Source organism: Caretta caretta, chromosome 7, assembly GCF_965140235.1.
Source record: "Caretta caretta isolate rCarCar2 chromosome 7, rCarCar1.hap1, whole genome shotgun sequence".
In the NCBI taxonomy this organism is placed as follows: Eukaryota; Metazoa; Chordata; order Testudines; family Cheloniidae; genus Caretta; species Caretta caretta.
The window spans coordinates 53558527-53680422 of record NC_134212.1 but is presented as its reverse complement, the minus strand read 5'-3'; the positions used below and the strand labels follow the sequence as shown (position 1 = coordinate 53680422).

At 45.1% G+C, this 121896-nt stretch overlaps 2 protein-coding genes and 1 long non-coding RNA gene across 4 annotated transcripts; all 3 read right to left on the bottom strand.

Annotated features, from left to right (window-relative positions):
* Positions 1–639: 639 nt before the first annotated feature.
* Positions 640–59546, bottom strand: ANXA7 (annexin A7). Of its 2 annotated transcripts, XM_048858033.2 has the most exons (13): positions 59229–59349; positions 36730–36784; positions 30846–31074; positions 28808–28915; positions 26558–26601; positions 19318–19420; positions 18912–19006; positions 13665–13778; positions 10894–11064; positions 7714–7884; positions 7469–7544; positions 3120–3232; positions 640–1008 (listed from the first exon to the last, which is right to left on the bottom strand). In XM_048858033.2, exons 2-13 carry the CDS (start codon positions 36781–36783, stop codon positions 886–888), a joined length of 1401 nt encoding a protein of 466 aa, XP_048713990.1. In that variant the 5' UTR covers position 36784; positions 59229–59349; the 3' UTR covers positions 640–885. The 2 variants fall into 2 exon arrangements, with proteins under 2 accessions (XP_048713990.1, XP_048713989.2); XM_048858032.2 differs by lacking the exon at positions 36730–36784 and having other exon boundaries at positions 59229–59546.
* On the bottom strand, positions 39776–43083 carry LOC142072761 (uncharacterized). Its single transcript, XR_012669320.1, has 2 exons — positions 41134–43083; positions 39776–40383 (listed from the first exon to the last, which is right to left on the bottom strand). It is a non-coding gene; the product is annotated as an uncharacterized LOC142072761 (long non-coding RNA).
* Positions 59547–83709: 24163 nt separating the features above from the next.
* On the bottom strand, positions 83710–99271 carry EIF3F (eukaryotic translation initiation factor 3 subunit F). The gene is made up of 8 exons (XM_048858042.2): positions 98967–99271; positions 98655–98725; positions 98025–98104; positions 97006–97143; positions 93532–93623; positions 91083–91219; positions 90236–90349; positions 83710–84141 (listed from the first exon to the last, which is right to left on the bottom strand). Exons 1-8 carry the CDS (start codon positions 99250–99252, stop codon positions 84064–84066), a joined length of 996 nt encoding a protein of 331 aa, XP_048713999.2. The 5' UTR covers positions 99253–99271; the 3' UTR covers positions 83710–84063.
* Positions 99272–121896: the final 22625 nt, after the last annotated feature.

The window sequence follows — 121896 nt, the reverse complement described above, 5'->3', positions numbered from 1 at the left end:
AACATTTCCATGCAGTGTTTTACATTTGTTTAAGACAACCCAATAATGGCTTTTTTTTAAAATAGCCTGTCCAGTCATTCATCTGAGTAAACATGATCTTCCCAAATCTAATCAGTAAGTCCCTTTATCTATTTTTCATTTGGCACCATAAAATTAGTTTAGAGTGCACTTGTCATTCCAGGCGAAACAATATCAAATCATGACTCATTCAGGCAGGCCAGCAATATTAGCCCATTTCTGATGACTTCCACTCTACAATATTTGCCATGCACACACTTAAACCATTAATACTTGGACTCAGTCATGTCATATTTTTTACCATTATCGTGGAAACTGATTCTGTAACAAATAACCTGAAGTAGCCCACCTCTCCTAGCCTTATTTTAATTTGTAGAGGCTTCATCTGTTGGTTTTAGGTGGGGTTATTGTGCTTTGTCACCCTAAAATGTCAAGGTGGTGGTAAGATCAGCTATGTTGCTCTTTTGAATAATTGGCTAAGCAATTTAGTATTGAAGATTCTGTTGCTATAAGTGTCCCAGGACTGTTTTAGTGAAAGGGTCTAATCCCTACCAACCTTTCAAGAAGTGGAACTACTCAGGGCTGCAGAATCTTTGCAGATAAATTACTTGTACTATAATGGCTGTTTGAAGGAAGTAATTTAATGTGGTATCTCAGCTGTATTTTCTGTGGGTCAAAATGACACTGATACTTCAGGTAAATGACAGATACATATTATTTTTATACAGTAAAGTATAAATGTGCTCTAAATTAAGGCAAAATACAAACTCTTAAATCATTCATAATTAGGAAGGCATATTTGGTTATGCAATATTGAAAATCGTTTTTTGTTACATGCCCTTCACTTTGTTAAAATGTAAATCTTTTCTATTGACCAACAATTGCTACCAGCAACTTCCTGTAGTCACCACTTGTGTCACTTGATATCATTGTAGCCAAAGTCTTCTGGTACATCTGCATGAAGAGCTGTTTGATCTGTACAAGATCAATCTGTGTCAAAAGAAAAAGATAAGCATAAAACACTCAACAAGCAATCAGTGTACAATATGGGATCATTCGGTAGTAGAGTAAGAGTCTACTTGCAGTGAACCCAGACAAAACATCAATTCATTCCCTGTACCCTACAGCAGCCCAGACAATGCAGGCAAAAAGGAAAGAGATGCTCTCTCTGCATGATACCCTCTCAGGATCTCTGAGCTCTAAGAGGTTCTGAAGCTAGACGACACTTCTGTAAATGGTGAAGAAGGCTGCTTCAGCCTCTGGGAGCAGACAGACTGAAAGGCCGTCTCCCCAAATTCTCCAGTCCACTTCAACAGGAAAAGCACACCAGGGTCCCTTCCCACTGCTTCTATATGGGTAAGTCACTTTGAAAAAGCAAGAGGCAGCTGTCATACAGTGAAATACTCCTGCATTTCCTCTCCAATTACGTATCAATGGATGAGACATGCAGGGTTAACCCACCACGTCTCAAGAGCCAGCCTGGGGCTCCTGATAGGGAGACTCCTTCCCAAAAGACAAAAAATAACAAGAATAAAAAATGACAGGTTTCAGAGTAACAGCCGTGTTAGTCTGTATTCGCAAAAAGAAAAGGAGTACTCGTGGCACCTTAGAGACTAACCAATTTATTTGAGCATAAGCTTTCGTGAGCTACAGCTCACTGCATCCGATGAAGTGAGCTGTAGCTCACAAAAGCTTATGCTCAGATAAATTGGTTAGTCTCTAAGGTGCCCCGAGTACTCCTTTTCTTTTTAAGGATCAAAAAGCATCTCATCTCACATGAGTGCTAGCTCCACCCCCACAAGTAGGGAAGCCTCTTCTTCGGAACATAAAATTCAGAAACAGTGAGGTAAGCTGCTTAACCAGTCCATTTTTGAAACCATGAGGAGGAAGGAGGCAGCCATCGACAAAAGAAACTGAGCAAGCTCAATCATTTCCTCCAACAAAACTTTGAAGAACTTACATAGAAGTGGTAAATTGATGATAAATGGAAAAGTAATAGGGGAATTCTGCACCAGTGCGCAATGCAGAATTTTGCAGAAATGAATGTTGTGCACACAGAATTTCCTTTCTTCCACAGAAATAAGCTGCAGTGCTGCTGGCCACAAGTCACAAATAGAAGACAAGGCGAGGGGGAGGTTCCCAGCATGCCCTGAAGGAAGGAGGCAGCGAAGCGTAGGAAACTCCATGGAAGCCCAGATCCCAACATCATGCAGTTTCTCCCTCTGGATCCCTGGGGGTCTGGAGGGCAGGGAGAGGAGTGTCTGGGCTCTGTTGGGGGAGGTGGTTTGGGTGTATTGGCGGGGTGGGGGGTTGGGCATAGTGGCTGGGCTCTGGGGAGAGGGGTTGTGGGTGTCTGGCCCCCCAGCTGGGCTGTGTGGGTGGGGCAGAGAAACAGGAACTGGGTTGTCATAGGGGTTTCTTTAACTTTCTACTCCTGGGGGAAATTTTGTATTGTATTGTCTGTATTATTACTGACAAAACAGGTATTCTGAAATAAATTACCAAAATAATTGAAACTGGTGTGATTAGGTAGTGTTATTTTGACAAAGAAATTTTAATATTCTCTGTGCAGAATTTTTAATATTTTGGCACAGAATGCACCCCCAAGAGTAGGAGGCTCAGCCCTGCAGTTCTATAGGGTCCTAGAACTCAAATATTCTCCCTTCCCTGAATGAAGCAGCAATTCCGTGGCAAAGGATATGGTAATTGCTAGCTGGAGTGGTTCCTTCCCAAATATTCAGACCATTCTCTCATCCCCTTTCACTGTTAATGAAGACTAATTCAAGAAAACAGCTCCCTGGCTGCTAACTTTATAGCAAACAGACCCATGAATTCCAGGAGATTAACAGCACCTAGGCTGGATGAATTTCTTGTGAACGGGCTGAAATCTAGACTGCTTTGTGAATATTTGCAAGTGAATTTGTTCAGCTGATTCTCAGAGTAAGAACTACATTTGCATAGACTAATTCTGACAGCTCCATATAGGTGACAAGGAGCGCAAAACGGGTTAGGATACATTGATTTTTCACTACATGTGCAGTATATATCCAAAATTTTTAAACTCCTGCTCATTTTTTGGAAAGGAAGAGGAAGATTCTTACCTCACTGCGAGTGACTACAATTCTGACAAGTGTAGAATCATCTGTGCCAGCTCCTTTCATGGAATGGTGAAGTCTCTCAGCAAAAAAGGCTGGGCAATTTAGAGCACATTGCACTACAAGAAAGTGTAGTTACAAGGTTATTTCAAACAATGTATACTGCAGTCACTATTCACATGGTTGTATTTGGTAGAATTAAATAGTTGATCTAGCAGATAGTATACATGGTATTTTGAAACAGTTCCTCTTATTGCTTTGTGATTCTTCCTCATGCAAGACCCATGCTGGTCACAGTTCAGCAATTTTTTTGTTGGCTAAATTCTATTCTGTGCATCTCATCACATTTCTTTGAGGTTTGGAAACATAGCTGTTTTGTTACTGAATCTTTCAACTTAGGCCTTATTGTCACTGGTAAAATAATTTCATAGCCACAAGAAGTGTTTAAGCTTCACTAAACATGGGTACCTTTTTACACAGGTTAGTAGCCCCAGCATTGCTAGTTGGCCAAATCATTTTATAACTCATTTCAGCCATGAAGACAGCACTTTTGACAAGTAAAGAAGCCTTAATTCAATAACAAAAATCATGTAAGGGGACACGTAATTTTAAAAAACAAATCTTTCCAGTGGGTGATTGGTACTGGAATTCAAAGATTTTTACCTCTAGCTTCTTAGCTAGAACTCCAACAGCATAAGTACCAATAGAAAATGATCACCATTCACTGGCTGGTCTCTGCTCAGTTCCTATTGGACAGGTTTCCACATCACATTATATGAATGCCAATTAATAGGTCACAATTAGTTTCAAGAAAAAAAGTGCTCTCAACAAGTATTGATCTTTTTACAGTGCTTCAGATGGGGCATAGCTTAGAAGGGCTCTGCATAGCAATCTTGTGGCACCAACATCAAGGCTAGCTGACGAAAGGACACCACCCTACATAGGTGGCTGATAAAGAGTAAGAATGGATTCTACAATATACTGTTAAGAGGTAGAGTCAGGACATTAACTACAACAGCTTAATAATAAAAACAGTTTGGGGTTTTCTAAACTTCAGGAATCCCTTTATTATAAATTATGCTAATGGTTACTCTTTCAAATCGACCATGATTACGGCCCTACCAAATTCACAGCCGAGAAAAATGTGTGTCAGACCATGAAATCTTGCTATTGTAGAGGAGAGGCAGGGCTGGGGGCACCGCATGCAGGGACTCTTACCATGGGCTGGGGTCCCATTGCTAGTCCCTGCCCAGGCTAGGGAGGAACAGGACATCCTCTTCCTCTGCAGGGGCTACTCCTAGAGCAGGGTCAGACCCACCTCTTGGAACCTCCCCGGCTGCAGGAAGCTCTGTGGCTGGGACAACTCTTGACCTGGGTGGGAGACTGCTGGGAAAACCCAGATGTATAGTAACCCACACCCCTATGCCCTGTGACCCTCACTTCTGTACTGCTGCTGGCAGGGCGCTGGCTTTAGAGTTGGGGCCTGGTCAGCCGCCACTGCTCTCCAGCTGCCCAACTCTGAAGGTAGTGCCCCTGCCAGCAGCAGCACAGAATTAAGGGTGGCAATCCCACAACACTCCTACAATACCCATGTGGACCCCCCCCCCCCACACACACAACCCCTTTGGGGTTGGGACCCCCATAGTTACCTTAAAATTTCAGATGTAAACATCTGAAACCTTGAAATTAACTAATTTTAAAATCCTATTACCGTGAATTTGGTAGAGCCCTTATCATGGTCCATTAGCTTTATGAACAGTGAGAATAAGAAATTAATCAGATGATGACAGGAAACCTTTAGAAAAGCTTTTGCTCCAATTTTCTATAGAACTTGTGATGTTTAAATTAAGATTTTTATTGTAGGTCAAGTAGCTTCTAAATGAAAAATATAGGAATTCCAGCCCGACTTGTATAGTATGTCAGAAAGGACCTCTTGTGAGTCATCTGGGTCAGAGGGGCCCACACTCCTGTCTTTCCTTAGTGTTTCTGAAAACAAATTTAGCTGTAAGCACTCTATTTAAAAGTGACACCTGCTCTTAAACTCTTTACTCTTCTGTTTAGAGTAGATCTGAGCATTGTGATACAAATTAACATTAAGTACAATGTTCAGTAAATCTGTTCTATGAAGTTAATTCAGAATGAGGGGAACTGAAAAGAGTTAAATATGCCTTACTTGGATTTAGTTTGGAGAAAGCCAGCTTGTTTCAAATTGAGCTCACTGTACTTGAATTATAATCAAAATAAAAGTTCAACTTTTAGTCAGGACTTAGAATACTTCTATTTTGGCAAGTTCTGGGGGTGGTAATATAAAAGGTGAATACATCAAGTAGTTTCAAAACACTTATGACAATTCATAGATTGCTGAGTTGGATTGTGTCTTACCTAGCTTTTAAGGCTGTCAATCATGACTATTTTTTTACTCTCACAATTATTTTAATTGTTTAAGTGCAGTTTTAATCCCACTGTTAAATAATAATAAAATACCAATTTAAATTTATTATAGATATTTTAAAATTTTTCTACATTTTCAAATATATTTATTTCGATTACAACAGAATACAAAGAGTACAGTGCTCACTTTATTTTGATTACAAATAATTGCACTGTAAAAAAACAATATTTTTCAATTCACCTCATACAAGTACTGTAGTGCATTCTTTTTATCGTGAAAGTTCAACTTACAAATGTAGAATTATTATTTTTATTTCTTTTTACATAACTCCACTCAAAAACAAAACAATGTAAAACTTTAGTGCCTACAAGTCAAAACATGGAGGGGCATACAAATGTTTAGCATATCTGGCATGTAAATATCTTGCAAAGCCGGCTACAACAGTGCCATGTGAGTGCCTGTTCTCACTTTCAGGTGACACTGTAAATAAAAAGCAGGCAGCAGGATCTCCCATAAATGTAAACAAACATATTTGCCTTAGCAATTGGTTGAACAAGAAGAAATATAAAGTGAGCACTGCACAGTTCATATTCTGTATTGTAATTGAAATCAATATATTTGAAAATGTTGAAAAACATCCAAAAATATTTATAATACATTAAAACTGGTATTCTATTATTGTGTGATTAATCATGACTTTTTAAATCTAGTTAATTTGTTTGCATGTACAGTAACTCCTCGCTTAACGATGTAGTTATGTTCCTGAAAAATGCGACTTTAAGCGAAATGATGTTAAGCGAATCCAATTTCCCCCATAAGAATTAATGTAAATAGGGGGCGGTTAGGTTCCAGGGAAATTTTTTTCACCAGAAACACACAGAGACAGTATAAGTTATAAACAAACAATTTAATACTGGTATACAACAATGATGATTGTGAAGCTTGGTTGAGGTGGTGAAGTCAGAGGGTGGGATATTTCCCAGGGAATGCCTTATTGCTAAATGATGAACTAGCAATTGGCTGAGCCCTCAAGGGTTAACTCGTTGTTAATGTAGCCTCACACTCTACAAGGCAGCACAAATGGAGGGAGGGGAGACAGCATGGCAGACAGAAACACACACCCTGTGTGTGAGAGAGAGATGCGCACTGCTCCTTTAACAGGTTTCAGAGTAGCAGCCGTGTTAGTCTGTATCCGCAAAAAGAAAGGGAGGACTTGTGGCACCTTAAAGACTAACAAATTTATTAGAGCATAAGCTTTCGTGAGCTACAGCTTATGCTCTAATAAATTTGTTAGTCTTTAAGGTGTCACAAGTACTCCTTTTCTTTTTATTGCTCCTTTAAGTATGCTGACCCCACTCTAAGTACACTGCCTTTTTAAGTTAATCAAGCTGAGACAGCAACTGCTGCCAGGAAACTCCCTCTGTCCTGAGCCCTGTCATGTGTCCCCCTGCTCTATGGAAGATAGGGTAAGCAGGGTGCAGGAGTGGGAAACCCTGACATTAGCCCCCTTCTTCCCACCTCCCCGCCCCCCGCACAGCAAGCAGGAGGCTCCAGTGAGCAGCTCCAAAGCAGAGGGCAGGAGCAGCATTAGTGGGGGGAGCGACAGCTGACCTGCCGGCAATTGATAGCCTGCTGGGTGCCTGCCGCACAGCGAACTTAGAGGAGCGGGGAGCTGATAGGGAGCTGCCGATCCACCCTGGTTCCAAGCCCCCACCAGCTCGCTGCAACGGCCTGCTCTTCCTGGAAGTAGTGGACAAAGCAGGCGGCTGCCAAACAAGGTTATAAGGGAGCATCGCACAACTTTAAACAAGCATGTTCCCTAATTGATCAGCAACGAAACAACGTTAACCAGGACGATTTTAAGTGAGTTAATGTATTAACTGCGATTAATTGACAGCCCTCCTAGCTTTACCTCTCCAATTAGTCATAAATATCCTCTTTAAAAAAAAGAAATGTCTCTTACCAATAGTCTTCAAGCCATCTTCTACATTTCCAGAAAACTCCCGGCCAATGCTGCTTAACAGATCACGATTGGCAATCTGCACATAAAAATTAAAGGGATTGGGGGAGTTGTTTTTTTTAACGTGGGAATGGATCCAAATTCAATCCTGGCATAGGCAGACCAACTCATCTGAAGTTAATGGAGTTTCACCTGTTTTTACCCCAGGGCTGAACTTAGTTCATAATCTTTAACAGAAAAAATTCTACCTTAGAATATGTTTCAACTGTAGCTTTCAGCTGGGGGAAACTTCTAGTTGCCAGAATCATGTTAAAGCAAGACTCATCAGTTCCAAGTTTTCCTTCACCAGCTTGGTAGAGGCGCTGAGCATCTTCCTGAGCTTTTTGGTAGTTCACTGATTGATTCTCATCCCGATTGCCCTGCAAGTGAAGACATTAGCTGCTCAATCAGTAACACAACATTTTCTGTTCCTCACCACATCTTATAGCCTTGCCAAACGGTTCTCATTCTTCAGCCTGGAAAATTAAACCATAAACTAGACTTGGTAAAGGACCCTTTTATGACAGCTGTTTCCCAATAAGCCTCACTTGTTTTTGGAGGCAGCACTGGAGTGTGCATCAGTTAAATGAGGGTACTAGGAGTCAGAACTCCAAGCCTATCCCCCAGCTCTTCCACTGACACGCTGTGTGACCGTCGAATCTTTTTTGTACTCCTTTGTAAAATGAGAATTAGTCACCTTTGCTGCTCAGGTGAGAGCCTTAATTATTTTTAAAGTGCTTTGAGATCCTCAGATGAAAAGTCCTATAGAAGTACCAAGTATTATGCATATTGTGATGCATGGAAAGTGCTACATATCTCTGTCCACTTGGATAGCGAGCTCATGACTGTTCTAAAATAGTTCTTTGAAAAGAGGCAAGGCTACGGCATATTGGAATTCTGAATTCAAGAGTACTTCAGGCTCTTCAGTTATTAGAAATGGAAGACAAGATATACTCACTATATCCTGAAAGGAAGTAGGTATTAAATTCCTTCTAGCTGCTGCTTATGGACAGGCATACATAGTCTTTTGTCAGTTTCCTGCCTCATCAACTAACACCTGTGCTTTTAAGTAGCAGTTTGAAAACCTGCCTTTCCATTTATAGTGATTTCTTGTAAGCTGACCATAGAAAAATGGCCTGAAACTCTTACTCTGCAGAGCACAACTTAAAAACCTTAGATCATCTGGGTCAGCAACTCTGTAACTTGAAATTATCTCATGTTTTTAGCCCCTGCGACTTCTTGATACTTAAATTAAGCAGAAAACAAGGGCTAAGTTTTCACTTAATTTTTCTGTTTCTAGCTCTACTGGTTGCAAAGAACCTTCCAAACATGAACTAATGCATTGTTTTCTACTGAGTATGCACGCAGCCTGAAATAATAGCAATAAAAGGCACAATCTGATCCCATTCTTTGAAGTATGGCGTTGTCTCTGAAGCATAATGACTGACTGAGAAAAGATCTGAGGGTAGATTTTCTACAGAAGATGCTTACTTTAGCACCAACAGGACATGCATTAATATCTAATTTCAGACTGTGTGGTGGTGGTACCAGGGAAAGGTAATTTCTGAAGATAACGTTTCCAAACTACTTAAATGAACTAACATCTATATAAGGTTTCAGAGTAGCAGCCGTGTTAGTCTGTATCTGCAAAAAAAAAAAAAGGAGTACTTGTGGCACCTTAGAGACTAACAATTTTATTTGAGCATAAGCTTTCGTGAGCTACAGCTCACTTCATCGGATGCCACAAGTACTCCTTTTCTTTCAACATCTATATAAGTTATATAATGTGCAGATGACCACTAGCTATCATAACGTGTTGGATATATCAAAATAATAAAAAGTCACCAGTGCAAGCTTCTCTGGAATTTGCCTTTTTGACTTTACAGAGGCAGGCAATAAAAATCCCCAGAAAATATTTGTGGTAATTAATGCCACAGCTCTCACAAGGGTTGATACACTCAAGAGAACATCAAAGTAGAAATGTCATGGAAGTTTAATTAACTGTAAAATAGCTAGGTTCAAAAAAAAAAAAAAAAGGCAATTACAGTCAGAAGAGGTGGGGAAGAATATCAGAGTATCTAAGACTTTATGGAACTGCAAATGAAACAAGGGAAACATCACTTTCATCAACGAAATGGGGGAATGCATTCCCCACATTTTCAGGTCCCACAAAATGCAGCTCTGCTCAAAGTACAAGCTACCACAGAACATGGCTGCTGGTTTACAGCCAATTCGGGGGTTAGATACATGCCAGGTATTATAACATGTAGTGTTTCACCATGTTTAAAATCTGTTTTTATAGGATATTGAGGCTAACAACACTGAAAAACTGCATGGTATAACAGTCCCATACATGATCCAGCTGAGTTCATGTACTATCTGCACAGAACGGTTTGATCTGAGAACGGAAGGATGAGCAGGAAACTAAAAGAGGGGAAGTGAGTTTTGAGCTGAATGTCCTGCTTAGAATACTCCCATGGATTCTCTCAAGTCTTCTATATATTATGACCTCTATTGTGTTAGGAGGCAGGTTTCTGGGACTCAGGTTGCATTACTTGAGTCCCACTACGTGTTAAACCCTGGTTTGGTCTGACAACGTAAGAAGGACTGCACACTTCTGGAATCATGTTCTTGAATGATGGTAAAAGTCCCCCGGCTCCAGAATAATTCTGAAGCACTGTTACACCATGATTTGTTCCCATCTAGACTGCAAGGCCAAACTGTGATTAAATGCATTTTTTCGGGTTGCTACAGTGCTGTAACTGGGTAACTCAACTCAGTAGGGATTCCTGGGTAGACAGGACTTTTCAATCTGTCCCCAGGGAGACTGTATGTTGTCATTCTGCTATAAAGACATAGTCCAGTGCCACATAACTTCTTACAGAAGCTGGCTCTGATTAGGCATACACAGACAGTTCATTTTGATGATCTCTCAATCATACTCTTCGTCAAGCTATAACAGGGGTTGCCAACCTGTGGCTCCCCTGAGGTTGCTATGCCATCGCTCCTCCCTCCCCCCGAGCCTCCTGCATGCCACAAAACAGCTGATCAGGTAGGGAGGGGGAGATGCTGATGGGCGGGGCTGCTGGTGGGCTGGGAGCGGGGGTGGGGAGCTGATGGGGGGCTGCTGACGTATTACTGTGGCTCTTTGGCAATGTACACTGGTAAATTCTGGCTCATTCCAGGCTCAGATTGGCCACTCCTGAGCTATAAAAACAGGTGAACTTTTTTTAAAAACCGGTGTTTGTTTACTGTAAGCATCTGATACGGAGCTATAACTCCGCTCACCAGTCTATTCTGTAATAAATGCATGAAAAGTATGCAGCAAGGGTTATACCTTTGATTTACCAACAAACTCACCATTGTCAAAAAAATGCCCTTTGGCTCACCTGGCACATAGATACAAGTAATCGTTCAAAGTGTCCTGAGGTATCTGCTCTGATATCCTGTTCAATGTCTCTTCCAAATTCTGTTTTGTAAGTCCTGACTATGTCTCGAATTTCCTGGTTCGTCCTTGTGCAAAGAATCTCAATCAACACTCTCTCCTGAGTGCCGGCTCCCTATAGGCAGAGAAAGAGAAAGAATTGCTGCAACAAAGCACACTTACCCTTCTTCCTTACAATTTTCTGTGACACTATAAAACCAACTGTTACAATCAGACATTTATTACATTTTGAAACTGTTTTAATATTTAAATTGTAAGAGCAGCATCTGTCCATCCTTTCTGAAAATTCTAAATCCTCTCTGATCTCATTACTCAAAATGTAAGATATGGGTCTGGATTTGTTTTGTTTTTTAAACAACTGTTGAGTTAGGAGTTTTGAGAAACTACTAACAGAGGGCATGAACAATGAGCCGAGCACAGCCAGTTAGAGAAAAGGAAAATTTTAGAAAGGAAATAACGATAATTAAACAGAGAAATGTAGGGCTGCAAGGGACCTCAAGAAGTAATCTAGTCCCATGCCTCTGTGCTGACGTAGGACCACCCTGAAATACCACCTATACCACCCTGACAATCGTTTGTCTAATTGGTTCTTAAAACCCTCCAATGACTGGGATTCCACATCCTCCCTTAGAAGCCTATTCCAGTGCTTACCTGTCCTTAAAGTTGGAAGGTTTTTCTTAATATCTAACCTAAACTTCCCTTGCTGCAGATTAAGCCCGTTACTTTTGTCCTGCAGTTTGACTACCTTATTTTATACTGCAAACTAACAATTACCTTCTAATACGCAGTTTGAAACAAAGTAATGTCTTATCAAAGCAGCATTCGAAACAGAACATGTGTATCTGGATCCTATTTTGCTGAGTTTACAAGTAGTTCTCTGTTCCAAATTTAGCCTCTCCTCCTATATCTGGCATAAGTGGGAGCTTCATTAATATGCCCCTTTTTAATACCTACCAAAAAAAATCATACAGCAAATTTTGCTGCACCAGGCCTTCCTGTCACGGTTACCCTTATCATCCCTCTGCCTTTAGAAAAAATAAATAAATAAAGACTCTTCAGGGCAGGAGCCATCTCCTATTGTTTTTAGGGAGCTTACCACAATGGTTGGTGTCAGTGGTGTCTCAACTGAAATGTGTGCAGGCTCTGCTGTAGTATAAATAAGAGTAAGTCAAGGATGTCTCCTACACCTGCCCTAAAGGAGGTCTTACTGAATCGTACTCCATGTTCTGTAGAAATGTGTAGCTTTTGAAACCTCATCTGTATAAAAACATTTTATATATACACAACTGACATTTTTACCATTCATTCTTAGACAGGATGTACTTAATTATTTCTGCCAGCCCACTGTCCACTCATTGCTGGGCTATGTGGGTTATGATACTAGTTTCCAGTACTGCCCACAAAGTGCTAGCCAATGAAGTGGAGCTAGAGGGGAAACAGCATTAACATATTAACTTTTATTATTATTACTACTATTACTACCAGCTCACTTGAGTTAAAAATGGAATTTCTCAAATACTTGAACAATTATATGAAATTCACTGACCCCAACACGACAAAGCATTTTAACATTCTTTGGGACGCAGTGGCCAACCTGTGGCTCCGGAGCCACATGCAGCTCTTCAGAAGTTAATATGCGGCTCCTTGTATGGGCACCGACTCTGGGGCTGGAGCTGCAGGTGCCAACTTTCCAGTGTGCTGGGGGGTGCTCGCTGCTCAAGCCCTGGCTCCGCCCACCCCCACTCCACCCCTTCCCGCCCCCTCCCCTGAGCCTGCTATGCGGGGAGGAAGGGGAAGTCGCTGATCGACAGGGCTACTGGTGGGCAGGAGGTGCTGGGAGTGGGGAGCTGATGGGGGGGTGCTGATGTATTACTGTGGCTCTTTGGCAATGTACATTGGTAAATTCTGGCTCCTTCTCAGGCTCAGGTTGGCCACCCCTGCTTTGGGAAGTCACTTGGAGAAAGATACTCTGTTACCCTTAATGCAGTTTTATTTTGTTCTCTGTGTGTATGTAAAATGTGCTGACTCACAGCTACTCTGTATCTTTGCATGCATATAGGAAAATAATGGATTTGCATGGAAATTCACTCATGACTCTAAAAATAATAATACAATGGTGCTAGTGTTGCCAGATGGTCAGTACCTGAAACAGGCTTAAAAATACCAACTGCAAATTAACGAGAATAGTTTTAATTGCTCTTTATTTACAGCGAGAAGAGTTTTGGACTTTTTCAAATTTCAGAATGGTGGGCTGATCAAAAGACCTGGAGTTTTAATTGTAGCCTGACTTACCGACTATGTGAACTGATGTTCTAGCAAACAGTGCAGCCAGGAGAAGTGATCTAACGGCAGTGAAAGTTAAGAGTTGATTCCCCACCTTAAATTTTAATTGGTCTTGGCTCTTTAATATGACCTCTTGGAAGTTTCCTGTTCTGCAGCTGAGGCTAACTGGTAATCTGTTTAGAAGGCTAGAAACTATCAATACAGGAACTTGGATGCTTATAGAAAAGTTATTTAAATCTCCTCCAAAACCCATAGGCTCAAAATGTTTCCACCACGATGATTTTCTACTGGCCTTGTTTATAAGACTTATAAAAAGGACTCTAAACTCTGAAAGAGTTGGGACTAGTCAGGAATTACTAAAACTGCAAAACTGTTGTGTCCTATAACATAGGAGATGTCTAATTCAGTGTTTTAGTCATGATAAAATTATACCTTCATTGCATGACGTAAACTCCAGGCATCATAATAGGTAGGTGGCATGAACAAGGCTAGTATCAGTTCTTCCATGTTTCCACTTAGTTCAGACTTCAGATCTTTAATTAAATCCTGTCCAATTACAAAAATAAGTATGAGGTTACAATACAAATATGTAGTACACGAACAGTGTGGTAATTAGGAAGGAGTTGAAGAGGCAGTATTCAGATGTTCAGATTTGCTGGAGGTTATAGGCTGGGGTTATGGTTCAGATGATCACTCTAGGCATTAATATTGTTTATTACACTGCTGTAAACTACTGAGCAGTCTATGCAAGATTTCAGACCAAAAAGGCAGAAGTCTCACAGGATTAGTTGATTTTTCAAGATTTCCATTATTTTAGCTAATGAAAAGGTTGTGGCATCTACTGTTTCTGAGAGAAGCAGAAAATAGACCTATCTGAAATTTGGATCCAGAATTCAAACATAAACCCTCCTCCCACAAAATTCAAAAGGGGTTTGGATTAGAGGTTTTGGTTTTGGCCAACTAACTATAACTATATTTTGATTATGTACAAAAAATAGCGAGTCAAGTTATATCACATCCACCGCTTTCCCCATATCCACAGAGCCAGTTATCTCATCACAGAAGGCAGTCAGGTTGGTCAGGCATGACTTGCCCTTGGTGAATTCATATTGACTGTTCTGATCACCTTCCTCTCCTCTAAGTGCTTCAAAATGGATTCCTTGAGGACCTGCTCCATGATTTTTCAGGGACTGAGTGAGGCTGTAGTTCCCTGGATTCTCTCCTTCTTCCCTTTTTTAAAGATAGACACTATATTTGCCTTTTTCCAATCGTCCAGGAACTCCCCCGATCGACATGAGTTTTCAAAGATAATGGCCAATGGCTCTGCAATCACATCAGCCAACTGCCTCAGCACCCTCAGATGCATTGCATCCGGCCCCATGGACTTGTGCATCTCCAGCTTTTCTAAATAATCCTTAACCTGTTCTTTCACCACTGAGGGCTGCTCACCTCCTCCACATACTGTGCTGCCCAGTGCAGCAGTCTGGGAGCTGACCTTGTCTGTGAAGACCAAGGCAAAAAAAGCATTGAGTACTTCAGCTTTTTCCACATCATCTGTCACTAGGTTGTCTCTCTCATTCAGTAAGGGTCCCACACTTTCCCCGACCTCCTTCTTGTTGCTAACATACCTGTAGAAACCCTTCTTGTTACCCTTCACATCCCTTGCTAGCGGCAACTCCAATTGCGCTTTGGCCTTCCTGATTACATCCCTGCATGCTCAAGCAATATTTTTATACTCCTCTCTAGTCATCTGTCCAAGTTTCCACTTCTTGGAAGCTTTGTTTTTGTGTTTAAACTCACCGAAGATTTCTCTGTTGAGCCAAGCTGGTCACCTGCCATATTTGCTATTCTTTCTGCACATCGGGATGGTTTGTTCCTGCACCCTCAATAAGGCTTCTTTAAAATATAGCCAGCTCTCCAGAACAGTTTATACACATCCGTGACAGTGCTCCAGTCATGTGAGTTACCCCAACAAGTCTCTGTTATTCCAGTCACATCATAGTTCCTTGACTGTCCAAGGACTTCCAATTCTTCCTGTTTGTTTCCCAGGCTTCTTGCGTTCGTGTACAAGCACCTAAGATAACAAGCCGATTGCCCTACTTTCTCAGTATGAATCAGGAGGCCTCCCCTGGTGCACCCTCCTCCTTGTGTTTTCTCCCAGTATCCCACTGCCCCACTTACCTCACGGCTTAGGTCTCCTAATTTTAGATTTCAACCACTACATGGTTTTTACCCTTTGGGACACAGTATTGTAGCGAAGGAACATTAATAAAATATACTAACTGCTCTCTCCCAGCTGGAAAGCACCATGGTCATTCTAGTTTTCTGGTGTGGCAGGACGAATGGGTTAACTACTATAGCAAAAGGGAAGTTCAAGAGCATGTTAGCTTCCTGGCAAATGAGTGAAACATCCTTGATACACATTAAAACATTCACCTTTCCTCTGGTATTTCAATAAAAACAAAAAAGCTGCTTTCTGTAGCTATTCAGGTTCCATCTACAGCACCCATCCTCAGCAATTCACTTAATGACTGGTAAGTTATTGAAATATGCACGGTCATCTATCTTCCTTCTGTATATATCTGAACGAGTGCTGCTTTTCCATTTAGAGAAGACAGACAATAAGCTATTCTACAGACTGCCAGGTAGGTCAGTCTGTAGAATTCCTGTCACTGCTGAATCAGTGCTGTCTCCTTGTATCTGAAGGTGAAGGCTGTGTTGAAGATTGCATAGTCCATCCCACTAATTAATAGAGACAGACAAGCACATTGCACTGATACTCTATCTTAGCCCACTATCAGAACTGTTTCAAGGTCTTGGTGCTAATCTTTAACTATGAGACCTACAAATGGGGCGTAGAAGTAGATGGGGAATTGGTTTGCACACTTTTGGGCTTCTTTTTGGTGTATAAAGAAATCTTGAAGTCCTGTATCTGAACATCATTTTTGTTTTGACTCCTTGATTGCCTTATCTTTAGAAATGTCATGTCTGACCTTCCCTGATTCTAACTGTATCTCCAGGGAGGGTTATAAGAGCTAGCTCAGTTGTTTGAGCCTTGGCCTGCTAAACCCAGGGTTGTGAGTTCAATCCTTGAGGGAGCCATTTAGGGATCTGGGGCAAAAACGGGGGATTGGTCCTGCTTTGAGCAGGGGGTTGGACTAGATGACCTCCTGAGGTCCCTTCCAACCCTGATATTCTATAATTCTATGAAATCCTTAACTGAAGGGTGCTTTATCTTTAACAAAGATACTTTCTTCTATTTCTAATAGAGCACAAAGTTTTAAACACACTGAATACAACTTATGCTTATGCTCACATAAATTGGTTAGTCTCTAAGGTGCCACAAGTACTCCTTTTCTTTTTGTGAATACAACTACTTTCCTGTCCTGAATTAATTAGTATCAGAGGGGGTAGCCGTGTTTGTCTGTATGCACAAAAACAACGAGGAGTCAGGTGGCACCTTAAAGACTAACAGTTGCATCTGAAGAAGTGGGATTTTTAGCTTATGAAAGCTTATGCCCAAATAAATCTGTTAGTCTTTAAGGTGCCACCGGACTCCTAGCTGAATTAATTAGGTTTCATGCATTGATAGCTATAGGGTCATAATTGTTCTAATTCTCCAACTGCCCCTAGAATTTTTTTTAGGAAAAACAGAGTAGATAAAATCTTAATCTCAACCATAAGACATGTAGAAAACATATTTGATTTTAAGGAAAAACAAATTTGGGCCTTCTTTATCTATCGAAGGACAAAAAAGGGGCACTGACCCAATTTTCTTTTCCTGGGCATGTTGTCTTTTAAAGTTTTCTATGCACGAAGGCCTAGCTGTTTCAGACTACTCTGCTGCAACACCTGCCTCCAAATTGTGATCAACAGGGATGCTGTTGCTGACAAAGCATGATACCTAGCAGTCATGTGACAAACCCATACCTAAGGAACTCCCCAACACCACACTTGAGGGCAAGTAACAAAAATGAAGACAGATCTCCTTCCTTTCTCTCAGAGTGGCACAGCAACGTGCACCAGGAGAGCTAATCTTTTCAAAGTCCTCTCCATACTGCTAGCTTCTCCCCCACTTTTTTTAGAGTCTCAACTCTGGGGGGCAAGTTTCTCACTTGGTTTCTCACTCACAGCACCTAGGCACAACAGGGTTTCAGTCTTGGTTGTGGTTTCTAGGCACTGCCAGAGCACAGAAGTAATTTAAAAGGAACATTTTTACAGATATAATATGGATATTCTTTCCCTATTTGTAAATTATAAATATTTCAATCAATAATATTTCTGGCTACATTTTCCTGAGAGAAAGGTAATATTTTAGCAGTTACAATGCTTGCCCATTTTTAGGATCTAAACTCTTTTCAAGATTTCCAGGGTGGTTTCTTTTTCCCCGCCATCCCCCAAAGCTTTTGTTCTCATCTTCCCCGAGACACTATCACTAAAATAATATTATGGAGTTAAATGTCATGTGATGCAGCACAGTAGCTAAGTGAGTTCTCGGCAGACTCCTGAAAAATTCCTCATTTAAAGCCCTACACTCCCTTTTTGGGGGGCAAAAATCAGAGAAAGTGGCAAGAAATGTCTAAACTTTTTTGATCACCAGAGAAGGCCAACTCCACCAAAGCAGATATGAAAACTTTGCAGCCTGTTTCCTAGAACTCAAAGATGATGGGTCATGACAAACAAATTAGCTGCCAGGAGTGTGCAAAATGGAGAGAGCAGAGTTTACTATATATAATGCATATTTACCACTTGTTCAGTGACAAGGTACACTACGACAATAGTATCAGACTGGTCTTATAATCAGGACCCAGTGCAAAGGTTAGTCACAAACTAAATGTTTTATTATTTTATTTCCTGTCCTCAGAGCTCAAATTTTCTTTTAAAATATGTTATCTAAATCTAACCATAGTTGTCCAATGAGGCTTACTCAGTGGTGCTTAGAGTGTTAGACTGTGTTTGTTTTAACTTTAATATGAGTAAACCAAGTGAAGTTGAATTACTTCACTTGGTTTACTCATATTAAAGTTGAAACAATCATAGTCTAACACTGGTTTGAGTGTAACAGTTTTACAGAGTTTGCTTATACCATAAATTACCCCGTATAACTCAGATCCTGCTCCATGTTACCACCACCTATAGTAGGCTATCCTCCACGGTCAATTCTTGAAGTTTGTACTTAAGTAGCAGTTTTGCCTGAGTAAGGACTTTAGGGTTTAGACCCCAGTCTCTCTAACTGCATGTAAATAGTTTGTCTTTCATGGAACACTTTACACTGATTCTTGCTGAATTTTGTTCCATTAGTTTCAGAGTGTCTTTCCAATTAATCAAGATCACATTCCATACGTTAATATTACCTGCTAAAGTATTTCTGATGTCTTCCACATAGGTATAGTTTGAATTTCATTATGTTCTGCCCTTCAAATAATTAATACAAATAAAGGAAACGTATTGTTTGGTCATGGAAAGACAGTGCTTGAAGAAATCCCACCCATTATCGGGGCTGCGCTGAAGTCCCTGGAGTTACTGGTAGAACAAGGAGTGTAGCTAAGCGTACACAGAAATTTTAAAAACAAAAATTGGGTGCACTCTACCTGGGACTAAAATACCATTACAGACAACCAGGTTTGCTGTCTCACTGCCAATGTGTTTATTGGTTAGAAGAGTAACCAATGAACATACCTTGCCATACATCGTCTTGAAAGCTGCCTTGATTTTTTGCCTTTGATCGTTGGAGCGATTGGACACAACATTAATGATAGCCTGCTCATCCGTTCCTAGGAAATAAAAAGGCAATTTCTTACAAGAAATTAAACATAATCCTCCAAAACTGTTCATTTTTACAATTTTTAGAGTTTTGACAAATACAGTGCAAATTTTTATACACATATATATAAAAATTAAAAAAAAATGTTGGCCAATATATATGCTTAAAGGGTACAGTTTTCAAAAGCACCAACTGAGAATTAGGAGTCTGAAATTTTTTTACCCAAGATCTATACAATTAGAAGAAAAGAAAAATGCCTTTAACTTTTTGGCTAATAAACATAAACTCTGTAGTAATCACTAAATACAGATCTTCTCTTACCAAATCCCTTCATAGCCTTGCGCAGTATTTCTGCATCCCTCCCAGCATCGAAGTTGGGCGCAGCTTGAATTGTGCCCTGAGTACTTTGAGTCATTGCTGCAGGCTAAGAGTGAACGAGTTATGCATTACCAGCCAATTTACATAATGTGAAGTACTAACTGAATGTAGTGTTAAACTTTACAGTTAATATTTCAGAGAGACATGCAAGGAACTTGTCTAAGTTTTACCACACACTCCTGGGGAGAGGAACAACCTCTTAACAGTTAGGAAGGCATTTTATCGCAATTAACAGTCTTGATCCACTAGTGCTATATTAACACTGTTTTGCACAGTTGCATTGCTGAGGATGTATTCTGGATGCAAACTCAGTGACCATTTAGGACAGAACTGTTCTTTCCAATACATGTTGCTGATCTCTAGGGAGTATTCTGGATGTAGAACTTTCACTGAAATCAGTGGGCTTTCCAAACAGACCACATGCAGAATACTGAAGAAAGCTGCTGTGTGGGTTAAAGAAGACTGTGACTCTTTTTGCATAGACAGAGTTTCCAAAAGCAAGCTACTAGAGGGTAGATCCTTTCAGCCTAAGTAGCTGACCTGTGCACTGGGGATTCTGCAGGGGCTTAATAGAAAGGAATCCTCCTCTCAGAGCACACTGAATCATAGAATATCAGGGTTGGAAGGGACCTCAGGAGGTCATCTAGTCCAACCCCCTGCTCAAAGCAGGACCAATCCCCAGCCAGGGCTTTGTCATCCCAGCCAGGGCTTTGTCAAGCCTGACCTTAAAAACTTCTAAGGAAGGAGATTCTACCACCTCCCTAGGTAACGCATTCCAGTGTTTCACCACCCTCCTAGTGAAAAAGTTTTTCCTAATATCCAACCTAAACCTCCCCCACTGCAACTTGAGACCATTACTCCTTGTCCTGTCCTCTTCTACCACTGAGAATAGTCTAGAACCATCCTCTCTGGAACCACCTCTCAGGTAGTTGAAAGCAGCTATCAAATCCCCCCTCATTCTTCTCTTCTGCAGACTAAACAATCCCAGTTCCCTCAGCCTCTTCTCATAAGTCATGTGTCCCAGACCCCTAATCATTTTTCTTGCCCTTCGCTGGACTCTCTCCAATTTATCCACATCCTTCTTGTAGTGTGGGGCCCAAAACTGGACACAGTACTCCAGATGAGGCCTGGTGTGTCTGCTGCAGCTACTGATTCCCTTCTCTGGCCACATTAACCACCATTCAATCCACAAAATGGTGGATCCACTACCCCGTTCCAGTCCGTCCCTGGCCCACACTAATCTGTCCCAAATTACACTGGTAGTCCAAACAGAGCTGTGCTCCATGCTGTGCAGTCCCCACACGTGACAAATGATTGCACCAATTCCACTGCATCTTTGCACCACTATGCTCATACGGGTGGGGAATGCACAGGTATTTGCCCCCCTCAAAGGAAGATCATGGCTTCTTGCAGACTACTAGCAAGAGAAAAAATGTAAATGTTTTCTCATCCCCTTAGATTACAGGTGGAAAATCTCACATATAAACTACTTCTCATAATTCCCTGAATGAAAATGGGCAGAGCCTGATCTAAGTCATGGAGAGTAGGCAAGACTACATCATAGGCTAATTTTATCCTAAAGTTATATATATAATTCAGTACAGAAGAAAAAGTGCTGGATTACAATTTAATGTAAAAGTGTGAAGCTTTCTGACAAAATGTCCAACTCCTTTCAAAAATACTGACTATAAAATACACTAACTTTGTATTCTTTGAAAGAGAGGCTAATTGTGGTAAATGGTGCTGGGTAACAATCTAAGACACCTAGTGATCCATGCTAGTAAAGAACCCAAGCCCACCTATAGGATTGATTTGCTCTTTACATTTTGCATGCAGTACTAAGGAAACTGCAAGGGTTTCTATGGCATTACTGCCAATGTACCTTAGCTGTTATAAAGGAATAACCTCAGCATATATAGCCCTGCATGCACACTACCTAAAAATATACATGGGCATTTGTTTTGGTTACATGGAAGAGTGCCCTACTATAAAACAGTATCTGTTTGTGGGATTTCCTAAGCAATGTGCTTATATGGCACTTGTAATAAAAACAATCCAAAGGAGACCAGCTTAGTTGTTACTGTCTCTAGTGCACAACTACCATACACAGATCTCTTAAATAAGCAAGCAGTTTTTAATGTATACAGTAGTCAACTGAGCATCCTTAGAAACTTATGTAGTAAAGCAGCTAAAACAAAATGGGTGAACTTCACTTGCTGGCAAAGGCCCTCTTTGCCCCCACAATACCCCTAAATGGGCGTTTGAGTGTGGAAAAACACACATGTGACATGACTGCATAGTGGAGAGGGGAAGAGAGATGGCATCTCCATATCCTATGCCTGCCAAGAGAGAACACTCCACACCTGCTTTGATTTTGGTGATATGGATAGTGTCCACTGGATCTATACTTACATGGATCCAGTGACTAGGAACCCCTGCACAGGGTGCAGTGATCCTTCCTCCAGGCCATAGGCCTAATATTGGCCCCAAGACAGCAGTGCTACAGCCCTGCAGCTAGCCTCTGGCTTGGGGGCAGTAATTGTCACACCCCTATCCCAGACTTGATGCAAGATAATCTCTTTACAGAGGAATCAAGAATTGCATTCTCTGTGCTTGCTTTGATGTACTTCTGGCCTTAATCTTTCTTTCTCCCAAAATACCAGCAGTGATTAGATCCACATTAAGGTTTCATTGCTCAATAACCGTTTCTTAAAAACTGATTTTATTGTTAACTCAATAACAAAAAAACCTTCTTGAGCCTGTTTGTTTTGTTCCTTCTTCCAAGTTTCAGTCTACAGTGACATTTTATTCCTGAAAATAGAATGGTTGACAAACTGCTGGGCAGAGCTTTCAATAGAACTATATAAACAGTGTACTGGAAAATCTGCAGTTAGAATAGTATGTTGCCAGTTTGCATGTGTAAGGAACATGTCATCTAAACAAACATCTGTGGCCTTAAAAATAAAATCAGAGAGCCTATAACCCGCAAACTATAAACACATATATAAAAATGATCTACACATCTGGTTGAGTCTAATATTGAAGTGTGGGTGTATCCAAAGTAAACCATCATTTTGCAGCATCTTTAAAAAGTTTCCAAACTGAAAGTAAGAGTTATATGGTAAGTGAAAAATCAAAGGGAAACGATTGTGAAGCAATACCTTTCGTGGCATAACTATATTCCACTGTCCTCCCTATTCTAGTGTGGGTGTATTTTCAATTAGTGTGTTCCATGTTATTTTCCATACTCCCTTGGGGCACAGATTAATGAAGAAATATTTTATGTATTATTCTCATGCTGCTAGAAAGTATGTTTTGAGACACCATGCTGCTTACATCATTTACTTTGCATTATGCTCCAATCTACCTGTGATTAACATACATCTAAGGAGAGCATAAAATCCCTCCTTTACCTGTAAAGGGTTAAGAAGCTCAAATAACGTGGTTGGTACCTGACCAAAAGGACCAATAAGGGAAGAAGAAACTTTCACATCTGTGGGGGAAGGTTTTTGTTTGTGCTCTCTTTGTGTTCTCTCCGGGACAGGGATGGACCAGGGCAGGAAAAACACATCTCCTAAAGCCATATCTGAAATAAGCATCTAGGATTACAAACTGTAAGTAATCACAAGGAAATGCGTTAGGTTATCTTCTATTTTAGCTTGAGAATTTTCTCTGTGCTAAGAGGGAGGTTTATTCCTGTTTTTTGTAACTTTAAAGTTTTGCCTAGAGGGGAATCCTCTGTATTTTAAATCTTATTACCCTGTAAAATTACCTTCCATCCTGATTTTACAAAGGTGCTTCTTTTAATTTTTTTTTATAATAAAGTTTTGTTTTTAAGAATCTGATTGGGTTTTTAGTGTCCTAAAAACCCAAGGGTCTGGTCTGTGCTCACCATGATTACTCTCAAGCCTCCCCAGGAAAGGGGGTGAAGGGGTTGGGGGGATATTTTGGGGAAACAGGAACTCCAAGTGGTCCTTTTCCTAAATCTTTGTCTAACTCACTTGGTGGTGGCAGTGATACCATCCAAGGACAAGGAAGAATTTGTGCCTTGGGGAAGTTTTTAACCTAAGCTGGTAGAAATAAGCTTAGGGGGTCTTTCATGCAGGTCCCCACATCGGTACCCTAGAGTTCAGAGTGGGGAGGGAACCCTGACTCTACCTATTAACAAAATGATGATCTAGATGTTTCAGTACAAAAATGTGCAGACTTGGGAATAAATACTTATTGTGTCAAAAGGCAGCTACCAGTCTTATGGTGTTTTTTTTTCATGCACACAAGTTCAATTAATCAGATTTTTAAAGAATGTTGTTTTCCAAATAATTCTTTAAAATTCTGTTCTTGTCAGTATGATTTGATAGTTTACTCTAAATTCTCAGTGAAAGCCTCACATACAGTTAAAAATTCATTATGATGTAACTCCTATACTTTTGTTTGATTTATTTTCAAAGGCTGTTGAAAACCTGGAAAGGATTCAGAAAAGAGCGACGAGAATTAGAGGTCTGGATAATGTGCCTTACAATAAAAGACATATGAAGCTCCATCTATTTAGCTTCTCAAAGAGAAAGTTATGAGGTGACTCAATCACCGTCTATAAGTACCTATATGGGGAAAAGATTCTGATAGAAGAAGACTCTACTCTAGTAAAGGCATAACAAGAACCAATGACGGGAAACTGAAACTAGATAAATTAAAGAGAGACAAAAGTGCAAATTTCTAAATTAAGGTACTTAATCACTGGAACAACTTACCAAGGGATGTAGTGGCATTCCATAACTTGAAATCTTTAAATCTATATTGGATGTCTTTCTAATTATATTCTAGCTCTACCACAAGCTATTGGCTTGATGCATGAATTAATGGATGAAATTCTGTATCCAGTGTTACACACGTCAAACTAGATGTCCATAAGGGTTTCTTCTTCTGGCCTTAAATCTATGAACGGTTATAATCTTATTGTTCAGAGCTTCATTAAATATTAGCATAGTGCAGAATTTACAATCAGATTATAAATCTGGTCATTAAATTGCCAATGCTTTGTTTTTCTGTTTTAAATATTACCATATAACCTAAGAGCCCAGTTGTCTGAATAATCTTATGTATGTAACCATGTCCAACCATGCTGCCCCATTATCCTCATTCTCATTTGTTGTGTCATGTTTATAATCTAGTTCGTAAATTCTTCGAGGCGGGTACTTTATCTAACAATCTGTTCTGCGAGACACCATGCACACCTTTGGTCTTGGTACAAATGCATAAGAAGAACTAGAAAAGAGGTTTTTAAAATTGCGTTAAAGCATGGGTTTGATTGTGGTCACTTGCTAAAGGCAAAAAGCCACTTCTGGTTTCAAGGTCAGGCATCTCTCCGGGATGGCAGATATGGCTTGCTCACTAATCAATGACAAAAAGTACCACTGCAAAAAGCCAGCTACTGTCAAAATCTGGCTTGAAGAGTTCATTTGGGTGCCTATTTCAGACTTGTGCGCTAAAAGACAACAAGGTTTAAGAGATGAATACTACCCTTCATGCTCATCTTTTCAAGTTGCACCCAAATTGCTGGGATGATAAAGAGACTGTGAAATTTTATCTGAATTCCCAGACTAGAGCCCTGCATAGGACTATTATTTTTAATCCCACTCCCGTCCCATCCCACAATATCCACTCACACCCACTCCCGCATTGTTTCTTGCATTTTTATCCTGCTCCCACCCACAAATCCTGCAAGAGAGACCAATTCCCCCATGCTACTAAAACAAACATATGGTCGGTTAATATACTATCTATCTATATAGAGAGAGTATTTTTTTATATGGTTTAAGAAAGATTTGTTTAACTCCTGTTATAATAGGCATCAAATCTCTTTCCTCACGTAAATTTAAGTATTAAAACCTTTATTTTTTTAAAAAGAAAAGCTTGCTTTACATTGCTGAAATTCTATTTATGACAAACTACTGTTGTGCTTATCATACAGAACATCAAAGCAAATTGCACCACAGTTTTACCTTAAAAGGTGTAGATTTTTTTAAATTACTATAAAAAGTAAGTTAAAATAAACACTGAAATTTTTTTAAACTGCTTAAGTACCGTTTTTAGAACTTTGAAACATACCATTCCAATTATTTATATGTCAGGATTATTATTGCTTTTTGAAAAATACTTAATGGAAAAACTGCTCACAGCACTTGGTTTTTGATAGAAATAAATTTTAAGAAGAGGCTCAAACTAAGTGATCGACAATAAGGTCAACTTAAACAGCAGATGTAGCTAAACTTGCATTTTGTTTTCCCACAAATTACCACAATCGTTTTTTTTTGCCCACCCAATCCTGCCTGCAACAAAATACATTTTACCCGCCCCTGGTATTATGGCAGTGGATGCTGTAGGACTCTATCTCAGACTGTCTTTTGAACAAGGTTTTTTCCTTCGCTGCATTGTGTATAATAGTAACACTATACATTATTTCAATTGCCCAGCTGTGCTATATTGTATTATTGGCAGTGCAAAATAATAAAACCATGAACAAAGAAGTGTTTTTCCATTGAAGGGAAGTTAGCCTTTTTCCAAGACTGTTTGACATAGTAGAACAAATGTATACCTCTCATACCAGCCAAACTTTCCCCAAAAGGTGTATTAGTTAAACTGATTACAAGTAACTGATGTGATAACTTATTTTGACACAGTCTATAACTGGAAATGAAAAGAAGCCATTCATTTTGAAAACTTTCATTCAAATGCTCATTGCAGTGAAGTCAGTGGCAACACTGACCAAGATTGGACCTTTATACCCAAGTCAAAGGGAAGGTCAAGCATGTGCTATTCAAAAATAGAATTAGACACATATTGCAGTATTTGGTAACATAGTAATACTCAGGATTGCAAAGAGAATCTGCTTTACATGGTTCCTATCCACTCAATGCCTTTGACTATACAGGACTGTATCCTCCCATAGCTGTTCTTCTGATATCATGTTGTGCATAACACATAAAGGGCTATTACCGAACAGACTATAACATTGTCTGCAGAATTACTGCCAACATCTCCCCTTCTCTGCCCACCACCCATCCACCCAGAACTATTGTAAAGAGGCAGTATTTTACATTACTATCCCCAAAACACAACTGTCATTTTCCCCATGAAAACTGTAATGTACTGCTCAGTTTTATTATGAAAGTAGTACAATACATACCTGACTAGGCATTGGGGAAGGTACTTGTCCACCAGGGTATCCCACTTAAAGGAAAATTTTAAAACAAAGAAAAAGAAAAAAAGATTATTTCTTAATACAGAGTTAATATAGTACAATATATCATCTTATTGCATAATGCATCACTTTACATATCTATCAACTTTGCATACATAATCTTCGTTTTCACATATGAAGTTGCCTATGATACTCAGCAAACTGCAGCTCTTGTGGAACCCACGAGAATGACTAGCAATAGCCAATTGTGAAGGGTTCGGTCACAGAGACCCCCTTGGGACTGTCACCTGATGTGCTGAGACTACCTCTGAGTCAGTTTTCTCTGACAGTTTGGGCCTCCAGAACCCTGCCTTGTTGAGCCAGATACGCCAGTCTGCTCCAACACAGACCCAGGGTCTGAACCACAGGCCCCAAAGCTGCAGACTTAACTGAAGACAGCTTAAGAAGTGCTCCTGTCTCCAGCACCCAGACATCCAGTTCCCAATGGGATCCAAACCCCAAATAAATCTGTTTTACTCTGTATAAAGCTTATACAGGGTAAACTCATAAATTGTCCACCCTCTATAACACTTCTGTGAAAGAAGCTTATTGGAACATCTCTGAGGGTGAGAATTTATAAATAATCAGTTTCTTACTGTATTAGGCGTAGACTTGTTTTGTTTTATTTTGCTTGATAACTTACTTTGCTCTGGCTGTTATTACTTGGAACCACTTAAATCCTACTTTTTATACTAAATAAAATCACTTTTTGCTTATTAATTAACCCAGAGTAAGTAATTAATACCTGGGGAGTAAACAGCTGTGCTTATCTCTCTATCAGTGTTATAGAGGGTGGACAATTTGAGTTTACCCTGTATAAGCTTTATACAGAGTAAAACAGACTTATTTGGGGTTTGAATCCCATTGGGAGCTGGGTGTCTGGGTGCTAGAGACAGGAGCACCTCTTAAGCATTTTCAGTTAAGTCTGCAGCTTTGGGGGTGTGGGTAAGACCCCGGGTCTGTGTTGCAGCAGACTAGCGTATCTGGCTCAACAAAGCAGGGTTCTGAAGTCCCAAGCTGGGAGGGAAAACAGGCTCAGAGGTAGTTTCAGCACATCAGGTGGCAGTCCCCAGGGGGTCTCTGTGATGCACCCCTTCATACCAATAAGCCACAGGAGTGCTCCAGTACACATGCTGGTAAGAAAGCATCAAGAGTGCTAAGCAATTTTACTAGTGCTGTGGGAGCTAGTGAACTCTCTCCCTTCTAACCCTTGCTCCCTATGACAAAAGCCAGGAAACTCAGAGCTAAGGAACAACCTGTGTTCAAAAGGAGCTCAACAGTTCAGTATAAAAGATATTCTAATCACTAAACTGACTAGAGTGAAGAGTAAATCACTTACAAATGTCTTAAATATAAATAGTGATACACTGACAATTGTTAAAGCAAAATACAACCAAAGTAGTCTGGTTTTCCATTAGAAAGCATTGGAAACCCAAACACTACATGTGTATTTTATTTTTCATATGTAGGCAGGCGTACATTCTCGTGTTGTGTTAACAGTGGCTTAACCACTATTAAAGTTAGTGAAGCAATTCTTAAAGGAACTAAGATGCCCTCGTAGCTGTCCCCATTCTCAGTCTCTTCTAAGTGCTGCTCTTAAGCGCATTTAAGGAGATAGTTGCCTAGCTGGCAACTGAAAATCCTTAAAATGTCCTTGACGCACATCATTTGCATTCACTGGGTTGCCTTTAAGTACCAGCCTACCTTCCTTTATACTTCCCCCTACTCCCAAGTGCTTAATTCAGTGTGGGTATAGAGATTTACTCTCACTGCTGAGCTCTGCACATATTTCTCTTGGCTATGCAGAAGCCTCTCCATAGAGGCACTGATCACTAGTGCATTCTGGTTTTCACAATTCATCAATGGCCTTGAGGATCAAGACACAACAGCATCCCAAACACTCTATGAAAATAAACAGCAACAGGAAGTGTGCCTTTTCTGATATATGTAGTATTTATTTAGATTTGAGTTCTCCTGTCAGTCATTCATTGATCTTAGAAATCATCAGGAATTGTCTGTCCTTCATAAGGACCGACACAGCATCCAACTGCAATAGCTAGGAACAAAAGAGGGAGCTGTGGGCATAATTGCAGTTTCTTAACATGGAATTCCTTGGTGCAACTCTTAGGTATATGACTTTTTTGGTATCTGACTAGGATGCGCACACACAGGCACACGCAAAGCCCCATTACCTACCTGGTATTTGTGCTGGTCCACCTCCCACATAGCTTTGAGATGGAGGTTGAGGATAACCACCAAAGCCAGATCCATTAGGGGGGACACCAAACCCAGGACCTGTAGGAGCTAGAGGGGAAAAAAGAAGTCAAAAATAGAAGTTTTTTGGTCATCTAATTTTAGTTGATTTATAATAAAAACAGAGTAGGATGCTGTGCAATGCAACTGAAACTAAAAATCTTTGGACACAAACAACAATATCCTAATAATTTATACAAAGATTTGAAAAGCTACTACCATGCCTCATAAGTTCAGATACCGGGTTGGAATAAAAGTGGTATATAATCATAACAGTTCTGATTTACCTTCATCTCCTTCAGAAATAAGTCTGTGAACCTTTCAGGTTGGATTTATTTAGGTGAAGTGTATTGAGAAACACATTTGTTTTTTTCCATTGGAATAATGTTAGACTTGGGAAAACACATGTATGTTTACTTCATAAAGCTTGCAGTTTGACCTCTGGTAATTGTCAGACAGAAGCAATAACACTAGTGGGGGGAGGGGGGACAGAGGGCTTTCCTGAGAAGCCTGTTATTCAAAAACTGATATGTCAGAGTTTGGCTCTGGGGCGAGGCAGAACAGGAAACAAGAAATGATAAATGTTTACCCAGACCACATGTGCTAGGAATACAATGCAAGTTGACAGCGAGTGCAGATGAGAATTATTTTTTTTAAATGGGGTTGAAGTAGAAAAGAGGCGTGAATAATAACGTACATTCAGTGTTTAGAGCCTTGCCATCAAAATTAACAAAACTTCTGAATCCACAGCAACAACCCTAAAATCCTTTCCCTAATGAAAGTTGTGAAAAAATGTATTCTAATATTATACATATATATATACTCCCTTTGATTAGAGCATAAAGCATTTGATAGCTATTAATTAAATAAGACTCAATAGCAAGAGAATAATTACTTACCCATTATCTGAAACTGAGGCACAAAGAGATTAAGCAATTTGACCATGGTCACACAACACGTCAGTGACATAAATGGAAATACTGGAGCTACTATGTAGGCTGCATTTCAGAGTCAGTTCCAGGGACAGACCACCGGAACCGACAGCTGAAAGACCTTCATGTGCTTCCGGTACTTTGGTTTTCTATTGTACCTGGTTTCTATCAGGAACTGGCTTCAATTAATTTTCTGATTTTTCCCCTTTGAATGTTCTCACCTAACCATGCTCTCTAATAGTTGCTCTTTGGCTCCCTCCACAGCTCTCCTCTGCCTTTTCTCTTTGAGCACAAACACTCACACTCACTCTCTCCCTCTCCCCCTCCCCACACCTGCCCTGGCTCCCTCCACAGCTCTCCTCTGCCTTTTCTCTTTGAGCACAAACACTCACACTCACTCTCTCCCTCTCCCCCTCCCCACACCTGCCCTGGCTCCCTCCACAGCTCTCCTCTGCCTTTTCTCTTTGAGCACAAACACTCACACTCACTCTCTCCCTCTCCCCCTCCCCACACCTGCCCTGGCTCCCTCCACAGCTCTCCTCTGCCTTTTCTCTTTGAGCACAAACACTCACACTCACTCTCTCCCTCTCCCCCTCCCCACACCTGCCCTCCCTATTCTCCTGTTCCCACAAAGTTCCACCTCTGCCCTGCTGCCAACAAAAACCAGCTTGCTGATCGTGACTGGACTGGTGACAAACTCTATTCCTCTTCTTTCCTCTTCCTACTCCCTTCCTCTAACCCCACTTAAAAACAAACCAAACCTACTCATTTGTTTGTATTCCCATCCCCTACCCTTTTGTCCATTTGTATCATTAAACTGTAAACCCTTCAGGACACTGGTCACTTCTTTCCATGCCTGTATAGTGCCCAGCACCTGGGCCCTTGGGTGCTATTGTAATATTAATATTGCCTACTCCACAGAACCAAGCTCTGAGTGCCAGTCCCCTGCAATAACCACTACACAAAGCTTACTTTTTTGTATTTTCTGAACCAAATACAGGGACTGATTATGATGGAATTAACCTGTGAACAGTGTTCTTGAATATTACCTCCGGGATAAGATGGCATCCCCCCAGGTTGGGGAGCTCCAGGGTAGCCCCCCCCAGGTTGGGGAGCTCCAGGGTAGCCTCCAGACACAGGGTATCCTGCAGCTCCTGGGAACCCACCACTTGGTGGCGCTGCAGAATATGCACCACCTCCCACAGGAGGGAAGCCTCCAGGCACAGCAGGATAGGGGTATTGACCAGCAGGTGGATAAACAGACTCTTGTCCTGTAGGCTGAAAACAGATAATGGAGAGAATATTTGTGTATTTGCTAGAGGCAGACAAGGGAATAAAGACTCTTTCTCTAGGTACCAAAGTATGCACAACTTAATTAACAATAAAGTCTGACTTAACCCTTAACAAAGAAGAGAAATTAAAAAATCTGCACCGATGAACTTGCTTTAACTATTGTTACTGGGTTAAAAAAAACAGTACTGATATGGAGACATCAAAATGTATTTGCCTTGTCAAGTGTGAGCCTGACCGTTAACACTCTAATAGCAAGACGAGCAATAAATGAAATACAGGTCTTGAAATAAGCACATTCAAAATTGACTAGGGTCTCTGAGGGAAAAGTTCCTATGGATTAATAGCCATACATGAGATCTCAGAAATATGCAATCCAAGAGCTCCTGAAACTATAGTTCATGACTATATAAATCAAATTGGTTCACTGTAAATCAGTTCTGGGCAGGTGCCACTCCCAAACAGCTCTGCAAACACAGCCCACACATTGTGTACAATTCATACTCACCCACTTCCTGGGATTTGGTTTTATTAACAGAAATTAACAGTACAACAAAACTCTATTCAAACCTTCTCAGGCTTGGCTGCTCCCAAGATTCCTATCTCTGGACGGCTCAGCTCACACATTAGATTCTACCTGCCCAGAAGGCCATTCCCACCTGCCTTATATTTACTTCAGAGAGTCAGCAAAACCCACTTCATTGATGAAGTGAGCTGTAGCTCACGAAAGCTTATGCTCAAATAAATTGGTTAGTCTCTAAGGTGCCACAAGTACTCCTTTTCTTTTTAGGAAAACACTGTCAGTATGACTTCCTGACTTCAGGGCCTGTTGGGACAATACAGAGGCCACACACCTCACCTAGGAGTAATTGTAATGTAAATTTCTAGCCAAAAAACACTAACAGTACAACTCATTTTAGGCAGAATAGCAATCATTTCACATTTTAAAATATTTTAAACCTAGCAAAGCAATAAATCCCCAACGAATAAGCTGCAATATTTCATTAAAACTCTAATTAAGATATTCCAATTATTCACGTAATGAAATCAAGTATGTTTCTGGGATGAAACTTTAGCATTTCGGAATCCAGTGCAGCACTTTTGCTCATGAAAATAGAGGTTTCTAACAGACAAGGCTAATAAAGCCCTTAACTATAGCTGCACAAAGGGTGCCACTAGAATTGTTAGGACACATTCTGAATATATTAGCAGATCCCTGAAAAAATTATAAATGCAGCCGTGTTGTATGCATAGTACTTGAGTTTGTTGCATATGAATCATTTTCATCATGTTACAGTTCTCAAACTAGCTTAAATTTTCCAGTGCAGCTCATCCATCCACAGGATTCTAGATTAGTTTTTGATCCTCTTCTGCTGTATTGAAGTTTGTTTTGAAGCTTTTTGGAAATGAAGACCATATAACACTCAAGGCTGCACTAATAATCTCCATATCCTAGGCTGTCATGGGCTATGCTTTAAAGAATGGTGACAAAACTTTTGAAATCAGTGTAATGATTAATGATACTTAAATTCAAAATTTATCTGAAAATCTTTATTGATCAAAATACATGTTACAAACTAAGTGTTTTCACAATCTAAATTTGACTTATAGTATGCACTTGTAGAGTAAATGTGATGTGTCTAGCAATAATGCTAGGTAAAAACTCTTCAGTAAAGTTGGGAATGCTACTGCAAACATTCTCTTACCCTCTTTTTTTTTTTTTGTTATTGATGTCCAACTTCTTATATGCCATATATAAGTCATCAGGAATTTCCCATTTCCCATTTATTATTATTTTAAAGGGACAAAATCCACTTTAAAAAAAATCACACTTCTGTCTGAAAACTTTTTGTGTTATAATATAATAAACTGTTATAGTAAATGCCTAACATTACTATAACTGAAAGAGTAGAGAAAAGGTATTTCACTTCTTTCAGATTTGTTAGAATCATAGAATCATAGAATATCAGGGTTGGAAGGGACCCCAGAAGGTCATCTAGTCCAACCCCCTGCTCGAAGCAGGACCAATTCCCAGTTAAATCATCCCAGCCAGGGCTTTGTCAAGCCTGACCTTAAAAACCTCTAAGGAAGGAGATTCTACCACCTCCCTAGGTAACGCATTCCAGTGTTTCACCACCCTCTTAGTGAAAAAGTTTTTCCTAATATCCAATCTAAATCTCCCCCACTGCAACTTGAGACCATTACTCCTCGTTCTGTCATCTGCTACCATTGAGAACAGTCTAGAGCCATCCTCTTTGGAACCCCCTTTCAGGTAATTGAAAGCAGCTATCAAATCCCCCCTCATTCTTCTCTTCTGCAGGCTAAACAATCCCAGCTCCCTCAGCCTCTCCTCATAACTCATGTGTTCCAGTCCCCTAATCATTTTTGTTGCCCTTCGCTGGACTCTCTCCAATTTATCCACATCCTTCTTGAAGTGTGGGGCCCAAAACTGGACACAGTACTCCAGATGAGGCCTCACCAATGTCGAATAGAGGGGAGCGATCACGTCCCTCGATCTGCTCGCTATGCCCCTACTTATACATCCCAAAATGCCATTGGCCTTCTTGGCAACAAGGGCACACTGCTGACTCATATCCAGCTTCTCGTCCACTGTCACCCCTAGGTCCTTTTCCGCAGAACTGCTGCCTAGCCATTCGGTCCCTAGTCTGTAGCTGTGCATTGGGTTCTTCCGTCCTAAGTGCAGGACCCTGCACTTATCCTTATTGAACCTCATCAGATTTCTTTTGGCCCAATCCTCCAATTTGTCTAGGTCTTTCTGTATCCTATCCCTCCCCTCCAGCGTATCTACCACTCCTCCCAGTTTAGTATCATCCGCAAATTTGCTGAGAGTGCAATCCACACCATCCTCCAGATCATTTATGAAGATATTGAACAAAACCGGCCCCAGGACCGACCCCTGGGGCACTCCACTTGATACCGGCTGCCAACTAGATATGGAGCCATTGATCACTACCCGTTGAGCCCGACAATCTAGCCAGCTTTCTACCCACCTTGTAGTGCATTCATCCAGCCCATACTTCCTTAACTTGCTGACAAGAATACTGTGGGAGACCGTGTCAAAAGCTTTGCTAAAGTCAAGATACAATACATCCACTGCTTTCCCTTCATCCACAGAACCAGTAATCTCATCATAAAAGGCGATTAGATTAGTCAGGCATGACCTTCCCTTGGTGAATCCATGCTGGCTGTTCCTGATCACTTTCCTCTCATGCAAGTGCTTCAGGATTGATTCTTTGAGGACCTGCTCCATGATTTTTCCAGGGACTGAAGTGAGGCTGACTGGCCTGTAGTTCCCAGGATCCTCCTTCTTCCCTTTTTTAAAGATTGGCACTACATTAGCCTTTTTCCAGTCATCCGGGACTTCCCCGGTTCGCCACGAGTTTTCAAAGATAATGGCCAATGGCTCTGCAATCACAGCCGCCAATTCCTTCAGCACTCTTGGATGCAACTCGTCCGGCCCCATGGACTTGTGCACGTCCAGCTTTTCTAAATAGTCCCTAACCACCTCTATCTCCACAGAGGGCTGGCCATCTCTTCCCCATTTTGTGATGCCCAGCGTAGCAGTCTGGGAGCTGACCTTGTTAGTGAAAAGAGGCAAAAAAAGCATTGAGTACATTAGCTTTTTCCACATCCTCTGTCACTAGTTTGCCTCCCTCATTCAGTAAGGGGCCCACACTTTCCTTGGCTCCTGTTGTATTTGTCCATCTTGACAGCACTTTGGATATAGTCAGTTTCACGGTTTCCCCTGTTCGTATGAATCTTTCACACTTCAAGTGGGTAAAGAAAACACACTTTAAAATATATATATATATTATATATATGTAATGTGATTGACAAGACAAGGCAGAAAGCTTAATGGCAGGTGTAGTATCTGAAAATACTTTTAATTCATTTTTTGAATTTGACGAGATTTCAAGCTGTGTACTTTTAAAGGGTAGTTCTCACCAACATAACTTTTCAAACTATGAATGTTTACCTACAATAAACCCTCAGTTAGAGATTTTTCCTTAAAAAAGCAGGGCCTGATTTTTTAAGCATATGTTGGTGCTCAGCACCTCCGGGAAAAAAGTTTGGTTCTGTTTGTTAAATGCAGATTTGATCTAAAAGCATTCAGCTACTCTTCCACTTCTTAACTCGAGACAGAGGCTGATGGTAGTACTAATGACTGGGGACCCCGCAGCTGGGCTCAGGGGGGAGAGGGTGCGGGTATCTAAGCTGCGGGGGGGAGAGTGGGCCACAGCTGGGCTCAGCGGGGAGAAGGTGCAGGTATCTGGGCCGGGGGGTGGGGAAGCTGTGGCAGAGCTGTGGGAAGGAGGGGGTTTGGGTGTATTGGCTGGGGGGGGGGAGGGTGCAGAGAAACAGGAAGTGGGTTGTCATAGTGGTTTCTTTAACTCTCTACTCCTGGGGGAATTTTTGTGTGTGTCTGTATTGTTACAGACATACTTGCTGACAGGTATTTTGAAATAAATTACCAAATAATTGAAACTGGTGTGATTATGTAGTGTTATTTTGACAAATAAAATTTACAGAATTTTGCAGAATTTTAAAATATTGTGGCAGAATTTTTAATATCTTGGCGCAGAATGCCCCCGGGAGTATTCAGTGGAATCTTAGATCTTCTGAGGGAGGGGAGGGATAGCTCAGTGGTTTGAGCATTGGCCTGCTAAACCCAGGGTTGTGAGTTCAATCCTTGAGGAGGCCGTTCGGGATCTGGAGCAGAAATTGGGGATTGGTCCTGCTTTGAGCAGGGGGTTGGACTAGAGGATCTCTTGAGGTCCCTTCCAACCCTGATATTCTATGATTCTACTCATGAGTTGCAAGGAGAATGATAGTTCCACAGCCAAAAGACAAGACAAATCAGCTAAACTGCTCTGCAGCAAAAGACAAGTCCTCACGGTGTAGAAGCAAGAAGCTAGATTTTCAAAGATGCTCATTACCCACGGCTCTCACTGAAATTAATGGGAGCTACAGTTTACTCAGCAACTCTGAAAAATCAGGCCACAGATCTACAGGGTATTACAGCTGAACCTGAAGCATGACCAGATGTGTGAACTCCAGCAAAGACTGATCTAGATTCAAACATCTTCTGTATAATAGGCTGAAGCGAAACCGCAGATCAGAAGATCCTTGAACTTCTACATACATGGGGAGTGAGTCACAAAGTTTGGATTCAAATGTAGATCCAAACTACTGAATAAACACTGTTCTCATGACAAGAGGCACAGGACTATCCAGGAAAACAAAGAAAATCAAGAGAATCAACAAGTTACAAAACAAAACAAAAAAAAAATCACCAAAACTGAGCCAAGCTTCTCTCAGCCTACCAAATAACAAAAGAACTGTCTCTTAGGAGACCATGAAATGCCCTGAATGCCCATTACAGGAGCATGCTTTTTTTCCTCACGTGGAGAGGAAATAATTCTTTACTGCATTAGATTATCTGGACCCAAGCTCATGAACATCTTGAGGGATGATGCCAGAGACTGTAAATCTAAAAATATCCTGCATGAAAGTAATGACTAATATTCCCCCAGCACATGACATGACATGACAGAAGAGAAAGTCACAAGGGTGTGGCCTATACTGCAAGTACAAGGCATTTAAAAAACAGGCCATACTTACGGGATATCCAGGGAAAGCAGAATAGCCTGAAGGGGGATAGCCTGGGTATGACATTCTGAAAAAGAACAATATTTTCAGTGACCAACTTTTGGATTTAAAGTACAGTGACATGAGTTAGTTGTTTGTGTGCTGAGTACGCATTATCTTGCTTAGCTGTGGAGGTCAGTACATGTTACTGATATGTATGAATTTTACTTGTCAGCTACTTTAAAAAAATATAAGTTTTCATTTCAGAACTTTTCAGACACACAAACCTAATGAGGCAGATACAAAAGGAAAACCACATATCAATCATGCCACTCAGTGCCACTTTTGTTTAACCAGACAAATACAGGAAGAGAATTGTCTCCAGGAAAGCGTTCTGTAAGGGTCTGGTCCAGTAAAGCTAAGGGCATTCTGCACCTTCCAAGATCAGGAGCTAGAAGAGGAGCATCGTATTTTATTTATGGGAGTTAAAAATGGTTTCTGAAGCTATCATTTTCATAACTAAATAAAAATATGTTTTAATATAATCTTCTTCTAGCACAAAAATAAGCATCTATTTCACACACCAAACTCAGGGTATGTCTAAACTACAAAACTAGGTCCAATTTATAGAAGTCGATTTTTTAGAAATCAATTTTATACAGTCGACTGTGTGTTTCCCCACTTAAGACCATTAAGTCGGCGGAGTGCATCCACAGTACCGAGGCTAGTGTCGACTTCCAGAGCATTGCACTGTGGATAGCTATCCCACAGTTCCCACAGTCTCCGCCACCCATTGGAATTCTGGGTTGAGATCCCAATGCCTGCTAGGGCAAAAACATTGTCGAGGGTGGTTCTGGGTATATGTTGTCAGGCCCCGCCCCCCCGTGAAAGCAACGGCAGACAATCGTTTCCCACCTTTTTTCCTGGGTTATACCACAGCAAGCATGGAACCGGCTCAGCACACCGTCACCATACGTGTCCTGGGTGCTGGCAGACGTGGTAGAATCATAGAATACCAGGATTGGAAGGGACCTCAGGAGGTCATCTAGTCCAACCCCCTGCTCAAAGCAGGACGAATCCCCAATTTTTGCCCCAGATCCCAAATAGCCCCCTCAAGGATTGAACTCACAACCCTGGGTTTAGCAGGCCAATGCTCAAACCACTGAGCTATCCCTCCCCCCATTGCATTGCTACACAGCAGCAGCTCATTGCCTTGTGGCAGCAGACAGTGCAGTACGACTGGTAGCCATCGTCGTCGTCTCCTGGGTGCTCTTGGCTGACCTCAGTGAGGTCGGTCGGGGCACCTAGGCAGACATCTGTGCTCCTGGCAGACCTCAGTGAGGTCTGTCAGGGGCACCTGGACATAAATGGGAGTGACTCCAGTTCATTCTCTTCTTAAGTTTCGTCTCATGGAGATTCAGTCTGCCTGGAAACGATGACGGCTACAGTTGTACTGCACCGTAAGCTGGTGAGCACCCAGGAGACAACTATGGCTAGCAGTCATACTGCACCATCTGCTGCCAGCCTACGCCCTGCTCCCCCCTCCCACCCTCCCGTGAAAGCAACAGCCGACAATAGTTTCGCGCCTTTTTCCGTACGGGCACCATATTGCTGTCAGCATAGTCATCCACCTGCCACTTCCACTGCCACTCTGCTCTCCTGCAGATGCCATACCATGGCAAGCATGGAGCCCGCTCAGATCACCGTGGCAGTTATGAATGTTGTAAAACACCACGCACGTTATCCAGCAGCATATGCTGGACCAGAACCTGCAAAAGCAGGTGAGGAGGCGACAGCAGCACGGTGATGAGAGCAATGAGGACATGGACACAGACTTCTCTCAAAGTACGGGCCCCGGCAATTGGACATCATGGTGGTAACGGGGCAGGTCAATGCGCGGAACGCCGATTCTGGGCCTGGGAAACAAGTACAGACTGGTGGAACTGCATAGTGCTGCGGGTCTGGGACAATTCCCAGTGGCTGCGAAACTTTCGCATGCGTAAGGGCACTTTCATGGAACTTTGTGACTTGCTTTCCCCTGCCCTGAAGCACAAGAATACCAAGATGAGAGCACAGTTCACAAGTGAGTGGCGATAGCCCTCTGGAAGCTTGCAATGCCAGACAGCTACCAGTCAGTCGGGAACCAATTTGGAGTGGGCAAATCTACTGTGGGGGCTGCTGTGATCCAAGTAGCCAATGCCATCACTGAGCTGCTGCTATCAAGGGTAGTGACTCTGTCAAATGTGCAGGTTATAGTGGATGGCTTTGCTGCAATGGGATTCCCTAACTGTGGTGGGGCCATAGACGGAACCCATATCTCCATCTTGGCACCGGACCACCAAGGCAGCGAGTACATAAACCAAAAGGGGTACTTTTCAATGGTGCTGCAAGCACTGGTGGATCACAAGGGATGTTTCACCAACATCAACGGGGGATGGCCGGGAAAAGTACATGACGCTCACATCTTCAGGAACTCTGGTCTGTTTCAAAAGCTGCAGGAAGGGACTTTATTCCCAGACCAGAAAATAACTGTTGGGGACGTTGAAATGCCTATAGTTATCCTTGGAGACCCAGCGTACCCCTTAATGCCATGGCTCATGAAGCCATACACTGGCAGCCTGGACAGTAGTCAGGAGCTGTTCAACTACAGGCTGAGCAAGTGCAGAATGGTGGTAGAATGTGCATTTGGACGTTTAAAGGCGCGCTGGCGCAGTTTACTGACTCGCTTAGACCTCAGCGAAACCAATATTCCCACTGTTATTACTGCTTGCTGTGTGCTCCACAATATCTGTGAGAGTAAGGGGGAGACGTTTATAGCGGGGTGGGAGGTTGAGGCAAATCGCCTGGCCGCTGATTATGAGCAGCCAGACACCAGGGCGGTTAGAAGAGTACAGGAGGGCGTGGTGCCCATCAGAGAAGCTTTGAAAACCAGTTTCATGACTGGCCAGGCTACGGTGTGAAAGTTCTGTTTGTTTCTCCTTGATGAACCCTCCCCCCCCCTTGGTTCACTCTACTTCTCTGTAAGCCAACCACCCTCCCCTCCTGCCTTCGATCACTGCTTGCAGAGGCAATAAAGTCATTGTTGTTTCAAATTCATGCATTCTTTATTAATTAATCACACAAATAGGGGGATAACTGCCAAAGTAGCCCAGGAGGGGTGGGGGAGGAGGGAAGCACTGGGTGGGGTTGGGGAGGAGGGAAGGACAATGCCACACTGCACTTTAAAACTTATTGAATGCCAGCTTTCTGTTGCTTGGGCAGTCCTCTGGGGTGGAGTGCTTGGGTGCCCGGAGGCCCCCCCACTGTGTTCTTGGGCGTCTGGGTAAGGAGGCTATGGAACTTGAGGAGGAGGGCAGTTGGTTACACAGGGGCTGTAGTGGCAGTCTGTGCTCCTGCCTTTCCTGCAGCTCAAACCATACGCCGGAGCATATCAGTTTGATCCTCCAGCAGCCTGAGCACTGACTCCTGCCTTCTGTCAGCAAGCTGATGCCACCTATCATCACGTTCATATTGTGCTTTCCTGGACTGTGCCATTGCTTCCCTCCACGCATTCTCCTGGTATCTTTCAGTGTGGGAGGACTGCATGAGCTCAGAGAACATTTCAGCGCAAGTGCGGGTTTTTTTGCCTTCTAATGTTCCCTATTCTCTGGGAAGGAGATGATAGTGTGAGTGTTGACACATTTGCAGCTGCGGGAGGGAAAAAAAGGGAGAGTAGTAGTTAAAAAGACACATTTTAGAGAACAATGGGTAGACTCTTTCAGGGTGAACCTTGCTGTTAACATTACATAGCACATGTTCTTTCGGTACAAGGTCGCATTTTGCCTCTTATATTGAGGGTCTGCCAGTTTGGCGTGAGAGATCACACATGCAGGGCTGGGCAACAGAATTCGGCTTGCAGGCAGCCATGGTAAGCCACAATCTTTTGGCTTCTTTAACCTTCATAACATGTGGGAATGATTTCAAACAGCAGCACCCTCATTTCCCATACCAAGCAGCCATTGGGTTGGCCATTTAAAATGGGTTGGCAATTTAAAAGGAGGGGCTGCAGTTTTTGGGTTAACGTGCAGCACAAACCCAACTAACCCCCACACACCCTCCCAATTCTCTGGGATGATCACTTCACTCCTCCCCCACCACGTGGCTAAGAGCGGGGAAGATTTCTGTTCAGCCACAGGCACGCAGCCCAGCAGGAACGGCCACCTCTGACTGTGCCCTTAATAAAATTAACCTATTTCAAACAGGTGACCATGAGGAGTGACCATCCAGGAGAGCTTTATAGAGATGTCCCTGGAGGATTTCCGCTCCATCCCCAGACACATTAACAGACTTTTCCAGTACTTGTACTGGCCGCAAACGCATCCCAAGTCTTCAGGGCAAATTAATCATTAAACATGCTTGCTTTTAAACCATGTAATATATATACAAAGGTACACTCACCAGAGGTCCCTTCTCTGCCTGACGGGTTCAGGAGCTCCTTGGGTGGGTTTGGGGGGGTACTGGCTCAAGGTGCAGGGTGATAAACAGTTCCTGGCTCTCAGGGAAAACGGTTTCTCCACTTGCTTGCTGTGCGCTATCGTCCTCCTCCTCATCCCCAAAATGTGCACCCCTGTTGCATGATAATCCATTGACGGAGTTAAAGCACAGGGGAGGGGTAGTGGTGGCTGCACCCCTAGAATGGCATGCAGCTCATCATAGAAGTGGCATGTCTTGGGCTATGACTCCGAGCAGCCGTTTGCCTTTCTGGTTTTTTGGTAGGCTTGCCTGAGTTCCTTAAGTTTCACGTGGCACTGCTGTGGGTCCATATTATAGCCTCTGTCCTTCATGCCCTTGGAGATTTTTTTCAAATGTTTGGGCATTTCACCTTCTGGAACTGCGTTCTGATAGCATGGATTCGTCTCCCCATACAGCGATCAGATCCCGTACCTCCCATTCGGTCCATGCTGGAGCGCTTTTGCGATTCTGGGACTCCATCATGGTCACCTGTGCTGATGAGATCTGCACTCACCTGCAGCTTGCCACGCTGGCCAAACAGGAAATGAGATTCAAAAGTTTGCGGGCCTTTTCCTGTCTACCTCACCAGTGCATCTAAGTTGAGAGCGCTGTCCAGAGCGGTCTCAATGAAGCACTCTGGGATAGCTCCCAGAAGCCAATACCGTCAAATCGCGACCACACTACCCCAAATTCGACCCTGCAAGATCGATTTCAGTGCTAATTCCCTCGTCGGGAGAGCAGTATAGAAATCGATTTTAAGAGCCCTTTAAGTCAAAAAAAATGGCTTCGTCGTGTGGACAGGTGCAGGGTTAAATTGATCTAACGCTGCTAAATTCGACCTAAACTCATAGTGTAGACCAGGGCTCAGTGAGCAAAAATAATGGAGATCAAGTAGCAGAATTCAATTTTTTAAAACCCCCAGCATCACCATTTTGCATTGTTTCTAACAAATGATAAATCTTTACTACTGCAACTGAAAGGGCAACAGGGAAAGCGCCATACCAAAACACAAAGAGATTGATTCCTTATACCCAAGATGATAAAATATGTTTTTTGTTTAAAAAAAATAGTCAGGATAGTTGCCTAACCTGCCAGCAAATCAGAACTGTATGTTTATTCAGCTCTCATGTGTGGTATTGTTTCAATGTTCATTAACCACCTCTCAGCTACCTGCAATCTTTAAAATAATTTACAAAACCTTATCCTCACCAGACTCCCACTGAAGTAAACATTGTCATTCATAAGAAATATCATGGCCTTTAAAACTTCTACTATGATGAACATGACCCACAGCACATAATTACATTGCTCTCTTAAGCCATTAACAAACAAACCAAAACAGCTAAGTGCTGCATGAAAAAGTTTTGCAGAGATCTAAGTTTCAACCTGAAAGCAAATATTTATTAATGAGTAGAAAACACTGAAAATGGATGTTTATAGCAAATGTTTCCAGACTCATTAATTATTGCAATGCAAACATTACCCAGAAGTCAGGCAAAAACAGGGAGGAAACATTCAGGTAAAGGAAAAGCCTCACAAAGGCCTGGTTTCAATATGCATTATCTCCCTTAAGCAAGTACAACTGCCAGACAGCTATAGATCTGCACTAGGGATGAAGTAACATTCATTCCTGGTGTGAAAGTCTGATGATAGTCTTCCACACTACTACTTACACCCTGCAGTTAGCCAGGGGAGTGTTTGCAGATCCAGCGGACACAGTATCCTGCGCAATCAATGTGGAGGGGCTGGAGCTACTATTTCAGCCCAGAATCCAGAGTAGCAGCAGCCCCTGACCCTGGATTGAAGGAATTAATGTAACCTCTGCACTTATCTGAATAGAAACTGAATACTTAGGTTTATGAAGTTGGGGTGAATTTCACCCCTACATTCTCAATATAGACTATTCTATGTCTACAGAATTCTCTAATAGAATATTAAGAAAATAAGAACATAAGAATGGCCATACTGGGTCAGACCAAAGGTCCATCTAGCCCAGTATACTGTCTTCCGACAGTGGCCAATGCCAGATGCCCCAGAGGGAATGAACAGAACAGGTAAATCATCAAGTGATCCATCCAGTCGCCCATTCCTAACTTCTGGCAAACTGAGGCTAGGGACACCATCCCTATCCATCCTGACTAATAGCCACTGATGAACCCACATGAATCTATCTAGCTCTTTTTTGAACCCTGTTATAGTCTTGGCCTTCACAACATCCTCTGGCAAGGAGTTCCACAGGTTGACAGTGCGTTGCATGAAAAAATATTTCCGTTTGTTTGTTTTAAACCTGCTGCCTATTAATTTAATTTGGTAACCCCTAGTTCTTGTGTTATGAGAAGAACTAAATAACACTTCCTTATTTACTTTCTCCACACCAGTCATGATTTTATAGACCTCTATTATATCCCCCCTTAGTCATCTCTCTTCCAAGCTGAAGAGTCCCAGTCTTTCTAATGTCTCTTCATACAGAAGCCGTTCCATATCCCTAATAATTTTTGTTGTCCTTTTCTGAACCTTTTCCCATTCCAATATATCTTTTTTGAAATGGGGGAGACCACATCTGCACACAGTATTCAAGATGCAGGTGTACCATGGATTTCTTCAGAGGCAATATGATATTTTCTGTTTTATTATGCAGCCCTTTCCTAATGGTTCCCAACATTCTGTTCACTTTTTTGACTGCCGCTGCGCATTGAGTGGACGTTTTCAGAGAACTAGACATAATGACTCCAAGTTCTCTCTCAAGTTGTAACAGCTAATTTAGATCCCATCATTTTATATGTATAGTTGGGATTATGCTTTCCAATGTGCATTTCTTTGCATTTATCAACATTGAATTTCATCTCCCATTTTCTTGCCCAGTCACCTCAAAAAGCCCCATCCATATGCCCCACTGGCTGTCATCTTTTGACTCTCTCCCCACTCAGCACCCATCTCCTCCACTATTTTCTCCTTAGTTCCCCTTCCAAAAAATAATTTCCTTCTTACTTAAATTATAAATGGTATCTGGGCTAGTGAAGGGGATTAGTAGGAGTGGGACAGGATCAGCCAACTGTTTTTGGGCAGTTAGACAGGGAGTTCTAAGGATAGTTCCAATCAAAGTGGAGGGATATTCATAAACCCTAGTTACTGAAAGACCATCCGAGCACTCTGACTGGGGACTACCTACTGTACAGTTTTTAGTAAAATGGTAGTCTCATCCACTCACGCACAGTGGAGGAAATTGCATAAGTGAGAAAAAAGTGCAATTATGGTCAATAACTGCCCAGCATTCCTATGTATCCACTGACCAGGACAACTTACTTCTGGGGAAATTCTGCACCACTGCACACATGCAGAATTCATATCTGGCACACAATTTTTTTCCCTGCAGAAAATACATTCTACCCAAGAAGTGCTGCAGTTCCGCCTTTCACCCACCAGAGACCACTGTGGTGCCAGAACAGCCAGCAGCTAGCTGCATTCATCACAGTACCCTGACCACAGAGCCAAGTTAGGACAGACAGTGTGGGGCACACAGGGCTGCTGAAGGGTCATAGACTGGGGTTCAGAAGGGCTAGTGAGGGGGACAGACTGTATTAATATGCTTAGTAGGGAATCTATTTGCCCCCCCCCCAAAATTTCCTGAAACTGTATTGTTACAGACATACTTGCTGACAGGTATTTTGAAATAAATTACCAAAATAATTGAAATGAGCATGATTATATTGTGCTATTTTGACAAATAAAATATGCAGAATTTTACATAAGAATGGCCATACTGGGTCAGATCAATGGTCCATCTAGACCTAGTATCCGGTCTTCTGACAGTGGCCAATGCCAGGTGTTTCAGAGGGAATGTACAGAAGGGGTAGTCATCAAGTGATCCATCCTCTGTCGCCCCTTCCCAGCCTCTGACAACACAGGCTAGGGATGCTTCAGAGCATGGTTTTGCATCCATGCCCATCCTGGCTAATAGCCATTGGTGGACCCAGCCTCCATTAACTTATCTAATTCTTATTTTACCAGAATTTTAAAATATTGTGTACAGAATTTTTAATGTTTTGGCGCAGAATTCCCCCAGGACTAAAAACTCCATTTCAGCATAACATACCAGATAGTAAAACTTAATGTTTAACAGGAATCTTTCATTTTTACTGACCATCATCTACACAGAAAGTAGCAAGCATTTACAAAGTTAACTTGCTGAGAATTAAAGCAGAAACATTAAAAAAATCAAAGTGTATCAGACCAAATTTAAGTGCTGAAACAAAAATAGTATAGGATTACATGTAGTCAGTCTCTCACTCTAAGTCATACTGTTAACACTATGATGTGACAACTATAGAAGTAAAGCAACCTTAGCATCCATGCCAAAGACAAGCAACAGAAGGCTTTGGGAGATGGATCAAGTTGATCAAAGTAAATATGATAAATTAAGGGGAAGCATCCCTAATGCAGCATGAGTATTTTAGGTTTTCAGATTTGTGTTTTAATGTTTAACCACACATATTACAAATTACTACTTATTTCTACCAAAGAAACAGTGGATTTTTCTCCCCTCCCCCCTTTTTTGGCTGAATATAGTAACTTTAGTCAAATTTCAATTAAAAAGGAACTTATTGTGATGTTATAGGATTAACGTATGACCATGTACATCATTGTTGCTATCACTGCTACACAACTGCAAAAATCTTGTACAAATTATCTCATGTAAGGTGTCAATGGAAAAGTTATGATTTTCTGAATATGATTATCCTGTTTGTATGCGTATATCATTTTTGTATCTGAAGTTATGAATATTGACTACATACCTGTATTTCAAATGTGTTTGCTCCTGGCGTAACACCCACAAGATAGTTTGCATCTAGTTTAGCCTGCACATTGTGAATGGACCATTCAAGTTGATGGCCCATTAACAAACACAAATGGCCAAGGAAGAAGATTATCCCTGCAAGGTGGGCCATCCTGTGGATGCCTTAGCCAAAATATGGGTAATGGCTCTGGCTATAATTCATCAAAGCATTCAAGGGCATGTGACTGGCTCATATGACCCTGGACTCCATGATGCACCTGTAGTTTTCCACAAACTAAGACTGAGAGCATCCCCTCCACATGGGAGAAAGTATAAAAGACCCTGGAAGCATCTCCATTTTGCTTCTTTCCTGATCTGATCTCTGGACTTACCCTAACAGGAGCATTACAACCAATAGACTCAGGACCTTCCAATCTTTTGGAAGTTACCAGAGACATTACAAGCCAGCAGTTTATTCCATCTAGGGTTGCTAGGTGTCCTGTTTTCGACCGGAACACCTGGCTGAAAAGGGACCCTGGTGGCTCCGGTCAGCACTGCTAACCGGGCTGTTAAAAGTCTGGTTGGCAGCGCAGTAGGGTTGGCAGGCTCCCTGCCCGGCTCCACGCAGCTCCCAGGAAGTAGCCGGCATGTCTGGCTCCTAGGTAGAGGAGTGTCCAGGGAGGATCTGCAGAGCACCCTGTACACGTCTCCGCCTAGGAGCCAGAGGGACATGTCCCCACTTCCTGAGAGCTGCCTGAGCTCAGCACTGCCCAGAGCCTGTACCCCAAACCCCCTCCCACAGCCCAACCTCCTGCCCCAGCTCGGAACCCCCTCCTGAACCCCAAAACTCTCATCCCGAGCCCCACCCCAGAGCCTGCACCCCCTCCTGCACCCCTACCCCAGCTCAGTGAAAATGAGTGAGTAAGGGTGGGGGAGAGCAAGCAATGGAGGGAGGGGGAGTTGAGTGAGCGGGGGCGGGGTCTTAGAGAAGGGACAGGGCAGGGGCAGTGCAAGGGTGTTCGGTTTTCTGCACTTAGAAAGTTGGCAACCCTAATTCCATCACTGCTACAAACCTGTTCCAAGAACTTTGCAATGACTGTACGTATTTGATTCCTTTGACCATTTTAATTATCTTCTCTTTCTTTTCTCTTATAAATAAACCTTTAGATATTAGATAATAAAAGGACTGGCAATAGCATGATTATTGGGTAAGATCTGAGTTATATATTGGCCTGGCTACATGGTTCATCTCTTAGGATTAGAAGAACCCTTTGATGAAATTGGTTTTAAATAGCCACTCACAGAATCATAGAATATCAGGGTTGGAAGGGACCTCAGGAGGTCATCTAGTCCAACCTCCTGCTCAAAGCAGGACCAATCCCCAACTAAATCATCCCAGCCAGGGCTTTGTCAAGCCTGACCTTAAAAATATCTAAGGAAAGAGATTCCACCACCTCCCTAGGTAACGCATTCCAGTGTTTCACCACCCACATAGTGACAAAGTTTTTCCTAATATCCAACCTAAACCTCCCCCACTGCAACTTGAGACCATTACTCCTTGTTCTGTCATCTGCTACCACTGAGAACAGTCTAGAGCCATCCTCTTTCGAACCCCCTTTCAGATAGTTGAAAGCAGCTATCAAATCCCCCCTCATTCTTCTCTTCCGCAGACTAAACAATCCCAGTTCCCTCAGCCTCTCCTCATAAGTCATGCGTTCCAGTCCCCTCATCATTTTTGTTGCCCTCCGCTTGACTCTTTCCAATTTTTCCACATCCTTCTTGTAGTGTGGGGCCCAAAACTGGACACAGTACTCCAGATGAGGCCTCACCAATGTCAAATAGAGGGGAACGATCACGTCCCTCGATCTGCTGGCAATGCCCCTACCTATACATCCCAAAATGCCATTGGCATTCTTGGCAACAAGGGCACACTGTTGACTCATATTCAGCTTCTCATCCACTGTAATCCCTAGGTCCTTTTCTGCAGAACTGCTGCCTAGCCATTCGGTCCCTAGTCTGTAGTTGTGCATGGAATTCTTCCGTCCTAAGTGCAGGACTCTGCACTTGTCCTTGTTGAACCTCATCAGATTTCTTTTGGCCCAATCCTCTAATTTGTCTAGGGCCCTCTGTATCCTATCCCTACCCTCCAGCACATCTACCTCTCCTCCCAGTTTAGTGTCATCTGCAAACTTGCTGAGGGTGCAATCCACACCATCGTCCAGATCATTTATGAAGATACTGAACAAAACCGGCCCCAGGACTGACCCTTGGGGCACTCCACTTGATACCGGCTGCCAACTAGACATGGAGCCATTGATCACTACCCGTTGAGCCCGACAATCTAGCCAACTTTCTATCCACCTTATAGTCCATTCATTCAGCCCATACTTCTTTAACTTGCTGGCAAGAATACTGTGGGAGACCGTGTCAAAAGCTTTGCTAAAGTCAAGGAACAACATGTCCACTGCTTTCCCCTCATCCACAGAGCCAGTTATCTCGTCATAGAAGGCAATTAGATTAATCAGGCATGACTTGCCCTTGGTGAATCCATGCTGACTGTTCCTGATCACTTTCCTGTCATGTAAGTGTTTCAGGATTGATTCTTTGAGGACCTGCTCCATGATTTTTCCGGGGACTGAAGTGAGGCTGACTGGCCTGTAGTTCCCAGGATCCTCCTTCTTCCCTTTTTTAAAGATGGGCACTACAGTAGCCTTTTTCCAGTCGTCCGGGACTTCCCCTGATCGCCATGAGTTTTCAAAGATAATGGCCAATGGCTCTGCAATCACATCCGCCAACTCTTTTAGCACTCTCGGATGCAGCACATCCAGCCCCATGGACTTGTGCTCGTCCAGCTTTTCTAAATAAAGTCCCATATTATGCAAGTGATTCCCATATTATGGGAATAAAGTCCCATAGTATGCAAGTGGGACTCATCATTAAGTCTAGTGTCTGGGTGGTGAAACAAGGGCTGGGAAACTGTATTTCTGACTTCTTGCTAACCAGTGTGGTGAGACAGAAGTTTAGTTACTGGAGTGGTACATCGTATGGAAGAATAACAATCAGTTGGCCCTTATTTCTCAGCAGTTTGTCCTGAATCTGGCATGCTCAGCTGTAACCCATTGAGGCACGGTGACACTTGTTAAACTCAAGTTTCCTCTATTAAGTACAATTTAGATTTGAATGTTAAAATTTTGGGTTTGAATCATGTATGTCTTCAGATATTTATGCCATTTACACTTTGCATATAGCTCCATTTTGACAGTAACAAGACCAGTCAGTTTCACAGTTATTGCTTAAAGGGGCCCCTAGTGTCTGAAAGTGGTTTACTTATCATTACCCAACAAAAATTACTAAAACTGAAAGAAAAAAAATATATAATTTTCAGCTTGTCTACTTTGTTGAATTCCATTAATAAATTATAGCCCTAACTGGGCCACTCTAAGGGGACAGGAGGAGGTTTATGAAACCAAGGACCCTGTTTGTATAGTTTCCATAACAAAATTTAAAAGATATCAGATTTAAAATGTATTATATAATTTGAGTCATACCATAGTCCTGTCTGTACTGCAAAATGCAACACTGTTGTTTCCCCAACAGTTAAAACAGTTTCAGTTTGTAGAGCAAATGAGATCCAACAATCCTTTAACTATGTCTTGAAACATGCTAAAAACATTAACATAAAATTTCATTTTTCATAATTTAAGATTTTAGTACCAGACAAGAAAACTAAACAAATGTTTTAACCTACATTTTTCCCTTTGATTTATTAGCGAAGCAAAAGAGTGAAAATAGATACCTTCACATGAGGGTGGGCGGGAACAGGAAGGAATTTCAAACTTCTAATTTTCAAATAAAACAGACCAGTTGTTCAAGTTGTCTAAGATTTTGATTAGCAAGTTAACTGCCAGTTTACGCTTGTGACCACCTGTGACACTGCTAACATATGGAATTAGAGCCATCTCTACTGGTACCTTTTTTAAAACTTTCCTCCCTCCCCTTTGTCTATTTATTCGCCTGTTTTGTATTTTCTAAATCACAGACTGTGCGCTGTCTGAGGCAGGGACTGTATCTGTGGCATGGAATATATTTGTGTTGTAAAAATTTTCATGAGGCTCTAATCCCTATTTGGAGTCCTTGGGCACCATCACCATAGAAACATTGTTTGTATTTTCTTCGTCTGTTAAAATAAAAAAATTCATTTTATTCAATTTGAAAATAAAGAATGGATGACTTAAAAATTATGTAAATGGCTTGTACAGAGGCCACAGTTTCAATAGCACCGCCCATATTACAACTACAGTACATTGAACTGGATTGGAGACTAATCCTCAGCTGTGGTTCAAACACTGTAGTAATCAGTTTTCAAAAGTTAATGTAACCAGGCAGTAACATTTACTGAAATAGCTTTCAGTATGTGCAGATGCTTTTCAGGAGAGAAATTAAATCACTTGCATAATATGGGACTAAGTACTTGTTAAACATTAGCCAGCTGCGTGTCCACAGCACATGAACTCACTTACCTCTGAATGCCTTAGAGCAGCTTGCTGCCTTCCTAAACTGTGTCAGTGAGATCTCACAGACTGGTCCTTGAGAATGTATATTTTTTCATGGTCTATGTGTATATATAAAATCTGCTCACTGTACTTTCCACTTTATGCATCCGATGAAGTGAGCTGTAGCTCAGAAAAGCTTATGCTCAAATAAATTGGTTAGTCTCTAAGGTGCCACAAGTACTCCTTTTCTTTTTGCGAATACAGACTAACATGGCTGCTACTCTGAAACCTGTCATTATGCAAGGCACTGCATTTAGCCATATGCGGTGGAAATCTATCAACTTCATGAAAAAGCTTGTACAGATACAGACAGACATCATCTTCCTTTCCAAATGCAAACAGATGGACATCATACCAAAAGGACTGAAGGTAAAAAATCCATTAGAATCTACATACCACACAGACTACGCTGACAGCTTGTGTCACACGCTCTCAAAGAAACTTCGAAACAACCAGATCAACATCCTCTAGAGCAAACAGGGAAAGATTAACTATGAGCTCTCAAAACTGGATACTCTCATAAACTTCCTCATGGCTGGACTTTACTAAAACTAGACAAGCCATTTACAACACACACTTTGCTTCTCTATAAAAGGAAAAGGACACTAAATTATCTAAACTACTACTTGCCACAAGAGGTCACAGCAATGGTTCCCTTAACCCACCCAGCAATATTGTTAATTTATCCAACTATACTCTTAACCCAGCAGAAGAATCTGTCCTATCTTGGGGCCTCTCCTTCTGCCCCTCCACCCCCACGAACATGACACAGTTCTGTGGTGACCTAGAATCCTATTTTTGACGTCTCCGACGCAAGGAATATTTCCAACACACCTCTGAACAACATACTAATCCACAGAGACCTTCCTACCAACACTACAAAAAAAAGGATTCTAGGTGGACTCCTCCTGAAGGTCGAAACAGCAGACTTTGGACTTCTACATAGAGTGCTTCTGCCGACGTGCACAGGCTGAAATTGTGGAAAAGCAGCATCACTTGCCCCATAACCTCAGCCGTGCAGAACATAATGCCATCCACAGCCTCAGAAACAACTCTGACATCATAATCAAAAAGGCTGACAAAGGAGGTGCTGTTGTCATCATGAATAGGTCGGAATATGAACAAGAGGCTGCTCGGCAGCTCTCCAACACCACTTTCTACAGGCTATTACCCTCTGGTCTCACTGAGGGTTACCAAAAGAAACTACAGCATTTCCTCAAGAAACTCCCTGAAAAAGCATAAGAACAAATCTGCACAGACACACCCCTGGAATCCCAACTTGGGGTATTCTATCTGCTACCCAAGATCCATAAACCTGGAAATCCTGGGCACCCCATCATCTCAGGCATTGGCACCCTGACAGCAGCATTGTCTGGCTATGTAGACTCTCTCCTCAGGCCCTATGCTACCAACACTCCCAGCTATCTTTGAGACACCACTGACTTCCTGAGGAAACTACAATCCATCGGTGATCTTCCTGAAAACACCCTCCTGGCCGCTATGGATGTAGAAGCCCTCTACACCAACATTCCACACAAAGATGGTCTACAAGCCATCAGGAACAGTATCCCCGATAATGTCATGGCAAACCTGGTGGCTGAACTTTGTGACTTTGTCCTCACCCATAACTATTTCACATTTGGGGACAATGTATACCTTCGAATCAGCGGCACTGCTATGGGTACCCGCATGGCCCCACAGTATGCCAACATTTTTATGGCTGACTTACAACGCTTCCTCAGCTCTCGTCCCTTAATGCTCCTACTCTACTTGCGCTACATTGATGACATCTTCATCATCTGGACCCATGGAAAAGAAGCCCTTGAGGAACTCCACCACGATTTCAACAATTTCCATCCCACCATCAACCTCAGCCTGGACCAGTCCACACAAAGAGATCCACTTCCTGGACCCTACAGTGCTAATAAGCGATAGTCACATAAACACCACCCTATACCGGAAACCTACTGACCACTATTCCTACCTACATGCCTCCAGCTTTTACCCAGACCACACCACAAGATCCATCGTCTACAGCCAAGCTCTACGATACAACCGCATTTGCTCCAACCCCTCAGACAGAGACAAACACCTATAAGATCTCTATCAAGCATTCTTACAACTACAATACCCACCTGCTGAAGTGAAGAAACAGATTGACAAAGCCAGAAGAGTACCCAGAAGTCACCTACTACAGGACAGGCCCAACGAAGAAAATAGCAGAACGCCACTAGCCGCCACCTTCAGCCCCCAACTAAAACCTCTCCAACGCATTATCAAGGATCTACAACCTATCCTGAAGGACGACCCATCACTCTCACAAAACTTGGGAGACAGGCCAGTCCTTGCCTACAGACAGCCCCCCAACCTGAAGCAAATACTCATCAGCAACCACACACCAAACAACAGAACCACTAACCCAGGAACCTATCCTTGCAACAAAGCCCGTTGCCAACTGTGCCCACATATCTATTCAGGGGACACCATCATAGGGCCTAATCACTATCAGAGGCTCGTTCACCTGCACATCTACCGATGTGATATATGCCATCATGTGCCGGCGATGCCCCTCTGCCATGTACATTGGGCAAACTGGACAGTCTCTACGCAAAAGAATAAATGGACACAAATCAGATGTCAAGAATTATAACATTCATAAACCAGTCGGAGAACACTTCAATCTCTCTGGTCTCAAAGTGAGTATCCTTCAACAAAAAAACTTCGAAAAAAAACTCCAAAAGCCACTCACAAACTTAATGCATTAACAGCCCTTTGTCTGCACTTCCTGCAGCCTCCAAAGATCCCCTCCTTAGCAAAAGTGGCAGAAAAGGGGTGTAGACAGCAAAGCAAAAACATATTAAAAAACTAGTAGAAAGAGCATGTACAAAGTCATAGGTGATTCCTTTTACTGTGTTAACTTGAAAATAAAAGAGCAAACTTTAAAGACTCCCACAGTCTTCATCTGGCCACAGGAAAGCACAGAAAGGATTAAGAGGTACATATAAGAGCATCAACAAATCATTTCAGTTCATAATTATGCTAGGAGATAGACAATTCCAAGAAGAGCTGTGTGGACAGAAGCAGAAATTAAAATCAAGTGTGAACAGCAGTTTACAGAATAAGGCAAGAAGAAACATTCTCTTTTGGCTTCTACAAAACTAATTTCAGGAAAGGGAAAAGCATTTACACATTTCTGATTTCTCATCCCTCTCCAAGGGTCACTACAAGGACAGCCAGTAAATGGAGTGCATGTGGCTCAAGGGCAGAGAGCACCTGTAATCACCTCATTATATTGTCCTTCCCACATTTTAATTACACTTTTCAGTATTTTTAAACAAAATGGAGAGCCCTCATTTTCTAGATAGGTATTAGAAAAAGGATAGGACAAGCTGAGGAAAATCAGAAACAGTTTTTCACATACAGGGGCCCCAAATACTGTGTCTACATTGCAATTAGGCAACCATGGCCTGATGGTGGGCCCATGCCACCTGACTCCAATTTGTGTGGGGCTCAGGTTGCTTCCTTGTTTCCTTCAGGTTGTTGTCCCACCTCGCAGGGTCCTAGAGCCTGTCCCCCATACCCAGCCAAATGTCTACATTGCAATTAAACAGCCCCGCCGCAGCCAGAGACAGCTGGCATGGGTCAGCTGCAGATGCAGTTGCAGTGTAGACATACTCAAACAAGACTTTGTCTCCATTAGAAAGTTGTACCACTTTAACTATATTGGCATACAAGTGGTACAAGCTCCTAGTGTGGACTAAAGTGTATCAGTATAAGGGCCTGGCTGCACTTGCGAGTTACAGCACAATAAAGGAGCCCCAGGCACCCTAGCTCACTACCCGTCCACACTGGCAAGGCACGTAGAACTCTCTGAGTCCACGGCTAGAGCACTCCTGGTACTCCACCTCGCTGAGTGGAATAACGTTTGCTGTGCCCCCGCTGGAGCGCTGCGGCGCCAGTGTGGACGCCCTGGTCTATTATTGCACTCTGATCGGCCTCCAGAAGTATCCCACAATGCCTGTTCTAGCCACTCTGGTCATCACTTTGAACTCTACTGCCCTGCCCTCAGGTGACCAACAGTAAGACCCTCCCTTTAAATTCTCTGGGAATTTTGAAAATCCCCTTCCTGTTTGCTCAGCCAGGCGTGGAGTGCTCTCAGTGAATCTTTCCAGGTCACGATGCCTCCATGCGCCAGGCGATCCCCAGTATGGAGCAATGGCGAAGTGCTGGACCTCATCAGTGTTTGGGTGGAGGAAGCTGTCTAGTCCCAGCTGCACTCCAGCCACAGGAATTTCAATATCTTCGGGCAGATATCAAGGGCCATGCTGGAAAGGGGTCATGACCGGGGAGCACTGCAGTGAAGGAGCTGCGGAATGCCTACCACAAAGCCAGAGAGGCAAACAGCTGCTCCGGTGCTGCCCCCACGATCTGCTGTTTTTACAAAGAGCTGGACGCAATACTTGGGGGCAACCCCACCTCCATACCGAGTACCACCATGGACATCTCAGAGGCCAGTGCAACAAGGCAGGAGGAGGAGGAGCCAGCAAAGCGGAAACGAGGGTGCTCCGGTGGAGGAAGACACCCCAGAATCCATAGGTGCATGAAGCCAGGAGCTGTTCTCAAGCCAGGACGAGGGTAGCCAGTCGCGGTGGCCGGTGCTTGGGGAAGAACAAACACCAGAGGAGGTTCCTGGTAAGCGGCTTTTATTTTGGGAAGGAAGTTATTCAGTGCGGGCTCTTGGCGTGAGGAGGGTTAGGGCTGCATGCATGCCTAGATGCGGAATAGGGCGTTGATGTGCTCTCTCTCATCACGGTAATCGGCCTCAGTGATCTCTTAAAACTTGGGCAATATGCTTGCGCAGGTTTTTTGGGAGAGCCACTATTGTCCTCGTCCCAGTAAGGCTAACTTGTCTACACCACTGTGCCATGAGGGGCGGGGGGACCATTGTTGCATACAGGCAAGCTGCACGTGAGCCAAGGTGGAAGCCGCATTGCAGTAGAAGACCCTCCCTTGCTTCCCAGGTCACCCTCTGCAGCGAGATATCTTCCAGGTCAAAATCCTGTGGAAAATGTGGGTACAATGTTCACCATAGCGGTCCCCTGCTACTGTTGACTCTTCCCAAGGCACAGAAACCCAGAGGACAGTACAGCCGTGAAACCATCAGTCACGCTTCACCCTGTGCTTACTCACCATTTTGGGGCTCCCATGGGTTGTGTGCACTCGCTTTGGGACAGGCAAATTATGCTATTGTGTAGACTGTGCTTTCCCTAGAGTATGGGGCAATCATTGCTCTGTCTGGTGTGAACAATGCTGCCTCTGTTAAGTGTTGCATTTTGCCTTTACAGTTGCAACCTTGAGATCTCAGCCGTCCATATTATCAACAGCCAAGAGGCTGCAAAGAATCAGAAAGAGGCCACGTAGAAGCAAAGAGGACATGCTGCATGAAGTCATGCAGCATTCAACTAATGAAAATAAAAAAGTGCAGGAGTGGCGGGAGAGTGAAAGGAGGGTCCGCCAGCAGAATACGGATCGCCGGCACCAAAGCACAGAGTGGCTGATAAGCATCATGGAGCGCCAAGTGGACTCGATCCAGGCGCTCGTAGCCATGCAGGCAGAGCACTACTGCACCCCCCTGCCCCGCCAGCTCTTGTCCCAAAACTCTTTCCCTTGTGCCACCATGTTACCTCCAAACCACTTTCCCCAACATCCAGGTTCTTACTGCCACCCGCTGCCTCCAACACTTGTAGCTTCACCACCCAGCCCCGAAAACTATGACCCTTACCCACTGCACTCAACCCCCATCACCATGTAGTTTAGCCATCCTGAAGTGCAGCACGCATTGCACAGCACTCCAGACGGGACATACACAAATCTGTGATTGTACCGTTCCCCACCCCACCCCCTTGCCCTTTGTGTTTCCCAAGCAGTTGTGTTGTGTTTCTTTTCAATAAATTGATTTTTTGGCTTTGAAAACATTCTTTATTATTGCATAACATAAAAGAAACCTTAGCCCAGGAAAGCAACAGGCACTGCAAGTCAGTGTATCATACGTAGCAAACACAGATTCCTACCGCACTTCACTCCCGTGCAGGGCACCCCACCAGACATTACTGTTGGCTTTCAGCCTCAAATTGCTCCCTCAAGGCATCCCTAATCCTTGCAGCCTCACGCTGGGCCCCTCGAATAGCCCTGCTCTCTGGCTGTTCAAATTCAGCCTCCAGGTGTTGAACTTCCAAGTTCCATGCCTGAGTGAATCTTTCACCCTTCCCCTCACAAACGTTATGGAGGGTACAGCACGCGGATATAACCACGGGGATGCTGTTATTGGCCAGGTCCAGCTTCCCATACAGAGCGCACCAGCAACCCTTTAAACGGCCAAAAACATACTCCACAGTCATTCTGCACCTGCTCAGCCTGTCGTTGAACCGCTCCTTGCTGCTGTCAAGGCTCCCTATGTAGGATTTCATGAGCCACGGCATCAAAGGGTAAGCGGGGTCTCCAAGGATCACAACGGGCATTTCAACTTCCCCTACGGTGATCTTCTGGTCTGGGAAAAAAGTCCCGGCTTGCAGCTTCCTGAACAGGCCAGTGTTCCGAAAGATGTGTGTGTCATGCACCTTTCTGGGCCAGCCTGCGTTAATGTCAATGAAACGCCCACGGTGATCCACAAGTGCCTGGAGAACCATAGAGAAATAGCCCTTCCAATTAACGTACTTGGAAGCTAGGTGGGCTGGTGCCAGAATTGGAATGTGTGTGCCATCTATCGCCCCTCCACAGTTAGGGAAACCCATTTGTGCAAAGCCAGCCACAATGTCATGCACGTTACCTGGAGTCACGTTTCTTCTGAGCAGGATGTGATTAATGGCCCTGCAAACTTGCATCAACACGATTCCAACAGTCGACTTCCCCACTCCAAACTGGTTAGCGACCATTCAGTAGCTGTCTGGAGTTGCCTGCTTCCAGATTGCAATAGCCACCCGCTTCTTCACCGTCAGGGCAGCTCTCAATCTCATGTCCTTGCGCCACAGGGTGGGGGTGAGCTCTTCAGATAGTCCCACGAAAGTGGCTTTTCTCATCTGAAAGTTCTGCAGCCACTGCTCGTCATCCCAGACTTGCATGACGATGTGATCCCACCACTCAGTGCTCGTTTCCCGAGCCCAAAAGTGCCGTTCCATGGTGGTGAGCATGTCCGTGAATGCTACAAGCAAACTCATGTCGTTTGCATTACTCGAGTCAATATCATCGTTGGAGTCCTCACTGTCACTTTGGATCTTCAGGAATATCTTGACTGCCAAATGTGATGTGTTGGTGAGACTCGTCAGCATATTCCTCAGCAGTTCAGGCTCCACTGCCGCCAACCGAAAGGGAAGACAGAGTGCGCAGTACAAAAACCGTTGAAAGATGGCACCAAATGTGGATGGAAGCAAAGGAAATGCTGGGATGCAAACCGATGCATCACCGGGCGTTGGGACAGGACCTAGAATGCCCTGCACACCCCCACCCCCTTCCCACAAGCCACAGCACCAGAATGGGAAGAGGCTCTCTGTGGGATAGCTTCCCCCAATGCACCTCTCCCAATGCCGCTGCAAATGTGGCCATGGCAGTGCGCTTGCAGCCGTCAGTGTGGACAGACTGCAGCGCTTTCCCTACTGTGCTGTACGAAGTTTAACTCACAGCGCTCTACATCTGCAAGTGTAGCCATGCCCTAAAGGTGCTATGGGAAGGGAAATAAACTATACCAATGCAACTGCATCCACAGCAGGGGTGTAACTGGTATAATTAGGCTTGGAAGGATTACATTTTTATTGGTAAATATCAATAAATGTGGATTTCACTGTATGCATGCAAGCTAAAGGAAACAATTTCCATCAATAATCATTTTACAAATAGGCAACATAAGAAAAATGCTGCTTTAGATATTGATTTAAGGATATTTACTTTATGTATTTTCACATGTGATGTTATCACAGAATAGCAGGGTTGGAAGGGACCTCAGGAGGTCATCTAGTCCAACCCCCTACTCAAAGCAGGACCAATCCCCAATTTTTGCCCCAGATTTTTGGCACAGATTGAACTCACAACCCTGGGTTTAGGAGGCCGATGCTCAAACCACTGCGCTATCCCTCCCCCCCAAATGTTGACAAATTGTGATTTAACAGTTATAGAGCTTTCACTTTTGGAAATCAACACGTAGGTCAATCAATAATTACTGTCTGCTCCTTTTTAAATGTTTATAAAAAGCTTAAAAATAAACATCCCTTAAAATTATTTTGAAAATTAATTATGGACTCCAGCCTGAGCCCAGGCGCAACTCTAGCCGCCTGGGGAGCCCAGGGCCGCGCTCCCAGGCTGTGCGGGGCTGCACTCTGGCCTGCACGGCTCAGGGCAGGCGGGCCAGGGAGCCTCTCCCCCGCGGAGGGCAGGCAGGAGGCGGGCGGGACCGAGCTGCCCGCCCCGCCTCGCCTCCGGGTGGAAAGGGAAAGGGGCCCGGGCTGGCGACCCTACAACGTCCCAGGCCCCGCCGGGCTGGCCTGGCGCCAAACCCCTCGCGTTTCAAGGGGGCTCCTCGGGGCGGCCTGGGCCACGGGGTTACACGCCGGGGACTGCCCACGCCGGGGAGCCGCTGTGGCGTCCCTGCCCGGGGAACGCAAAGCCCCGAAGCGCTGCCGGGGAGGGAGGCGCCGGGCCGGCGCTGCCCCCGCGCCCCCACTCACCTGAGCCGTCAACTCGCCGCCACCGCGCCCGCAAAATGGAGCCTGTAGGGCTGGGCCGCCTCCGCCCCTTCCCCGGGACCCGCCCCGAGGGCAGCGCAAGCTCCTGGCCGCGCCGCTGGAGGAGGAGGCGGAAGGCGAAGGCGGAGGCGGGCCTCTCTCTGCGGGGAATCCGGTCAGCCCCGCCCCGGCGGGGGTCTGGTTCTGGCTGTTGACATGGGTAGAGCCGCGAAACAGGGTGACGGGGTTAATGGAGTTCGTCCCGCCGCGTCCCCAGGTCCCTCGGGCCGGGCCGCTGCGGCCCCAGAGCCCCCCCTCCATGGCAGCATGGGGTCGTGCCCGGGGTGCTAGTGCAGCTGGTACCCGGCAGGAGAGGCCTCCCAGCTCTGGCTAATCCCTTCCAGGGCAGGTAGGGAGCTTGTCAACGAGAGAAAGAAGAGGTGGGCACCTCTACCCGCCTTTGTCCTTTGGGACATGGGAGCTACTCTGGGCTTGGCACGGCCATGTGTATGGGGGCTGTAGCATGTGACATCCTTCCCCTAGGAAATACAGACCGAGAGAACCGCCCCCAAAGCAGCGCCGGTGTGAGCCGGATACACGCTAGTTAGCGAACAGGGAGCGCGGCATTAGCTTGGAGTCTCAGCTGCAGAGGCGCTTCTTAGGGGATTAGTTAGCTGAGCTGACTAGGTTTCTTTAAAAGGAGTACTTGGGGCACCTTAGAGACTAACAAATTTATTTGAGGTTTCGTTAGCAGCTCAACGAGCAGAGTATGCCCCAGCTCACAGGGGGGAGAACTAGGACTGCCTACGGAAAAGAAAGGCGGAGTCTCGTCTTACAAGAATGTCGATTGAAGTTTATTCCAAAGCCTAGGGCACCGAGCAACCCTGCTTTAAAGGGTGATCATGTCCCAACAAGTAGTGTAGCTGAACCAACCCAGCTTGTGACATTTAGTTACATCAGCCTAAATCAAGGGAAAGTCCATTGAAGCTAAGGGAGTTACTCCAACTTTATATCGGTATAGCTAAATCAAAATCTTGCCCTGGTTTACACGAGGACTTTTGGTCGAATTTAGCAGCGTTAAATCGATGTAAACCTGCATCCGTCCACACAATGAAGCCCTTTATTTCGATTCAAAGGGCTCTTAAAATCGATTTCCATACTCCACCCCTGACAAGTGGATTAGCGCTTAAATCGCCCTTGCCGGGTCGAATTTGGGGTACTGTGGACACAATTCGATGATATTGGCCTCCGGGAGCTATCCCAGAGTGCTCCATTGTGACCGCTCTGGACAGCACTCTCAACTCAGATGCACTGGCCAGGTAGACAGGAAAACAACTGCGAACTTTTGAATCTCATTTCCTGTTTGGGCAGCGTGGCAAGCTGCAGGTGACCATGATGGAGTCCCAGAATCGCAAAAGAGCTCCAGCATGGACTGAACAGGAGGTACCGGATCTGATCGCTGTATGGGGAGAGGAATCCGTGCTATCAGAACTCCGTTCCAGTTTTCGAAATGCCAAAACCTTTGTCAAAATCTCCCAGGGCATGAAGGACAGAGGCCATAACAGGGATCCGAAACAGTGCCGCGTGAAATTTAAGGAGCTGAGGCAAGCCTGCCAGAAAACCAGAGGGGCAAACGGCCGCTCCGGGTCAGAGCCCCAAACATGCCGCTTCTATGATGAGCTGCATGCCATTTTAGGGGGTTCAGCCACCACCCAGCCGTGTTGTTTGACTCCTTCAATGGAGATGGAGGCAACACGGAAGCAGGTTTTGGGGACGAAGAAGATGATGATGATGAGGAGGAGGTTGTAGATAGCTCACAGCAAGCAAGCGGAGAAACCGGTTTTCCCGACAGCCAGGAACTGTTTCTCACCCTGGACCTGGAGCCAGTACCTCCCGAATCCACCCAAGGCTGCCTCCTGGACCCAGCAGACGGAGAAGAGACCTCCGGTGAGTGTACCTTTTAAAATATTATACATGGTTTAAAAGCAAGCATGTGAAAGGATTAATTTGCCCTGGCATTCACGGCTCTCCTGGATGTACTCCCAAAGCCTTTGCAAAAGGTTTCTGGGGAGGGCAGCCTTATGGTAGGACACTTTACCACTCCAGGCCAGTAACACGTACTCGGGAATCATTGTACAACAAAGCATTGCAGTGTATGTTTGCTGGTGTTCAAACAACATCTGTTCTTTATCTCTCTGTGTTATCCTCAGGAGAGTGATATATCATTCTTGGTCTTCTGGTTGAAATAGGGTGCTTTTCTTCAGAGGACATTCAGAGGAGCCCATTCCTGCTGAGCTGTTTGCCTGCGGCTGAACAGAAATGTTCCCCGCTGTTAGCCACGGGGATGGGGGAGGGTTGAGGGGGTAAGCCACGCGGTGGGGGGAGGCAAAATGCGACCTTGTAACGAAAGCACATGTGCTATGTATATAATGTTAACAGCAAGGTTTACCCTGAAAGAGTGTAGCCACTGTTTTATAAAATGTGTCTTTTTAAAATACCGCTGTCCCTTTTTTTTTCTCCACCAGCTGCATGTGTTTCAATGATCACAGGATCTTCTCCTTCCCAGAGGCTAGTGAAGATTAGAAAGAAAAAAAAGAAAAGGAGTACTTGTGGCACCTTAGAGACTAACCAATTTATTTGAGCATGAGCTTTCGTGAGCTACAGCTCACTTCATCAGATGTGATGAAGATCTGATGAAGTGAGCTGTAGCTCACGAAAGCTCATGCTCAAATAAATTGGTTAGTCTCTAAGGTGCCACAAGTACTCCTTTTCTTTTTGCAAATACAGACTAACACGGCTGTTCCTCTGAAAGAAAAAAAAACGCACTCATGATGAAATGTTCTCTGAGCTCATGCAGTCCTCCCACACTGACAGAGCACAGACGAATGCGTGGAGGCAAATAATGTCAGAGTGCAGGAAAGCACAAAATGACCAGGAGGAGAGGTGGCGGGCTGAAGAGAGTAAGTGGCGGGCTGAAGACAGGGCTGAAGCTCAAATGTGGTGGCAGCGTGATGAGAGGAGGCAGGATTCAATGCTGAGGCTGCTGGAGGACCAAACCAGTATGCTCCAGTGTATGGTTGAGCTGCAGCAAAGGCAGCTGGAGCACAGACTGCCACTACAGCCCCAGTGTAACCAACCGCCCTCCTCCCCAAGTTCCATAGCCTCCACACCCAGACGCCCAAGAACGCGGTGGGGGGGCCACCGGCCAACCAGCCACTCCGCCACAGAGGATTGCCCAAAAAAAAGAAGGCTGGCAATCCAATAAATTTTAAAGTTGTAAACTTTTAAAGTGCTGTGTGGCATTTTCCTTCCCTCCTCCACCACCCCTCCTGGGCTACCTTGCTGGTCGTCCCCCTGTTTGTGTGATGAATGAATAAAGAATGCATGAATGTGAAGCAACAATGACTTTATTGCCTCTGCAAGCAATGATTAAAGGGAGGAGGGGAGGGTGGTTAGCTTGCGGGGAAGTAGAGTGAACCAAGGGGCGGGAGGTTTCATCAAGGAGAAACAAAGAGAACTTTCACACCATAACCTGGCCAGTCATGAAACTGGTTTTCAAAGCTTCTCTGATGCGTACCGCGCCCTCCTGTGCTCTTCTAACCGCCCTGGTGTCCGGCTGTGCGTAACCAGCAGCCAGGCGATTTGCCTCAACCTCCCACCCCGCCATAAACGTCTCCCCCTTACTCTCACAGATATTGTGGAGCACACAGCAAGCAGTAATAACAGTGGGAATACTGGTTTCGCTGAGGTCTAAGCGAGTCAGTAAACTGCGCCAGCGCGCCTTTAAACGTCCAAATGCACATTCTACCACCATTCTGCACTTGCTCAGCCTGTAGTTGAACAGCTCCTGACTACTGACCAGGCTGCCTGTGTACGGCTTCATGAGCCATGGCATTAAGGGGTAGGCTGGGTCCCCAAGGATAACTATAGGCATTTCAACATCCCCAACAGTTATTTTCTGGTCTGGGAATAAAGTCCCTTCCTGCAGCTTTTGAAACAGACCAGAGTTCCTGAAGATGCCAGCGTCATGTACCTTTCCTGGCCATCCCACGTTGATGTTGGTGAAACGTCCGTTGTGATCCACCAGAGCTTGCAGCACTATTGAAAAGTACCCCTTGCGGTTTATGTACTCGGCGGCTTGGTGCTCCGCTGCCAAGATAGGGATATGGGTTCCGTCTATGGCCCCACCACAGTTAGGGAATCCCATTGCAGCAAAGCCATCCACTATGACCTGCACATTTCCCAGGGTCACTACCCTTGATATCAGCAGATCTTTGTTTGCGTGGGCTACTTGCATCACAGAATCATAGAATCATAGAATATCAGGGTTGGAAGGGACCCCAGAAGGTCATCTAGTCCAACCCCCTGCTCGAAGCAGGACCAATTCCCAGTTAAATCATCCCAGCCAGGGCTTTGTCAAGCATGACCTTAAAAACCTCTAAGGAAGGAGATTCTACCACCTCCCTAGGTAACGCATTCCAGTGTTTCACCACCCTCTTAGTGAAAAAGTTTTTCCTAATATCCAATCTAAACCTCCCCCACTGCAACTTGAGACCATTACTCCTCGTTCTGTCATCTGCTACCATTGAGAACAGTCTAGAGCCATCCTCTTTGGAACCCCCTTTCAGGTAGTTGAAAGCAGCTATCAAATCCCCCCTCATTCTTCTCTTCTGCAGGCTAAACAATCCCAGCTCCCTCAGCCTCTCCTCATAAGTCATGTGTTCTAGACCCCTAATCATTTTTGTTGCCCTTCGCTGGACTCTCTCCAATTTATCCACATCCTTCTTGTAGTGTGGGGCCCAAAACTGGACACAGTACTCCAGATGAGGCCTCACCAATGTCGAATAGAGGGGAACGATCACATCCCTCGATCTGCTCGCTATGCCCCTACTTATACATCCCAAAATGCCATTGGCCTTCTTGGCAACAAGGGCACACTGCTGACTCATATCCAGCTTCTCGTCCACTGTCACCCCTAGGTCCTTTTCCGCAGAACTGCTGCCTAGCCATTCGGTCCCTAGTCTGTAGCAGTGCATTGGATTCTTCCATCCTAAGTGCAGGACCCTGCACTTATCCTTACTGAACCTCATCAGATTTCTTTTGGCCCAATCCTCCAATTTGTCTATGTCCTTCTGTATCCTATCCCTCCCCTCCAGCGTATCTACCACTCCTCCCAGTTTAGTATCATCTGCAAATTTGCTGAGAGTTCAATCCACACCATCCTCCAGATCATTTATGAAGATATTGAACAAAACCGGCCCCAGGACCGACCCTTGGGGCACTCCACTTGATACCGGCTGCCAACTAGACATGGAGCCATTGATCACTACCCGTTGAGCCTGACAATCTAGCCAGCTTTCTACCCACCTTATAGTGCATTCATCCAGCCCATACTTCCTTAACTTGCTGACAAGAATAGTGAGGGAGACCGTGTCAAAAGCTTTGCTAAAGTCAAGAAACAAGTCAAGAAGCCCCAACAGTAGATTTGCCCACTCCAAATTGATTCCCAACTGACCGGTAGCTGTCTGGCGTTGCAAGCTTCCACAGGGCTATCGCCACTCGCTTCTCAACTGTGAGGGCTGCTCTCGTCTTGGTATTCATGCGCTTCAGGGCAGGAGAAAGCAAGTCACAATGTTCCATGAAAGTGCCCTTACGCATGCAAAAGTTTCGCAGCCACCGGGAATCGTCCCAGACCTGCAACACTATGTGGTCCCACCAGTCTGTGCTTGTTTCCCGAGCTCAGAATCAGCGTTCCACAGCATGAACCTGCCCCATTAGCACCATGATGCATGCATTGGCAGGGCCCATGCTTTCAGAGAAATCTGTGTCCATGTCCTGATCACTCACGTGACCGCGCTGACGTCGCCTCCTCACCCGGTATCGCTCTGCCAGGTTCTGGTGCTGCATATACTGCTGGATAATGCGTGTGGTGTTTAATGTGCTCCTAATTGCCAAAGTGAGCTGAGCGGCCTCCATGCTTGCTTTGGTATGGTGTCCACACAGAAAAAAGGTGCGGAACGATTGTCTGCCGTTGTTCTGACGGAGGGAGGGGCGACTGACGACATGGCTTAGAGGGTTGGCTTCAGGGAGCTAAAATCAACAAAGGGGGTGGCTTTACATCAAGGAGTATTTCAGGCAGGACTTCACGGAGGGTTCCAATAAGAAATGGTGCACCTAAGTTATTGTTCTTATTGGAAAAAGGAGGTTAGTCTGGCCTCTGATTGATACATGGCTAGATTTACCTCGCTGCACCTTCTCTGTGAGTGACTGCAGTGTGACCTAGAGGAATGAGTCCCCTAGACGGGTGGGGGGGGAAGCAAATGAGTACAAAACAAATCTGGTCTATTTCTTGTTTTGATCCACTCCATCTATCTTTTACATCTTTCGCTGGCAGCAGACGGTGCAGAAGGACTGCATACCATCCACATCTCATGGCTGCCCGGCAGAAGATGATGCAATAGGACTGCTAGCAATCCGTATCGCCTGCCTACTCACCATAAGACGGTTCAATAGGACTGACTGCAGGACTAAAGAGAATGACCTGGTCAAGTCACTCCAAATTTAGTCCCTGCGCCCATGTCTGCCCAGGCGCTCCTGGCTGATGTGGCCAGGAGCACCTCGGACATGACGATGATGGCTACCAGTTGTACTGTACCGTCTGCTGCCACAAGGCAAGGGGTTGATGCTGCTGTATAGCAATGCAGTACCACGTCTGCCAGCACCCAGGAGACATAGGGTGACGGTTACCTGAGCGGGCTCCATGCTTGCCATGGTATGGCGTCTGCACAGGTAACTCAGGAAAAAAGGCACGAAACGATTGTCTGCCCTTGCTTTCACGGAGGGAGAGAGGGAATAGGGGCCTGACGATATGTACCCAGAACCACCCGCGACAATGTTTTAGCCCCATCAGAGTGCTCCATTGTGACTGCTCTGGACAGCACTCTCAACTCAGATGCACGATTGTTTGCCGTTGCTCTGATGCAGGGAGGGGCGACTGGGGACACGGCTTACAGGGTTGGTTTCAGGGAGCTAAAATCAACAAAGGGGGTGGCTTTACATCAAGGAGTATTTCAGGCAGGACTTCACGGAGGGTTCCAATAAGAAATGGTGCACTTAAGTTATTGTTCTTATTGGAACAAGGAGGTTAGTCTGGCCTCTGATTGATACATGGCTAGATTTACTCGCTGCACCTTCTCTGTGAGTGACTGCAGTGTGACCTAGAGGGATGAGTCCCCTAGACAGGGGAGGGGGGGGAATCAAATGAGTACAAAACAAATCTGGTCTATTTCTTGTTTTGATCCACTCCATCTATCTTTTACATCTTTGGCTGGCAGCAGACGGTGCAGAAGGACTGCATGCCATCCTCATCTCTTGCCTGCCCGGCAGAAGATGGTGCAATACAACTGCTATCCATCCTTATCTCTTGCCTGCCCAGCAGAAGATGGTACAGTATGACTGCTAGCAATCCGTATTGTCTGCCTGCTCACCATAAGACGGTTCAATAGGACTGACTGCAGGACTAAAGAGAATGACCTGGTCAAGTCACTCCAAATTTAGTCTCTGCGCCCATGTGTGCCCAGGCGCTCCTGGCCGATGTGGCCAGGAGCACTTCGGACATGACGATGATGGCTACCAGTCGTATTGCACCGTCTGCTGCCAGAAGGCAATGGGTTGCTGCTACTGTGTAGCAATGCAGTACCGCATCTGCCAGCACCCAGGAGACATACGGTGACGGTGTTAGCCGACGGCCAAGGATGTTTGGTGAGGTGCCAGCTATGCCCATTTATACCATCCGTGACTTTAACCGCTAGGACGCACTGTCCCTTCGCGGCGGGCAGCCCGGGCTAGGCTGACGGATGCCCCAAGGTCCTAACCACCCGTGACTTTAACTGCTAGAGCTCAGAGCTCCTTCGCAGCGGGCAGTCAATACTGACTGACAGGTGCCCCAATGGCAGCACTAAGAGCCTCTCCACACCCATGACTTTAACTGCTAGAGCTCAGAGCTCCTTCGCAGCGGGCAGCCAGGATTGACTGACAGGTGCCCCAAGAGTTTGCCCCGTGGAGGCGGCACAACTCAACGCTAGGCTCTTAGTACTCTCACCTAATGGCCAGGCTTTAGAGCCAAAACGGCTGAGGTTCTTTAATTGTGTTGGCTGCTTTACAGTAAACCAGAGAAAACAAGTCAGGCTTATGCATAAATGGTTACCAAAATTTATTAAGCTAGATTCTAATCATGTGGTTACAAAATTGCTAGTGCCTACTTATTTAAATGTAGAGATGTTACACACACAAACAAGTTACAAAACTGAAGCCACAATCCCAAAGAAAGAAAACAAAGTATAGAGCTCTATTTCAAAATATGTGTACACTAAAGATAGGAGATCAGGTGTGGGTGCTTCTTACCCTCCTTGCATCTCTCGATTCCAGCGGTGCCAAGCCAGGATCGGTCACTCAATTCCACGGAAAGACGAATAAGGGACAAGGCTTAGGGTCCCTCTTAGCTGCAGAAGCCTTGGGAGGCTGTCACTTATCTGACCAGCAGATAGATAGTGAAAAGCACTCAAAAATCATGGTGCTGTAGGTCCCCTACTTATACCTCTGTACTCCTTTATTCTCTTTCTCCTTTCTTATGCCAAATTGAGGCTGGTCTGTCTGGGTGACGCCAGCTTTCGCAAGAGTAGTTTACACTTGCAAGGGAGAGAAACAGTAAGTTTCGACTACTGGACATTTCTTTTATCAGGGTAAATATTTTCCCACCTAGGATGTTGGTGTGTGTGCATCACGCTATTTAGTAGGGGCTAAGAGCCATGTCTGTCACAGGGCCTCTGCCTGCTGTGAGCTTAATCGTTGTATCTGCTCCCAGAGGCACATTGTAGCAGCACACCTGTGCTTTTCACAGCTTCAAAGGCTGTGCTGGAATATATGTTAAGTGCCCTGTTCCGGCTTCCTCCTGTGTTTCCAGCAATGCTGGTCTGAGGGGGGGGCTGGCTGTCTGGCTACAGACGGTTACCTGAGCGGGCTCCATTCTTGCCGTGGTATGGAGTCTGCACAGGTAACTCAGGAAAAAAGGCGCGAAACAATTGTCTGCCCTTGCTTTCACGGAGGGAGGGAGGGAGGGAATGGGGGCCTGACGATATGTACCCAGAACCACCCACGACAATGTTTTAGCCCCATCAGGCATTGGGATCTCAACCCAGAATTCCAATGGGCAGCGGAGACTGCGGGAACTGTGGGATAGCTACCCACAGTGCAACACTCCGGAAGTCGACGCTTGCCTCGGTACTGTGGAAGCACTCCGCCGAGTTAATACACTTAATGCACTTAGAGCATTTTTTGTGGGGACACACACACTCGAATATATAAAACCGATTTCTAAAAAACCGACTTCTATAAATTCGAACTAATTCCGTAGTGTAGACATACCCCTTGTCTGGCCCACGATGTGGTTAAACATAAAATTTATTCAGGATAGTAATCAAAGAGAAAACATTCCTACTATCAGTTATTGATGAGCTATTTTTCATAATCTACAAGTGCTTGCCTTCTGTACAAAGTGTACATAGTGGTTTTTTTACTTCTATTTTTAATCCTTCTTTTGGAGTGTTTACTGAACCTGTAGCAAAGATTTCAAGGCCAGAAGAGACCACTGTGATCATTTGGTTTGACCTCCCGTATAACACAGGCCAGAAAACTTACAAAAAATAATTCCTTTTGAACTAGAGCATATCTTGAAAAAAATATCCAATCTTGATCTTAAGAATTACCAGTGATAGATACATGCCACAAGAAGCCATAGCAATGGTTCCCTTAACCCACCCAGCAATATTGTCAATCTATCCAACTATACTTTTAGCCCAGCAGAAGAATCTGTCCTATCTCGGGGCCTCTCCTTCTGCCCCTCCACCCCCACGAACATGATACAGTTCTGTGGTGACCTAGAATCCTAATATTCCGACTCAAGGAATATTTCCAACACACCTCTGAACAACATACTAATCCACAGAGACCTTCCTACCAACAGTACAAAAAAAAAGGATTCTAGGTGGACTCCTCCTGAAGGTCGAAACAACAGACTTTGGACTTCTACATAGAGTGCTTCTGCCGACGTGCACAGGCTGAAATTGTGGAAAAGCAGCATCACTTGCCCCATACCCTCAGCCGTGCAGAACACAATGCCATCCACAGCCTCAGAAACAACTCTGACATCATAATCAAAAAGGCTGACAAAGGAGGTGCTGTTGTCATCATGAATAGGTCAGAATGTGAACAAGAGGCTGCTCGGCAGCTCTCCAACACCACATTCTACAAGCCATTCCCTCTGATCCCACTGAGGGTTACCAAAAGAAACTACAGCATTTGCTCAAGAAACTCCCTGAAAAAGCATAAGGACAAATCTGCACAGACACACCTCTGGAACCCCCAGCTGGGGCATTCTATCTGCTACCCAAGATCCATAAACCTGGAAATCCTGGACGCCCCATCTTCTCAGGCATTGGCACCTTGACAGCAGTATTGTCTGGCTATGTAGACTCCTTCCTCAGGCCCTATGCTACCAGCACTCCCAGTTATCTTCGAGACACCACTGACTTCCTGAGGAAACTACAATCCATCGGTAATCTTCCTGAAAACACCATCCTGGCCACTATGGATGTAGAAGCCCTCTACACCAACATTCCACACAAAGATGGACTACAAGCCGTCAGGAACAGTATCCCCGATAATGTCTCGGCAAACCTGGTGGCTGAACTTTGTGACTTTGTCCTCACCCATAACTATTTCACATTTGGGGACAATGTATACCTTCAAATCAGCGGCACTGCTATGGGTACCCGCATGGCCCCACAGTATGCCAACATTTTTATGGCTGACTTAGAACAACGCTTCCTCAGCTCTCGTCCCCTAATGCTCCCACTCTACTTGCGCTACATTGATGACATCTTCATCATCTGGACCCATGGAAAAGAAGCCCTTGAGGAATTCCACCATGATTTCAATAGTTTCCATCCCACCATCAACCTCAGCCTGGACCAGTCCACACAAGAGATCCACTTCCTGGACACTACGGTGCTAATAAGCGATGGTCACATAAACATCACCCTATACCGGAAACCTACTGACCGCTATTCCTACCTACATGCCTCCAGCTTTTACCCAGACCACACCACACGATCCATCATCTACAGCCAAGCTCTACGATACAACCGCATTTGCTCCAACCCCTCAGACAGAGACAAACACCTATAAGATCTCTATCAAGCATTCTTACAACTACAATACCCACCTGTTGAAGTGAAGAAACAGATTGACAGAGCCAGAAGTGTACCCAGAAGTCACCTACTACAGGACAGGTCCAAGATAATAACAGAACACCACTAGCCATCACCTTCAGCCCCCAAATAAAACCTCTCCAATGCATCATCAAGAATCTACAACCTATCCTGAAGGACGACCCATCAGTCTCACAGATTTTGGGAGACAGGCCAGTCCTTGCCTACAGACAGCCCCCCAACCTGAAGCAAATACTCACCAGCAACCACACACCACACAACAGAACCACTAACCCAGGAACCTATCCTTGCAACAAAGCCCATTGCCAGCTGTGTCCACATATCTATTCAGGGGACACCATCATAGGGCCTAATCACATCAGCCACACTATCAGAGGCTCATTCACCTGCACATCTACCAATGTGATATGTGCCAGCAATGCCCCTCTGCCATGTACATTGGTCAAACTGGACAGTCTCTACGTAAAAGAATAAATGGACACAAATCAGATGTCAAGAATTATAACATTCATAAACCAGTCAGAGAACACTTCAATCTCTCTGGTCACTCAATTTCTGACCTAAAAGTCTCTATATTACAACAAAAAGACTTCAGAAACAGACTCCAACGAGAGACTGCTGAATTGGAATTAATTTGCAAACTGGATACAATTAACTTAGGCTTGAATAGAGACTGGGAGTGGATGTGTCATTACACAATGTAAAACTATTTCCCTCCCCGCCCCCGCTCCTCGGACGTTCCTGTTAACTGCTGGAAATGGCCCACCTTGATTATAACTACAAAAGGTTTTCTCCCCCCCCCCCGCCCTCCTGCTGGTAATAGCTCATCTTAAGTGATCACTCTCCTTACAGTGTGTATGATAACACCCATTTTTTCATGGTCTGTGTGTATGTAAATCTCCTCACTGTATTTTCCACTGAATGCATCCAGTGAAGTGAGCTATAGCTCACGAAAGCTTATGGTCAAATAAATTGGTTAGTCTCTAAAGTGCCACTAGTACTCCTTTACTTTCAGTAATAGAGAATCTACCACAGTCCTCAGGACATTTTTCCAATGCTAATTACCTTCACTTTTAAAGTCATGCTAGGAACAGTTTGATTACTATATTTTTATTAAAAAGAAAAGGAGTACTTGTGGCACCTTAGCGACTAACCAATTTATTTGAGCATAAGCTTTCGTGAACTACAGCTCACTTCATCGGATGCATACTGTGGAAAGTGTAGAAGATCTTTTTAGACACACAAAGCATGAAAAAATACCTCTCCCCACCCGACTCTCCTGCTGGTAATAGCTTATCTAAAGTGACCACTCTCCTTACAATGTGTATGATAATCAAGGTGGGCCATTTCCAGCACAAATCCAGGGTTTAACAAGAATGTCTGAGGGGGGGGGGGTAGGAAAAAACAAGGGGAAATAGGTTACCTTGCATAATGACTTAGCCACTCCCAGTCTCTCATTATGCAAGGTAGCCTATTTCCCCTTGTTTTTTCCTACCCCCCCCCACCCCTCAGACGTTCTTGTTAAACCCTGGATTTGTGCTGGAAATGGCCCACCTTGATTATCATACACATTGTAAGGAGAGTGGTCACTTTAGATAAGCTATTACCAGCAGGAGAGTGGGGTGGGGGGAGGTATTTTTTCATGCTTTGTGTGTATAAAAAGATCTTCTACACTTTCCACAGTATGCATCCGATGAAGTGAGCTATAGTTCACGAAAGCTTATGCTCAAATAAATTGGTTAGTCTCTAAGGTGCCACAAGTACTCCTTTTCTTTTTGCAAATACAGACTAACACGGCTGTTACTCTGAAACCTATATTTTTATTCTACCCCATTTACCTTGCAACTGATTATACATAGTTAAAGGACAGTAACTAGCAAAGTTTTGTCTAGTAGGGATCCACCCTTGATAACATACTAGCTACTCTGTTACATTAAATAAAGAGGAATCATTAAATAAAGAGGAATACAAACAACCTAGCTGTTTGGCAGCCATGTAAATACATTTAAGTCACCTGTTGAGAAAAACAAACACACTACAATCCATCTGAGTGGGAAGCCAAATGCAGCCACAGCCACTACGCTATTTCTCTCTTAGCAGTACCTAGTACAGGCAGCAAAAAGTCTGGCTTCTGCCTATTTTCAGCTCACATGCATGGTAAATTACCAGAGCAAGTTTCTGGCAGCAGGTAAAGTATCAAAACACTAATTCAAGCCTTCCCTGGTGGTAGCGGTGGCAATCTCTTCTCCCACCTGCACAGACTTAGGAATGGCTTGTACATATGTATCAGGTTTGCCTCTGTGCCTCCTTCCTGTGAGTCCATATGCCTGGAAACACCTTCCTGAATAGGTCTGTACCTACTTCCACAGCCTTCAAACTCACTTCTTCCAAGAGGATTATCAGCTCCAAATCCTGCTCCTAAAGTAGTATGAAGGAAACAAACATCTTTAAATCTTTCTCCACAAAAATAAACTAATACTACCTCAAACTTAACAGATCACTTTGTTGTTTTGTTGCATTCCATCCTTCATCTATTTGTTGTCTATGTAGACTGTAAACTCCACAGGACAGAGACCTGGCGCTTTACAGACATGTAAAAAGGATAAAAAGGAAGTATTTTTCCACACCACGTAACTAGACTACCTGCACATCATCACAGGATGTCTTTGAGTACAGATTCAAAAAAGAATTGACTCCTATATGGATAACTATCTAGAATTATGGATTTTAAGAAGGAATCATTGTGATCCAGTCTGTCCTCCTGCATAAACACAGGTCATAATACTTCCATGAATTAGTAGTTAATGCTAACAAAAATCTGGAAAGGATATTAAGCCTCATGCTCCCGGGCTTCAAGTCAGTCTCTAGTTATTAGAGATTAGGAGAAGACAATGAAAGAGAGGCAAACAATCCCACGGCAGGGTTCTTACACCTTCCTCTGGATCACATGGAACTGGACACTATCGGAGACAGGATACTGGACTGGATAGGAATTCCACCGAGATGAGTTTACATAGCAAACAGAGGGTGCTTTGTAGAAAACAATAGCCAGAGCAAGATGGAAAGTGCCATGGGTACATATTGTATAAAGAAAACTGAAGATTTGGCAGATGCTAACAAGACCGTAGAACAAGTTTACCTTCATTGGAGGGTCTATTTACTCACCGTATCTTTTTGACTTCCTGCTTCTGAAAGAAGAAAAGGAGTACTTGTAGCACCTTAGAGACTAACAAATTTATTTGAGCATAAGCTTTCGTGAGCTACAGCTCACTTAGCTGTAGCTCACAAAAGCTTTTGCTCAAATAAATCTGATAGTCTCTAAGGTGCCACAAGTACTCCTTTTCTTTTTGCGGATACAGACTAACACGGCTGCTACTCTGCTTCTGAGAGAGAACCCTTCTCCCAACATTACTATCATCAACAGCACACTGAAAGCAAAATTACATTGTTTCAATAGCATATCACTCTCTCTCCTTCCCTCCCCCCACCCCCTTGAGTAGTGTAATTTCCCCTGATGTCAACAGGAGTTGTAACAGGATTGAGGGCTGTATATATATGGACCTAAATAACTTGTGCTTTTTGTAGTGCTCTTCACCTGAAGTTCTGAAAGTATTTTACAAAAGGTGATTATCCCAATTTATCAGAGGGGGGAAAACTAAAAGCACAGAGCTTACATGAAGGCCATCCAGCAAGTCAATAGCAAAGCTAAGAACAGATGCTAGGACTCCTGACTGCCAGTCCTGTGCACTAGCTCCTACACCTCATTGACTTCCCTTGTGTAATATAAAGTGTCTTCCCAAAGTGTAGTACAAAATGTAAGTGATGAGGCAGCAATCGTGCTTGGTTTTAATATGTTAAGTTTCAGTGTACAACTGCTGTCAACCACTCTCCCCCCCTTTGTAACAGCAACAATTCTGGTCATCTTTGCACCATCAGATCAAAGTACAAAAAACCAGCAGCATGTATCACTGAACTAAGTCTAAAATATCTACTATAAAAAAACGCCTTGCTGCACCACCTTGTGACCACAATAATTAAAATGCAGGTAGTCAAGCTTAGCTAAAATCAAGTTAACCATCCATGTGTGTAAGGAGAAGCCAGTTCAGTTCAGCTGATAAGTAGAAAGGACACAGTGTGTTTGTTAGCAGCAGAGTGAGAGCCACTACCCACTGAGTCATGTTCTTAGGAATCCTCCCACAACACCAGTGGACAGCGAACTTCAGCTAGAGGATTTGTAGGTGGATTGCATCCATTATTTCTCTGGCTCTGCTAGGTGGAGCCACACTAAAAATTAAAGCCTCACCCTTTCTTTGAACACAATACATGGGACAGGTCTGGTTCTGCTGTACTATTTAGCCACAAGCATGTCAAGACACAGCTCAAGCTTACATTAAATACAACGGTTCATATTTTTATTGTTTTTTTTTCAGTTGTCAAGTTTGTTTTCACACACGCAATGTTCAGCACTAACAATGATTGTCTAATCACAAACACACTAGTTTTTTCAGACAGCTCATTGAGATATGTGGCTTGTGCACGTGGCCCATTGCACATTTGTAGGTCAAAGTTATTCCACATCTCCCCTGCTTTATAGCTGCAACATGACTGCTCTGCACAGGAGCTAGCTGCAAGGAGCAGAAGAAAGCCAGACATGAGGCTACTTTGCTTTAAACAAACAAAAAATCCAGCAACACAGCACTCTTCCCTTTCTTTAAAAAGGTCCTTATTGACCTGATTTTCAGAGGTGACAAGCCATTTCAATGGCAAATGTTTAGAAACTAGGGCTATCAATTAATTGCAGTTGACTCACACGATTAATTAAAAAGATTAATCATGGTTTAAAATGTTAATCACAATTAATCACAGTTTTAATTGCATTGTTAAACAATAATAGAATACCAATTTAAATGTATTAAATATTTTTGGATGTTTTTCTACATTTTCAAATATATTGACTTCAATTACAACACAGAATACAAAGTATACAGTGTTTACTTTGCATCATTCTTTATTACAAATATTTTCACTGTAAAAATGATAAACAAAACAAAGTATTTTTCAATCACCTCATGCAAGTACTGTTGTGCAATCTCTTTATTGTGAAGGTGCAATTTACAATGTAGAATTTTTTTGTTATGTAACTGTCCTCTGGAATGGTGGCCAAAGCACAAGAGGCATACAAACGTTTGGCATATCTGGCACATAAATACCTTGCAATGCCAGCTACAAAAGTGCCATGCAAATGCCTGTTCTCACTTTCAGGTGACATTGTAAACAAGAAGCAGGCAGCATTATCTCCTGCAAATGTAAACAAACTTGTTTGTTTTAGCTATTGGTTGAACAAGAAGTAGGACTGAGTGGACTTGTAGGCTCTAAAGTTTTACTTTTGAGTAGTTTTTTTGTACATAATTCTACATTTGTAAGTTCAACTTTCATGATAAAGAGATTGCACTACAGTACTTGTATTAGGTGAATTGAAATACTATTTCTTTATTACAGTGCAAATATTTGTAATTAAAAATATAAAGTAAGCACTGTACAACACTGTTACACTGTGATGTAATTGAAATCAATATATGTAGAAAACATCCAAAATATTTAAATAGTATTTATTATTGTTTAAATAAGCAATTAATCTTTTCAATTGCACAATTAACCATGATTTTTTTTAAATCACTTGACAGCCCTATTAGAAACTGAAGAATTTGATCAGACTAAGATTAATCAACAGGGTTTCCAAAAGAGCCCTGCTGGGACTAGTGTTTAATGTGTTAATGATTGAAAAAAGAAATAAAGGTAGCAAGATCAGACAGGATTTAGGGGAATTGTGAAAGAAGTGTATGGGGAAAACTGTACTAGGCCTCTAAGGCACAGGCCAGAGCCTACAGCCTGGGGATAATCAAGGAAGTTCAGTCCCACCTAGGGGCTGAGCCCTGTAAACAGAAACAGGCCAGGGCCCATGGAGCAAGTGGAGTAGAGGCCAGGCAGGCTGCAGAGGTGGAGTTCTCTCTCTCAAGCATCAGGAGACAAGCCAAACCTGACTCTCAGACATGGGTTTTTGGACATTGTTTAGGAACTCTGTACCAGGTCCTGATAAACTATTTTGTTGTAATGTTTCCTGCCCTGAAATTTTATTAAAAGGGGGACATGCTATTTGGCTAATATGCATTGGTGTCTCCTTGCCCTGGTCAGCTAAAGTGAATTTATGGTTCACTTGGGGAAATTAAGGTGGAGCACACCTGCAGTGCCATACTGGGCTGCAATGGGGCACACAGGGACTGCCCCCATCTTTACATGAATCAATACGGGGGGGGAGAAGAGAGAGAGAACTTCGCGCCAGAGCTTCGCGAACCAGCTGAGCGGCAGCAAACCAGCTGAGCAGCGGGGGACAGCAGAGCAGCACACAGCAGGAGTTTGCCTGGGATTGGTGAGTATCCGAGTGCGTGTTTGCTGAGTAAGTATCCGAGCGTGTGTTTGCTGGGAGGGCAGTGTGAGAGCCTGAGCGAGTGTCTGATTGGCTGGTAGCCTGCAGGGGGCGGGCAGTGGGGCTGTCTGTTTGTTTGTTTCAGGGGAGCCTGGCTGTTTAAAAATAGCCAGAGCGTCGCGAACCAGCTGAGCAGCAGGGGACAGCAGAGCAGCACACAGCAGGAGTTTGCCTGGGAGTTCGCCTGGAGTGAGCCCAGTGAGGCTTACATCTTGCCAACTTCTCTGAGGAAGCTCATAGTAAGAAGGTGGTATGGAAGGGAGGGTTTCAGCTATTGTGACCTGCACGGGATGTGCCATGTTTGTCTTTCTTCCACAGGACAGAAGCGACTTTGTGTGTACAAAGTGCAAGCTGGTCTCCATACTGGAAGAGAAGATTGAAGGTCTGGAGCAACAGATAACGACCCTGCGTTGCATACGAGAAATGGAGAATTTTCTGGACAAAAGTCAGGATATGCTTCTATGGGCACAAAGCTCTAAAGATTTAGAGCAGGTTGCACAGCGGAGCCAAGAGGCCAGTGATGAAGCTTGGCAACATGTGACCTCCAGAAGAAGAAAGGGGAATGTCCGGGTTCCAGCAACGCGGACACAGGTAACTAACCACTTTCATGTTCTCTCCACAGGTACCGTTGCGGAGAGTGGACCAGATGATACGTCTGGGGGGAGAAAGCAGAAGGAGACTCCGCTGGTTGGAAGGCATGAGATGCGCTGTCCTGAGATGGGGGGTTCCACGACCACCACTCCCAAGAGAAGGAGGCGGGTGGTGGTGGTCGGGGACTCTCTCCTCCGGGGGACTGAGTCATCTATCTGCCGCCCTGACCGGGAAAACCGAGAAGTCTGCTGCTTGCCGGGGGCTAAGATTCGCGATGTGACGGAGAGACTGCCGAGACTCATCAAGCCCTCTGATCGCTACCCCTTCCTGCTTCTCCACGTGGGCACCAATGATACTGCCAAGAATGACCTTGAGCAGATCACTGCAGACTACGTGGCTCTGGGAAGAAGGATAAAGGAGTTTGAGGCGCAGGTGGTGTTCTTGTCCATCCTCCCCGTGGAAGGAAAAGGCCTGGGTAGGGACCGCCGAATAGTGGAAGTCAACGAATGGCTACGCAGGTGGTGTCGGAGAGAAGGCTTTGGATTCTTTGACCATGGGATGGTGTTCCATGAAGGAGGAGTGCTGGGCAGAGACAGGCTCCACCTTACGAAGAGAGGGAAGAGCATATTTGCGAGCAGGCTAGCTAACCTAGTGAGGAGGGCTTTAAACTAGGTTCACCGGGGGAAGGAGACCAAAGCCCTGAGGTAAGTGGGAAAGCGGGATACCGGGAGGAAGCACAGGCAGGAAGGTCTGTGAGGGGAGGGCTCCTGCCTCATACTGAGAATGAGGGGCGATCAGCAGATTATCTCAAGTGCTTATATACGAATGCACAAAGCCTTGGAAACAAGCAGGGAGAACTGGAGGTCCTGGTGATGTCAAGGAATTATGACGTGATTGGAATAACAGAGACTTGGTGGGATAACTCACATGACTGGAGTACTGTCATGGATGGTTATAAACTGTTCAGGAAGGACAGGCAGGGCAGAAAAGGTGGGGGAGTAGCACTGTATGTAACGGAGCAGTATGACTGCTCAGAGCTCCAGTACGATACTGCAGAAAAACCTGAGTGTCTCTGGGTTAAGTTTAGAAGTGTGAGCAACAAGGGTGATGTCGTGGTGGGAGTCTCCTATAGACCACCGGACCAGGGGGATGAGGTGGATGAGGCTTTCTTCTGGCAGCTCGCAGAAGCTACTAGATCGCATGCCCTGGTTCTCATGGGTGACTTCAATTTTCCTGATATCTGCTGGGAGAGCAGTACAGCGGTGCATAGACAATCCAGGAAGTTTTTGGAAAGCGTAGGGGACAATTTCCTGGTGCAAGTGCTAGAGGAGCCAACTAGGGGGGGAGCTTTTCTTGACCTGCTGCTCACAAACTGGGAAGAATTAGTAGGGGAAGCAAAAGTGGATGGGAATCTGGGAGGCAGTGACCATGAGTTGGTTGAGTTCAGGATCCTGACACAGGGAAGAAAGGTAAGCAGCAGGATACGGACCCTGGACTTCAGGAAAGCAGACTTCGACTCCCTCAGGGAACGGATGGGTAGGATCCCCTGGGGGACTAACATGAAGGGGAAAGGAGTCCAGGAGAGCTGGCTGTATTTCAAGGAATCCCTGTTGAGGTTACAGGGACAAACCATCCCGATGAGTCGAAAGAATAGTAAATATGGCAGGCGACCAGCTTGGCTTAACGGTGAAATCCTAGCGGATCTTAAGCATAAAAAAGAAGCTTACAGGAAGTGGAAGGTTGGACATATGACCAGGGAAGAGTATAAAAATATTGCTCGGGCATGTAGGAATGAAATTAGGAGGGCCAAATCGCACCTGGAGCTGCAGCTAGTGAGAGATGTTAAGAGTAACAAGAAGGGTTTCTTCAGGTATGTTGGCAACAAAAAGAAAGCCAAGGAAAGTGTGGGCCCCTTAATGAATGAGGGAGGCAACCTAGTGACGGAGGATGTAGAAAAAGCTAATGTACTCAATGATTTTTTTGCCTCTGTCTTCACGAACAAGGTCAGCTCCCAGACTGCTGTGCTGGGCATCACGACATGGGGAATAGATGGCCAGCCCTCTGTGGAGAAAGAGGTGGTTAGGGACTATTTAGAAAAACTGGACGTGCACAAGTCCATGGGGCCAGATGAGTTGCATCCGAGAGTGCTAAAGGAACTGGCAGCTGTGATTGCAGAGCCATTGGCCATTATCTTTGAAAACTCGTGGCGAACAGGGGAAGTCCCGGATGACTGGAAAAAGGCTAATGTAGTGCCAATCTTTAAAAAAGGGAAGAAGGAGGATCCTGGGAACTACAGGCCAGTCAGCCTCACTTCAGTCCCCGGAAAAATCATGGAGCAGGTCCTCAAAGAATCAATCCTGAAGCACTTACATGAGAGAAAAGTGATCAGGAACAGTCAGCATGGATTCACCAAGGGAAGGTCATGCCTGACTAATCTAATCGCCTTCTATGATGAGATTACTGGTTCTGTGGATGAAGGGAAAGCAGTGTATATATTGTTTCTTGACTTTAGCAAAGCTTTTGACACGGTCTCCCACAGTATTCTTGTCAGCAAGTTAAGGAAGTATGGGCTGGATGAATGCACCATAAGGTGGGTAGAAAGTTGGCTAGATTGTCGGGCTCAACGGGTAGTGATCAATGGTTCCATGTCTAGTTGGCAGCCGGTGTCAAGTGGAGTGCCCCAGGGGTCGGTTTTGTTCAATATCTTCATAAATGATCTGGAGGATGGTGTGGATTGCACTCTCAGCAAATTTGCGGACGATACTAAACTGGGAGGAGTGGTAGGTACACTGGAGGGCAGAGATAGGATACAGAGGGACCTAGACAAATTGGAGGATTGGGCCAAAAGAAATCTGATGAGGTTCAATAAGGATAAGTGCAGGATCCTGCACTTAGGACGGAAGAACCCAATGCACAGCTACAGACTAGGGACCGAATGGCTAGGCAGCAGTTCTGCGGAAAAGGACCTAGGGGTGACAGTGGACGAGAAGCTGGATATGAGCCAGCAGTGCGCCCTTGTTGCCAAGAAGGCCAATGGCATTTTGGGATGTATAAGTAGGGGCATAGCGAGCAGATCGAAGGATGTGATCGTCCCCCTCTATTTGACATTGGTGAGGCCTCATCTGGAGTACTGTGTCCAGTTTTGGGCCCCACACTACAAGAAGGATGTGGATAAATTGGAGAGAGTCCAGCGAAGGGCAACAAAAATGATTAGGGGTCTGGAACACATGAGTTATGAGGAGAGGCTGAGGGACCTGGGATTGTTTAGTCTGCAGAAAAGAAGAATGAGGGGGGATTTGATAGCTGCTTTCAACTACCTGAGAGGTAGTTCCAGAGAGGATGGTTCTAGACTATTCTCAGTGGTGGAAGAGGACAGGACAAGGAGTAATGGTCTCAAGTTGCAGTGGGGAAGGTTCAGGTTGGATATTAGGAAAAACTTTTTCACTAGGAGGGTGGTGAAACACTGGAATGCGTTGCCTAGGGAGGTGGTGGAATCTCCTTCCTTAGAAGTTTTTAAGGTCAGGCTTGACAAAGCCCTGGCTGGGATGATTTAATTGGGTATGGGTCCTGCTTTTGAGCAGGGGGTTGGACTAGATGACCTCCTGAGGTCCCTTCCAACCCTAATATTCTATGAGAGTGTGAAACTCTGAAGACACCTATCACCACAATGGCAGATTAAGTTCAGTGTTGATGAATACAATGTAATGTATGTTGACAGGAATAAGATGACCTGCTCGGATATATTGCTAGAATTTGAACTGTGACATTTAGCTGCAGTTTTTGATAGATACCAAATACAAATTTAGTTGGTAAAACTCTCACTTCAGAATTTGAGGAAAATATTTTTTTTATTCAAACCCATATTAGCTTATGCTCAATATGTGAGCAACATTTTATAATTTGTAAAACTTTTAATAGAAATAATGCTTGTCTTAATAGTGCCAACAGATTAGGCACCTCTGTTAAGCAAGTTAGATGGCAGCTAAGAATGTGACATGTCATTTCAGCTAGTTGCCTGATTTTATAATTGGTCTCACCCTTTGAAGTACAGCCATATAGACAGGCAAGTATTAACATGAGCCTCTATTTTTACTTTGCTTATGCACACACATCTAGAAGTAGCACAGTCTGCAAATTTTTCCTCAATTTTTGATTCTAATCCCACACGAGCAGTCATAGAATCATAGAATATCAGGGTTGGAAGGGACCCCTAAAGGTCATCTAGTCCAACCCCCTGCTCAAAGCAGGACCAATCCCCAATTAAATCATCCCAGCCAGGGCTTTGTCATCAGCACTACAGTTGCTTTGAGCTATGTAGTATAAGGCCACTCCACAGCAGTCATGCAAAAATCTGATAAGCAATATACTAAGCAAATAGTCAGGGAGCACCTTCTGATTAGAATAACCAACTGTGTCAAGCACCACTAAAAACTACAGTAGAACAGAGTACAGAAAAGTAATCAGCATCAGTTCTCGAGACAGAATTTGCATGGCCCTATTATGCACATTGCAGCACATTTCTGCTGTAGAAGCTTTGAGTGTCTAGAAAGTGCTGGAGTTTCATTAACACCTCCCCACCTGCAATTAAAACACACACACACAGAGTCCTTGTTATATATTAAAGATCCCCAGCAATTGCTAATTCTGATAAATCAGTACAGACCACCTTTAGTGTGAACACAAAGCAATGCCAGAGTCTTTTTTCAGTTTCCCAGTGCACAGGCTCTAAAAGATGTTCACAATCAGTCTTGTATTTCAAGGATTTAAAACAGCAGACAGTAGCACCTGCACCCTTGCTGAATGGCAGATTGCCAAGAGTTATGCACAGACTCTGCAGAGACAATAGGCTAAGAAATGCTTTTAATATCGGTTTGTACAGAAGGGGTTGCTTCAATCACAAGCTGTCGCTCTGGCAAAGGTTGACTTAGTGGAATATATGCCTGGGAGGAACCTGGTCACAGGCAGCCAGCAAGGGGATTATTTTACACACACCATGAACTCTGCTAAGCACACAGGGGGAATAGATCGTTACATACAGCTGATACTAGATATGACAATGAGTTCTCATTTCAGCATGGTTAAATACCTGCAGGGGAACAGGTGCTCACTGTCATGTGCTCAGAGAATATTCATGTCAACACAGTAGCTGGAAAGATCAGCTCTGTTCAAGCCAGAATTTATGAGAATAGCAGTTCAAATATTGACTACAAAAAGACTACAAAAAAAGTGGCAGAGAGTCTCAGGGTATGTGTACACTGCAGTTATAAACAGGAAACGGGCTTGTGCCTGCTGTCTCAGGCTAGAGGGGCTGTTTAATTGCAGTGTAGATGTTCGGGCTTGGGCTGCAGACTGAGCTCTGGCACCCTCCCACTATGCAGGGTCTTAAACCCTGGGCTCCCGCCCAAGCCCAAATGTCTACACCGGGGTGGGCAAACTTTTTGGCCTGAGGGCCACATAGGGGTTCCAAAAAAATGTATGGAGGGCTGGGTAGGAAAGGCTGTGCCTCCCCAAACAGCCTGGCCCCTATCTTCCCCCTCCCACTGCCTGACTACCCCCCTCAGAACTCCCGACCCCCCGAACCCTCCCTGCTCCTTGTCCCCTGACCCCCATCCCCGGTCCCCACCCCATATCCAACCCCCCCCCCAGCTCCCTGTCTGCCCCTATCCACCCCAACAGGCTCTCCAGGACTCCCATGCCTATCCAACCCCCCGTTCCCTGTCCCAACTGCCCCCCCCGAACCTCTGTCCCCTGATGCTCCCCGCCCCCTTACCATGCCACTCAGAGCAGGAGGACTGGCAGCCATGCCACCACACTGCCCAGCAGGAGCTCGCAGCCCCACCACCACAGCAAGCTGAGGCTGCCAGGGTGGGGAAGAGAGAGAGCAGGGAAGGGGCTGGGGGCTAGCCTCCCTGGCCAGGAGCTCAAGGGCCGGGCAGGACGATCTCGCCGGTCAGATGTGGCCCACGGGCCATAGTTTGCCCACCTCTACCACAGGGACTCTATAGAACTTTGCGTGCTCCTATGTGCTCTATAACTGATCTCAGGAGAGGAAACTTTTTTTAAAAAGACAGTATTACCACATATTGAGGAAGAGGACACACCTATGGATGCAAAGTCACTCTTATCAGTGGAATGGAACTTTATTTAGAAACAATAATCCTCACAATACAATGGAGTTGTGTTTGTTATATAAATGGCTAACCTAGGACAGCAGCTCATGAGCACTAAAGAGTAGCCATCAATTAATTCCATTTTCAATAATAAAACTGGCTCACACCCAGTTTTGATTCAATATCTGAACCACAGTGGAAGGATTTTTTGGGGCAGAGGTGGGAATCAAGAGGGATATGGGGGAATACTGAATCATTTAGGCAATTACATTAATGTCCAACTAAATTCAGTAGCAGAACAGATTGTAGGAAGAGTAGCTCTGCTGTATCTTCAGGCTCTCAAGTGACAGAAGGCAGGGAGTCCATCATAAGCTCAGAAGTTTTTCATTGAGAGCAATCTGCGACTGAGTGAGATTTGCCAAGTAGGTCACCATCAGCAGGTCCTGAGAAAGAGAAATGGACAGCAATTAGACTGATTCAGAGAATCAAAGAGATGCGAATTTGTGTCATTAAAGCAATTTACAAACAGTGCAGTTGCCAATCACCATTCTTCAGAGTGACACTGATGGCTCCACAACTTTGTTTCCACTTCATTCACCAGTTTGGAATACCTTGCATTCATATAATACTCGGAACTTTCAGTGCTTTTTATCTATAGTCCTCAGAGCATTGCAAGCATTATCCCCATTTCACAGATGGAGAAGAGAAGGCATATAGTGGTTAAGTGACTTCGACAAAGTCACACAAGTCACTGAGAATCAGGAATATAAATCCATATATCCTGATTCCCAATCCAAGTCAGAAGTAGAAACTTTCATCTTTAGAAATCCCAAACCACTTTACACAGGAGTGATTCTCTTTATCCAGCAATGAATTGAAGCAGTTGTTCAAACAGCACACACCACCACTACGCTAGGACATGAGGACAGGAAGTGAATGCTCCACTCAATCAAAACTGCAGGGAGAAATGAAGGGAGACCATGTAGTTACCAGTATTTGATTTTAGCTAGAACACGGGGGTCGACAACCCTATCCTTAGGGAAAGTGATATGGGCCTTTGTTGGTATGGCACATTCAGCAGCCCAAGGCAATGCTTGGGGGATACTGGGTCAAAACCAACTCTGAGGAAATGCTCCTACTGAATCAACACCACCCCTTCTGCAGTAACTAGCTGATCCCTGGATGTCTCCCATCCAACTACTGAACTAGCCTGATCCTGCTTATAAAACTTGCCACTTTTACACAGGGTCTCAAAGTGCCTTACAAACATTACACTTAAGAGTTGTTCTAATTTATAGCTGGGCAAACTGAGGAATAGAAATTGTGATTCTCTCCACTTATCACAGGAAGATGAGCTGGGAACAGAAGTGGGCTCAGTCCCGTGCTCTAAGCAACGGATACACTCGGCGTAGCTTGTTAGAGCTGCTGGGCTCACAGCATGAAGTGGTACTGATGCAGGTTTGTCATGGGCAACGTACACATCACAGAAATAGCTCCTTAAAAAATGTGAAGCCTAAAGTTACCAGACAAAAATATTAGGTGCATCACCTTTTATTCCAGTTGCCAGTTATCTTTCAAGTCCAGATTGCAGTAAGATCTGGCTATTTACACAGTTGTCCTAAAAGTTTCATGTTTCAAGACAATCTCAGCGCTTTCAGGTTATGCACACAATTCCTAGCAAGTGTAAGAAGGAATCCTTTGCCTTTAATTACTGAAAAGGCTGCCTTGAGACGTTCCCTCATCTCTCCCAGATAGCTTTGCCCGCCTATTTCCAATTTTTGGTTACTAGTTAAAAACAGTTTCTCTAGTCACCAGCCTGGTTTTGCCTATTTTGGCCCTCTCTCTTTACGAGGCTCATTCCCTCAGCCTAACCTGACAAGTTACTAAGAATCCTTGTTCACATCAGATACTCAACCATGAAGAATGTGACGGTTGCAGACTGGGAAAGGACCACATTTCCCACAATGTGGATAGAAATGCCATTCTCTCTAGAGGGCTAGAAATTCCATGCTTGAATAATAAAGAGTACAGTAGCAGGAATATATTACCAACCACCTGAGCAGAAAGGTGTAGGTGACTGAAATGCTCAGGGAGATTAGAGACACTATGAAGATAGAAATAATGGGGGATTTCAACTCTCCCCACATTGACTGCATATGTCATCTCAGGATGGGATGTAAAGATAAATTTCTAGACACCATTAGTGATTGCTTCTTGGAGAAGCTAGTCCTGGAACCCACAAGGGGAGAGGCAATTCTTGATTTAGTCCTAAGTGGAGAACAGGGTCTGGTCCAGGAGTTGAACACAAATGAACCTTTCAGCAATAGCAACCATAATGCAATTAAATTTAACATCCCTGTAGGGGAAAAAAATTCCAAAGAAACCCACTGTGGTAGCATTTAACTTCAAAGAGAGGAACTAAACAAAAATGATAAAGCTAGTTAAACAGAAATCCAAAGGAACAGTCACAAGACTGAAATGCCTGCAAGTTGCATAGAAACTATTTAAGAATATAACTAGATGTTCAAACTAAATGTATACCCCAAATAAACACAGTAAGAGGACCAAAAAATGCCACAATGGCTTAACAAGAGAGCAAAAGAGGCTGTTAGAGACCAAAAGACATCCTTTAAAAATGAAAGTCAGATATTACTGAGGAAAATAGGAAGGGGGCATAAACTCTGGCAAGGGTAAAAGGATAATATGGCAGACCAAAAAAGAATTTGAAAAGCAACTAGCGAAAGGCAAACAGAAAAAAAGAATTGCAAGTACATCAGAAATAGGAAGCCTGGCAAACAATCAGTGGGGCTACTGGACAATTGAGGAGCTAAAGAATCAAGGGTATGTGAGGGAGATTCCCGCACGAGCCATTCTTTTTAGGGAACAAATCTGATGAACTGTCCCAGATGGATGTGTCAAAGGTGGTTTTGGAACAAAGTAATACATTAAACAGTGATATGTCACCAGGACCAGATGGCATTCACCCAAGAATTCTGAAGGAACTCAAATAGGATATTGGAGAATTACTAACTGTGGTATGTAACCTATTGCTTCAATCAGCCTCTGTACCAGATGAGTGGAGGACAACTAATGTAACACTGATTTTTAGAAAAGGCTCCATAGGGGATCCTGACAGTTACAGGCCGGTAAGCCTAACTTTAATACCAGGCAAATTGGTTGAAAATTATAGTAAAGAACAGAATTATGAGAGAGACACCACCACAATATGTTGGGGAAAAGAGTCAACACTGCTTTTGTAAAGGGAAACCATGCCTCACCAATTTATTAGAATTCATTGAGGGTGTCAACAAAATGCTGACATAGGTGATCCAGTTGATATAGTGTACTTGTACTGTCAGAAAGCCTTTGACACAGTTCCTCACCAAAGGCTGTTAAGTAAGGAATTATGGGATACGAGATAGTTCTCTCGGATCAGTAACTCATTAAAAGACAAAACAAAGTGTAGGAATAAATAGTCAGTTTTCACAATGAAAATAGGTGACTAACAGGGTCCCTGAATGTTCTGTACTGGGACAAGTGCTATTCAATGTATTCGTAAGTGTTCTGGAAAAGGGGCTAAACAGTGAGGTGGCAAACTTTGCTAACAATACAAAATGACTCAAGATAGTTAAGTCCAAAGCTGATTGTAAAGAGTTACAAAGAGATCTCAAAAAACTGGGTGACTGGGCAACAAAATGGCAGATGAAATTCAATGTTGATAAGTGCAAAGTAATGCACATTAGAAAACATAATCCCAACTGTACATACACAATGATGGGGGTCTAAATTAGCTGTTATCACTCAAGAAAGATCTTGGAGTCATCATGGGTAGTTCTCTGAAAACATCCACTCAATGTGCAGCAGCAGTCAAAAAAGCTAACAATGTTAGGAATCATTAGGAAAGGGAGAAATAATGAGACAGAAAATATTTTAACACTACTATATAAATCTATGGTATGCCCATACCTTTGAATACTGCATGCAGTTCAGGCCACCCCATCTCAAAAAAGATACATTAGAACTGGACAATGTACAGAGAAGGGTAACAAAAATGATTGGGGTATGCAACAGCTTCCATATGAGGAAAGATTAAAAGAGATCACTAAGGGGGCGGGAGGGGGGAAGAGGGAGATCTGATACAGGGCTATAAAATTGTGACTGGTATGGAGAAAGTGAACAAGCAAGTGTTATTTACCCCTTCACACAACACAAGAACAATGAAAATTAATAAGTAGCAGATTTAAAAACAAACATAAGGAAGTACTTCACACAATGCAGTCAGCCGGCCTGTGGAACTCATTGCCAGATGTTGTGAAGGCCAAAAGTTATTACCGTGTTCAAAAAAGGATAAGCTATGCTCAAGGAGGATAGGTCCATCAACGGCTATTGGCCAAGATGGCCAGCGATATGCAACCCCATGCTCTGGGTGTCCCTAAACATCCAACTGCCAAAAGCTGGGACTGGACTACAGGGGATGGATGATTCAATAACTGCCTTTTTCTGTTCATTCCCTCTGAACCTCAGACAGTGGCAGGTACCAGATGACTGGATACCAGGCTAGATGGACCATTGGTCTGACCCAGTATGGCTATTCTCATTCTTATGAAGAGAGTGGGTAGAAAGGGTGGGGTTTTGTTTTGGTCATTGACATATCATGCCTAGAAGATAATTTTCAGGACTGTGTTGCAACCTGGTCTCCATTTTACACCTATGGACAATGTCCTGAATGCAAGGCGGGGTGGGGGAAATCATTACTCTCTTTGGGAAACCACTTATGCTAAGGTTTCTGTACAGAACTATTACTTACATGATCCTATGAACAGTGACTCGGTTCCTTATGAAGTTCAAGATTGGGTAACATTACAACACTTTTCAGGCACCTTCTCTTTTCTGGATTTCCTTTTCATTTCTATATAGTTCTATCATTTGTAGTGTGTTAACTGAATGTTAAGGTTTAAGATTAAAACTAGAAAATTTTGAGTGAGTCAACAAGCATGTGGACAAGGGGGATCCAGTGGATATAGTGTACTTCAATTTTCAGAACGCCTTTGACAAAGTCTCTCACCAAAGGCTCTTAAACTAAGCTGTCATGGGATAAGAGGGAAGGTTCTCTCATGGATTGGAAACTGATTAAAAGATAGGAAACAAAGGGTAGGAATAAATTATCAGTTTTCAGAATGGAGAGAGGTAAATAGTGGGGTCCCCCAAGGGTCTCAGCTGCAACCAGTTCTATTCAACATATTCATAAATGGTATCGAAAAAGGGGAAAACAGTGAGGTGGCAAAATTTGCAGATGATACAAAATTACTCAAGATAGTTAAGTCCCAAGACTGTGAAGAGCTACAAAAGGATCTCACAAAACTAGGTGACTGGGCAACAAAATGGCAGATTAAATTCAATGTTGATAAATGCAAAGTAATGCACACTGGAAAACAATCCCAACTATGCATATAAAATGATGGGGTCTAAATTAGCTGTAACCACTCAAAGATTTTGGAGTTATTGTGGATAGTTCTCTGAAAACGTCCACTCAATGTGCAATGGCAGTCACAAAAGTACACAGAATGCTAGGAATCATTAAGAAAGGGATAGATAACAAGACAGAATATATAATAAATCACCTCTATATAAATCCATGATACGCCCACATCTTGAATACTGTGTGCAGGTCTGGTTGCCCCATCTCAAAAAAGATTTATTGGAATTGGAAAAGGTTCAGAAAAGGGCAACAAAAATTATTAGGGTTATGGAACGGCTGCCATATGAGGAGAGATTAATAAAACGGGGACTTTTCATCTTGGAAAAGAGACAACAAAGGGGGATATGATAGAGATCTATAAAATCATGACTGGTGTGAAGAAAGTAAATAAGGAAGTGTTATTTACTCCTTCTCATAACACAAGAACTAGGGGTCATCAAATGAAATAAGAAGGTTTAAAACAAACAAAAGGAAGGATTTTTTCCACACAACGCACAGTCAACCTGTGGAACTCCTTGCCAGAGGATGTTGTGAAGGCCAAGACTATAACAGGGTTCAAAAAAGAAAAAAAGTTCATGGAGGATAGGTCCACCAATGGCTTTAGCCAGGATGGGCAGGGATGGTGTCCCTAGCCTCTGTTTGCCAGAAGCTGGGAATGGGTGAGAGGGGATGGATCACTTGATGATTACCTGTTCTGTTCATTCCCTCTGGGGTACCTGGCATTGGCCACTGTTGGAGGACAGGATACTGGGCTAGATGGACTTTTGGTCTGACCCAGTACGACTGTTCTTATGAAAGCTTGGTTAATGCTTCCTACTGTTATTCAGCTTTTGGGGGGTACTGGCAGATCTGAATAGCTCCCTTCATACTTTTTTTTTTATTTCAGTAACATTTGTTAATTGTGAAGCCAGGCTGATAGATGGGAAAAAAGGGCAGACACCTCTCTTGTCTTCCACAACCCAGAAACAGGTAAGCAATAGATTTGCTGCGGATCCCCAGTGGATCCCAGATAGATTCCTCATGAAGAACACCCAGAAGAACTGAGTAACAGGACTCACGTTGATATTGCTGTTCAGCATTGTCTCAAAGTCCTCCGGTGAAATCTTTGGCACCTGGTTAATAAGATCCATCAGGAAGCGCCCAACAGTGTTGTCAGCAGCCACTTTACCTGACTAACCATAAAAATAAAGACATTTTACAATGAGCAAGATACAACAAATTTACTGCACAGAACAGGAAGAGCTGACACAAATGCAGGGAAAGCTCTCACCCTCTCCTGTATGAGCTGAAATAGATTCAGATTCTTTGTGATCATCTGGTCTGATCTCTTGTGTAACACAGGCCATAGAACTTCCCCCAAATAATTCCTAGAGTAGATCTTTTATACAAACATCCAAACTTGATTTAAAAATTGTCAGTGATGGAGAATCCATTATGACCCTTGGTAAACTGTTCCAGTGGTTGCTCACTGTTAAAATGTATGCCTTATTTCTGGTCTGAATTTATCTAGCTTCAACTTCCAGCTGTTGGATTGTGTTACAACTTTCTTGGCTAAGGCCGATTATTAAATGTTTTTCTAATGTAGGTATTTATAGATTAATCAAATCATCCCTTAGACTGAAGCAGCTCAATATATTTAGCTTAACAAAGGGAAGGTTATCACTACAGGGCATGTTTTCTAATCCTTTAATCATTCTCTGGGCTCTTCTCTAAAGATTCCCCAATTTATCAACATCCTTCTTGAATTGTAGGCACCAGAACTAGACATAGTATTCCAACAGCCATCGCATCAGTGCTAAATACAGAGGTAAAATAACTGTCTACTCCTACTCAAGATTCACATTTATGCATCCCAGAATCATATTAGCTCTTTTGGCCACAGAATCGCACAGACATTAGCCTTACCAGCACATCCTCTGCATACTGCAGCACTGTGCTCAGGGTATCCTGGATCCGGGCTGACGCTGCCCCCACCTGCTGCAAGTCACTGGACAAGCCAATCACTCGACTGGGACTCAAACAGGTTTTCATGATGAGATCAACTGCGAGAAGAGAGATGCTGAGAAACTGGCTGTCACAAGGTCAGCTTCAACCACCAACCACTCCCCAGAGATTTTTAGGATGACATCTGCTGCAGCAAAACAGGAAATGCTTTTCCAGTGCTGCCTTCACTACCAATGTAATGCTGGCATTTCCACAGGGTATATAGTACTCCTGCGCCACTGTGCAAAGCAGATTTTTGCAGAAATTAGTGCTTTGTGTAGAATTTCCTTTCCCCCCCCAACAGAGATGGACTGCAGTGCTGCTGGCTGCCACTAGTGGCTGCTGGACATGGCAGAGCCCAGCTCGCACATAGAAGATACTGCCAGGGGAATGGGGAGAGAACTACAGGGATCCAGGCAACTGCAGCTCCCAGCATGCTCTGACGAAAGGTGGCTGCAGTGCACAGGAAACTCCACACAAACCTGGCACTGAGCATCAAGCTCTTTCCCTGGGCTCTGACGGGTAGGTGTCTGGGCTGGGGGGGGGGGTGGGGGAGGGGCACAGCCACAGGAGATTCAGATGTATTGGCTTGTGTGGGGCACATGGCTGGGTTCTGGGAGGTAAAGGCTGCAGGTGTCCATCCCCCAACTGGGCTGTGGGGAGGAGGGGGCAGGGAAACAGGAACTGGATTGTCTTTTTTTTTTTTTTTTTAAACTCTCTACCACCACATAGGGAATTTGTGTGTCTGTATTCTCAGACATACTTGCTGACAGGTATTTTTAAATAAATCACCAAAATAATTAAAACTGGCGTGATTACGTAATGTTTTTTGACAAATAAAAGCTGCAGAATTTTAAAATATTGTGCGCAGAATTTTTTTTTGGCGCAGAATTCCCCCAGTAGTAATTTATTAGCTACATGGGGGAGCAACGGAGGACACAGGCACACGTTCCATTGATCTTAATGGAGAATGCAGGTGCTCAGAACATCTAAGAATCAGAGCACTTTAACGCCTAAACATGAAACTGTAGGCACCCAAGCTTGAAAGTTTTGGCCTCCATCTTGAGAAGCATCAGATTAGTATTTGGTCTGAAAAAGAATGAGGGATTCCAGCCATTTCGCTCAGCCTTCTTTCCCCAGGTCTAAGCAATGACAATGCTGCCTGCCTGGCACCTAGTACAGTTACAACTTATACACTCCAAGAAGTCCCAAAGACATCTTCAACTTGTCCCTGACGCATTTTCACATCCAGTAATCAGAAATTTGTAAGTTAGCCTCATGATATATACAGTCTCACTTTAGTAGGGGGAGTTTAAGGGATGCTAATAATTTGAAATAGAGTTCTTAAGAGTTAATAGCAATGCCCCTTTTTAATGGTTTTACAATCACGTTTTCTGGTTCTGTATGTTTCTCTCTCCCAAGTTGCTGGGAGACACTCTCAAATTGGAAACTGATTACATCAGTGGTCCCCAAACTTTTTATGTTGCACACCCCCTTACCTCTGTCCATGCCCCCGTTCCCCCATCGCCGGGCTGCGGTGACACAGCCAGGGCTGGCAGCCAGGGTCCCAGGGGTGGCAACGGAGCTGGGTGGTGCTCCATCCCCACCCACCATGGGAGCTGGCTTGGTCCCCAGCCAGGCCCCCACAAACGTTCCTCTGCATCCCACAGTTTGCAGACCTCTGGACTACACAGAGTGCTGTCAAATAGATGAAATAGTTCTCCAAACTCTGATATACAATCTAAGGAGTTCCCTGTTGTCTCATGTCAATTCTGATTAAAAAAAATCAGATGAAACATGCCAAGTACTAGGCATGTGTGTTATCAAAGTTGACGGCCTTCTGAAAGAAAAGGCCACTACTGACCCGAGGACGAGCGCTCCCAATGTCTTTAAGGTTAGGAACAGACACCTTTTCCCTTTGTCTCTCCAGTTTTATCTATAATCTCTTTGCTTCTTTCCACTGGTTTTGTGGCCTGACTTGGTTGTTTCTCTTCTCCACCCTCCCAGATTCCACTTTCTAATCCAGTCACAATCCTCCATTTTACCCCACAGCTCATTGCTCTGCATTCACTTCACAACTCCTACATCTGTGCCACTCTGCCCCAAAATGCTGGGCCACTTCGACTTTCACCAATGCCCAGCACCCTGTCTGATAGCACCATTTCATCAGCACTGAACAGCAACAAGAAATCCCCTAATATGGGGGGCAGGGAAACAAAGAAGAAGATGAGGCACTGAGCACTAAGGCAATGACTTCTGTAAGCAGCACTCAGGTACACAAGCTAGGGATGCAGATCCCTGTGATCCCCAGACACAAATCAAGCACCCAAATACTCTGGGTAGAACCAACAAGAACAACAAGCCGGCTTACCTCCTATCCGCTCAGTGTCATAGTAAACATACTTCACTGTCAGAGGTGTGAACATCACCCCCATGGTCTTACCAGGGACCCCCATCGGAGCACTAGAAAAGACAAGATTTACATAACATAGCATAAGTAATGGCCTACACGGATGTGTCAACAACAAGTAATACCTAACCTATTTCACTTCCCTCTTTGACAGGGTTACTGGTCTACTGGATTAGGTAGCAGCAGTAGACATGATATGACATTCCCACAATGAATAGAGGGAAATGTGGTCTAGATGAAATGACTATCAAATGGGTACACAACTGGTTGAAAAACCATATTCAAACGAGTAATTATCAACGATTCACTGTCAAACTGGAAGTGCATGTCTAGCGGGGTTCTGCAGGGGTCAGTCCTGGCCTAGTACTACATAATATTTTCATTCCTGACTTGGATAACGAATTGGAGAATTTATGTATAAAATTTGCAAATGACATCAAACCAGGAGGGACTGCAAAAACTTTGGAAGACCGAATTAGAATTCAAGAGGATCTTGATAAACTGGACCATAATGAAAATCAATAAAGACAAGTGCAAAGTACTTCACTTAGGAAGGAAAGATCAAAAGCACAAATACAAAATGGGAAACAACTGGCTAGACTGTACTGCAGAAAAGGATAGTGAAGCATAAACTGAGTATGAGCCACCTATGTGATACAGTTGTGAAAAAGGCTAATATTCTGGGGTGTATTAACAGGAGTGTCTTATGCAAGACATGGCAGATAACTGTTCTGCCATACCCTGCCTCAGTAGGAGTACTGCAGCCAGTTTTGGGTTCCACACTTTAAGATATGGATAAACTGGAAAGTCCAGAGAAGAGCAACTAAAAATGATCAAAGGTTTAGAAATCTTGACCTATGAGGAAAGGTTAAAAAACTGGGCATGATTAGTCCTGAGAAAAGACAACTGGGGGGGGGGATGGGGGAGGAGAAGAACCTGATAAGTCTTCAGATACATTAAAGGCTGTGATCATTCTTCATGTCCACTGAAGGTAGGACAAGTAGTAATGCGCTTAATCTGCAGCAAGGGAGAGTTAGATTAGAGATTAGGAAAACATTTCTAAGTATTGGGATAGTTAAGTATTGGAATAGTCTTCCAAGGGAGGCTATGGAATCCTCATAATTGGATGATCTAGGTCAAGGATTCTTAAACTTCATTGCACCATGACCCCCTTCTGACAATAAAAAACCCCCACGACCCTAGGAAGGGGGACTGAAGCCTGAGCCCCACTGCCCTGACTAGGGGATGGGCAAAGTCCAAGTCCCACCATCCCAGGCTCAGGTGGGGGGTGGGAGAGAAAGAGCCTAAAAGCCCAAGGGCTTCAGCCCTTGGCGGGGGCCTATAACCTGAGCCCTGCCATCCAGGGCTGAAGTCTTTGGGCTTTGGCCCTGGCAGCATGTGGTGACTCGGGCTTCAGCTTCAGCACCAGGTGTCCGGGCTTGGGCAAGTCTGACCAAGTCTAAACACCAGCTCTGGCGACCCCATTAAAATGGGGTCGCAACCCACTTTGGGGTCCTGACTCACAGTTTGAGAACCACAGATCTAGGTATATGTGGTCCTGCCTCAGCACAAGGGGATGGACTAGAGGACATTTCTCTACTCTGCATACAAACCTATTCTTAGAAAGAAAAGGAGTACTTATGGCACTATTTGAGCATAAGCTTTCGTGAGTTACAGCTCACTTTATTGGATGCATGCAGTGGAAAATACAGTGGGAAGATTTTATATACACAGAGAACATGAAACAATGGGTGTTTCCATACACACTGTAATGAGAGTGATGGTAACACCCATTGTTTCATGTTCTCTGTGTATATAAAATCTCCGCACTGTATTTTCCACTGCATGCATCCGATGAAGTGAGCTGTAGCTCACGAAAGCTTATGCTCAAATAAATTTGTTAGCCTCTAAGGTGCCACAAGTACTCCTTTTCTTTTTGCAGATACAGACTAACACGGCTGCTATTCTGAAACCTATTCAAAGGAGGAGACAGTAACCCTTTATCTGGTTTGCCTCAACCCTTTATCTGGTTTGCCTCCCCTACACTGAAGCAGAAGAGACTGAGCAGGTTACTCATTCTCACCAAGAACCGCATTCACACTTGTGGGGAACTGTAACAGTTGTTACACAGTTGTTGGTCCGGAGGAATTCTAGAGATTCCCAGGGGTTCTTTGTCGCTAAAAACTTAGAATCATAGAATATCAGGGTTGGAAGGGACCTCAGGAGGTCATCTAGTCCAACCCCCTGCTCAAAGCAGGACCAATCCCCAATTAAATCATCCCAGCCAGGGCTTTGTCAAGCCTGACCTTAAAAACTTCTAAGGAAGGAGATTCTACCACCTCCCTAGGTAACGCATTCCAGTGTTTCACCACCCTCCTAGTGAAAAAGTTTTTCCTAATATCCAACCTAAACCTTCCCCACTGCAACTTGAGACCATCACTCCTTGTCCTGTCCTCTTCTACCACTGAGAACAGTCTAGAACCATCCTCTCTGGAACCACCTCTCAGGTAGTTGAAAGCAGCTATCAAATCCCCCCTCATTCTTCTCTTCTGCAGACTAAACAATCCCAGTCCCCTCAGCCTCTCCTCATAAGTCATGTGTTCCAGACCCCTAATCATTTTTATTGCCCTTCGCTGGACTCTCTCCAATTTATCCACATCCTTCTTGTAGTGTGGGGCCCAAAACTGGACACAGTACTCCAGATGAGGCCTCACCAATGCCGAATAGAGGGGGACGATCACGTCCCTCGATCTGCTTGCTATGCCCCTACTTATACAGCCCAAAATGCCATTGGCCTTCTTGGCAATAAGGGCACACTGCTGACTCATATCCAGCTTCTCATCCACTGTCACCCCTAGGTCCTTTTCCGCAGAACTGCTGCCTAGCCATTCGGTCCCTAGTCTGTAGCGGTGCATTGGGTTCTTCCGTCCTAAGTGCAGGACCCTGCACTTATCCTTATTGAACCTCATCAGATTTCTTTTGGCCCAATCCTCTAATTTGTCTAGGTCCCTTATTATACTTGTCCCCCTAGTTTATATATATAGTTTTCAATGGGGAAAGTCAAGCATTCAGTTAATCAAAAGGAAATTACAGAAGTGACATTCATACTAACCATTCATCTGTGGAGATCAAGCCATTCTCAAAACTTTATTAAGTCACAACACCCCTGTTAAGTGTGGCAAGTACTAATTCAATTGTATAGACGGGAAAACAGAATCTCAGAGATTAAGTCACTTGAGCACAGCACCACAATCAAAGACTCAGCTGGGAATAGAATCAAGAGACCTGGTTCACAGCCTCTGTTCTAGCCAGGAGACAAGATTGATTGTCCTAATTAGGACAATCAATTAAATCCCTCCCTACCCTATTGTGTCCCTTTTTGATAAGCCCACTGGCGATCCCCTTTCCAAAGTGTGATCTATCTCCCCAAAATACCTGATATAGGCTTTAATGCTCATGCGCCCATTCTGGAGACTGGTGTCCACAGTGAGGTGGATTGGATTGTGTGCTTCCCGACTATAATACTCATGGATCAGGACAGAGTGCTCTGTAATGTCATGGCCCGTAGCATACCTTAGAAAACACAACATAAGAACATGAGACCTGGGCATCCAACACTTCATATTTCAGACATACTGGGATATTTGCCATTAAGCAATGATGTGCACACAACTCTGCTCTGAACACATGATCAATTTGTAGCAGGATGTGAAGGAAAAAAGTTTGAGTACCATCTGCTCAGGACATCACTGCACTTTGCAAATCAGACACATGATTTTTGATGCACTTATTAGGCTTTGAATTGCTCTCTGATTAAAAGTAATTCAAAGCACATTATAGGAAAATAAGCTCTTAGGTAAAGAGCTACAACCCAATTCCTCCATGAACTGACCATCAGAGTTAAAAATACAGGACTATATTAATCCAGCTGCTTTAACTGTCCTGCAGTTAATATCTTCGAAACATAATTAACTTAAATTCATTACAGCTCGGACCTCACTGAAGTATATAAACTGTTGGCCTCCACAACAACCTTCTGAAGAGAAAGAGGAGTCAGGGTTTGCATTTATTTCTTCAGGAACAAAACAAAGCTGGTTCACAGAACCTCAAGAGACTTAATGAGGTTCTCCGCACTCCACCCCAAGAGGTCTATGAAGTGCAGTTCCCTACATCACTTCACCTGATTTTCCAACAATCTCTTGGGAGAAGACTACAGTATCAGAAAATATTGCCCCACTACATACACTTTATTCCCTTCCCATGATACCTAGTCTCACGTTAAAAAATATATCCCATTTCTTGAGATTTATATTCTATATCCCCAGCTGTTATTTCAGCAAACTATGCTGCTTATTCAAAATCTATAATGCAGTGTACAATATTTCAAGGTGCATAATGGGGCCACATAACTGCTAAGCACAGGTCACATGTTTGCAGTGGAGAAGATGACTTACCACCCCAAAATGATTTCACTAGGGGAAACCTTCTTGTGCAGCTCATACATATTCTTAGCAAATTCCATATCAACAGCCACCTGAAAACCACAACAAAGCAGCATGAGGCAATCAACTGCAGGAGTGCTTAAAATTTAAATTCTAGCAGCGGGCAGTGAAATGGAAGGTTCTTGTGGTCAATTAGAATTCAGAGAAGAACTTTCCCTTAGTAGTTACCAGCCCACTGCAAGCAGAACTAGCACTTCATTGCCCTCCATACACTAGGACAACATGGTAGGATTTCACCAAAAGACCCTGCCAACATACATCACGTGTAGACTCTTCTAATCACACCTCACTCAAAGGGTAGTGAATTCTAGAGCCACATGTGCTAACAGAGACTCAGACAGAGCCAGGACTTCCGGAATACCAAAGGCAAAAGGTGAAACATGCAGGAAAGGAGTACAAACATTAGCATGATGAGATTGTTCTCACTCCTACAGCGATCCTGATAGCCAAGTGAGCTAGCCCACTAATACTCAGCATCTTCCATCTGAGTACTTCAGAGTGCTTCACTGTCATGCCATTTAGTCTCCCAACTCTCCTCTGTGGTAGGATGGACACACTCAGGGAGCACAGGCCATCACCCACCTCATCTTCGGACTCGTTGTGTGGGACCGAGAAGCAATTGGTGACTTCCACTGAGAGCTTGTCCACAGTGCCTGCAGAGCAGAGAGAGAGACTGAGAGGAGGTGCTGGGCGGGCTCAAGCACCCCAGGCTCTTCCCTGAGACGCCGCACAGCTGTGAAGCTCAGGCTCCCCTTACAGCGAGGGCCAAGGTGGAACCCAGGTGAGGGAAGGGGCCTGGACCAGCCAGGGGCAGCCTGGTCCAGGCTCCGCTAGCCCCGGGGGAACGGAGGCGGGGAGAGAGAGCCGGGCCCTGCTCACCCCGGGGGCTCTTACCCAGCAGGGTCCCAATGACCCGGGCCGCGCCCTCGTTCCGCCGCTCGAAGCTGTCCACGATGGAGGCCAGGATGACCGGGTGCAGCCGGACCACGCGGCCGCCGGGGAAGGGGCCAGGCAGCGCTGCCGGGCCTGCTGGACCCGGGGCTGCTGTAGTGGGAGGCACAGGCGGCGCTGCACCTCCCGCTGGGGTGGCCGCAACTGGCGGTGCGGCTGCTGGACTTGGGGCTGCCGGGACGGGAGCAGGGGACGGGGACGGGGACGGGACCTGAGCTACCGCCGCCATTTTGCAAAGAAAGGAGCGAGACTACCCACGCCAGCAATAATAGGCTGAACCAGGCAGCTGTTACAAACCCTGCCTTCTCATTGGATGGAAGATGAGTACAGCCCGCCTCCTTCGCCTATTAACCAACCGGGAGAGCGCAGGGGAAGACCGAGCTCGCGGAGTGGGTGAGAACGAAAGTAGGTCACTTCATCATTGGCTGATATTGACTATAGTTGCCGCCCCGTGAGTGTCCACAAGCTTTCCCATTGGCTAGAGGTGACCCACCCATTCAGCATCCAGAAGCTCCTCTATTGGCTTGGCGATGGCTATAAAACCTGATGCTGGCCTGGGAGGGCATAGGGCCTTTCCAGTGGGGAGGGGGGAGCCTCTAGAGGCAGCCTCCCTTGGGGACCCCACCCCACTGCTGTCACTGGCATGGTACAGCGATCACACAATGTGTTCAAATGGGGTCATGACCATGGTAACAAGTGCCTGACCATCTTCTTGACTGAATCTCCCCTGTGAGGGGGGGATGGCCGTCTGGCTGTCCTCCCCATGTCGCCATCCTGCAGCCAAGGGCAGAGAGAAGGAGGCGCAGACCTTCAACCGTTGCTCATGTCAATGGACATTTGGAGGCTAAAGGCCTGTGAGGAGTGGGGCCTAGGTGACTTGCCCCAGCTCATCTGAAGTGTGTTGTGGAGCAGGAAATTGGACCCGGGTCACTCTGTATCCCAGGCTCGTGCCCCAGCTATTAGACATCTCTTCCTTGCTGGCTGGCCAGATGGAAATACAGAACAGCTAATGATCAGTGTTGTGCCACAAGGCCTTCTAATATCATAGAATATAGAATATAAGGGGTATAAGTAGGGGCATAGCGAGCAGATCGAGGGACGTGATCGTTCCCCTCTATTCGACATTGGTGAGGCCTCATCTGGAGTACTGTGTCCAGTTTTGGGCCCCACACTTCAAGAAGGATGTGGATAAATTGGAGAGAGTCCAGCGAAGGGCAACAAAAATGATTAGGGGTCTGGAACACATGAGTTATGAGGAGAGGCTGAGGGAGCTGGGATTGTTTAGCCTGCAGAAGAGAAGAATGAGGGGGGATTTGATAGCTGCTTTCAACTACCTGAAAGGGGGTTCCAAAGAGGATGGCTCTAGATTGTTCTCAATGGTAGCAGATGACAGAACGAGGAGTAATGGTCTCAAGTTGCAGTGGGGGAGGTTTAGATTGGATATTAGGAAAAACTTTTTCACTAAGAGGGTGGTGAAACACTGGAATGCGTTACCTAGGGAGGTGGTAGAATCTCCTTCCTTAGAGGTTTTTAAGGTCAGGCTTGACAAAGCCCTGGCTGGGATGATTTAACTGGGAATTGGTCCTGCTTCGAGCAGGGGGTTGGACTAGATGACCTTCTGGGGTCCCTTCCAACCCTTATATTCTATGATTCTATGATCATCACTTTCAGTTCTTGCTTTTCCTTCTCTGGATTTGGCAGTGAAGCCATTCACCCTTCTAGCCCTGTTTCGCTTGATTTTTCTTTATAATCCCCTTTCATGATCGAGTCATTACTGCCTATGTCATGCAAATTTGAGTTCTGTAATGATGGGGTATCTTCCCAATTTGCAGAGTGATCCTCTCCCCCTGCTTGTTACTGGGAGCAGTGTCTCTAGTTGCCCCGTGGCCTATGGTAAAAATGTACCCTCTATTGCAAGTGAAATAAATATTACATTTTTTTATTTATCCTGTCTGGGAGTAATTTTTATCTGGTTAGTTGTATGGGACTGTGTCTGACAGTGTTATTCCATTATTAGAACATTAACTGATTGTTGCCATTTGTGGCCTGAATGCTTAGCAAATATTTGGGGCCTTACAGGTGGTTCCCATTAGGGGGAGAAATTGATGAAAGAGTCAGATATTTCTTTGATGCAATCCTGTTTCACTGCAGAGAATGTACACAAAGTCCTTTTTCCCTAAACCACAGAGATAGTTTCCTTGCTCACAGTTTCAAGTCTGCCTTCCCAGCATGCCCTCTTCCCAGAAAGGTTTCTCTTGGCTCTATCAGGGCTCTGCTTGTGCTGTCACACACAAAATCAAAGCAATCGCTAGCCCCTGTGTTTGTCCCCAGAGAAACCCCCTGGCCTGCATGGCCCAATTTCTGCCCAGACCTTGTATGTGGTCTAGTCCTTGGATGGTGGCTTCCAAAGTTACAGTTATCACTAAAGAATGGGCCATTTAATTGTTCCTTCATTTAGCCCCAATGGAAGGTGGCTAACGTACATCAGCTTCAGTTAAGTTTGTAATTGCCCCTGGGAGCCACTCACCATCTAGTATAACATGCCCATTGACTCACCCCAATGTTAAAAAGAATTCAAGCACTTTCCTGCTTTTGCATCACATTAAAATGGCTTTCTTTAATTACCAGAGTAATATAGCATTAACACTCCCCATGGGGAAGCAGAGGTAATGCTGCAGTGAAAATCCAGATGTTGTCTAAAAAGTTAATTCCATGCCAATTTGATAACAAAATGTATCTTCCCTAAAGTTAGAGTAGTGATGAGTCTCATCACCAGGTGCTCAAAAAACAAAAAGCACACAGGAGTCACTATGTAGAAATATATAAACCCAAGCTAAAATGAAAAGGAGGACTTGTGGCACCTCAGAGACTAACCAATTTATTTGAGCATAAGCTTTTGTGCATCCGATGAAGTGAGCTGTAGCTCACGAAAGCTTATGCTCAAATAAATGTTAGTCTCTAAGGTACCACAAGTACTCCTTTTCTTTTTGCGAATACAGACTAAGACGGCTGCTACTCTGAAAGCTAAAATGAGTGACTTCAGAGATGAACTTTTAGTGAGGAAAACAAAGAAACATCCATATGCTATCACACATTTTCACAGAGAGAACAGGCTGAGTTTTCCATTCTCAGAAATGTTTGAAGTGGGGAAAGGATGGGGGAAAACAGAACGGATTTTGAAAATTAAAAAAAAACAGAAAGAAAAACAAGGTAGTAATTAGCTTCCAGCTCACTAAGTGTTATGGTACAGCTACCCTTACTTCTGTGCTGCTGCTTGTGTTGGTGCTGCCTTCAGAGCTGAGCAGCTGGAAAGTGGCGGCTGCTGGCCAGGAGCCCAGCTCTGAAGGCAGAGCTGCCACCACCAGCAGCACAGAAGTAAGGATTGCATGGCATGGTATTGCCAACCTTACTTCTGTGCTGCTGCCAGCAGAGCTGGGCCCTCAATTAGCAACCGCCACTGTTTGGCCGCCCAGCTCTGCAAGTAGCAGCGCAGAAGTAAGAGTGGCATGGTGTGGTATCGCCACCCTTACTTCTGCGCTGCTGCTGGTGGGGCACTGCCTTCAGAGCTGGGTGCCCAGCCAACAGCTGCTGCTCTCTGGCTGCTCAGCTCTGAAGGCAGCACAGAAGTAAGGGTGGCAATACCATGAGCTCCCTAAAATAAACTTATGACCCCCCTGCAACTCCCTTTTGGGTCAGGACCCCCAATTTGAGAAACTCTGGTCTCCCCTGTGAAATCTGTTTAGGGTAAAACCACACAAAAGATCAGATTTCACAGTGGGAGACCAGATTTCACAGTCCGTGACGTGTTTTTCATGGCCATGAATTTGTTAGCACCCTAATCATTGCCATCAAGTGTGGCATATCCTACAGGGGCATTTGTGGTAGAAGAATAATCAAATAGGTGAGAGGTGTTTGCAACCTGGCTCACCCTACTAACTCTTCAGGCTGAAGAAACAAGAGAGATATAGGGTCAGAAAATAATAAAATAAGATTCAACTTGGAAAAATGCAAGCATCTGGGGGGACATATATCATCTGGGGGAATATATCAATTATATTCAGCACAAGGGAGAAAAGTGGGAAGTCTGAAAGAGACTTAATGTAAGGGGACTGTTGCTCCCTTACTAACATTCAGTGTGGGTGTTTTGGTTGGCTAGCTCCCAGTACTAAAAGGGGAAGGGTCTATGGGAAACCAGGACCCTGAAACTGATAGTCCCCAGGAACAATGGGAAGAGGCCAGTGCTCCAGGTCAGCCTGAATGACAGGGCGAGCAGGCTAATAAGGGAGTCAGGAGGCCCTGTCCTCTGTGTGAGCTGGATTTGCCTGGGTCAGACAGAGTGCGGCTGAGCTAAGGAGAAAGCAGGGGCCCAAGCTAAGCTGCGGAGCAGAGCTGTGCCAGATCCAGAGGGACCAGAAAAGCAGCCCAGAGAGAGCAGACTTGCCCTGGGAAGAGAGCTGCAGCAACCAGAGCCAGAGGGGCCAGAAAAGCAACCCACGAAGCAGGTCCATGCTGGGAGCAGAGTCACAGAAGCAGCTTGCAGAGCGCACCTGTCCTGGGAGCAGAGCTGCAGCAACCAGAGCCAGAGGGGCCAAAGAAGCAGCCCAGGGAGCTGGAGGCAGAGCAGCAGCAGCAGTGCTGAGACAGAGTGCTGGAGCTGGGGCTGGAGCAGTCCAGAGCTGGGTGCGGTGAACAGCTAGGGAGACCGAGGGGGACCCTGGGCAGCAGGCCCAGCACAGGGAGACGCCTCAGCCAAGAGGCTCTGCAGGCCAGGCTTGGATCATAACCCCGACAGGGCAGGGGCGACACTGGGAAGAAGGGTCTTACCACTTAGAGCCTGAGAGTGTGTGGCCACCACCAGAGCACGTGTCCAACCCACAGCATCCCTGCAGCAAAGCCAGGGCCTGAGAAAAAGGCCTGGGACTTACAAGGAACAGACTGTGAACTGCCCTGACATTCCAGAGACACTGTTTGTGATGTTCCCTACCACAGGGCTGGGTGATGTGTTTCCTTTAACCTTTCCCATGTAACCCTTCTGCCAATCAGAGTTAGCAGCAATAAGGGCCGGGTTCAATATCTAGGGGATCCATTCCAATAACACAATGCAAACCGGCTCGAGCCCCCACCCAGTGACCTGGGACAAATATATACCACCCCCGCTGGGCGCCTCCAAGACGCAATACTTCCCCTCTCGCAAGCACATAGTCTGAGTGTAGCAAAAAGCCTTTTAATAACAGAGAGAAACAATGTGGTATTATGTTGGGGAAACACCACCAACAGGATTCATAACACAACCCATGAGCAAAAAACCCACCCCAAGCAAATTGGGGCATGCCCTTTCCCTTTGGGTCTTGAGTCCAGCAACCCCAAATCACCCAAAGTCCCAAAAGTCTCTGTCCCCAGTCAGGGCAGCCCCAGAGTTTGAAAGTTTATCTGCAGAGCTTTACCTCCCAACCTGGGTGGAGATGGGGGCGGGGGGTAAGAGGCACCTTACATGATCTGAAGCTGACTGCCCCACAGCTCCATAGGCCTTCACTCCGCTCCGCCAGCCGCCCCATGAACTCCTTTGCTCAGCTCCGCTCTGCAGCCCACAAGCAGCTCCCCCCATCCCATGAACTGCTCCACCAGCAGGTCCACAAACCGCTCCATGTCCCACCAGCAGCTCCCGCCGTCCTAGGAATTGCTCCACCAGCCTGTCCACAAGGCACTCCAGCCGGCCAGCAAACTGCTCCACAATATATCTTCAGGCTCCCCCCCTACTTAACACAATGCTCAGTGATTTCAGCTCTTAGTCAGTTCAGCTCTTTGGTGAATTCAGCTTGTGGTAGGGGAGCCTCAGTGCTGGTGCACTATTAGCCCAAAGTGAGCTCAGCAGCCTGTAACTAGACTTCTAATGAAATCAAAATTAGCTCTGATATTCCACAGTGGAGAGAGGAGGAAGTGTAATTAGCATGTAAGACCCACACCAAGAGGCCCATGCTACCAAGTATTAATACTTACCCCCAGCCTCTCTCAAGTCACAGAGTTTTGGAACCCTTGCCTAGCGAGTGCTACTTAGTTGATGGTGAGTCCCTCCATCATAACAAAAGGCCGAGTACAGTTCCAAGCACAGTTCCCATAATCAGGGTAATAACAATTTATTCTTCCTGCCCCAATAACAGAATCATAGAATATAAGGGTTGGAAGGGACCCCAGAAGGTCATCTAGTCCAACCCCCTGCTCGAAGCAGGACCAATTCCCAGTTAAATCATCCCAGCCAGGGCTTTGTCAAGCCTGGGACTTACAGAGACACTGGGGATCCCACAGCAGCCAAAGTGACCATTTGGGCAGCTATGGCCTCATTCTAGGCGGGGTGGGTGTGCCTATGCAAATGAGATCAGCCCCTGAAGTTCTTTTCCACAACTTGCCACCAGATGTCGCGGTGGAGCTCATCCTGACTCTGCTTACACCCATATTTCCTTATTCTTTTTAAAATTAATTGTTGATTAAATAACTTGCAATTGCTTTAACTTGTATGTAATGGTCAGTGGGTCAGAGAAGTGCCCAGTGCAGAGAGAGTACCCCGGAGTGGGGACACCCTAGTTCCTGTCCTAGGTGACTACAGCAGGGTTGGGGGTTGAGCCTGGGCCCAGCCTTGTTGTGGTTATGAGGACAGTGCCAGACAGGAGAGTGGAAGGGGAGTCCTCAAGGGCAGGGAGGCCACAGGGTAAAGGAAGTGGGAGCGAGGACTCAGATCCTTTCAGTAGCCCACTTCACCGGGGTAGTGCAGAAGCCAGGAAAGTTCCCCACAATAGCGGGACTATTCCCCCGCTTACATTAAGATTGAAGCAACCTTCAAGAATGGAAAAGAAAGCTTCAGCTTTAGAACTGGAAGAGCAGAAGTGGTGTCCTATCAGGGATAACTGCTTGAGCCTCAGGAATCATAGAGTATCAGGGTTGGAAGGGACCTCAGGAGGTCATCTAGTCCAACCCCCTGCTCAAAGCGGACCAATCCCCAATTTTTGCCCCAGATCCCTAAATAGCCCCCTCAAGGATTGAACTCACAACCCTGGATTTAGCAGGCCAATGCTGAAACCACTGAGCTATCCCTCCCCCCAGATTGCCAGAAGCTTCAGATGTTCGAATATTTTGGTAAGGCATCAAGTTTTAGTGCTCTGAGTATTTTTTGATAGATGAAGGGGAAGAGTTAGTTAGTATTTTGACTTTGGTGATAAAGCTCATTAAACAATTTAAATAGTCTCCGTGAGACAGGGTGCACTTGCCCTGTACTGGACAGCAAGGGATTAACCCCATACTCTGGACAGAGGAAGCCTTGGCCCTGCTGAGCTTGAGCACCAGTATAAAAGGGAGTAACCCAGTTCAGTCAGAATGGGTTACTGAGAAGAGAATGCATGTTGCAGGCTCCCACCTGGGAGCTGCTGGAGCCCTAGACTGTGGCAGCCTGGTTACATACCTGGCTACCCGAAAACATCCAGGAGGCATTGGAACTGTTGGGAGCTCCGGAGACCCAGGAGACTTGTGGACCATGCCACTTGAAGACAGGGTAGAAAGTAGCCCAGGGGAGTTAACCATTGATCCAGTTGTAGGAACAGGAACTAAGTCAGCATGTTTTGGTTGGATCCCTGTGACTCAGTGGAGATTACACTTACCCAGAGCAGGGCCCTGGGATAGGACCTGGTGGAGTAGGAGGGCCTGGGTTCCCCTACCCTAGCCACCTCCTGCCCCACCCCGGGGGTGGCCCCTCCCCTGCAGCCCTGTGAAGCAGGGCAGCCATATTGACTCACACATGGGGCTATAATGCCTTCCCCCCGCCCCAAAGGTGGGCTGGAGTGTACTTGTCCCAGGATACTCTGTGATGAAGTGGGGATTTTCCCTTATGTTGTATGTGAGTTTTACTGTTTTGCATGAATGCTGCATGTGCTTCAGTTTCCCTGTGTGCTGCACCAATACCTTGGTGGTAGCAACAGGGGTGTGTGACTTTGGGTGAGACTCTCTGGGGCAGGTGATGCTGCTTCAGCTGCCTGCATGTATGTTATGGCCAGTGCCCTTCATAACTTGAGACCCAGGAGGGGGATGCAACCAGGTGACTCTTTGCCCAGAAAGCGAGACCAAGATAAGGGGGAGGAGCAACAGGGATGTCTGAGGTCAGATTTCTGGAAGCTGGCAATCTGCTTGGGGGCACTGGAAGAGTGGGAGTTCAGGGCGTCTGGCTCAGGACTCCCCAAGAGGGACTTGACTGAGAGTCACTGATTTCTGTGCTAACAAGTTCTGTTTTACTCTTGCATAATGACAGGTTTCAGAGTAGCAGCCATGTTAGTCTGTATTCGCAAAAAGAAAAGGAGTACTTGTGGCACCTTACAAACTAACAAATTTATTTGAGTATAAGCTTTCGTGAGCTACATCCGATGAAGTGAGCTGTAGCTCACGAACGCTTATGCTTAAATAAATTTGTTAGTCTCTAAGGTGCCACAAGTACTCCTTTTCTTTTTGTTCTACTCTGTGTTCCTGTTACCTTCTGTTTTACTGGCTCTCTGAGAGTCACTGCAGAGTTGGGGTGCAGGGCCCTTTGGCTTCCCCAGGAGCCCTGCCTGGGCGGACTAGCTGCAGGAAGCACATAGTGAGGAAGGGGATGCTGAATTCTCCAAAGTCAAACCCAGGAAGGTCGAAGCTGTGTAGGCTTCTTGCCCTGGTGATAGTATGCTCAGAGAGAAGAGGCATGCTCCCCCAGAGTCCTGACTGGCTTCATATGGAGTAGTTCCAGAGCATCGTCTGGTGACTCGATGACAACTGGTGATGTCAGTGGTGGGGTAAACTGCACCCTGTGGACAGACCATCCTGCAATAAGTGACTGGGGAGCAGTAAAACAAAGGGGGATTATTGAGAGACAGGCATGCTGAAGGCTCAGAGAGGTGCAGTTCCAGGAGGTGGAGGAGCCTACGGCTGAACCCTGAGAGAAAGTGGACCTCTGAGAAGGGCTGTTGCACTGAAGGGGTGCCTCCCAAGGACCATGGGGAGCTGAGAGAGCACAGGCCTGTGAGTCCATGACCACTTGAGAACAGTGAAGAGATGGCCTATAACCTTCTCCTTAAGAAGGACATTGTAGAGTTTTGCAGAGAGAGATGGCTGCGCATTGGAAAGCTCAACAAGGCACGTCTGATTGCTCAGTTGGAAGAAGGTGATCACTCTAAGGATCCAGTTCCTGACCCAGCGGGGGCCGTGAGAGAGGCTGGAAGCCCCTGGAGTCCCTGAGACCCCTGTCCCCGACCGGCAGGGGGTCTTCACTGGGTTCCCCGTCAGTGGATCTGAGATGGATGCAATTGGAGCTGAGATTGAAGGAGTCAGAGGACCATGAGAGACAGGGAAGGCATGAAGCAGAACAGCAGGAGAGACCACGGCAGCATGAACAGGCAATGGCTGAGCTGAGAGGCAGAAGGACCCATTCAGGGGTGAGTGGGGATGGACCCCTGGGGTGCCAGTTCCTCAGGGAACCTCGACACTAAATTGCTGCCCCAGGTTAAAGAGGGGGGAGATATAGATGCTTGTCTTGTGACCTTTGGGAAGTCTGGCAATTGGAACCAGGAGGACCCTGCAGAAGGCTCTGGTGTCTAGCCCCTTTCATGGGTCCAAAGGCCATAGAGCTGTTTAGCCAGATGGGTGGGGTGGCAGACTGGCTCTCACTCCTGACCCCAGCATGTCTGTGTGTACTCTCCTGGGCTCAGGCCCTTCAGGCCCCCAGGGGGAGCGGAAGGTGGTGGTCAGTGGGGCAATGTTCCTGGGGTGGTGAGATCCTGGGACAGAGAGAACTGTTGTCAGGCCCCGGGTGGTGCTGCCTCACCAGATGCTGAGGGGCTGTGTGACCTAGGTGAAGGTCCCAGGGATGAAGCCACTCGCCCTGCCTATGGGTCAGATCCCTGTGCAGACACAGGAGAGGTCATGCTGGCTGGTAGTTGGGGTTCTCCAAGATATCAGCTGTGACCTCCTGTTGGGAAATGACTGTGTTTCTTTGGGACGGGATCCAGGCCCTGCTGCTGTAATGGCCGAGGATTTGAATCCAGGGAACCAATCAGCTAAGACTGAAAATGCAAATGGCCTGGCTCGCAGGGAGGAGGAGTTCCTAAGCTCAGCTGCCCTGCCTGTCTGTAACCAGACCGCGGGAGCTGAGTGGGACAGAGAGATACTCCCCTGCACACAGGAGAGGTGGCTTACGCTGGCTATGATGCTGTGAGCAAAGCAGTGGGCTTGCTACCTGCCCTCAGTGGGACAGCAGGGGCAAAGCTGACCCCAGTTGAATGAGGGGGACCACAACTGAGTGTGGGGGACCACAGCCAGGGTGGTAAAGCTGCCAACCAGGGCTGCCTTATCCAGAGGTGCAAAAGGCCTGGGACAAGGGTAAAGCAGCCTTGAGATTCCTGCCTGTCACAGAGGAGCCTTTTCAGAAGGTGGCCACGGGCATAGTGGGGCCCTTCAGCAAGGTTACCTATGCATGGGAAAAATACATTCTGGTGGGGGTAGATTTTGGTACCCATTACCCAGAGGGTCTCAGCCAAAGTCACACACCCCTATTCCCACCACGTAGGTATTGGTGCAGCACACAGGGAAACTGAAGCACACAGTATTCATTCAAAACAGTAAGACTCACATACAACATGAAGTGGGGATTTTCCCTTGTTGTCACATCTCTCCCCTCTTTGAGGCCAAACTGAGCGGGGTCACTTTAGTCAATGGCCTGGGGAAGTTCAGGGCCCATTCTCCAGGACAGAGCATCAGCTATAACATTGCACTCCCCTTAACATGGGCCACCTTGTTGAGGTGAGGTTGCTCCTGCATGTATGCTATGGACAGTGCCCTTTGTAACCTGAGACCAGGAGGAGGCTACAACCAGGTGACGACCAGGTGACTGTGCCCGGGAAGTGAGACAATGACAAGGGTGGGGGAGCAATGGGGGTGTCTGAGGTCGGGTCACTGGAAGCTGGCAGTCTGCTTGGGGGGACTGGAAGAGGGGGAGTTCAGGGTGTTTGGCCCAGGACTTGACTGAGAGTCACTGATTTCTGTTTCAGAGTGGTAGCTGTGTTAATATGTATCAGCAAAAACAACAAGGAGTCCTTGCGGCACCTTAGAGACGAACAAATGTATTTGGGCATAAGCTTTCATGGGCTAGAACCCACTTCATTAGATGCATGGAGTGGAAAATACAGTAACAGGTATAAATACACAGCACGTGAAAAGATGGGAGTTGCCTTACTGAGTGGGAGGTCACTCTAACGAGACAATTCAATTTAACAGTAGGATACCAAGGGAGGAAAAATCACTTTTGTAGGGGTAATGAGTGGCCCATTTCAAACAGTTGACAAGAAGGTGTGAGTAACAGTAGGGGGAAATTAGGTTTTGTAGTGACCCAACCACTCCCAGTCTTTATTCAGGCCTAATTTGATGGTGTCCAGTTTGCAAATTAATTCCAGTTCTGCAGTTTCACATTGGAGTCTGTTTTTGAAGTTTTTGTTGAAGAATTGCCACTTTTAGGTCTGTTGTTGAGTGACCAAGGAGACTGAAGTGTTCTCCTACTGCTTTTTGAATGTTAATTCCTGATGTCAGATTTGTGTCCATTTATTCTTTTGCGTAGAGACTGTTTGGTTTGGCTAATGTACGTGGCAGAGGGGCATTGCTGGCACATATTACATTGGTAGATGTGCAGGTGAATGAGCCCCTGATGTTGTGGCTGATGTGGTTAGGTCCTTTGATGATGTCCCTTGAATAAATATGTGGACACAGTTGGCACTGGGGTTTGTTGCAGCGTTTGGTTCCCGGGTTGGTGTTGTGTGATGTGTAGTTGCTGGTGAGTATTTGCTTCAGGTTGGGGGGCTGTCTGTGAGGACTGGCCTGTCTCCCAAGGTCTGTGAGAGTGAGGGATCGTCCTTCAGGATAGGTTGTAGATCCTTGATGATGCGCTGGAGAGGTTTTAGTTGGGGGCTGTAGGTGATGGCTAGCGGTGTTCTGTTACTTTCTTTGTTGGGCCTGTCTTGTAGTAGGTGACTTCTGGGTACCCTTCTGGCTCTGCCAATCTGTTTCTTCACTTCCCCAGGTGGGTATTGTAGTTTTAAGAATGTTTGATAGAGATCCTGTAGGTGTTTGTCTCTGTCTGAGGGGTTGGAGCAAATGCGGTTGTATCTTAGAGATTGGCTGTAGACAATGGATCATGTGATGTGAGCTGGATGAAAGCTGGAGGCATGTAGGTAACTATAGCAGTCAATAGGTTTCCAGTATAGGGTGGTGGTTATGTGACCATCTCTTATTCTCACTGTAGTGTCTAGGAAGTGGACCTCTTGTGTGGACTGGTCCAGGCTGAGGTTGATGATGGGGTGGAAATTGTTGAAAACCTGGTGGAATTCCTCAAGGGCCTCCTTCCCATGGGTCCAGATGATGTTATCAATGTAGTGCAAGTAGAGTAGGAATGTTAAGGGACGAGAGCTGAAGAAGCGTCTTTCTAAGTCAGCCATAGAAATGTTGGCATACTGTGGAGCCATGCAGGTACCCATAGCAGTCCCACTGACTTGAAGGTATAAATTGTCCCCAAATCTGAAATAGTTGTGGGTGAGGACAAAGTTCAGCCACCAGGTTTGCCGTGATAGTATCGGGGATGCTATTCCTGATGGCTTGTAGTCCATCTTTGTGTGGAATGTTGGTGTAGAGGGCTTCTACATCTGTAGTGACCAGGATGGTGTTTTCTGGAAGATCACCAAAGGATTGTAGTTTCCTCAGGAGGTCAGTGGTGTCTCAAAGATAGCTGGGAGTGCTGGTAGCGTAGGGCCTGAGGAGAGAGAGTATACATAGCCAGATAATCCTACTGTCAGGGTGCCAATGCCTGAGATGATGGGGCGTCCAGGATCCCAGGTTTATGGATTTTGGGTAGCAGATAGAATACCCCTGGTCAGGGCTTTAGGGGTGTGTCAGTGTAGATTAGTTCCTGTCCTCCTTCAGGGAGTTTCTTGAGCAGATGGTGTAGTTTCTTTTGGTAATCCTCAGTGGGGTCAGAGGGTAATGGTCTGTACAATGTGGTGTCAGAGAGTTGTCTAGCAGCCTCTCGTTCATATTCCGACCTATTCATGATGACTACAGCACCTCTGTGCTAACAAGTTCTGTTCTATGCTGTGTTCCTGTCACCTAATAAACCTTCTGTTTTGCTGGCTGAGTCACACCAGACTGCAGAGGTGGGGTACAGGGCCCTTTGGCTTCCCCAGGAGCCCCATCTGGGTGGACTCGCTGTGGGAAGCTCACGGTGAGGAAGGGGATGCTGAATGCTCAGAGGTGAGACCCAGGAAGGTCGAAGCTGTGTAAGCTTCTTTCCCTGGTGCCAGTATGCTCAGAGAGAGGAGGCATGCTCCCCTAGAGTCCAGATTGGCTTCATATGCAGTAGTTCCAGGGCATTTCCTGGTGACTCTGTGACATACTCCACCTCCAGATACAGGACTTTTTAAAGTAATTTGCAATACCCAAAACTTCCAGTAAATTGACTTATTTCTCTGGCACTATTATTGCTATATTTACATCTCCTTTTGACCAGAAAAGTGTAATGCAGGTTGTATGGGAGAAAGAAGCATCTTTTTTTAATAAGATTTTTTTTTTTTTTTTACATTTCCAGGTGTTTCAAGAGCCTCGCAAGTAAAGCCCAAAGGTATGTCTACACTATGAAATTAGGTCAAATTTATAGAAGTCAATTTTTAGGAAGTGATTTTTATACAGTCAATTGTGTGTATCCCCACTAAGCACATTAAGCTGGTAGAGTGCATCCACAGTACCGTGGCTAGCCTCGACTTTTGGAGCATTGCACTGTAGGTAGCTATCCCACAGTCTCTGCTGCCCATTGGAATTCTGGGTTGAGCTCCCAATGCCTGATGGGGCAAAAACATTGTCGTGGGTGGCTTTGGGTACATGTCATCAGTCGCCCCTCCCTCCATGAAAGCAATGGCAGACAATTGTTTCGCGCCTTTTTTCCGTGCGGGCGCCATTCTACTTTCAGCAGACAGTGCAGTAGGGCTGCAAACCATCATCATTGAGTGCTGTGAATCCACCTCGCAGGTCCTCTATATGACCGTCTTCATCCACTGCTTCCGCTGTCACTCTACTCTCCTACTCTCCTGGTGGTCTTGCAGGTCCTCTATATGACCGTCGTAATCTGCCACTTCTGCTGCAACTCTGCTCGGCTGCTCTTGTCTCGTCATACCACGGCAAGCATGCAGCCAGCTCAGCTATTGTGTCCTGGCAGCAGACGGTGCAGTAGGTTTGCAAAACTGGTCATCCAACCACTGCTTCCCCTGCAACTCTGCTCTCCTGCAGACGCCATACCACGGCAAGCATGGAGCCCGCTCAGATCACCTCAGCAGTTATGAGCATTGTAAACACCTCGTGCATTATCATGCAGTATATGCAGAAACAGAACCTGCAAAAGCAGGCGAGGAGGCAACGGCAGCGCGGTGACGAGAGTGATGAGGACATGGACACAGACTGCTCTCAAAGCATGAGCCCTGGCAATTTGGCCATCCTGGTGGCAATGGGGCAGGCTCATGCCATGGAACGCCAATTCTGGGCCCAGGAAACAAGTACAGACTGGTGGGACCGCATAGTGTTGCAGGTCTGGGATGATTCCCAGTGGCTGCAAAACTTTCACATGTGTAAGGGCACTTTCATGGAACTTTGTGATTTGCTTTCCCCTGCTCTGAAGTGCAAGAATACCAAGATGAGAGCACAGTTCACAAGTGAGTGGCAATAGCCCTCTGGAAGCTTGCAGTGCCAGACAGCTACCGGTCAGTCGGGAATCAATTTGGAGTGGGCAAATCTACTGTGGGGGCTGCTGTGATCCAAGTAGCCAACGCAATCACTGAGCTGCTGCTATCAAGGGTAGTGACTCTGGCAAATGTGCAGGTTATAGTGGATGGTTTTGCTGCAATGGGATTCCCTAACTGTGGTGGGGCGATAGATGGAACGCACATCCCTATCTTTGGACTGGAGCACCAAGGCAGCGAGTACATAAACCGAAAGGGGTACTTTTCAATGGTGCTGGTGGATCACAAGGGACATTTCACCAACATCAACATGGGATGGCTGGGAAAGGTGCATGAGGCTCGCATCCTCAGGAACTCTGGTCTGTATGAACGGCTGCAGCAAGGGACTTACTTTCCAGACCAGAAAATAACCCTTGGGGATGTTGAAATGCCTATAGTTATCCCTGGGGACCCAGCCTACCCTTTAATGCCATGGCTCATGAAGCCATACACAGGCACCCTGGACAGTAGTCAGGAGCTGTTCAACTATAGGCTGACCAAGTGCAGAATGGTAGTAGAATGTGCATTTGGACGTTTAAAAGCACGCTAGCGCAGTTTACTGACTCATTTAGACCTCAGCAAAACCAATATTCCCATTGTTATTACTACTTGCTGTGTGCTCCACAATATGTATGAGAGTAAGAGGGAGACATTTATGGCGGGGTGGGAAGTTGAGGCAAATCTCCTGGCTGCTGATTACGTGCAGCCAGACACCAGGGCGATTAGAAGAGCACAGCAGGGTGCGCTGCGCATCAGAGAAGCTTTGAAAACCAGTTTCGTGGCTGACCAGGCTACGGTGTGACAGTTCTGTTTTGTTTCTCCTTGATGAAAACCTACCCCCTTTGGTTCACTCTACTTCCCTGTAAGCCAAACACCCGGCCCTCCCCCCCCCCCTTCAGTCACCGCTTGCAGAGGCAATAAAGTCATTGTTGTTTCAAATTCATGCGTTCTTTATTAATTCATCACACAAATAGGGGGATAACTGTCAAGGTATCCCGGGACGGGTGGGGGAGGAGGGAAGCACCGGGTGGGGTGGTGGAGGGAAGGACAAGGCCACACTACACTTCAAAACTTTTTGAATGCCAGCCTTCTGATGCTTGGGCAGTCCTGTGGGGTGGAGTGGTTGGGTGCCTGGAGGGCCCCTCTTCTCCCCCCCCAACGTTCTTGTGCGTCTGGGTGAGGAGGCTATGAAACTTGGGGAGGAGGGCGGTTGATTACACAGGGGCTGCAGTGGCGGTCTGTGCCTTTCCTGCAGCTCAACCATACGCATATCAGTTGGATCCTCCAGTAGCCTCAGCATTGCATCTTGCTTCCTTTCATCACATTGCTGCCACCTCTCCTGTTGCTCCAGCCATCTATCCTCTCATGTGTCCCTCCTGTCCTCGTGTTCATTTTGTGCTTTCCTGGACTCTGACATTGTCTGCCTCCACACATTCTGCTGGGCTCTTTCAGTGCAGGAGGACTGCATGAGCTCAGAGAACATTTCATTGTGAGTGCGTTTTTTGTCACCGTCTTATCTGCGCTAGCCTATGGGATGGAGTTGCTAGTGGCAGCGTTGAAACATTTGCAGCTGTGGGAGGAAAAAAGGGAGAGTAAAATTGAAAAAGACACATTGGTCATTTAAAAGGAGGGGCTGATTTCGGGTTAACGTGCAGTACAAACCCAACTAACCCCCCCTCCAATTCTCTGGGATGATCGCTTCACCCCTCCCCCCATCATGTGGCTAACAGCGGGGATGATTTCTTTTCAGCCACTGGCAAACAGCCCAGCAGGAACAGCCACCTCTGAATGTCCCCTTAATAAAATTCCCCTATTTCAACCAGGTGACCATGAATGATATCACTCTCCTGAGGATAACCGAGAGAGATAAAGAACAGATGTTGCATGAATGTCAGCAAACACCAGGACCACACGCTGCCATGCTTCCTTATACAATGATTCCCGAGTACATGCTACTGGCCTGGCGTGGTAAAGTGTCCTATTATGGAGGACGCAATAAGGCTGCCCTTCCCCAGAAACCTTTTGCAAAGGCTTTGGGAGTACCTCCAGGAGAGCTTCATGGAGATGTCCCTGGAGGATTTCTACTCCATCCCCAGACACATTAACAGACTTTTCCAGTAGCTGTACTGGCCGCAAATGCATCCCAAGTCTTCAAGGCAAATTAATCATTAAACACCCTTGCTTTTAAACCGTGTATTATATTTACAAAGGTACACTCACCAGAGGTGCCTTCTCCACCTTCAAGGTCCTGGAGCCTGGGTTGGGAGGGTATTGGCTCCAGGGTGATAAACAGTTCCTGGCTGTCAGGGAGAATGTTTTCTCTGCTTGCCTGGTGTGTTCTATCTTCAACCTCCCCCTCCTCATCATCTTCCTCATCCCCAAAATCCTCATCCCTGTTAAGTGAGACTCCCTTGCAGGAGTCCACATACAGGTGTGGGGTAGTTGTAGGGGCACCCCCTAGAATTGCATGCAGCTTATCATAGAAGCGGCATGTCTGGGGCTCTGACCCTGAGCAGCCGTTTGCCTCTCTGGTTTTTTGGTAGGCTTGCCTGAGCTCCTTAAGTTTCACGTGGCACTGCTGTGGGTCCCTGTTATAGCCTCTGTCCTTCATGCCCTTGGAGATTTTTTTTTTCAAATATTTTGGCATTTAGTCTTTTCGAACTGAGTTCTGATAGCATGGATTCATCTCCCCATTCAGCGATCAGATCCAGTACCTCCCATTCGGTCCATGCTGGAGCTCTTTTGCGATTCTGGGACTCCATCATGGTCACCTCTGCTGATGAGATCTGCACGGTCACCTGTGCTGATCAGCTTGCCATGGTGGCCAAACGAGAAATGAAATTCGAAAGTTTGTGGGTCTTTTCCTGTCTACGTGGCTAGTGCATCCAAGCTGAGAGTGCTGTCCAGAGTGGTCACAATGGAGCACTCTGGGATAGCTCCCAGAGGCCTATACCATCGAATTGCATCCACACTACCCCAAATTCGACCCAGCGATCTTGATTTCAGCGCTAATCCCCCTCATCAGGGAGGAGTACAGAAATCGATTTTAAAAGCCCATTAAGTCGACAAAAATGGCTTCGTTGTGTGGATGAGTGCAGGGTTAAATGGATATAATGCTGCTAAATTCAACCTAAACTCGTAGTGTAGACCAGGGCTAAGAAATTGCCCTTTCTTGCTCAGGGCTGAATTTATAGCTTTTAGTTTTTCAGCTTCAGCCCTCTTCCAAGAAAGTCAGTCTTTCTGTAAAGAAGAGAAACACACATAATATTAAAATGGAGGAAAAGATTTTTAAGTCTCTTGAAAAATCAAGTGAATTCTTGGGGTAATTTGAAAAAAATAGGTTTTTATCTTCTGATGTAAGATCTTTAAGAGTTTTGTTTGTAGCTTAACTTGTTTATTCTTAGTAATGTAAGTGCCTATAATAATGTTATGATCTTAATGAGCTACTTAAAATATGTCTATTTACAGTGGGAGTTTCCATAGTGGTCAGCACTGGCCCACCATTGTGGTCCCATGCAAGTCAATGATCAAACTTCCGAACTGGCATAATGCTGAGCACAGCACTGTGTGTCACAGATACAACTTTCCAACATGAGTCCAAGGCAAGGTGTTGGAACAGAAAAGTCCTTCCAGGTCTAGAAAATATTGACACATTATAGTGTCACAGATGTGGTCACAAGGTACCCATCAACACTTCTCATACAATGTGCTCTGGCAAAAGGATTTTCTGTCCAGAATGGCTAATTGTATAACATTACAAGGGTGGACAGGTTTCTTATAATTCATTGCTCACTGTTGGGAGGATTTATCCTCGAAATGACTCCTCAAAATGTAAGAGCCTTTAGCAATGTCACCTCTGCCTATGGAATTGTTCCATATGTAACATTTTGTATTATTTTATCTATTTAATTAGACATTGTTTATACTGCACTGATTGCCTCAGATATCTTGTTTTTAAACATGTTTTTCATGCTCTAATCCATTCTTGCCTTCATTATGGCCTGGTCTACACTGGGGGGGATCGATCTAAGATACGCAACTTCAGCTACGAGAATAGCATAACTGAAGTTGACGTATCTTAGATCAACTTAGAATCATTTACTTTATGTCCTCGTGGCACGGGATCGACGGCTGCCACTCCCCCGTTGACTCCGCTTCCGCCTCTCATCCTGGTGGAGTTCTGGAGTTGACGTCTACACTAGTCGCGATAAATTGATCTCCGATAGATGGATCACTACCCACCAATTCGGCGGGTAGTGTAGACGTGGCCCTAGATGGACCATTATCATGGATTATATTCTTGAATAATCCATTTTTTAAAAGTATTTGACTCCTAAACTGAACTAGGCAAAGTTGGTTAAATGAGAGAGACTAAAAAGCAGATGCAATATCCACCAAGAGATCCCTTTAATAAAAGCAAAGAAGATGCAACTGAACTGGCTATAGCATAGGAAAAAATATTTCAAAGGAGAAAAGTAGTTTTCCACTCTCAATTTCTTCCTTGACATTAGCAACGAGCCTAAAGCCAACCCAGGGTATGACCTCCCTCCAGCTTTGGATCTGGGCCCGGATCCGAAAAACTTACAGGGTCTGATCATCATGAGAAGTAAAGTTTGTGGTAGTTCACACCTGGATCTGAAGTTCACACTGCAGGCTCATCTTAGTTAAAATGTTTGAAACCCTTTTTCCTGTTCTAAGCCAACCTCCCTTTATTCTCCCCCCAACCAACTCCAACAACATGCAATAAAGTCCCTTTCAGGCCATTAAATTAGTCAGAATTCTGTGATGACTCATTGTAAATTCTTCACACATGCCTTGATAAATCCCCAAAGGAAAAAGGATGAAAAGTCGTACAGTGCACCAGTTACACTGTGATCTTAAGTGACAGGGCATCAATTATATTTACAACAATATATAGCTTGCGCTATCTATCCAAATAACAATATTCAATTACTGACCTTATTGCCAAATGACTGAATTTACTGAGCCCTGGTCTACACTAGGACTTTAGGTCGAATTTAGCAGCGTTAAATCGATTTAAACCTGCACCCGTCCACACAATGAAGCCCTTTATTTCGACTTAAAGGGCTCTTAAAATCGATTTCCGTACTCCACCCCTGACAAGTGGATTAGCGCTTAAATCGACGTTGCCGGCTCGAATTTGGGGTACTGTGGACACAATTCGATGGTATTGGCCTCCGGGAGCTATCCCAGAGTGCTCCATTCTGACCGCTCTGGACAGCGCTCTCAACTCAGATGCACTGGCCAGCTAGACAGGAAAAGAACCGCGAACTTTTGAATCTCATTTCCTGTTTGGCCAGCGTGGCAAGCTGCAGGTGACCATGCAGAGCTCATCAGCACAGGTGACCATGATGGAGTCCCAGAATCGCAAAAGAGCTCCAGCATGGACCGAACGGGAGGTACGGGATCTGATCGCTGTTTGGGGAGAGGAATCCGTGCTATCAGAACTCCGTTCCAGTTTTCGAAATGCCAAAACCTTTCTGAAAATCTCCCAGGGCGTGAAGGACAGAGGCCATAACAGGGACCCGAAGCAGTGCCGCGTGAAACTGAAGGAGCTGAGGCAAGCCTACCAGAAAACCAGAGAGGCGAACAGCCGCTCTGGGTCAGAGCCCCAAACATGCCGCTTCTATGATGAGCTGCATGCCATTTTAGGGGGTTCAGCCACCACTACCCCAGCCGTGTTGTTTGACTCCTTCAATGGAGATGGAGGCAATACGGAAGTAGGTTTTGGGGATGAAGAAGATGATGATGAGGAGGTTGTAGATAGCTCACAGCAAGCAAGCGGAGAAACCGGTTTTCCCGACAGCCAGGAACTGTTTCTCACCCTAGACCTGGAGCCAGTACCCCCCGAACCCACCCAAGGCTGCCTCCTGGACTCAGCAGGCAGAGAAGGGACCTCTGGTGAGTGTACCTTTTAAAATGCTATACATGGTTTAAAAGCAAGCATGTGAAAGGATTACTTTGCCCTGGCATTTGCGGTTCTGCCTTTGCAAAAGGTTTCTGGGGAGGGCAGCCTTATTTCGTCCTTCATGGTAGGACACTTTACCACTCCAGGCCAGCAACACGTACTGGGGAATCACTGTAGAACAAAGCATTGCAGTGTATGTTTGCTGGCATTCAACCAAAATCCGTTCACGCGGTGGGAGGAGGGAAAATGCGACCTTGTAACGAAAGCACATGTGCTATGTATGTAATGTTAACAGCAAGGTTTACCCTGAAAGAGTGTAGCGACTGTTTTATAAAATGTGTCTTTTTAAATACCGCTGTCCCTTTTTTTTTCTCCACCAGCTGCATGTGTTTCAATGATCACAGGATCTTCTCCTTCCCAGAGGCTAGTGAAGCTTAGAAAGAAAAAAAAACGCACTCGCAATGAAATGTTCTCCGAGCTCATGCTGTCCTCCCACACTGACAGAGCACAGACGAATGCGTGGAGGCAAATAATGTCAGAGTGCAGGAAAGCACAAAATGACCGGGAGGAGAGGTGGCGGGCTGAAGAGAGTAAGTGGCGGGCTGAAGAGAGTAAGTGGCGGGCTGAAGACAGGGCTGAAGCTCAAAGGTGGCGGCAGCGTGATGAGAGGAGGCAGGATTCAATGCTGAGGCTGCTGCAGGACCAAACCAGTATGCTCCAGTGTATGGTTGAGCTGTAGCAAAGGCAGCTGGAGCACAGACTGCCACTGCAGCCCCTCTGTAACCAACCGCCCTCCTCCCCAAGTTCCATAGCCTCCACACCCAGACGCCCAAGAACGCGGTGGGGGGGCCTCCGGCCAACCAGCCACTCCACCACAGAGGATTGCCCAAAAAAAAGAAGGCTGTCATTCAATAAATTTTAAAGTTGTAAACTTTTAAAGTGCTGTGCTTAAAGTGCTGTGTGGCATTTTCCTTCCCTCCTCCACCACCCCTCCTGGGATACCTTGGTAGTCATCCCCCTATTTGTGTGATGAATGAATAACGAATGCATGAATGTGAAGCAACAATGACTTTATTGCCTCTGCAAGCAATGATTAAAGGGAGGAGGGGAGGGTGGTTAGCTTACAGGGAAGTAGAGTGAACCAAGGGGCGGGGGGGTTCTTCAAGGAGAAACAAACAGAACTTTCACACCGTAGCCTGGCCAGTCATGAAACTGTTTTTCAAAGCTTCTCTGATGCGTACCGCGCCCTCCTGTGCTCTTCTAACCGCCCTGGTGTCTGGCTGCGCGTAACCAGCAGCCAGGCGATTTGCCTCAACCTCCCACCCCGCCATAAACGTCTCCCCCTTACTCTCACAGATATTGTGGAGCACACAGCAAGCAGTAATAACAGTGGGAATATTGGTTTCGCTGAGGTCTAAGCGAGTCAGTAAACTGCGCCAGCGCGCCTTTAAACGTCCAAATGCACATTCTACCACCATTCTGCACTTGCTCAGCCTGTAGTTGAACAGCTCCTGACCACTGTCCAGGCTGCCTGTGTATGGCTTCATGAGCCATGGCATTAAGGGGTAGGCTGGGTCCCCAAGGATACATATAGGCATTTCAACATCCCCAACAGTTATTTTCTGGTCTGGGAATAAAGTCCCTTCCTGCAGCTTTTGAAACAGACCACAGTTCCTGAAGATGCGAGCATCATGCACCTTTCCCGGCCATGTCACGTTGATGTTGGTGAAACGTCCCTTGTGATCCACCAGAGCTTGCAGCACTATCAAAAAGTACCCCTTGCGGTTTATGTACTCGGCGGCTTGGTGCTCCGGTGCCAAGATAGGGATATGGGTTCCGTCTATAGCCCCACCACAGTTAGGGAATCCCATTGCAGCAAAGCCATCCACTATGACCTGCACATTTCCCAGGGTCACTACCCTTGATATCAGCAGATCTTTGATTGCGTGGGCTACTTGCATCACAGCAGCCCCCACAGTAGATTTGCCCACTCCAAATTGATTCCCAACTGACCGGTAGCTGTCTGGCGTTGCAAGCTTCCACAGGGCTATCGCCACTCGCTTCTCAACTGTGAGGGCTGCTCTCATCTTGGTATTCATGCGCTTCAGGGCAGGGGAAAGCAAGTCACAAA

What these genes read in the sequence shown, in the direction of transcription:
- ANXA7 (XM_048858032.2), bottom strand. Translation starts at nt 59,546, where the DNA reads ATGGAGGGGGGGCTCTGGGGCCGCAGCGGCCCGGCCCGAGGGACCTGG. An exon ending in TCAAGACGATGTATGGCAAG is followed by an intron (nt 13,779 to 18,911) that starts GTATGTTCATTG and finishes GTAATTGGACAG; the next exon opens with GATTTAATTAAAGATCTGAA. An exon ending in AGATGGCTTGAAGACTATTG is followed by an intron (nt 3,233 to 7,468) that starts GTAAGAGACATT and finishes ACTTTCTTGTAG; the next exon opens with TGCAATGTGCTCTAAATTGC.
- EIF3F (XM_048858042.2), bottom strand. Translation starts at nt 99,252, where the DNA reads ATGGCGGCGGTAGCTCAGGTCCCGTCCCCGTCCCCGTCCCCTGCTCCC. An exon ending in GGTCATTGGGACCCTGCTGG is followed by an intron (nt 98,726 to 98,966) that starts GTAAGAGCCCCC and finishes TCTGCTCTGCAG; the next exon opens with GCACTGTGGACAAGCTCTCA. An exon ending in AGCATTAAAGCCTATATCAG is followed by an intron (nt 93,624 to 97,005) that starts GTATTTTGGGGA and finishes TGTCTTTTCTAG; the next exon opens with TGCTCCGATGGGGGTCCCTG.